This window comes from Dermacentor silvarum, chromosome 10 (genome assembly GCF_013339745.2).
Source record: "Dermacentor silvarum isolate Dsil-2018 chromosome 10, BIME_Dsil_1.4, whole genome shotgun sequence".
NCBI lineage: Eukaryota > Metazoa > Arthropoda > Arachnida > Ixodida > Ixodidae > Dermacentor > Dermacentor silvarum.
In genome coordinates, this window is record NC_051163.1 from 13,088,741 (window position 1) to 13,232,919 (window position 144,179).

General features: G+C 45.4%; 4 protein-coding genes and 1 long non-coding RNA gene across 6 annotated transcripts; 2 read left to right on the plus strand and 3 right to left on the minus strand.

The window, feature by feature from the left end:
* Nucleotides 1-493: 493 nt before the first annotated feature.
* LOC119466623 (uncharacterized) lies at nt 494-30,634 on the minus strand. Its single transcript, XM_049657457.1, has 6 exons — nt 30,626-30,634; nt 26,974-27,073; nt 25,756-25,817; nt 17,631-17,759; nt 9,675-9,791; nt 494-896 (listed from the first exon to the last, which is right to left on the minus strand). Exons 1-6 carry the CDS (start codon nt 30,632-30,634, stop codon nt 870-872), a joined length of 444 nt encoding a protein of 147 aa, XP_049513414.1. The 3' UTR covers nt 494-869.
* Nucleotides 30,635-36,151: 5,517 nt separating this feature from the next.
* On the plus strand, nt 36,152-52,986 carry LOC119466624 (alpha-1,6-mannosyl-glycoprotein 2-beta-N-acetylglucosaminyltransferase). The gene is made up of 11 exons (XM_037727143.2): nt 36,152-36,280; nt 37,540-37,585; nt 38,023-38,099; nt 39,021-39,230; nt 42,479-42,576; nt 42,925-43,024; nt 44,066-44,196; nt 46,448-46,523; nt 48,342-48,431; nt 50,111-50,235; nt 51,904-52,986. Exons 1-11 carry the CDS (start codon nt 36,152-36,154, stop codon nt 52,109-52,111), a joined length of 1,290 nt encoding a protein of 429 aa, XP_037583071.1. The 3' UTR covers nt 52,112-52,986.
* Nucleotides 52,987-59,353: 6,367 nt separating this feature from the next.
* LOC119466232 (uncharacterized) lies at nt 59,354-62,143 on the minus strand. 2 transcript variants are annotated; one of them, XM_037726711.2, is made up of 2 exons: nt 60,933-62,143; nt 59,354-60,159 (listed from the first exon to the last, which is right to left on the minus strand). In XM_037726711.2, exons 1-2 carry the CDS (start codon nt 61,919-61,921, stop codon nt 59,682-59,684), a joined length of 1,467 nt encoding a protein of 488 aa, XP_037582639.1. In that variant the 5' UTR covers nt 61,922-62,143; the 3' UTR covers nt 59,354-59,681. The 2 variants fall into 2 exon arrangements, with proteins under 2 accessions (XP_037582639.1, XP_049513658.1); XM_049657701.1 differs by having other exon boundaries at nt 59,354-60,267.
* Nucleotides 62,144-78,319: 16,176 nt separating this feature from the next.
* Nucleotides 78,320-103,524, minus strand: LOC119466269 (F-box/LRR-repeat protein 5). The gene is given in 10 exon segments (XM_037726747.2): nt 78,320-79,932; nt 79,934-80,006; nt 81,637-82,104; nt 83,424-83,506; nt 87,269-87,528; nt 90,731-90,925; nt 95,437-95,578; nt 99,510-99,707; nt 102,071-102,208; nt 103,202-103,524. Coding segments are annotated over 10 exon segments (1,797 nt in total). The 5' UTR covers nt 103,286-103,524; the 3' UTR covers nt 78,320-79,776.
* A 73-nt stretch (nt 103,525-103,597) lies between these two features.
* LOC125940811 (uncharacterized) lies at nt 103,598-124,497 on the plus strand. Its single transcript, XR_007464020.1, has 4 exons — nt 103,598-103,932; nt 112,569-112,653; nt 118,050-120,337; nt 120,582-124,497. It is a non-coding gene; the product is annotated as an uncharacterized LOC125940811 (long non-coding RNA).
* The last annotated feature ends 19,682 nt before the right edge of the window (nt 124,498-144,179 follow it).

Genomic DNA, 144,179 nt, shown 5'->3' on the forward strand with positions numbered 1-144,179 from the left:
CTAGGTGCTTCTAGCTTAAGGAAATAATTAATGCCGCGCAAAGACACAACCCCGAAGAAAACGCACGTGGACTAGCGTCCGTGACGTGTGTCCATTGTGTGTTTCTTTCGTGGTTGTGACTTTGCGCTGCGTCAATTAAGAGGATGCATTACCTCGGGGGCGAACTCTAGTTTTTATGCTCAAATAGGCGTAAAAGGCAGAAATGCTTTCCCCACACAACCGCAACCCCAATTTGAATAATGTTTGCTGCAATAAGAGAAAAAGACTGATTTTTACCTACCGACTGTAGCAAGGAAATTTTTCATTTATAGCCTCCAATTTTTAATAAAAGTTTCCAAAAACCAATAACTTCCAATAAATTGAAAACCATAACTTTTACAAATCCGTAACCTTGCACCGAAAGCATACATCACTCACCTCTCTTATGTAAAGCTTCAGACTAAATGGAAATTGAATTTGAATCAAACATATATTAGCTTCACGGCGTAATCGTGGTGACATCAGTATAGTTTAGCTTGTAGTGGAGGCAAACTTCACCGGCACGCCACAAGCAGCGCCACGAACTTAAGGCACAAACCATAAAATATCAAATATAAACAACGCCAGGAATGATGACAACCTATATTGGCAACGACGGGTTGACTATACTCGAAACGGCGTCCAGCCTTTCCGAGACGTTTCAACGTCCAGCCAGCTCGATCACAAAAGTGCGATCTTCATCACTCTGAAACCGCATCACGTGTGTCGATCGCATTATGACCAGTAATCTACTTGTGGCACGAGAAATGCTAGCGTATACGTTTATATTTCGTAGTGATTTTCACACCGTCTTTGTCCCGTCACAGGCAGCCATGCTTTGCGGTCCTCCTTCAAGGCCAAGGTAGCAACTGGCAGTTCTGCGAGAAAGAGACGCGCACAACGCAGACCTCAATTCGATTGCGTCGCGGAAAAATGAAACGTCATTCAGAAGTTATATATTGATTCAAGAAAAGAGCGAACATGAGCGCATTTCTCAAACTGGGCTCGTATTGACAAAAAAAATATTAAAAAATAAAACGCATATACGCAACAACTGCTTGTGAGCGGAGACGCCAACCAACTGCTTAGAAATTAGGTATATGGTGCGCATATAGCTGGATGCGCATTGCTTGTTATTTGCTTTCAGTTATCAATAAATGTGTCATGTGATTCTTGTGTGTTTTTTTTTTCTTTGTCTTGTTCGTTGTTTTTCTCCCTCCCTTTGTTTCTCCTTTTATTACGTTTCTTTTTTTCTGGTAATATCTACACTTTATTCACTAGTTCATTTATCTTGTCATCTGGTGATGTTGGTGCTGCGTTTTCAATTGCCTTTTTTCTTTTTCTTTCCTTTTCTTTTTTGTAACAATCCGCAGAAAGCCCAATGCTAATGCAAATTTGGGAACTTTCTTATCTCTAGTCAAGGATACTATGCAAGCCTGCAAACGCTCATATAGTACTTCCTTTTTTTTTTACAATACAGTTTAAGAAGAGTCGCAGGGGGTGCTGAGGGGATGATGGGAATGCGCTAGAACCCGAATTTAAAAAGGCATATGAGTGTTTCTTTTTTTTTCTTTTTTTCTTTTTTTTTTTTTTTTTGAATGCACGCTTTGCATTGCTGATTTCCTCTTACGAGGAGTCACGGTGGCACATGTTTTTAGATGGTCGTGCTTGCAAATAAAACACAATGGTAGAGTTCACTATTACATTTTTTTTTCGCTGTAAGGTAATGGAGAAGACAGTTGCGGTAAATTTTGAATTGAGGAGGGAATCAATCATAAACGCGAGTGCCGAAGGCGTTAAGTACGCTGCAATTTGGCGACACTTGGTTTACAGTGCGCACCATATTACGTTCCCTCTCGCCCCATTGTCACAGTGACTAGCCGTCTGCTTACCATGTTTAGTAAACCCCCTTAACATGCAGAAGAAGGAGCGAGCCAGAGGTAGCCGGTTTAATTCCCGGCCACAACGGCCACGTTTCTGTAGCGTGCCGCCGAATAATGCAGAAATAACGCTCGCGTTCACACATCTGCGCGAGCTACAACGCACCCTGTAGGAGTTCAGCATTAATCGTATTCCTCCAGTAATACACGGCGTCTCATGTAGCCTCGACGCTGCATTAGGACAGTAATCCACGCCAAACAAAGAAGCCCGACGTGTCGTTTCCAAAAATCTTTCCTTTGCGAAGACTACGACAATTTTCATGTGTACACGTCAAGCGTGATAGCGTACAAATAAAACCACGTGTCGAATTCACAGGTTTGTTTTTTTCGTATAATTATACGAGAGTATATGTGCCGTTTGCCATTGACCGGCCACATAATACGTCAACCACAATGATCGATACGGTACAAGTCTCCTTGCCAAAACATTGGCTCCTGCCTGTTCAGCAAAGTGCGCAAGCATCACAGGAAACAATATAGCTTAAACAAAGTTACTTTTATTTGATCACCCAATCAGAAAATTTCCTAATAACCATGCTACTTCTATCAAAAGGATCCCACTACTGCCCCATGTATTCACTTTCCGAATTTCTTGTTCTTGCTTGGCTGTGATCTCAAGTAAGAGTACAAATTTGAGAAATTTTTGGTGAATAAAGGACAAGGTGTTCGCCATTGTACGTGCATTTCACAAGATACCCGGTACAACCGGTACATTGCAATTTTGAAGCTTCAAAGTAACAGTTTACCGGTTATGTACGGCATATTGATATACGAGTACAGTCGCACATATCTAAAGTGTCCGAGCTAGCATTGGCCACGCTGTTCAACAAAAAAAAAGTGAAATACACGGTGGAAGATACGATTTTAAGACATATGGTGTTTGGTCGTCAGAACTACCGAACGTTGTAAATTTTATAATTGTACCTTGCACCATTTTCTTTAATTTTTTTATTTATTCTTTTTCATTGCAAAGCTTGGCTAACGTTAGCTGGGACACAGGGCATCATTGAAAGATCAACTTTCCTGAAAAATGTACCGGTGTGTACCGGCTGGCCCCCCTCTGAAATTAAATTTGTAGCATTTTTCATCCTCGACAAAATCAAACACCGATACAGATCCAGAATACCTATAATTTACCCATCTCTCTCTCTCTCTCTCTCTCTCTCTCTCTCTCTTCTATCTCTCTATCTGTGTATGTGTGTATGGTACTACACGTGGTGAATAAGAAGCAAAGCGACACGAGAAGAAACTCGGACGAAAATAAAACTAAAAGCTCGGAGCGAAACGAAAGTGGCAGCAGGAAAATGGGAGGGATGGCTGACCGACGTGTCTTTTGTCGTTATTGTGACATTTTTCTCCACCCCACTTCTTAACCGCTGCTTCCTTTTGCGGCCTGTTCTCCACTAGAGCGCGATTCTCTGTGCACCTCTACGCTTCTTTTTTTCTTTCCAGGACCGGTTTTCTTTACACGTTTCTTTTCATTACATTTATGCCTTCTTTCTCTCGGGCGCTTCCGGATGCCACTGCAGCTTCCGTATAGAGAAGCCAGCACCTGTTACGCACGCTTTAAGAAAGCAACAACTCGAAAAACAAATACGAAAGAAAAGAAAAACGGAGATCTCAGTCGTGTTTTCTCTCGCCCCGGTAATGACTCTACCGTTGCGTAACAGCCTACTTCTAAGTACATAAAGGCAAGCCCCTTCAATCATTACGCCTATTCGCTCACTACGTGCTTCAAAGCGTGTGTGTGTGTGCTTCGTTCGATTCACTTTCTACGTGTTCTTCCTCTCTTCCGTTTTCTATCGACAAATACCGTTATTGCGGATCAGTTCTCGTTCGTGACAGACGAGGGAAATGGAGCACGCTAAACTTTAACGTGGTTCTTTTTTTTTTTTTTTTTTTGGTGGGGGGGGGGGGGGGGGGTGGATATGAATCTGGCGCGTTGATCCAAACGTAATAAACACGTTGCGGCGATGCGATGCGTATCGGTTTTGCCAATTTACTGCTTCAATAACGCCGCTCTAATAGATTTCAGCGCCGAACGAAATGGGTGCAGACAAACGGCGAATGACTTCCTCGTGCTCCGTGTGAAATACGGCTGAAGACACGCTCGTTTGCCCAATTTCCGAAGTGGTGCGACTTGTTTCTCAGCTAACAGGCGGTTTCCAAAGCGCTTTTTTCTGGTGAGAAAACTGTTTAAAGCATAGTTAACGACGTATTGGAGAGCACCTTTGGAACAATGATTCGATATCGGGGAGGACACGAACCGCAAAGTATCAGAGAATTCTGAGAACACATAGGGCGTTGCCAGTGATGATTCAGCGTAAGCGAAGACGCAAAGGCTTCGGGCCAGGACACGATACGTTATGTTGCACATGAGGCATGGCAAATTTCTATCTCGGCAACACCATGGACTGCGCCTTATTCATAATTTCGAACAGCTTAATTCCGTAGTTACTTACCTATACTGCATAATGCATCATTGTCTCGTTTTGGTTAAACTTTGTCTCTCTCCATCTCTCTCTCTCTTTCTCTATGTTATAGGAACCGTTCGGGGACTAGAAGTGAACAAGTTATTCCTTTTTACTAACAGTAATCGCGCCTCGGATATTGTGGAATCAGTGCAAGGGTGTCACAAATGGTCATCAGGCACACAGGCCTAACTGCCTAGTGAGACGTAAGCCGACAGTTTTGTTCGCTGCTGCTCGATAAAAACAGCTATGGCGCTCGCGGTGTTACGCCATGTTGCCTCCTAGGTGCCAGCCTCAAAAGACGTCAGAATGTTTGCAATTAAACAGGAAAAACGTGACCATTTTTGAGACCAATTTGAGTGCCAGTACTTGGCCCCCTTCGTATATGGTCAATCAGGGCGGACGAAATATTATTTGCAGTGAGTTAGGGTGGTAACATGTAGGCGTCCCCTGGCACTGAACTTGTCATGTATGCCTGGAAAAGCTGACGTTTCTTACAGAATTTACTCCATTACGTCCATAAACACTTGCATCACTGACTCTTTTTTTTTTCTTTTTTTTTTTGCACTTTTAAGAAAGCACCGAGGCATGGCACTCTAGCAGCTTCCCTGTAGCCTCACTTATTCCGATTTGAAGGAGAAGCCTTCTCCAGCCCCCGACTGCTTCCTTGGCATAGATTAGTCACGCCATGGTGTTAAGCTTTGTTGAAGTGTATAATTCATTCATTCATTCATTCATTCATTCATTCATTCATTCATTCATTCATGTTGCGAAAATTAATAAAAGTACAGGGAAGCGCATTCATGGGGGAAAGAAAGGAAGTTTCTGATGTATTAAACCATGCAAGTCAGCAAGCACATCTCCCTGTTCATACCTTAATTAACGGATAAATTTGGCAACTTCTCGACTACGTGGAACCGGCGAAGCTTTCGTTCTTTTTTCCTTCTCTCTTATCCTCTCCCTCTCTCGTGAAGGAAACGTCTTGCAGTTGGATTTCAATCCAATTTTGAAGAAGAAGAAAGCGTGCGACGACAAAGGTCTTTCATAACAAAAAGCAGTTGGAAGGCGCCGTCCAACATTCCCGAAGCACGGAAGCAGGCAGCTCTCGGGAATGCGGCGCACCCACGCATTTCTGGCTGCAGTCCTTCTTTCGTGAAGATATGTAGAACCCACCAGAAGCCTTTCTTTTAGAAGAGATGCGATACGAGAGCGAAGTTCGTTTCCTCGAAAGCACTCGGGCTGGAAGCGCAACGTGTGCAAGAACTATTGTGCAGACGCGGCATCTCTCGGCGCGCGCCGAGCTTTCCAACCGTGCTCGACGACTTTTCAGCGTAATGAGAGCGATCGACGTGGAAACAGCCAATCCGCGAGAACTCGCCTGGAACTTCCGAGCCACACAGTGCCACTAGCCTAGAGTTGCCCTGTACAAAAATAACTAGAGAGGTACTGTGGCGATATTGTCTAGGGAAGTTGTAAGCATAACGGTTTGGGCAGCATCGGATTTATAGGCTTCACGAGCTTAAGGCTGCCCACATGGCTTGGTTGTTGTTGTCCACTTGGGTTATTGGGGCTAAGCTGGCTGTGCGTCGTTCGCGTGTCTCGAAAACGCGAGTATTAAAAAAAGCCGGCAGATCCCACGCCCTATGGGAATCGATGTTATGCGAAGCAGTGTGCGGGGAGCCTACCAAGTTAACGAAACGACCATAAGGGCACCAAGAAGTAGGCGGCTCTTTCATGACCTACATGACGCGTATGTCATGACATTCATGTCATGAGTCCTCAGGAGTCCGTTTAGCTACACCTAAGAGACTTTAAGGGGAAAGCCTTAGTCATGCTCATGACTATGACTTCGATCATCAACCTTTAGCCTTTTCGTTCACTTAGTACCACATCCGAACCCATTCCATTGGGGGGTCTTGAGTTCTGTGCACTCGGCCAAGATGTGCGGCAGGGTGCCCTTTTCCCTTTTGCAAAAAGGACAGAGCGTATCATGTTCTGCGGGGTACATGCAGTTCATCAGTACAGGGATGCGCAAGCGATCCCGCCTGCGCTCAACGCAGGATGGTCTGTTGTTGCCTGGTGAGTTTGGGGTGCCGTTCTAGCAGTTTGCACCTTTCCTCTCGGTACATCCGGGTAATGTACCGAAAGCTGGTAACCGGGTGCGGTAGCTCTTCAGGCTCGTGCTCTGCCCGGATTGACATTTCTCGTGCATGGTAGTCGGCGATGGTGTTGCCTGCTACCTGCGAGTGAGCCGGGACCCACACGAGCTCTATGGCTCTTCCCGGAGGCTTGCACTTGGATAGAATGGCTCGGGCCGCGGAGGAGATTACCCCCCTGCGGAAGCTTCCGTAGGCTGTCTTTGAGTCGGTGACCATGGTGTCCACGCTCGGCTGTGCGAGTGCGAGGGTCACGGCCTCTTCTTCGGCAACTGCGGGGTCTGTTGTCTTCAGGGACACGCTGACGATCAGCCTGTCTTTTGAGGTAACCACCACCGCTGCTACGTCACTGTGTTTTCGGAGCGAGGCGTCCGTGTAGAGGACCCTGGGGTTCTCTTCCAGGGCCATGGCTTTAGCCCACGCGGTGCGCCTCTCGTCGTCCTTGCCCGGCGTCATGTTTGGTCTGAATGGTCGTCTTCCAGTCTTCCGGAAGGGCCGCCTTGATGGGTACTGGCTCGATCTGCCATCCTATCTTGCGTAGGACGGCTCGTCCGTGTGCCGTGTGACTGAGCCGGATTCTCTGATTAGAGAGTTGGGCTTCGATGAGCTCCTCCTCCTCGGCTGGAGAAGTAGAGGGCTGCTCTTCACGAGCGCTCCACTACAACATATTGTTACGCTGTAGATAAACCTTAGGACGCCTCAAAGCTCCCACGCGAGAGCAACGCGAGAGCGCGTAACTAAAAGAAAATGGCGTTCAGTGATGAACACGTCCGGCAACTCGGTTGCACGCGAACGGGCGCTCTTTACGTCAGTGCCTTTGTATCGGCGGTGAACGTACGGCCACCACGAAAACGGGCGGTGTGGCCAAAGAATAATGTATTCGCTCTGAATTGCGAAATTAGCGCAGTTCTCTGTAGTACCCAACATCGTGAAACACGCAAGCCGCAACCAACGCTCGGCGAAAAAACTAATTCTTCGACAAGTATTTCAAATGTAATTCATTACTTTTACAGCGAAGCTGTCAAGGGGAATTCCACAACGGCATTCGTGCGGCGGCGGCGATGTTGCCCTGCGAGGGCCGGCGGTGAGCGGCGGCGTGGTCCCTAGCAAACGCAGCCTGCTTCGAGACGTTATTGTGGAGAGTTACAGAATAGAAATGATACCTGCGTACACTGTACACGAACACAGTTTTGCGTGGTTTACCTTAGGAAGTAATTAGTTTTTTTTTTTTTGTCACGTCCTTTTTCACCGGCTCCACGTTGCAGGTAAGCTAAGAGGGGGGAGGGGCGACGGGGCAAATTTTGAAACATATTTTGGGTAAGGTATCTGGACCTTTTGGCTAAATTATATTTTAGTATGTGTGTTCGTGCCGTACCGTGCGATAGTAATTACATGCGTGGCTCGCGCGAGTAGGGTTACAGGTCTCGGAAGACACGGAATGCATTTGGTTGCAAAAACGACGAAGCGAAGTGGACTGCGTCGTCCGAGCTCTGTCTGCGACGATCACTTCGGCGATACTATCGCCTTCGCGTGACGTAGTGCTCAACCAGCCAATCAGCGAGCGCCTGACGACCGAGACGCTATCGCCGCAAGTGATCGTCGCAGAATACGTCTTCTGCTCAATCGACTGGGTGGCGTTCTGCGTTCCGCTGCTGCGCACGCATACCACAAGCACGCTATAGGCACGGCCGCTACATAAAAAAAAAAGGTGCCTTTTTTTTTTATCTAGCGGCCGTGGCCCGAGACGCGACGAATCGCCCTTCGCGACAGCAAAACCTGTCGCTCGAAAAACGCGAGCATGGGGTTGAGCGTAACGTTTGGTCGTTGTGGTTAAAGTGTTGATTTCTGATGCGTTAGCATCAGGAGTGTCAAAGTGGAAAAAAGTGAATGTGTGTAAAATGTGGTAGCAGGGATGGGAGAGCTTAGAAGAGCCTGTATGCGTGTGTATATATACAGGGTGTCCAAACTATCATGCACCAAGACTTAAAAACATGCAAGTGTCACGCAGCTGGACAGAACCAAGGTAAGGTTGTTTGCCGTCACTTGGAGATACTCAGATTATTTCTTGCATTCCGCCCAACTACATGATTAGTCATAATTAATTAAGCCACTTCTCAGATATTATAGTTAGATGAAAAGTGTCAACGAGAAAATTGTAGAGCAACATGGAAAACTCCCGATACAGTTTTTGTTGCTCAATACGTGCTACATAAAGGCGCTTTTTCCGAGCGTGAAAGAAGCCCGCTGAAGCCCGGTGAAATGTGGGACACCACGTAAGTCGGCTTCCACTCACGGCAATTGGACCTTTCATAGCTAGAAAATCGCTAACGAGTTTTTTTTTTTTTTTTTCGAAAAACCCGGTCTGAAAAAAAAAGTTCCTTTTTCGAACTAGAAGGTGGCATGCTCATCCACCTTGTGTGCGTGCACTAGCAAAAGAGGCAAACATTCAAATGTTTACCTCCTTTTTGTGGCATATACAGTGTTTCTGCTTTTGGGGAAAAAATGGCGTGTGCATTATCTTAGGCTTCCTCGATTCGCATTTTTTTTTTTCAGTGCCCTTTTTAGAGACCTTTCGCTGATTGGATAATTATAGAGCTTTAGTATACTTTGTGTACAAGTACCGTTCTCCGTCAAATAAGATATGCAGGCAAGAACAACAGCAATAGTAGTATTACTCATTCGCCTGTATACATCATGTTAGAATCCTTTCTGTCTTACAAGCCTCCTTTCTGTGGCAGAAAAACAAAATGAAAAAATATATACAATTTCACTCCCAGCGCCTTTCCACCCAGCAGCTGAGTAGGACACAGTATATCGTTTCAATAATATTTCCAAGATCCTTACCTGAAACAATGCCACCCTATGTCGCCGACAGCTTCGCTATTTCTTCTCGACTCCCTTGTATCAAGCTAACAGGGCAAAGCTTACTTGTCTTACATGGGTCTAAGACTGTGATATAGCAAAGGTCTTGGTGGGCGCCCGACTCTGTTGGCACACGCAGTTTGTTCTTAGTTTTATCAATGATTTTTTTTTACTCTTAATTTTAACACATTGCCAGAACATGAAGAACGAATGAGGTTAAGACTGACCTCAATTAAGCTCTTAATTTGGAACAGCTTGACACCGGAGTAGGACAGCGCGCATGCCATGGCTTTGAACGCCGGTGGTGACAGGTTCCTCGGAGCCTTCCCGAGATCCGCGAGAATCTGCGTTTTGTGCAGAAGACAAAAGGAAAAAAAATTATGCATATCCAATGCACATGTTGGAGTCTACTCGAAGCGAGGCGTCTTTAGTTAAGCGGTTAACACTGCCTGGTCCAATAATTTTTTTTTTTAGAAGTCGTAATGCTTAACGGCAAATATACTATATGGTGAAAGACAAACACCGTAACTAATCGTAGGATTCTGAGCGCCAGGCACTCTAATTGCATACCTTGTTAATTTTGTGCCGCATATAAGCGTGATTTTTCATATCACTTTGCAGATGTCCATCCGACGCAGTGCACTATCTGAGGAGCTTGCTATCTAAAACATATGACTTATCACTTACCTTGGGTGGCACAAAAATGGTCCTCAAATATTTTGTGGCTGCTGACTGACAGGGTTATGATTGCGAAATAAATTTAAAGAACCATACACTGCTTCCAATATCTCGATTTGGTGGCATTTCGTGGGAAAAGCTTTTCATGTGTTGCGAAAAACTGCAATTACATTTTTCTTTCTACTTTTGCTGGTATTATCTCATTCAGATGCAGAAAATATAAGTTTCTCACTCCAGTTATAAAATTCGGACAGGAAGTGGTTGAATAAATGATATACAACTAAATACAATAAATGTATTTGTTGTGTAGTTCTCAATAATCACGGCTAAGCCCCGCAACTGAATCGCATCCGTTTCCAATGCTTATCGCTGCCTTCACTGTCTGTTTACTGCATGTGTTGGTAACTAACAAAAATTGATATTTGGGTTCCTCTTATTCTTATTATTACGCCCAACACGTAAGCCTCGCGTTGCGTTAACCTCGTCTAAACTTTAACGTCGCCGTTCCTCCTATCTGTTCCTGCTTGCGAGGCAGTTTGCTCTTTCTCCGGTATTTGCTTTCAATGTTTACTCTCTACTGCTTAACCCAAAACAGCCCTTTCTTGGTCTCCGACAATACCACAAGCCAGAGGCACTTTTCCTTTCCAGAAAATGGGTGTTGACGCGGATAACAGCAAAGTGATTAAAAAAAATGCTACGCATTATTCGCCCCCAAGCAGCCAGAGCAACGAAACTTATTGCGATGATATTGCGAGACTTTCGTTGAAACCACCTCAAGCTTTATTGTTGTTGGTTTTTCTTTTTTCGTTTTTTTTCTTTTTTTTTTTTTTTTTTTTTGCACACCCGAGAGAAACGACCCTGGCGTTTCGAACGGGGTTTGAGCCTTGGATAGCAAAAGTGTTATCGTCGTCACATACAAGGTGTTATTTACGACACCGAGTTATGCCACTAACCACAGCAAACAATAGGAATAGTTTGGATCGAAAAGGAAATGCCAGCGGTGGGGGGAGGGGGGGAAGCGGGGGTATTTCGGGTGATTAAACCTCAAAGGGGCCATATGGGCCTCTTCCGCCAACCGCCAACTTGCCCAAGCAAGCGCTTTTTCCTTTGGTCTTTTTTTTTTTCCAAGTGATACAACTTATTTTTATGATGCGGTCATAACGAGGAGAAAGGTGCTTAAGTCGGGCTGCAAATAAAAACAAAAAACAGAATGGCAATATTTTTTTCTTTATTTCTTTCTATCTTTATCAAAAAAAAAATCATCTTCTCTGTGAATAACGTCGTCGTCTTCTCTGCCATCGGAGATGCCGACGAACCGAATCCGTGAGATATCCTTGCCGTGTAACTTGTTTTCGTCTTTTTTTTTTTTTTTTTTTCATGCAGGCAGAGCAAAGCCATGAAGTTCACTTTTCGGATGACAAAGTTCCTAATCTTTTTTTTTTTCAGGCTTGACGTTTTTGTTGCTTCTTTTTAACATATCCTCACTTATATAGAATTCGGGTGATATTTTTAAAATTTATGTTGTATCTAATTCGGAGCAGGGGGGAGGAGTGCACAGGAAATGTCAAGGCACCTTTTCTAGAAAATAAAAAAACGAAATACCGGTAGTAACAATTCAATACATAAATAACAATAAACGGCAAGTAACGCACAATATACATAACTGTTTTGCATAAAACTACGTTAAAATAAACACAAGAAACAGTTAGTTCACGTTCCGTTTCCTTTAGTTATCCTGACCGAACCCGATGAAGAAGCAAGTTTTAAAAAGTAAAAAACAATCATTATGAGTATAAATTATTGAGCCCCTAATCTGTATACATATATAATTTAATTAATTAAATTAATTAAATTATGGGGTTTTACGTGCCAAAACCAGTTCTGATTATGAGGCACGCCGTAGTGAGGGACTCCGGAAATTTGTACCACCTGGGGTTCTTTAACGTGCACCTAAATCTAAGTACACGGGTGTTTTCGCATTTCGCCCCCATCGAAATGCGGCCGCCGTGGCCGGGATTCGATCCCGCGACCTCGTGCTCAGCAGCCCAACACCATAGCCACTGAGCAACCACGGCGGGTATACATATATAGGGCAGAGGCGCCTGCAGCAATAATTTCTCTTATCGACCTTCCACACCCATAATGCAAGGTTTCACGAAAATGTTTATGGAAACCTATGGACTCGCTGTAGGGCATTCTTGCAACGTAATGAGAACCGCGAGGGTAGCAGAGGCCGATTATAAAAGGAAGTGACATTCTTGCTGCAGTTCTGAAATAACGTGGTGTAAACCATAATATACTCGTATGCGTTACCTTCACGTCGCTGACAACCATCGCGTTGTTGCTCAGGTCTTGTAGCAGCTTTCTTTTTTTATCGGTGTTCTTTTCCTTCTCTTTTTCATTGGTCTAAAGACGTGGCTGTGCTTCATTATGATTTCCTTTAGGATATCTGTTTTAAGTGCGGAACGTACGAAGCTTTATAATTTACGAAGCTCATATATTTTATAAAACGTTTGCTTTCACACACACCGTTTGTTACTGATTTTATAGAAATTTATTTGTTTGCATTACTAGTCGAGCTTAATTGTTTAGTCTTGTATTTAACAGCGAAGCTGTTTAAGACAGCCGTATTTTGTGGTTTATATTTCGTATCAAGAAACTGCCGCGCTGTAACCATGCCAACCAGGAGGGCGGCGACACCCAAGAGGGCGGCGCGGCGCATGCGCACGCGGTCTCCTCCTCGCCAGCTCCCTCCCTTCCCGACACCGCCCCCCCCCACCCCTCTCCTCTCTCCGTGGCTCGCTGAGCCATGGGGAAAAAGCTGGCGGATTGATATCGAGCAGCTAGCCTCCAAAGCGTTCGGCGTCGGCAAGCAACAGCATTCTTGGCACTGTGCCAGCCTTGGTTAGCCTGCCTGCGTTTGTGGCATGCCAGGAACGCTGTCGCTCGCAGGCGCAGAAGCGTGCAGCGCTAGTCACGCTAAATGTCGCCAACGCGTTCGGCGTCGGCAAGCAACAGCGTTCTTGGCACTGTGCGAACCTAGGTTAGCCTGCCTGCGTTTGTGGCATGCCAGGAACGCTGTCGCTCGTAGGCTCAGAAGCGTGCATGCTAGTCGCGCTAAATGTCGCCAACGCGTTCGGCGTCGGCAAGCAACAGCGTTCTTGGCACTGGGCCAACCTAGGTTAGGTTAGCCTGCCTGCGTTTGTGGCATGCCAGGAACGCTGTCGCTCGTAGGCGCCGACGCGTCCAGCACTAGTCACGCGAAATGTCGCGAAAGGGAAGGTACCTCCGAAAATGATCGCTTGAGAATACCTTCCTACATGCGTAGTTCAATTAAACCAAGACCTAGCAGCAACCAAGGTAATACCTAGCAGTAGCAGCCAGTATGACTTAAGGATCGACAGTTTCGCTGTGCCTAAGCTTTGCATGACCGAGTGCAAACTTGCCCGTTTTTTTTTTTTTATGTTACTCAACATTTGCTCACGTCTTTTTTTTTTCTCTCCACTTTCGACAAGACATGTACCATTCGTTCTCGATAGTTTACTTTTACATTTGCACCTCTCATGCTTATCCGGACACCTCCCCCCCCCCCCCTCCCTTGAAACAATTCAATTTCTTTCAGCCCGCTATCTACTACTTTTAATCTAACCTATTCTTTTTTTATTGCTCCTTTTTAAACTCTTCAATACTCGCATTTGTTTGCATCACGTTTTGCTGCAAGAAACGTTGGAAATGCCTGCCTACGCGTGACGTTTCTTTGGCGTGTTTTGTTCACCCCTTCTCCTTGAGTGTCAGGTGGGCATTCTTGGCAGCGTACAGACCGCCATTAACTGCCAACAAATGGTTAATGTTCAGACGCTGTAGTCAAAGCAATTTCGAATCAAGCTCTCTCACACAATTTGGTGCTACGGGCGATAATGTAGGAATATAGAGACTACATACCGAACCTCGCCGCGTACTTATATACAGACTCGCAGTGCACTATAGCTGTTCCCAGACAAGTCTCGTGTGTTTGAGGCTCTTCGATACAGTATCGTATAAAGCGATACTGTCGTCATTCGCTTTATTCTGCTATGCTCGACTGCGTTGAACTGTCCTGCGCTGTATACTGCTCAATTAAGCTTTGAAATCTTTTACTGTATGTATTTTTATCGTGTTGTGGTCAATGCAAAACCGGCAATCGCAGACTGTGCCTTTTTACTAGCCTGACTGCACCATGTAACATGCCACCGGCAGTTCTACATGTCTTGATTTTTGGAAACGATCTGGGCTTGTTTCGTATAGTGGTCAACGCATAACAGATGCATTTTTCATTTAATGACGTAACGTTTCTGGCACTGGTATACGTCATTTCAATGGTAGGATGATTGAACGAACGAACGAACGAACGAACGATTGTAGAGCAGAACAATGCACCAAAAAGCCCCACGCAGGAACCCACGACTGCCGTTTATATGTTTGGTTGCTTCACATGACTCGTTTTTGGATGCCTACAGTTTAACAAAATCTACGCAGGTCGACCAGTGACAAAAATCAAGATCAGGTTATGGCGCCCCATACCATAACTGAAAAACAATTTTCGGTGTTCTTTTGTTGGTGGTGTTTTCTTTATGGCTTTCTTTTTTTGGTTTCCTAATTTTTTGTGTTTGTTTGCTTTTGTTCTTTCTGTGCGTGTTTCAACCACGATGCAATCTTGTCTACTGTTTATACTATCGTTTTATTCAGTCCGCTGACCACGACAACAGGCTTCAAACAGCGTGGTCAAAGATTACGCAACGTCATATGCGTTCAGCGAAACGCCACAACACAACGAAGCAGCGTGAGCTAACATATGGTATTGATGTATCTGGACGGAGCTACGCTGGCTATGCTACCCTTAACCTGCGCAAGAAAACGACGTCAATCTTGCTTTTTCTTTCTTTTCTTCTTCTGCTTTTATTTTTTTTTTTTCCTGTCTTCGCGTGTTTTGCTGTTTGGACCGAAGATATCGGGCATCGCGCCAGGAGACATACAACTCCTCCCGTGTCAGCGCGTTGGAATGCCGCATATCTGGGTCTCTCCTCCGTGCTCGGCTGATCCTGCGCGGGAAAACGCAGTCCAGCGAGTTTTCGCGCTGATTCTCATCTGGTCGTGGTCGAACGGTTTTTGCGCGACAGCGGGGGGGGAGGGGGGGGGGGGGACACGCATTGGCCCGCACGCCTGCCTGCTTATCGTTTTTTCCTCTTACGGGCGATAGTTATATGCGGCGTTCCTCATTCGACGCAGTCCGGCGAGCCCGTAGGCTCGATCGGGAAAATCGACGCCAGCCAAGCGCTGTGCGTTTTATTCGCGTCAAGTTGAAGCAGGACGAACTTAAAATCATAGATTTCTTTCTCTGTGTTAAAAGAATGTAAGACAAGATATGAAATTTTAGTGATAGAATGGTGTGGCAATATGACCCGCATATATACTGATATAGCAAGGCGTGACACATACATATACCTAAATATGTACGGGATGATTTTCTCTAACGGACAACGCCGCCGTCGCGGACACCAGATTTTCTGCCCTTAACGCTAGCTATCGCGTTAAAATCTCGACGCCGAGTTAATATATTCGCTGCGGTGGCGCTTGTGACTGTGGCGTTTTGCTCTCAAGCGAGCTGTAGTGGGTTCGATTACGGGACGCGGCGCGGCCGCATTTCGATGGGTGCGAAACGCAAAAAAAAAAAAAAAAAAAAAAGACGCTCGTGAACTTACATTTAGGTGTGCGTTAAGAAACTCCAGGTGGTCGAAATGAATCGGAAGCCCTTCATTATGGTGTACCTCGTAACCCACTGCACCGTGTAACAATTTACACCCTTAAAAATGAGAAAGGGTGTACGTACGTCTAGTCTATAACTCGACACCCTTAAACCCAAATAGGGCGTAATCCATGCGAGTTATAGACAGATTAACATATGTTTTCAGATTTAAGGATTAAAATTATTTGACAGCGTGTGCAGTTCCAGGAAGCTAGACGCCGCAACTTACTTGCTAATATTTTATGACGGATTCGACTGGTCGCGCAGCACTTCAATGGTCATGTGAGACCGCAACGAACCTTTAGTAGAAGCATTCACAGATTAACTTTATTGGCGATTAGGAAGACCAGCTAAGACAATTTGAGGTGCTTATTCTAGTAATAGGGCTTTTAAAGCTCTCTTGCACGGCCTTAGTAGCACCATCGAGGCGCTCTGAAATGACACGTGGGCTAACAGTAGTCAGATATTCCTGCCAGTGTGTGCGTATATAAACCACTCTGGCGTGACCAAGAAAGGTATTCCCACCCACCGTAAAGAAAAGAAAAGAAAACAAAAGAAAGCTACAATTTTAAAAATAATGGGAAAGGAAGGGTGTTGAAAGGGCGCCATTTCAATGTTGGCCCCGCCCTGACCCATTCCCAACGTCACAAAACTTAATCTAGATTTTCTGCACGAACGCTTACAAACGCTGTTCTATCTAGTGCATAGATTGCCTCTGCATCTTGTAGACACACGTCTTTACTACGCAAGCGTTTGAATAATACGTATGGAGTTTTTGCGAACAACCGGTTGGATAGCCTATGACCACGGTAGACTGAACTAACAGGACAAGTCCAGTAACAGGGCAAATTGCTTTACAAGAAGTCTCTGGACAATCTATAAACTGCCAAATTCATGCTTATACTAAGCGATAAATCTTACGTATTCATCAGGGTATGCAGAATAACGCAGAATAATATTAACACCTTCTATATACTATGGCACGGTCCCAAATTCACTAAGTCAACTGATAATTGATGGAGTTCGATATCAGCCCCCTAGCTGAGACAATGCGTCCTGAATACGCATAAGCTCCAGCCTAAACCCATGCACCGGAAAGACAGCTAGACGCATTGAAATCAGCCTCAGGGTAGCAGTCTGCTTGTCCTATAGTCCGCAATTATCGCCAGCAACCATCGACAACGCTCACAAGACACTCAGACAGCTCCAAAGCGCTGAACTTCCCTTCTTCTCCTCCTTCTTCCTCGTATTTTTTTTCTTTTCATCTTTCTAGTGCCAAGAAACACTGACCACCCTTACTTCTCTCGTATCCAACGCTCATCGCGCAGCTCTTACATATATACACTTGCACCCCGTTTTACGCGCATTGGACGCTTCGCTGCATAAAAAGAAAACAACGTAGAACAAGAATAAGTACGGTCCAGACCCACTGCCCTTCGTCACGCATATCGCAAAAGCCCATCTATCTCTGTAGACAAACGTCTTTCACGCGCGTTCGCCAAGTTTCGGGACACGAAAACATATAGAAACGCGTTGTGTTTCTCCCATAGAGCGCGGGCGATGCCGATATCATCGTCGATAAGAGGCGCGGCTGCATGCCGCATAGCTGCGCGCGAAGCTACAACAACCCAGGAATAATGCGACGAGAAAAGAAATTACCAAACAAGAAACGATATCCAGGAGGCAAGAAGTTGCAAGAAGCGAGAAAGCTTACATTGCTCACCGGGGCGGCTCGGTCGAGTCCTTCGGCGCCGAGCGTCGGGCCGCCGCACAACGCACCGAGGCCGAAGTCCTTCAGCTGGCGTTCAGCCTTGAAACTGGCCCGAACGCACTTGGCCAGGTTGCCTGGGAACTGCACGCGATCGAGTGGTCGCTTAATCACTCCTGCGCCCAGCGAACGCATATACCGCATACGTTGGACAAAGTAGCGCGCACACACAGCCAGCACACACACCGTCCGCTGTGGACCAACGACCGAAAAATAGAGCGCGCGCGCAGCGCGGCATTGTTTTTTGAATCGTTTTAATAATTCAGCTGTCACGCGCCCTATGACTGACCAATGCATTGGACTGACATTACAGTATATGCGCATTAACATGCGTGCAGCGCGACGCTGGCTGAGAGCGTGCTAAGGCCGGGAGACATGCTTCCGCGCGCAAGCAAAGTATGCGCGTAACGCGCGTTCGGATGGCTTAGCGACGTCGCGACTATTAGTATTCAACGTACAGAGGTGCAACGCGGAGTAAACGGAACTAAACTATTAAGAAGGATTTCGCAAACACATTACCTTGAGCCGACCAGCAACGGACGATCTCATAATTTATAAGAGCCTATGCGTGCTCCAATCGTTATCAGTGTCTTTCCTTTGGCGCCCTCTGTATAGTGGCTCAGTGGTAATGACAATCTGGGGCTGGGAACGAGGTCGCGGGTTCTAACCCCGGCGGCGGCGGCAGAAACAACGATCGTGGACTTCAGAAATATCGGGTCAACAATTCGCAGCCGTCCACTATGACGTCCCTCATATAGCCCCCAGTGTCGCATTATGACGTCAAATTCCTCGAACTAATCAATCATCTCACTTCGCCTTTCTTGCGCCTATAGTGGTAAAAATACGAATGCCGATTTCTTACTATTAACCTAAAGTTACCGCAAACGCAGCCAGCCTCTATTCGAGCCAGAACAATCTCTTAGTTCCTATTCTATGAATGAAGCCACCACGTTTAGGGCATGTATTTATTTGAAGCTCGACAGGGGAACAGCGAAAAAACACGAAAGACAAAAAAGGAAACTACGCAACTGCGCTGGTGTGTGTTTCCCTTCTTGTCTTTCGTGTTTTTGCGCTGTTCCCCTGTCGAGTATGTACCGACTAGCCCAAGAATCTACGCTGCTGCAATTTATTTGAAACCCTTTTGTTTGTGTTTTTTACTACGTAAGCCTTGCGTTAAATCACCTGAATTTTAAAAAGAACAGGTCACAGCATGCCAGTCGATCACGCTGTGTGTTCGTCAGACAGCTTGCTAAGGTGTTCGCTTGGGTGAGCCGGTGATACATTATCTACAAACAGCGCACACAAGGGCTCTTGGTTATGCCATTTCTAATTTCAGTTCTTTGCTGTTGTTATTTCCTTCAAATATTTAACTGCACAGGTACATCTCCTGCAGTGCCAATAAATATTTTAGTTGCAAGTCACGCAGCGCTATTTTCGTGCCATTCTCTCTTTGTGTCGCCGTCACTATACGTGCGGTGTACGTATAGAACAACGTCAGAGAGGCCAGCGTTAACTTATGCGCAAGGTTTCTCTCCTACGCGTATCAAAGTGGCCTCACGTGGAAGCAACCTTCAAGGCAGCTAATTTCTCTGTGCAAACTTCAGCGGGCACGCCTACCTTGAAGTTTCCCTGTTGCCAAGCTTCACTTTGACGCGCCTCTACAGCGACACCACAGCTCCGAAAGCTTATTGGATGTAAATCAGCTTTTCTCGAATGCGCTTCGTTCTAATTAAACAGGCAGAGCTGAACCCGCAGGTAATTTCAAACTGGATGCAAGTTCGGAGGACTTAATTGCTTCCGCATGATTAACTCGCCCCCCCCCCCCCCTTCGTATACATTATTTTTAGATGCTGCCCTCAACATATCTTTTTTTCGGAAATGACATTTACATATTCTGACGTTCGGTTATGCAAGGATGTGGATTATGCCAGATTATGTAAAAAAAAAGGCTGTGGGAAGCAACCGAGTGTTTGGATGCGCACTCTCTCGCGAATTCATCTGGCTGTGCAAAACGCAGAAGCAGTACTCGCAGTAATGCACGAAATTAGGAGGCCCAGTGTAGCTGGGCTCGCTGGGCTTAAAGAGCACACCGAAGAAGCGTGCATTACGTGGAAAGAAATCAAGGCAGCAAAAAAAAAAGAAAGAAAGAAAGAAAAGGTCCGAGGGCACCCAAGTACTTATGAGCTGTGAATGCGAAAGCATTAATGTCCAATTGAAGAGCGCCGAGCGGTCCTTCAAATTTTGCGCTGCGAGTAATGTACCATAGCGGTACATGCTTCCCGAGCCAGCAAGCAGCAGCAGCCTGCGGTGCCCACGCCGCATGCCACCAACGTGGCGATGCCCATCGGGCGACGCGTCGCGGCGATGCCCTCTGCCCTCACGCAACACCTGGCGCGCTATCGCCGCATCAGGTGTTCCCTCTCGCCAGCTCTGCCAACGCCTCCTGGATAGCACAAGGCCTGTGCACTTCAATTCATGACGTCATGCTACCTTGCCCTATTGCCGGTGTGACGAAAGCTGTGACGTCAAAACAACCGCGGCTCCCGAGTGAGCCGCGGTGGTTTTGACGTCACAGCTTTCGTCACACCGTGCTTGGCAGTGGAACTTTCTGTCCCGATAGCATGACGTCATAACGCAGAGTTTACAGGCCTGTCATCTAAGAGACGTTGTCTCTGCTCCGTCACGGAGCGCTCGTACCGAGAGTGAGAGCGAAGGTGACGTAGCGTCGCGGCGATGCCCTCTGCCCTCACGCAACACCTGGCGCGCTATCGCGCATCAGGTGTTCCCTCTCGCCAGCTCTGCTCCGTCGAGGCGCAGCTCATGACGTGGCGTCGCAGACAATGGGAATTCCGTCGATGGGCGCCCGCGACGTGACGTCACAGCCAATGGCAATGCGAGTTTAGGTGTCGTTTCGCTTCTACAGATGACAGACGCCACCCTTTTCGCTCAATCGGCCATTTGACGCTTTCGCATTAAAAAGAAAGAGTGAAAGGGGGGGGGGGGGGGGGGCATGCCGGAAGCGTTTTGTCGCACCCTGATACTTGTAAATAAACAAAACAAGCATGAAATAGAACATGCACAAACGCTTCGGAAACAACTGCGGCGAAAGCAGTACAGTTCATGCAAGGCGAACAACATTGCGCGCACGTATCTAATTGCGCCTAATCAGATCAGCCTTACGCATAAGGGTATCGGCCCTGCCGTATAAGGGCGAATGTATATAATAGGCCGAGACGACGTCCGTTCTAATTTCCTGGGGTGCAAAGCCACGAGCTGCCTTTCCCGTCTACGCTGCACAGCCGCCACGAGTTTTCCTTATTGCTATGCCGAGCGCCGACGCCGCTGTAAGGCATTGATTCCATTCTCACGCAATGCAGCTGTTTGAGCAGGCAGATAGAAAGGCCGGCCCGACGTGGAGCGCCGCAATACGCTATTGCGAAGCGTTTATGTGTTCGGCACGTAATACCCGGTAATTGAAACCCCGTTTAGGCGGTCCATTTTCGTTTGTGCGTACTTATTTGTGCACTCGCATGCGTGCCCAGCGATATGTTAATGCGAGCCGATGTCATTCTGGCATCTCGGTCCATAGGTTTCCATGTGTGTCCGGCAGGCGGCGTTAGGTAACACGTAATTACATGTTGCGGTGCCGCTATGAGAAAATGTTGTGAAGGACAACCATAGCGATCGCAGTGGGATTTGAAAAAAAAAATAACAACTTGCTTTAGACGTACTGGTGGGGTTAATCATGATGGAATGTGGCAGCGCACTTCGAAACAAGGACGTAACACACAGTGAACGAACACGAGCGCTGTGCGATACCACTGCTGCGAAAGCTTATTGGATGTAAATCAGCTTTTCTCGAATGCGGTTCGTTCAAATTAAAGAGGCGGCGCTGAACCTACGGGTAATTTCAAATTGGATGCAAGTTCGGAGGGCTTAACTGCTTCCGCTTAATTAACTTTCCCAACTCCTCCTTTCGTATACATTATTTTAGATGCTTTCCTTACCATAACATATATTTCATTTTCTAAAATGATATGTACATATTCTCACGTCCGATTATGCAGGGATGCGGATTAGGCTAGCTTCTGTAAAAGAAAAAAAAAAAAAAAAAGGTTTCGCAAGGCAGCCGACTGCTTGGATGCGTTCTCTCTCGCATTCTCGTCTGACTGGGCAAAACACTGCCGAAGCAGCACTCGCAGTAATGCGCGGAATTAGGAGGCCAGGTGTAGCTGAGCTCGTCACTGCTTGATTAGCACACCAAGGATGCGTGCATTACATGGCAAGGAATCAATGCAGCAAAAAAAAAAAGGGGGGGGAGGGAAGGGTTGGAAGCGTTTTTGTCGCACCCCGCTACTTGTAAATCAACAAAACAAGAATAAAATAAAACACGCACAGACGCTTCGGAAACAACTGTGGCGATGGCAGCTGTATACAGTTGATGCAAGGCGAGCCACTTTGTGCGCACGTATCTAATTGCGCCTAATCAGATTAGCGCTCGAGTTTGTTCACTAGTTGTGCGTTACGTCCTTGTTTATAAGTGCGCTACCATATTCCATCATAATAGTAACGGCGGCGGCACTCTAAATTAAGATAGTGGTTCTGCAGGACACGCCTAGCACCTATAAGCTAGTGGTTCTGATGATGTGTGCCGTGCTGCGCATGTTCTGGAGTGTAGACGAAATGTTAATCACAATACATCGAATGTATCGCTTGTAATCATTGACTCTTCCTACTCCTATACATAGTACAACTAGGTGCCCGTTATGTCATAAGAACTACGTCTTTTCCGGAAAGTCTTTAAGGATTAATCACCCGCCGTGGTTGCTCAGTGGCTATGGTGTTGGGCTGCTGAGCACGAGGTCGCGGGATCGAATCCCGGCCACGGCGGCCGCATTTCGATGGGGGCGAAATGCGAAAACACCCGTGTACTTAGATTTAGGTGCACGAACCCCAGGTGGTCCAAATTTCCAGAGTCCCCCACTACGGCGTGCCTCATAATCAGAACTGGTTTTGGCACGTAAAACCCCATAATTTAATTTTTTTTAAGGATTAATCATTGCAACGTCACACAAGAATACACTGATGGGCTACTGCCCCTCCCATCTCCCCTTCCTTCTTCAAGGGCATGGCGGTACGGAAGGGCAGCTGTCATCTGCTCTAAGTAGCCGCTTTACTCCAACGACATTCAAGTCACCTCACAAAACCGCAACCACCTGACGTAGGAGTGTCGTCGCCTCGCCTTATTTATAGATTCAGTCGGGAAGAAAAGCTTCAATCCGACATCTGCCCTTTTTTGCGTCGTAATCCCGAAGGAATCCTCGCCTGTCACCTACCTTTCAATCACATCACTTGTTCCATAGACTTCGCGCGACGTGCTCTTTCATCGTTGGTGCTCTTGTATTTGTGACGTCATAGCGATAAAGAGCAGGCGTCAGATTTCTCGCATCGCAAAGCCTTTCCAGACGTAGTGAGTAGCACCACATCTTTTCGCATTACACAAGTAGGCGTCCTTGCTTCACCGGCACTGTGATAGGGGTACTTCCTCACGCAAATTGTCCCACACGTGCGACTTGTTCTGCTGTTGCTACTTCACACCCTGTACAAAACAATCTAAATTTTAAAAGAAAGAAATCGCACATTGTGGTCGAGCTTTATGTGCATGCCTCTTGGCTAGGCGAGTCACGGAGGAGTGAAAGTGTTCTTATAGCGGTGTTTATATGGTGTTGTCAACCAAATTCGTGGCCTCGAGTATATGTAGTGCACTTTCACCACTATACCGATTACAAAGGTGATCCTCAATGCAAATTCCCCGTATACTTACATCTTATTATTAGAGACCGGATTTTAGGCAAATGCCTTTTTTGTTCCTTGCGCTCCTATCGCCCCACTTTGATATATGAGCATGAATTAGAGGTTAAGTAAGGGGTATTATAGTGTTTTTATAGTGCCTATAAATGCCTATTTCGGCGTTTGTGCCTAAATGCCTATAAATGCCTATAAATGTCTATTTACAATATCGGTGCCTATATGAACACTATTTAGCCTCAAGTTTCGCTTTCGAGTGCAGTTAGAGACCGTTATTCATGTTACCGGGCAACATTGACTGTTCAGAACTCTATGGGGTTCAACCTAGTCATCCAGTTCAACGAACTTTCGGAAAACAACCGCTAGCAGCAGTGAAATGGGACGCGCCGCGGTTGGCGAATGTCAAACCGCGGAGAGCCGTCAGGGGAAAGGAGAGTAAAGAGCAAAAGAAAAAAAAATGCGATGTGCACGCGGCTTTTGTTTTGTTTGTAATTTACTTTTTGAGGTGTTCACTGCCGTCGAGCGTTCCTTCTCAACGTACAAGATCATTCTCAGAGACAAGAGGAACAATTTTGAATCCAAAAATCTGGAGATGGTGGTAGTTTGCTATTGTTTCCACAATCTTCACAGTGATTCTCAGACTACGTTCCGCGTGCTCTCCAAACAGAATTCTTCAAACACGTGCACTTCAAATGGGCGGAAGTGTATTTGGTAGTGTTGGGGCGTTATGCCTGTACAATTCCGATAATGTCATTGTATATGAGAAAATTGCCAGAGTTGTACCTAACAGTCCTCATGTAAGAGCATGTTAATTTCTTATTAAATTGTAGTCTCTCTTGCATTTATTATTTGTCTGTTTTTGTTGTGTCTTAATTTAATTGCGTCAGGCAGACATGAAGTAGCGCTTTTTTTAATCAGTATTCCTAGCTTTCAAGTATTCTTGTTCATGCTTGTTTCACTTTATGCAACGCTCGAGTACAGTGGCCATTGAACATGAATATGAGCAGTGTGCTTGGTGAATTACGCCAAATGATCGTCATTAGTCCAGCAGTTTTATGGGACAATTGCACGGCTATGTTCAACTGTTGGCGCCTTTGCGCCATCATAAACAATAACATTTCTTGTTTTCCTGTCGTAGATACAGGTCGCGCACGTCTTCGTTTGAAATTATTTGCATTTATGTAAAAAAATGTCACAGTTTCGCCCTAAGGGCGAAGCAATGAATGCGATAGCAACACAGCAATGTCATGCGAAGTAAGGTGAGCGGCTTTGGTAGCAATATGAATTGTAGTAAACATGAGCTGATTAAGTAAGCAGGTGTGCTGCGGCGTAAGTAGACCGACATGAAGAGAGACTCGATGACCACGAGAAGGCGCGTGTGAAACGGTGGTGTTGATGAGAAGCGCTGCCCGTGGGCAGCGCGTGCGAAGGGACACACCTGTAGCGCTGCACTGCCGATCCGGGCAGCATTGCATGTGTAGCGCGCGTTGGAAAATGTGGCCCGACTATTACTAACTGTGGTGGTAGAGCGCACAAACAAACATGAATAGATCACACTGAATGACTGCAGACAACGACTGTCAAAGCGCTGGCAGCAAGCGCATATACGCCGCAGCGGGCGAAGGTACGTGCGGTCTATCGCTTCAACGGAAACTGAGCGGCGAATGCACAGCGCATAAAGGTCAGAGCCGTGTGGAGATAAGAGACGGGGCGAGCGAGCGACGAGCGCGGTTGTTGGCAGAGTAGAAATGCGCCCCCCCCCCCCCCCCCCGCTCCCTCCGGCGCTCGCTTCCCGCTTCCTTGCTTGCGCGTGGAAGATTGAGTGCGTTCGCTCTCCGTGACAGCGTGCGTCCCCGCACGCTTCCGCTCGGGCATACGGCGCGCGGCGAAGATTTTATCTATACGGAACCTCACGGCGACGGCGACGGCGACGACGACGGCGACGGTGACGGCGACGACGACGACGGCGACGCCGACGGCAGAAATCGGGTGGAAGTGTCCATATAATTGCTATCGCAATAAAATTATTGTGCCTATATTGACGACGTTGGAGGCCTAAAACGTTGCTTTGCCTGCCTATTTTTGGCGCCTAAAACGCGTTTTTTTAATGCCTAAAGATCCGGCCTCTACTTATTATGAAGAGTGAGGTCTTAGGTTGACTTATATTAATGTTTTGCTCGACTCCTTGGCAGCAAATTGCAGAAAAACAGAGCGCTTAGCAGGCACAACATCCTCCGAACTCGTACTGCTCGCAATTGAGTCAGGAATTTACCTCTGATTTTGTATGAGACCCTATGCACGTGACAGCATCCAGGCGTCGCTGGTGTCGCTGGCCTGCAAACGAAGCAAATGCAGATAAAGTCCATTGAGTTGAATTTCGACTGAGTTGATTTTTTTTTTTTGCCACATTGGCGTGCATACCGCAATGTAAATAAGTGTCCGAGAATGGTGGAATAAAAGCTGCGTAACGACTGATAACTGGTTTTTGCAGCCAAATGCATCGTACGAAGACGACTGCGCACTCTCTAGGTTTCTCCGTGTTATTTCGGCGTTTTTATACTTTTATTTAACAAGAAAAAGAGATCAAGGAGACAGCTCGTTTTAACCGCTTCAGGCTTTATATTCATAATTCCTCACTGGTCTATGACTCACTTGCAGCGTAAAGAAAGAAGAAACATCTCTTAAACCTAAGCCCCCATATCTTTTATAAGAGAAGGCACGGTGTGTTGGAAACTTGGAATAGTCTGGTTTTTTTTTTTTTTTTTTTTTTGAATCTCAAAAACGTATATTCTAGAACTACCGGCTTGGACTAACCAATTTCGTTGATAACATTTTTTTTTCTTTCGGAAAATTAAATCAGAAAGGCAGAATGAATGCGAAAAGCGGTGCAAAAAATGGGAACGGCTTCAATGTTAACAAATGTGTGTTCACCTCAGTTCCTGGTTGGCTTACAATGGACATTCGATGCGGCCTGCGGGCCATGGGCATTTTTTACGTGGTAGCCAGCCTAAAATAAATATTCGTAGTAGCCTTGTATAGTCGGCCATCATTACGTATTTGATTCGTATGTCGTACTTCTTTTTTTTTTCGGGAAGCGAGGTTGCATGGTTACGTTTTAATCTACTGCAGTAAGGTTTAACGTTGAAAATGAACACTGTCTGCGGGGGACGCCGTTGTGGAGGGCTAATATTATTTTTAATCAAATGGATCAATCTAGTATCCCTGGCATTGTTCAAAATGCACAGAAATGTAAGCCCACGGGCATTATTGCATTCCATATCCCATCGGAATGCGGTCACCGTGGCCGAGCTTCAAGCCCGCGTTCTCGGGTTCAACCCCAGACCACAATATACACTGAGTCACCGTGACGAGTTAGTCGATTATGCTATAGCCTTTCCTCTCTGTATGTAGGATTTCGTTGATACGATTGCCCCGAAAAATCTCGTGCCGAGTATCTCGCATTTGGGCTGAAAGTGTGGGCGTCACTTACTGCACAGTTGGGTCACGAGCTGGGAGACATCCTGGCCCTTCGCGCTCGACCCGCAAGCAGCGAGGAAACACAGCAGCACGAGAAGGGATACCCGAACGTTCTGCGTCGACAGAAAAAAAAAGTATTTACAATCCGATAGCGTTGATGCGAGTTATGGTACATATCGGAGTCGAAACAGCGCTAAAGAACACGACGAGGCAAAAACACCAAGGCCAAAATGCTTCGTTACTTGTGTTGTGTTGTCTTTTAACATTGTATTTAACAGATGTGTGACTGTGCGATTCCGAGAGCATTAACTAAAAGTCTATCAACACACGTAATATTGTCACGGGGTTGAAAACACCAAAACGTCTTTGTCGTCTTCATTCCCGTGGGGCTCATTGTGGGGACGGGGAAGAGCTCCGGGTGAATTCAGACCCCGAGAGAGTTCTTTAACATGCACCTAACCAAAGTACACTAGCTTTTCTTTTATTTTTATTTTTATTTTTTCCCAGAAAAAGAACGCCATAGTCACTGAGTCACCATGGTAGGTGACGTATTGTACATCGACAAAAGCTTTAAATACTTGCTAAGAAAATAAATGCTGTGGTTATATGAGCCAGAATCACGATATGATAATGAGGCATGCCGCAGTGAAATCATGTTGACCACCTGGGGTTATTTAACGTGCATCTAAATGCGCTGGCGAATCAAACCCGCCAGCTCGTGCTCAGCAGCGCAACACCATAGTTGCTAGGCTACCGCGACGGGTGAAAATATGCGCAGGAGGCTCCGACAGTATCAGAATGATTTCATGAAAAAAATTTGGAGGACGCTTAAGCTTCGCCTTTTAGAGTGGAACGCGATAGCATTCAAAGATCCCAGCCTGCTTATCGGGCTTTCTTACTATTATATTCAAATTACCAAATTAAAATCCGACGCTATCACGTCTGTAGGTTGTGGTTAAGTCGTAGTTTACGATTTTTCTGACGGGTTTTGCTTTGAGAAATTCAATTTTTGTTCACTAACGCCTTGCGCCACGCGAAGGGCCTGCCCAGTCGGGGCGGTTCGGGAAGATGTGGTTCGGGATTATTATTTCCGCCATCGACACCGGCGAGCCCATGCTGACGCCGACGCCGGATTTCCTGCGACACGGTGCCCTTGTACAATCAAACGCGCCATCACCGAGGGCATTCAAAAGACTGAACACGCCGAAAACAAAAGCTACACTGAGGTTGTGACCACCGAGCCAAAACTAAACCTGTTTGATTAAACATTCCATCGCTTCTAGCTGTAGCTATATATAGCTATAGCCCGAGTCCTCTTAGTCCTCTTAACTGCTTATGCAAATTTAGTTTGTCGTACACGTAAACATATAAAGAAGTTTCCTCTGATGCGGGTACCAATCGTAGTGTACTCGAAACGTTAAAACATTCTTTTCGACGTGATCAGTAGAGCAGTTTTGTGGCCTACACTCCTTTCGCATGAAGACTAACAAAAAAAGTGGTAGAAATCGTATGTGAGCGCCTGCTTTGTAAGAATGTAACAAATAAATCTGGAAGCGCGGATGTGGCTTTAATTTATACGAGAGTTGTCGCTGGCTCAATGTTCTGCGGCACACGTTATACTATATTGATACCGAGATGACTAGAAGCTCTATACCAGTTGAAAGCGTTCTTTCTTTTTCTCTTTCTTTCTTTCATTCCTTTTGTGCGGGCCTGTTAGCATAAACAGTTTTCACGGAGAAAAATGTTAAGGGGTTTTACGTGTCAAAACCATCATCTGATTATGAGATTATGAGTGGGGCACTCCGAATAATTCCGACCACCTGGGGCTCATTAACGTGCACCAAAATCTAAGTACGCGGATATTTTCACAATTCGCCCCCCATCGAAATGCGGCCGCCGTGGCCGGGATTCGATCCCGCGACCTCGTGCTTAGCAGCCCAACACCATAGCCACTAAGCAACCACGGCGGCAGTTTTCATGCAGCGCCTACACTAAGTTAGATTAGTCGCCCACTCTTTGTCTAAAACAATAATTATGACGCTATGATCCTTGCCATGGTTGTTCTAGGTTCAAGGGATAGCAAGCTAATATCTTGTGATAAAACTTACTCCATAGAATCGAGTGATTTCTTTTTGTTCAGATGAGCAATGAGACATATTTTTACGCAATGAACAAGAACGGCGAAAACCGAGGGGCCCGATTTTTGTTAATCACAACCATATACAGCCACATACGGGACAATATTCGCAAGGCATATGCACTTACTAAGTACGTCGCTCCCTGAAATGCACTGAAAAATATTCATTCATTCATTCATTCATTCATTCATTCATTCATTCATTTATTTATTTATTTATTTATTTATTTATTTATTTATTTATTTATTTATTTATTTATTTATTTATTTACTTGCCTTGAATATTTTTCGGAAAAAGCATATCGTCCCCATAGGGCACTTGTCACAACTTCATGACAGGTGAAGATGGCGTGATCTTTTATTAAGTAGAAACTATCAAATGTTCTTTCTTTTTTTCAACGCATAATATCCAGTAGTATTTCGTATACCAGATCAAGTTAATACACCTGCAGGACATTCAAGCAAGATTTGCATGAGTTGCGTTGGCCAGCTTTGGCGACTGAAGAATTTTGCACACTGTTTAAGAATAAGCAGTGAAGTTACCTTACTCGCATTCGCATAAACGCGTAGATGTTTGTACGGGATCCACGTCATCAAAAAGAAATCTACTTATTGTGCAACTTGTCGTCGAGCTTTATCTCTGCATGTTCGTGTTTGCATAGGACTGTATGTTTTAGGTTTTCCGGCCCTATGACATTGTTTCTTCGTATCTTAGAGTATTTTTTTTTAATTATTGTTACTATTAAGTGAAAAGGAGTGTCCGTCCCCATCACGAAGTGACGACATCTATTTCTTTTATATTCATTTTAATAAAAGAAAAGCCTGCAGCCAAATATATTTCCACAGAGCTGGCGAGAAGCGCTCATTTCCTTCCACTAAATTAAAATCCGTGTCCGACGTCGTCTGGAACAGTTGACAGTGACGTCGTCTGGAACAGTCGTCTGAACGTTGGAGCAACACATGTGCGAGCTTGAGGATTGAGTGACGCTTCTGCACATCCCCGCTGCCACCTAACGGTGTTACGCCGAATTTCGTATGCATGTTGATGTCTTGTGCCACTGCACTCCTTAAGCGCCTGCTGCCACCTGTCGGTTTCCTGGTAAGTCTCATGTGGCGTAGTGACGGTGTCTGACGTAGCCTCTGCGGCCACCTATCGGATTCGAGCACAACTGCTCTGCACGGAGCGCCAACTTCGACAGTTCTACCTGTATCTGCTAAACGTTATGGGGCACCTGATTAGCTTCCACAAGTAAACTAGATCAATGCTAGATTTGTGTTATTTCATTACCTTCTAAGGCAAATTAACAGCAATCCAGACCTTATTACCGGCAACCACGATATTTTATCATCAGGTGTAGTCACTTTCATTAGCGTTGGACGTGACTCGCAATTAAGATATCATCCACAACTTAGAAATCTTATGAAGATAACCTTCTGCATACGTGCGCAAATTCTGACAAGGAACTATTTTCGGCAGCAGCGCATCCTCGGATCACTTTACTCCGCTTTTAATTGATAGCCGTCTTACCTGTGGCATCTCATATTATAGTAATACCTACTTTGTTCGCTAAACAGCACTCGCTCATCTTCAAAACCACGCTATCCTAACAATTACAGTTTGATCATTACAATGTATACGTTCGCTATACCGTGACCTGAGTATTTCACGGCTAAACTCTTTACTAAAACTGAAGTTACGCCTAATTCTTTTCGAAGCCGTATTGCCACATCAACTATAATATGTTTGCTCCCTCACAGCTCCTAAATACAAACACTGACAACACTCTCAGACGAAAGAATGTTTGGCTTCCCGAAGTGAACTTTGTTGTCAACCAGTAACATATAACTGGATATTTGTGGTTTCGATTTGGCACTGATTTTTCTTTTTTTTTCTGTAACCATTCTTGTTTGATCCTGCGACTTAGTAATGTGAATACTGTTCAGTGTGCTAGTATTGTCTCACAGGGTGTTAAGAATTGAAATGTTTGCTGATTCGTTAGACTCTTACTGTAGTAATGCTCCATGTGTTGTTATTGTTTGTATTACTGACTTCGTTTGGGTAACTATACCACAGTTATTACAATGAGTTGAGCCGGTATTGGGCATATTTGAGTGTCTAGTCCTTTTTACAGCGGAGGTGTTAAGCTTTTCGTAAGTCCGTTTCGTGCCGACAGAAAACTCGGTCCAGCTCTGTGTCGCCGAGCCACGCGGCCTCCTCGCATCACACACACGTGCGTAGGGCGGAGTCTCGCCGCGGCATGCGTGCGCTTCGCCTTCCCTCTCCCCGGCCGAGCAGAAGCAAGTGTTCGCTTAACGTGACGTCACTGATATGCTAGAAAGTTCTGAGCAGCCGGCGCGCCGACAGACATGTCGCCTCTCTCGTCTAGTGAACACGCGTGCACAGCTACCATGGGGCCTACTGTGGCTTGCATGCGTGTGACTTGCTGGGGCTTGTGTGGTTTACCGGCCTGGCCGTGTATGACCTCGCAAGAACTTGGTGAAACTTAGTATGAGCGTAGTTAAGCCATGCATAACCTCGTAAGTCTCACCAAAACTTATCAACGCTTGGTATGAGCCTAGCCAAGCCATGCATAACATCGCAAAACTTAGCAAAACCTAGCAACGCTTAGTATGAACCGAGCCGAGCCATGTATAACCTCGCAAAACTTAGCAAAAGCTATCAACACTTACCAAAAGCCGGAACCAGCTCCGCTGTGACCCAGCCTTGCACCACTAGTGCGAACTGCCCACATTTTTTTTTTTAATTTACTGCTCTACTTTTGGCTGCTTTCATCTGTTTCTTCTTTGTAAAATCTGTAACAGGTCGCTCCCTACATAGTGGGACTTTAAGACCTCCTTCGGAATGAAATCATGTGTTTGTGATATTTGCATATGAAAGCACTCACTCTTCACTGATAAACATGAAAATAGAACTGTACGCGTATACCTTAAACTGCGGTTTTTAAACCTGGACCCAAAGGTTGGTACACGAACATGCGCGTCTTTTTCTTTCTCTCTTTTTTTTTTAATTCCGCTCCAATCAGAATACGGTCGCCCCGGCTGGGAATCGAACCGTCGACCTCACGGCCAGCAACAAAACACACAATCCTCAGAGCCACCGCGGCGGATAAGCGAGGTCTATCTTTGTAGATACTATTTCCTCGAATCACTGCACCTAGAGAGTTCTTGAATGACTATATAACTAGTATTACAGTTAGCTTATATGACGTCGTAGATGTCCAAAAGAGTTAAAGTTGGTCACGTGGCTATCAGTTACTCAAGCTGCTCCTCATGCTGTGAACTCAGGCGTTTTGAGGTTACAGTGCGGCTCGCATACTCACCATTTCGTTCATATCCGGCAGCTGGTGTCCAGCGTGAGATCCTGATTCGTTTCACAGAGGATTGGTATAACCCATGGGACCCTTGCTCAGCAACTTCCTCTTCATCGTATTCGAAAGGCCGAACACAGGCACAGGAGAGAAAAGATGTTTCCGCCGAATATTACCGTATGCAGGATTACTTAAAGAAAGGTATCGACCATGATTGTCGAAGTAAGCGAAGCTTCTTGCTGTTCGACTGCCTCAGTGGACGTCTGGCGGCCATCGAACGCCCCATGTTTTGGCTAAAGCAGCTTCACGTGTTGCGTCACTCACTCTTGACTGATTGGTGGGCCGCTCCATTTGAAATCATAGCGCGCCAACCCAGAGCGTTGGGTTGACGCACGGCACTGATGTGCGTTTCTTCTGCTGCTTGGGTGATCGCTTTAGATTTCTTGGCCAATCCCCCTCCGTGGGTAGGAGCCACAGGCGTGATAGGCTACAACAACAACAACAAGAGCGGACAGTATACAGTGCAAAATGCACTGGACATACCACCATCGATAATCTGCGGTAGACAACGCAGACATCGCAGCATGACCTCCGAAATTATGACGCGATTTGGCAAAAGTAAAAAGCCGTAGTCATGGATACGAAGAAAATTGGCAGTTTTGCCCGAAGAAGAAGCATTGAAAGGTTTGGCGTTGCGTTCTATAGCCCCTCGCACGGTGCTCTAAAAAATGTCGCAGTTTCACCCGAAAGGCGAAGCATCAATTGCGATAGCAAATTAGTAGAGAGCTATGCGGAATAAGTACAGTCGTTTTATCAGCTGTATAAACTTGGACGTGTAGCAGAACTAGCAACGCGCAGAACTGTGTCGACGCCGTCGGCGTTTTGCCCGCGTTCGCACTGAACTCGCGCGGCGTTGGTGACTGTTGCCGGTGCCTCTGACGATGGCTCGGAGGTTTTCGACGAGATCAGAACAGGACGCTCGTCGAGCAGCATCGGAAGTCTTTGCCACCTTCTCGCCTCGCAACCTTTTTATATAAATACGCATTTCATTTGGTGCCGTAGTTCAACGTCGCCTCCGCTCCCTCCCTCCCATCCCCCCACGGCCTTTCGCGCGACGGGAGAAGTCGCGTTTGCTCTCCGCCGTGCGTTCGCTCCCCGTGAAAGCGCGCGTCCTTCGCGCGCTTTCACTCGCACATACAGCATACGGCGCGCGGCGACGATTTCATCGCCGTTACACGTCATACGGAACCTCACGGCGACGACGACGGCAGAAATCCGCTTGGAGTGTCCATATAATTGCTATCACGACGCAGCACGCGAGACAACTGCAGCAGCGCAGCAGGAACAGCAGCCTGGCACATACCAGACGTGTCAGAACGCTGGCGCGATGAACGCCGGCAGCGGCGTTACCAGAGTCGCATTTCGATCGGGTGCACGAGCGCACATTGAAAATGATTAGACAGATTCAGCTCAACTTTACTACCTGCTCTGCTCAGACCAATGCTTGCACCACTATGCAGTATGTAAAGAGCAGCTCAGCAGGCACGCTAGTGTTTGTGAGCACAAAGCTCATGCCCATAGCGGAATGCCGAATAACGCTGCATGCCCTGACTCCGTTGCAGAGCCGATTGTTGTTGTTGCTGCTGCCCCAAAACATGGCTCGCACCCACGATGGAGATTGGCCACACTGGATGGATTGAAACGTACACCCAACAAGATACACAATGGGGTAAAGGCAAACATTCAAAACGCGGCATTAGGCAACTGAATGATAACACAAATTTTCAGAAGACCTATTTAGCAGAGCGTGTGGGTGGGTCTACTTGGCTTCGTCATTTTTTTTTTTTGCAGCAAAACACGCTGCGCGTCTCTGGAGGCCTTCCCACGTAAGCCGCGCATGCGCGTTCGATATGGAGACCGAACAGCGGTGAAGGCCGCGGCGGCGACGCGAACGCACCTTGAGCGTCCATATAATTGCTATCGCTATATTATGTTATACGCATTATATATCGCAATAAAAAAAGTTGTCGCAGTTTCACCTGAAAGGTGAAGCATCAATTGCGATAGCAAATTTGAAGAGAGCTATACGGAGTAATGATAGCAGCTTTATCAGCTGTATAAACTTGGACATGCTGCAGCACCGGCAACACGCAGAACTGTTGTCGACGCCGTCGGCGTTTTTCCCGCGTTCGCTCAAAATGCGTGCGGCGTTGGTGACTGTTGCCGGAGCCTCTGATATAAATAGGCACTTGGTGCCGCAGCTAAACGTCGCCTCCGGGGCTTTATCGCCTCCCTTCCCTCCCCCTCCCCCCCACGGCCTTTCGTGCGTCGGAAGAAGGCACGTTTGCTCTACATATATGGTGATTGTAGAGGAGGAAAGAGACGCCTACTTCTGCAGCCCTTAAGGGAGCACAGAGCAGAACGCGCGTTTGTTCTCCGCCGTGCGTTCACTCCCCGTGAAAGCGCGCGTCCCTCGCGCCCTTTCACTTGCACATACAGCGTTCGGCGCGCGGCGAAGATTTCATCTCCATTGACGTCATACGGAACCTCACGGCGACGGCGACGGCGACGCCGACGGCAGAAATCTGCTTTTGAGTGTCCATATAATTGCTATCGCAATAAAATGGTACAGCCATTATAGACAAGTGGTCGTATTGTAACCTCATTTACCCGTTATACTTAGTGATACGGACAATTTTTTTTAATTATTTTATTAATGCGATTAACATCCTTTGGGAACTGCACGCACTTTCAGGGGACTTTCTATTTAACATATAACCATTTCCCCACAAAATTGGGTCACTGTAAAGTTCACGATCTCATGGGTACAACATCGGGCTGCTGGGCTGAGGAAACGGGTTTCGAAACTAACCGTTGGACCCACATGGGTCGCTGGCTCACTGGGTATGTGTCACTGGGTACGCGCGGCTCTTCAATGAACTTCTTTGACGCCAACTTGGGTCGCTGAGTATGTACTACTCTGCATTGATTGACTGAACAACTTTATTGAGAGTCCTGCGAAGTTACTCTTCAACGACAAAAAAAAAAAAAAACATTAAGAATTTCTTCGGTGCTGGAAGGAATCGAACCCGCTCAGAAATGCTTTTCTGAATATTCTGAATTTTCTGAACCCGCAAGGTGTTCGGAGGGAAGCACGAAAGAGGAACCCGGACGCGTACATGCCTCACACATAACCGCGGTTTCTGCGGCGGCGACAATATGGTGTCTCGCTACATTGCTTCAATGATAATCGCACTAACATTGACGTTCATCGTGAGATGGGCTGTGCCGGACCTTTTCGTTTTATTTATGTTCTATTTATCACGTTACCGCACTTAACGAATGTCAAGTCATCTATTCCAACAGCACATTCTCTCCTGTGATGATGATGACATTAAATCCCCACTCACGGGGATTGGCCAAGAGTGGGGCAGATTTGACATATGTGTTAAGTGAATAAATTTAGAAATACAGTAAAACGAGTAAAATCCAAAACGATTCAGTAAACAGTCATTATAATATAACACAGAAAAAGAATATATATATATATATATATATATATATAAGAATTAAATTAATAATACGATTAACAATCCTTAAATGAAGGCGAGGCAGAATGTTCTACGATCGACCTTTCCTGTTGGTGTATCGCATAAGAAAGAAGAGGAAGAAGAACGTTCCACTCGAACGCGCGTGCTTCGGGCGGCGTCGCGGACGGAAGAACGATGTGGTGGTTCAAGAGGATTCTTCTGCGTCTGCTGCAGCGGCCCTCCTTGCTCACTGGCTGTCTCTGCTGCCTGGTGTTCCTGTTCTACACCATCAGCGACTACTGGTCGCGCGGCGGAGCCACACCGGTAACGAGCAGAACGGTGCGCCGGGGTGGACAGAAAGTTCTATAATCATCTAATGGGCGGTTTCCAGCAGGCGAGCAGAAAGAGCATAAAGCGGCAACTACATGGGACGCTTTTCGCGCGTACTTACGGCGTCTGCGCGCACTTACGGCACCATTTTGTGCCGCGCTGTAATCAAGCCATCTCTCTCTCTCTCTCTCTCTCTCTCTCTCTCTCTCAGGGCCGAAATACGTGCCATGTGGTTTCCGTTGTCATCTAGGCGGACGTCTCTCGTGGCCCGTTTGTTGCTTTCTGACGTTACGCCTTATGATCTGTTTTCCGTTGCACCGCAAGGAATACATTTCGCCCTAATTGCGGCGAGGTCACCGCCCGCTAAGTGAAGGCTTCAACGACGAGGAAGCAGTACGCGCAAAACAGGTGTAAAAAGCGTCACTTGTGGTTGCCACTTTCACGATGGCTTGCGTAGGTTGAGGTGACTTGTCTCCGCACTCTGGCAAGTGCCATCGCTATAAAGTGGTGGTTGTTGCTTAAAGGTTTGTTCACTTTTTTTGTTAACCTTGGAGGGCTGCGGTGAATGAGTTTTGGAAAGGGGAAAGGAGGGGGGGGGGTGTGATCGAAAGGGAAAGAGGAATTGTTAACAAGCACTCGGTACGGTTAATCAGCAGGTGAACGTCCATGAGCAACATTTGTTTGTCTTGCACCATCCGAGGGAAATGGCATGCACTTTTGCATATTCGAGTTTCCCCACAATTTTCGTCCTCTGCTGCTTAAGTGGCTTTGACCTTATAGCTTCCCCACACTTTTCATTTTCTGCAACTTAAATGGCTTTGACCTTAGCTTGAATCGAAGTGGACGTTGTAGGTACGCCTTACGTAGCCGGCTGGCTACATGTACGATAACAACCTATGTATGTTTATTTATGCTCTAAAGCTTCCCTAGCGGCATATGGTGTTTTGCAATGTTTTCTACCACCAGTATGCTTTGAGTGTGACATTTCGTGCTTTTGGCATTCGTGGGTGGTCAGAGTGACGCTCCGCCCAGGGCGCAGCGTCGAACGCTTCCAGTCACGAACGCGGAAAGTGCGAAAAGGCATTAGCATGGAAAAAGGCATCGACACAGTACATAGCGGCCCTGCTTCAGAAGGCATTTCGATATGCTTAACCACATCTTCCCTGTAAGTCAATATTGCTACAGTCATTGCCCTTGCAGTGCGGCTGAAGAGCTTTACGTATGACATTTACCACACCTTGCTCCATTTCCAGCGGGGCCACAGCAACAACAAACACAAACTTCAGCTAAGGCTACTGTGTGCGTGATCATAACGCGGGCCTGCAAAGCATCAGGCCACGAAGAGTGAATCCGTGCGAGTCGACTAATCACGCCAAAAGCTTTCGTAGCAAGACCACTACTGATGAAAACCTCGTGAGTGGTGCGTTCTACTCCTGGGGATATTCGAGTGCTTATCAGGGCACTCCATTTGTATTCACACTGAAAGTAAGCTACAACCACCTTTACGGCGATAGGGAATAAATGTTTAGCCCTCCCCGCACGCAAACTGTGCTATTCTGTGAACGTTACCAACACGTGGACAAGGGATTAATTTCACATAATTTCGGTAGTGAATTCTCTAGCCGCACATGAATCGAAGAGCAAAGACAATTCGATTCTTATTCGAGTATCAGCACAACCCGGGAAAATATGTGTCGTCTGTCTTCTGTTGCTCGTCTGCGCAGGTGTCGCTTGAGCCGGTGACGGAACAGCAGTCGCTCAGGTGAACGTGGAGGATTTGCGGATCTTCGCGTTCAACCTAAACAAGGGGCAGGTAAGTGGCAGCCTCTGCTGTGGCGAATACAATAATACTAACACTGTCTAATAAGGTGGTGACTCACACGAAATGTTTGAACAGAATTCTGGGCTTTTACGTGCGAGAACCACGATTTGATTATGAGGCACGCCGTAGTGGGGGACTCCGGATTAATTTTACACACAAGGGATCTTTAACGTGACCCCATGCAGGGGAACCGGAAATGTTGCGTGGAAGCCTTCTTTTTTTTTTTCAAAAGTTAGCTCTGATGGCATAAAACGATCTGTAACCACATTATATGTACATGTATAATTATATTCAATGAAGTACAGCAGGAATCTGTTGTGCGGCCCATTGATTCGCAGATGGTACTCGGGTGGACGGTTTGGTTGTAGCCAAACTTTTGGCAAGTAGTAGCACCTTCATAAGCGCAGTACTAGACAACTCCACAGGAGGTGCTCCGTGGCCTCCTTAGTAATACTTTTGACAGTGACTCAGCAGGTAGAGTATGTAAATGAAAATGAAAAATGAGCCAGGCAAATTCCAAAAACAAATGCTCAGTCTCCGTTTCTTCATATTCTTCACAAAATTAGAGGTTTGAGTTAGCGCATATAGTACTACCACGCAAGAATTCCTACAAAGTACAGCAAAATGCCAGTATTGTATGCACGCGGCATTTAAAATTAGCGCATCCCGAAGCTTCAAAATAGCATCAGTTCGATTTAATTCAGCTCACTGATCGACAGGCCGTAGCAGGCTAGAACATGCTAGCTCGGGCCGACCTCTCTGCCTTCCTTCAAATAAATTATCTATCTCTATCTATTCAGGAGATCCTTCCTTGATTGATTGATTGATTTATTTATTTATTTATTTATTTATTTATTTATTTATTTATTTATTTATTTATTTATTTATTTATTTATTTATTTGGGAGCGCAGCAGGTGCACCACGCGGAGAAGTTCGGCGCCACCCTGGAGCCCTCGGACCCGGTGATAGTTGTGCAGGTGCACAACAGGTGGCGCTACCTGCAGTACCTGCTGCACAGCCTGTCCGAAGTGCGGGGCATCGAGCGCGCCTTGCTCGTGTTCAGCCACGACCACTACGACGCGCACGTGCTCCACCTGCCAAAGGCGGTGACCTTCTGCAGGGTACGCCCCATATCAAGGACGTTTAAAAACACTCTTCTGGAGTGGATATAATGTCCTCAGGGTGAAGACGGCCGCCGGCATCTTACCAGGGAAATCGATTAACGTTGGCATTTGACGGAGAACAGGAAGCGTTTTCCTCTCACTTGCAATGACTTTCACACGGCCGGTTTTGCCCTGCGGATGCTTCTCGATGTGTCTGTCTGCATGTGTCACTGGTTTTAGGTAGATGCTTGATGCTTGAAGGTCTTGGCAACTTGTATGGGAGGTCAGGGTGTCACTACTCAGTCTATAGCAGCTTTTTAGCCCGAAACAACATTCCATTACTTTCCAATTAGTCTAAAACTTCTAATAACAGATCAAGAGCAGTTGAACTGCGCCTGTTCTCCGTGTAGCTCAGCACGCTTTCAAGGGTGAAGTACAGGGGCAAGCGCTAGCTTCACCTCTGCATTAAGAATCTACGAGGGCTAGCTGCCGCTCCAGAATTTATTTTCCTAACCTCCTTGCCCTATATACTGTCGGTCGATAGCAATGGCACGCAGCTTTCATACTGTCAAAGGAAGGTTAGCTCAAATGTTCGCGAATCGAGCGACGTGATCGTCATAAGCCTATTTTTCACTTCCACAACTATCAGTTCAATATATACTAGTCGAATGTGCTAGTTCCTCAAGGCCAGAAAGTTTAGGAACCCCTGGTGTACTGGGCAGTCAGGAATGACCTCTTTCAATGGTTTATGAAAACAAACGATGTCGGTTTTAGTCATATTTACACTAATTAGATTAACCTAAAAACCATCCATGGCTCTGTGGAATGCTTTCCATAGTGCAGAGATCGTGTCTCAGTAATACATCGATTGTGATAATATGACACTGTTATCGGAATACTGGAACAATGGAACCAAGATAGCCAGAGAAAGATCGCTTGCAAATATGTTGAATAATAAGGGACAGAATATAGAACCTCGAGGTACACCTTTCATTATTGATGATAGGTTACTGCGACCTTGGCCAATATCAACGATCTGCTGTCCGTCTGACAGAAACTTCCTCAGCAACGCCAAAAGTGGGACCCAAAAACTTAACAACGACAGTTTAAGTAGTAGAAGGCTATAGCAAACACTATCAAACACTTCGGTGATGGCGAAGAACAGTGCACAGACTACTAAGTGCTCAATAGCCCGATTCATAGTGTCTGAGAAATGTTCTAGTATGACTCAAATGAAGCCGTAACTTACGTGAAAGCCACACAGGGATGAAAACATGTCATATTAAAGACCTGGGGTTTTCCGTCCTGTAACTACGACATGATTATGACGCACGCTGTCTCGGGGGACTCCAAATTATGACCCCCTGGGTATCTTTAACCAGCACCCAATGCGCGGCACACAGGCGTTTTCGCATTGCGCCCTCGCAGAAATGCGGCCGCCGCGGCCGGGATTCGATCCCGTGACCTCGTCCTTAGCAGCGCAACGCCAAAGCCGCAATGCCACCATGGCGGGTGGTCATTGTCAAGAATAAATGCTGTTTTAATGTGCAAAAGAAAACAGGATTGAAATTGGTTGACAGTTTTCAACAATGCCACGCGACCCACCCTTTAAAAGGGGAATACCTTTCTGTACTTTCATGTTGAGCGGAATCGCACCGTGAAAAATTATAAGAACGTTTTTCTGTTGAGTGGTTGTCGTCGAAGGAAAGAAAAGAACTGGATGTTAAGAATTATGCCACTGCCAGTGCTTTTAAACCAGCGGTTAAGTAGAACATGCTTGGTCACTGCAATAATAAGTGCGTGCGCTCGCTGGTTAGACTGCGCCACAAGATTGAGCTATAGCAACGCGGCTTCTCATGTTTACGATTCCGCCATTGTCTCTGGTAACACGGTATTCCATAAATGGTAACAGGCGTTCTGACATGTTTAAAATACCTATTACAGTAAAGCGCCGGAGGCGTCCCGCTTAAACGACCACTCATTTGAACGTATGAAAAAGCACGCGGACACACGACGCAAAGAAGGAGAATAAACGGACAGAGCAACGACAACAGGACAAACGGAACCGGTTGTCCTGTCCGCTTATCCTGCTTCTTTACGTGGTGTTTTCGTGCACTACTTCATATGTTGAAATGATTGTTCTCGAACTCGCCCAAGTGTCGCCATGCATTGTTAAACGATCACAAGGCCCTAAAATAAATGAACGCTTACATTGACAAAGCCTGGCGCCTCGCTCACAACGTTAACAGCACTGCTGTGCATGCTCAGTAAGCACTTGCACAGCCGAAACTGAACATTGCGCAGTGAAGTTCAACAGCTTCTTACTCGGTATCGCTGACAGGCTGAGGTCCCTTGATCTCCTTCAAAGGACTCGATCCCTGGATCATTAATTGTGCGAGTTCATGATTCATGATTCATCATCTCGAAGAAGCAGCGCTGACGGAACGTACCACAAGAAAAGCAGGCAATAGAAAGACAGCGCTGTCAGGGCCGTCTCTGTCTATTGTCTTTTCTTGCAGTCTCGTCCGTCAGCGCTGCTCTTTCAAGAATTCGCGCAATGAGTCCTCCTTACTGTAGATGTCCTGCAGAGCCGCAGATCAACTATTGAGTTAAGTAAATGGAAAATGAGACATTCACCAAGGAAACTCATACCGGCTCCTCGAAAGAAAAGCCTCGCAGTTGAATAAAAATTCGTCCTGGTCCGGGACTCGAACCCGGGACCACCACCTTTCCGGGGCAGCCGCTCCACCATGTGAGCTAACCAGGCGGCTAGCAAATGGCAGGGCGAAGTCGAATTCATCGACAACTCGAAGCAAGGGCAAGTGTTTGACGTAATAATTCAGCGGCGACCCGCTAGGTGGAGAGAAGCTCAGATGGTAGAGCAGCTGCCCCGGAAAGGCGGTGGTCCCGGGTTCGAGTCCCGGACAAGGACGAATTTTTCTTCAACTGCGAAGTTTTTCTTTCGAGGAATCGTGTTACGATTGCTACGATTGGGTGGATGTCTCATTTTCCATTTAATTACTTCTCTCCACCTAGCCGGTTTCCGTTGAACTATCACGTCAATAACTATTCAGACACCTATATTTCGCCGAATATACTCGAAGAATTACGATGTTCATAAAGAAAAAGAAACGGGAGATGGGTGGGGAGGACTGGTAGCAGCCACTTGACTGAACGAGCTGAAAAAATTGTATACGGCTCATCCAGCAGAAAAAAAAATTAGAAAGCTGACATTAAGAAATATGGCTTTCACTTCCGCTTTGCAGGTGATGCAGATATTTTTCCCCTATTCCACTCAAATTTACCCCCACGAGTTTCCAGGCGTCCACCCGAACGACTGTCCGAGGAATATCCATTTCGAACAGTAAGTGCCCTCAGCTGCTGCAGCAATTAAGTTAGGTTTTCTTTCCTTTTTTCTTCTTTTTCTTTGCGTTATCCGGGAAAATTCCGCCTACAGCCTTGTTTTGGAAACATCAAAGCTCTCTTTACTTATAATCGGATATCAAGATTTAAAGCCTTTTTTGTGGGTTTGTTAGAATAGTGAAACCTGTTGCCGAATCGAATAAAGATTCCGTATTCAGGAAAGTATGGCTTGGAATATCGAACCCCATACCTTAGGTTTCCTTTAGGGTCGCGTGCTCTTTATATTTGTGTCTTCTATCTGTGTTTTGTTGTTGTTCACATTGTGTGCTTTATATTTTCTCTCTTACAGGGCTCATAAGATAAAGTGTAACAACGCCGATTATCCAGACCAGTATGGCCACTACAGGGAGAGCAAGTTCACCCAGATTAAGCATCACTGGTGGTGGAAGGTCAGTACGCGCTGCTAGCGTGGCAATAAGAAAGAAAGAACGGCAATCTTTAAAAAAAAAAAGAAAAAAATGTCGTAGTAATTACTACCTATTGTCACACCATTTGCTACCTCCTTAACTGCAATTGGTAGCGATAGAGTTAGTAACATAACTGACTAAACAATGTACTAATGGGTCTCAGCTACCGATTCCGAACTGTTAGATAGCGGACCAACTTGACTTACGAATTTACAGTTTACGTGAAACGGTTGCAATATTTACGATTGTTTTGAAAAAAGTCCTACTCGTAAATCAGTGGTACGGTGGATCTTCTAGAGGTCCTCCTGCTAGCCGTATACTGCGGTCGACGGAGAGTCAGGCTGAGACGTCTGGTGAAGAAGGTTAATATTATGGAACTGGAGCCGCTGCCAAGAAACTTCATCGAAGCAGCTTTTTCATGGGCAAAGTGACCCAAGGGTAAGGTACATGGCGCAAGCGCTCTCGGGGGTAATTTTATTTTTTTTTTTCTTGCTGGCATACGCTCAGAATATCCGTGTTGAACAAAAATGTATGCGTCCCAGCACCTCAAAATGTAATATCATGTAGTCATATGGCGTTTTATATCAAAACCCCTGTGATCTGATATGATCACATGCGGTTCTTGGAGACGCGAAATTGTGGGGCATATGATATTTTGTCGATAAGAATTCAACTAATTAAATCACAAATTTCTATAGCCAGCGACGACCAACAATAGAGCGGTTCGTTTGTAAACGCCGCGTGACGCGCTCCTATCTGTGCCCCGTCGGTAACGGTGACCTCGCATTAAAGGTACTGTCCAATGGTTAATAACTCAATTTAATTGAATTCGTTACATGTAAATGCACGGAAATGACGGAAAGCCATTAATTGCGATCATACGTCACATTGAAGGCGAGTGAGTAATCCAATTACAATTTGAGACAGAAGTCCAGAACCACAGTCCAGCATTGAATGATCAAATTCACGTCCTCCCGTGATGTTGCTCTGTGGCGCAAAACCTGTCGTGACGACTACACGCAGATCAACGTCGTGATGGAGAGCCTGAACCTCACGCGCAATCACGAGGGCCCCATCATGCTGCTCGAGGAAGACTACTACGTGGCCCCGGACTACATCGACGCCGTCCGGTTACTCCTCGCCAACAGGCCCGCGTGAGTATACCCCCTGACCTACGCTATTTTTGAAGAAAGACTTAGGAGCATGGATGAAAATAAATGGACGGCTAAAGTGCACAAGTGCACAAGTATCTGTACCTGAAATGCGTGGCCACAGAATGGAGAAAGAGGACAAGAAAGTTGGCAACCAAGTACAGGGTAAATGAAAGTGTAAACAGACAACCAGGAATCATCAGAAAGAAAGTGAGAGAAACAGACAGTGAATCGGATGCAAAGAATGGAAACAAAAAGGACCATGGAGATTTACAAGGATGAGAAGAAAGAAATTAGAAGAGAACATCTGTACGATAACACAAAGGGCAGTGCCTTGCTATTTGAGGCTCGAGCTGGTTGCGTAAGGACCAAAACATACCGGAGCAAATATTAACGCGATAGCGTTTGCCCCGTGTCGCAGAAAATCCGGCGTCGGCGTCGGCAATGCCTCCCGCGGCCGAGAAAATCATCCCCAACCACGCAGGCCCTCCAAATATATTGTACCATTAAAGTTGCTCACACTTTGTCTTGCATTCTTTACAAGGTCGGAATTTTGAGAGTGACAGCCAACAAACAATTGTCATGAAACAAAACACCGACAGCGCATGCCTTTTATGCTAAATCTTCTCAGGCTGAAATATTAAAGGTGCAAACAATAAAAGAAGGCCGGCCCACGAAAGAGGCCGCGTTTCTACCAGAAAGCGCGCCTTCGTGCATAGCGTTCATAAGCTGCAGTGGCCGGGAAGTGTGAGAAACAGTCAAGGATCTTTAAATGCTATCGCGTTCCACTCTTAAAGGCGAAGCTTAAGCGTGCTCCAAATATTCGGAACTAGATGAGGCATGTGTCTGCTGCAGCAAAAAAAGTTGTCGCAGTTTCACCTGAAAGGTGAAGCATCAATTGCGATAGCAACTTAGTAGAGAGCTATACGGAGTAATGATATTAGCTTTATGAGCTGTATAAACTTGGACATGCAGCAGCGCCGGCAACACGCAGAACTGTTGTCGACGCCGTCGGCGTTTTGCCCGAGTTCGCTCAAAACGCGTGCAGCGTTGGTGACTGTTGCCGGAGCCTTTGATATAAATAGGCACTTGGTGCCGCAGCTAAACGTCGCCTCCCTTCCCCCCCCCCCCCCCCCACGGCCTTTCGTGCGTCAGAAGAAGGCGCGTTTGCTCTACATATATGGTGATTGTAAAGGAGGAAAGAGACGCCTACTTCTGCAGCCCTTAAGGGAGCACGGCACAGAACGCGCGTTTGTTCTCCGCCGTGCGTTCACTCCCCGTGAAAGCGCGCGTCCCTCGCGCCCTTTCACTCGCACATACAGCGTTCGGTGGCGCGCGGCGACGATTTCATCTCCATTGACGTCATACGGAACCTCACGGCGACGGCGACGGCAACGGCGACGGCGACGGCGACGCCGACGGCAGAAATCTGCTTTGGAGTGTCCATATAATTGCTATCGCAATAAAATCCGGATACCACTCGGTACATACTAATGGAATGCGAAGAAATTCACCCAGCAAGAACCGTACGTAACGTACACCTTCCAGAAGCGCTTGGGTTTAAAGTGGATGGAAGCATCAACCGGTCAGCAGTATAGAGTATAGGTGGGAAAAAGGCAGAGACGAGATTGATACGACCGGGTCTCTTACAGTCATAGGTAGCGGTACAAGGTAGATTTTGAAGAAGAAAAATTAAGGAGATGTATACAACAAAGCTAGATAAAAAGACAAGTATAGCATACCTGATTAAATCAAGCAGGCTAGGTGACTTTGTCACCGCCCTGTTTCAAAGAGGATGCCGTTAAATCATCATAATCATCAACAACCAGTGTTTTTTTTTTCTGTGTTCCTGATTTAATTATAAATAAAATTCTGAATGTGTCGTTAAACTTCCATTATACCACGGTGTTTACCTTTTACCCAATTCAAATCCGTTTTTTTTTTTGTCTTGTATTGTTTTGTTCAGCTGTTTCTATATTTGACACAATGAATTTGTATCCCCCCCCCCACCCCCTCCGCCCCCACTCCTCCATGTAATGCCCTTTAGGGCGCCTAAATAAATATACATAAACAAAATTGATGAAAAGCAAACTTGTTCCACGGGAAAATTTTAGATTAGGTGCCCTTTCACGCCCGATGTTTTACAGCTTGGTGGGAAAGTGTTCCAGAGCTCTCCCATTTTAAAAGCCATATCGTTGCCGACGTCCAGCTGGCAGCGTTTATAACATAAATGTCCAAACAATTTTTTCTGCAGCCTTTGCGGTACAAGCACGTGCCTTTGCATGGTGGGAAACAATGACTACAATGTCAAAAAGACACTCACTGACGCCGTAAGTTGTTGTTGTTGTTGTTGTTGTTGTTGTTGTTGTTGTTGTTGTTGTTGTTGTTGTTGTTGTTGTTGTTGTTGTTGTTGTTGTTGTTGTTGTTGTTGTTGTTGTTGTTGTTGTTGTTGTTGTTGTTGTTGTCCTGCCTGGTCATTTGGCGTGCTCCTTGCTGCGACAGATAGTGCCGCTAATACAGTCAGTTTGCTTTGCATGTGTGTCTGAATATAAAAGTTTCTGACTAGAATCGGATACGAAATTCGAGAAAAATGACATTCGAATATCGAGTCGAATACTAAATATGTTCTCATTCCTAAACAAAGTGAACTATTAAGGTTGCGCGGAGTCGTTTCATTGAAACAAAATAGAATAATAAGACTTATTTAAGTTATTTGATACATGTAATATAGTTCACATAGGGACTTTGGTCAAAAGAGAAGCCGGTAAATGAGAAACAACTGAGCGGTGATCGCACCTCGCGCACCGTGACAATGGCAGTAATGAAACACAGAAACAGCACGTCACCAGATGCTGAAGTAGCAAAGTATAACACTAGAGTAGTGCACAGTCGTTTTTAAGGGTAAGATACTGGTTTGAGCGAGTTGGTATCGGTAATGCATGACGTCAGGTTTTGCACACAAGCTAGGGGACAAAAACAGGTGAAGAGAGAGACACAAGTTGGAAGTTCGCGCTTGCGTGTCTTTTCACCTGTTTTTTGACCCTGTATTTCGTGCTCAAAGCCTGCTGTGTTTAACGAATTGTCCATATGATAAACGTTTTTGTCTAAATAAAGAAAACAAATTTGTGTGGATTGCGTGAAGGCGAGGCGTCTTTATTGAATGACTGGAAATGATTGAGCAGAAGTGAGGTACCACATACGTTTGCTCAGCGACTGGTGCCTATATATGCGCAGAAATCATGGCTATTCCGTAGCTGAGTCAGTGGAACAGTCGCCTGGCTTTCTCCCTGTACACTCCAATAAGGGTTGTTATTCGTCATATTCGAACGAAAACGGATATTCGACAACTTTGAATAGTTAATTCTTGAACCGAACACGAAGCTAATGTCAAAGGCTATTCAATTCGTATTCGAAATTTCGAATATTCGCACGTCCCTACCGAAAGAATATTAGGAGCAGTGTACGATATGTACACCGGAAACCAACGGGATGCAAACGTATGCAGAGGTTAGTCGCGCAACTGTCATCTTTACGGGGCAGACAACATCCAAACAATGACAGGGTGTTACCCTAATCCACCCATCCATGATGACAACCTAATCTGCCCAGCCATGATGTTAGATTACGCGTTGTTTTCTTGTGGTGGAGCTGCGTATATAAACAGTATCGCAGAAAACGCGAGGCCGCGAGCGTCAGCTTGTGGAGCCCACTGACCCGCCACTGTTGACCTGCCTCTTTCCCATCCGTTTTATTGTGATCGTCTCAGCACTGTTCAGTATACCAGGCTCGTGTAATGTTTAAGCTGTGTCAAGCATAACTTTCGAGATACAACCTAATTTATCTGCAGTGACTTCCGAGTAGGCCAAAGTTTTTTTGGTTTATATTTTCTGTTGTGGTCTGAATTTAGGTATATTTGCGCTTTAGCAAAAACTTTGATGCGCGCTTTGGCAGGCGATGCTGCATTACTGACAGAGCAAACAACGATTCGGCGCCGACAGACATGCGGCGTAGGTACGCGTGCATTGCCATTATCACGTTCCTGATTGGGCGACGTCGGCTACTAGCTTCCACTCTGGCGACACATTGTTTTCAAACTGAGCGCAGCTGCAAGTGACTGCCAGTAGTTAAATTAGTTTCACCATTCGCAGGTGGAAATACGTCCCTGGAACAAGAGCACCAACAATCTCGGCATCATCATGACACGCGACTTGTGGAAGGACATCCGGGCATGCTTCAGCGTCAGTCTCTCTCTCTCCCTCCAAGCGCACATTGACAAAACGCTGCCTTGAGGTCCCGTATTTGCTCGATACTAAGTGACTTTCCAGTGTGAAGTCGTTGTCAATTGCTCACGTATACGACACTTCAAGTAACCTTTCCTTACCTTTCTTTTTTTCTTGCATTTTGCAATTTTAATTCAAATCAAGTGCGTTTCAGCCTTAAGCCTCATGTAGCCTTAATTCAAACCAGGTGAAGAGAGAGAGATCACGTATTAACCTCACGTGATCTTTATTCTAAATTCAGTAAGGCTATAGCCAGCTTTTCTTTACAATCGGCATTCGATTATTGAATTCCACTAATCGTGAATAGAATTACCCAAAAATTAAACTCGTCAGTGCGCACCGACCATTTGGTTTTCTGGAGATAATGCGTTGGCTTTCGAGTGCGAAATTTGTTGACTGTTAGACATGCAGAGCAACATAGGACGTTCAGGAGTCCGGCTTGGGGATAGAACCTCTATGAACAAAAACGCTATGTAATACCCTCAACCAGTGGGCCTTAAGGGTTACTTGAATAAAGTAAACATTTGGAGGACGCTCAAGCTTCGCCTTAAAAGTGGGACGCTATAGCATTAAAAAAATGTCACAGTTTCGCCCTAAGGGCGAAGCAATGAATGCGATAGCAACACAGCAATGTCATACGAAGTAAGGTGAGCGGCTTTGGTAGCAACAACACGCAGAACTGTTGTCGACGCCATCGGCGTTTTGCCCGCGTTAGCTCAAAATGCGTGCGGCGTTGGTGACTGTTGCTGGAGCCTCTGATATAAATAGGCACTTGGTGCCGCAGCTAAACGTCACCTCCCTTCCCTCCCCCTCCCCCACGGCCTCTCGCGCGTCCGAAGAAGGCGCGTTTGCTCTACATATATGGTGATTGTAAAGGAGAAAAGAGACGCCTACTTCTGCAGCCCTTAAGCGAGCACGGCGCAGAACGCGCGTTTGTTCTCCGCCGTGCGTTCACTCCCCGTGAAAGACGCGCCCCTCGCGCCCTTTCACTCGCACATACAGCGTTCGGCGCGCGGCGACGATTTCATCTCCAAATGACGTCATACGGAACCTCACGGCGACGGCGACGCCGACGGCGACGGCGACGCCGACGGCAGAAATCTGCTTTTGAGTGTCCATATAATTGCTATCGCAATAAAAATATCTGACTGCTTATCAGGCTTCCCGGCAACTGCAGCTTTCTTTTTCTTCCAACTTCGCCGCCGCGCGCGGCTGCTGAGGAGGCGAGCGCCATCCGGATGGTGTTTTTGCAAGGAACGAATGGTAGAAGTGCTGGAAAAGGGGTGTGTGGTTGAGTTTCCGCGTAAGAGAATTATGTTTTCTCGTATATTCAAAAATACAATCCTACGCTATCGCGTCTGTAGGTTGTGTTTAAGTCGTATTTGACGATTTTTCTGACACGTTTTACTTTGAGAAATTCAATTAGTTCACTAACACTTCTGCGCCACACGGAGGGCCTGCGTGGTCGGGGGTGGTTCGGGATGATTTTTCGGGCCGCGGACGCCGACGCAATACGCCTACGCGGACACCGACGCCAAATTTTCTGCGACACGGGACTTTTAACGCTATCGCGTAAAAAAAAAACTAACAGTGGGAGGCACATAGTCCAACCGCACTGTCTTCTCCCCCATGCGCAGGAGTTCTGCATGCACGACGACTACAACTGGGACCTGACGCTGACTGCGGTGGCGAACAAGTGCCTTCCTGCCGGCAGCCTGACCGTCAGCTTGAGGGTCAGCAGGGTCTTCCACATTGGAGAGTGGTGAGTGATGCGCGCGCCCCTTGAACCATGGCTGAACGATGTCCCCTCATTGTATGAAAACATTGTACATAGCCCCTTTTTTTACCTCTATAATGATCACCGATTTGATCTATCTATCTATCTATCTATCTATCTATCTATCTATCTATCTATCTATCTATCTATCTATGTGTGTAAATAACTATCTATCTATCTATGCGTGTAAATAACTATCTATCTATCTATCTATCTATGTGTGTAAATAACTATCTATCTATCTATCTATCTATGTGTGTAAATAACTATCTGTCTATGTGTGTAAATATCTATCTATCTATCTATCTATCTATGTGTGTAAATAACTATCTATCTATCTATATGTGTAAATAACTATCTATCTATCTATCTATCTATCTATGTGTGTAAATAACTATCTATCTATCTATCTATGTGTGTAAATAACTATCTATCTATCTATGTGTGTAAATAACTACCAGACTGACTGACGTTTCGTCTCCGAAAATGACGTCGTCGAAGCGTTGACACCAGTTTGCAATATGTGCTCAGGCAGAATAGCCCCTCACGAAATCCTGCGTCTGACGGAATTCCATCTGGTAAGGAAGAGACATGATTGTGTACCATGGATTGTGAACAAGGCTCCCGTGTCAGAGCCGAAACATCCTTTCATTTTTTTTTTTTCACGAAATGTATTTTAGTTCTTGGTCGGCGTTCTCTTTTATTCAGAGAGCACCTCACGCGTCGAACACCACGTACCTTGTTTAAACGCCTGAGCTACGGCTCGCCGCTTATTGGTGGTTGTTCCATTTAACTTAATATGAGTCATACAATTTAATACATTTATAACCACAGCCTGCACTCTTACTATGCCGTTTCCGTTCTTACCCATCCTTTCCTTGTAGCCCCTGCCCCTTCACGAACGACGAACACCTCCTGCTCATCTGACCCACAGCCATCCCATCTACCCACAACCCAAATCCCAGTTTTACAGTCGCTGTAGCCCCAAATCGCATACACAGTGCAGCACAGGTGACGAGTACATATTTTAAAAAAGTAATAAATGCTGCAAGTGTTCGAGAGCAAAAATAATAGTAGGTGACAAATAACAATACATACGCGACTACAAAGCATAATCAGGTATAAAACAGAAAGGGAACAAATTATGTATATAATATTATTTGTGTTTTTGCCCTTTGTTGGTTTTTTTTTTCTTGTGTGGAATAACAATTTTGTTTATTTTATTAGAACCTAAAATTTGAATTCACATTACCTTTAAACCTGAGTAGAAATGATGTTTTGTAATAATTGACGTTGCGAGAACTAACATTACGGCTAAGGGTCCCACAGTGCTAACGGCCCAGGTGGTTTTGCAACAAATTTTTTGTAAACATATGAAAACATATACCGATCCTTCATTCATTCATTCAAATTTGGTATGCACCGCAAACCAATATGGATGACGAAAAGCAGTGCAGCACTTCAGTGCACGTTAGATTAGGATTAGGTTACGTTTCACTGTCAAATGCAGACACCTAACAAGACGAAAAGAAACTAAAAGTTAATAATGACGAAGTTGCCCTCACATAACTGTTTTGCGCAGTGCTAACTTTGCCCGACGCTCTGATGGCTATTTTTTTTTTTTTCTCACGCGCCCTTGCGCGCATCTTGCAGTGGCGTGCACCGCCGTCCCAAACAGTGCCGAGAGGTGCTCCTCCGCAAGGCTCGCCAGGCGATTCCCAAGGAAGGCTTCGGATCCGAGCTCATACGCCAGCTGCGGCCAATCAGGCCACGCATCATCAGGCTGCCCAAGATCAGCGGAGGATGGGCTGACGTCCGAGACCACCAGCTCTGCGTTAAGATGACGCTTTGGGGATCGTAGGGAGGCACCCATCCACCCCTAATTTAAAAAAAAAAGAACAATCGTATGTCCCACGACCCCCCCCCCCCCCCCCACATCCAATAATTCGCTATGATCATATGAAATCTTATACAGAACCCCCATACGATCCATATTCATTTTTCATTCTTTTTCATATCCCCGAATGATCATGATTGTCATGTGTTATCAATACCACAACCGTATGACCTCGCATATTCTACATGTGATCGTAACCATGTTATTGGACAATGGGGTAAATACTGAGCATATGTTTTTGCTTTTTATGATAAGCATGGCCTCGTCGTCCGGGCACAAAGAAGACACCACTCTGTCGTGAAACGGGACATAATTGTTTTGTTATGCACACACTGTTTTTTTCTTTATCGCTTCGTTTTAAATTATGGTTTGTTTCCAAACAAAATCGTTGTTCTCTGCGTCATAAATATTTCACGTGGCGTATTTTACATCTTGTTTCTGCACGCACTCTTGCTGGGAACCGCGCAAGATTGTGTAATTTTGGAAACTTGTTGATATACTGAAGAATACGCGTGCCCTCACATATGAGGAAAATATATTTTAATAAAAAGCAAAAATGTCAACACGGCTGAAACGAGCTGAAAGAATGTGCGAAGCACGTGGCTGTTGAGTTCTCTTCGTTACGTCTTTGTCTCTTACAACGTTACGCTTTATGAATGACAAAACATTTTCAGTTTCGCCAGCAAAATGAGACCATGTAAACGACTACAAAGCCGTGTACCATGTACCAGGTTTGTTTCTCTTTAAAGCCATAGCTATTATCGGCCCACTCCCCAAGTCATTCTTATTTCCCCGGCGTCCATTGCAGGAATCCCACCGTGCTTTGCGAGATGTTTATAAACAAAATTGTTCCAAGTTAATTCGAACTCCGGTCCCAGTCACTGGTTCTGTCTCTCAGCCACGCTGCATTTTTTTTTCCTTTATTACACGGGTGTAAAACTAAGCACTACAACCTTGAATACTTTTGATAAACTGAAAACGAATAATGACGCGGTGCTCGTTGCTGTCACCGATTGCATTGACAAGTATGGCAGCATAGCCTTTCAAAATGCCGCTGGCAGCACCATAGGACTTGAGCTTTTAGATACGTATTTGAATTCGACGTTCGCCACTTGGAACGGGAAGACGCACCTACAAAAGGACAGAGTTTGCATCGGTTCATGCATAGTGCCTGTGCTGAGTGACATCTTGCTAGCCACTCACGGCCGTGTGCTATCCAAACGCCTTCCGTCTTTCGTGGACAAAGTCTTTAGCTTTGTAGATTATTTTTTAGTTCTTTTAGATACTGACGCCAACACCGTCTAAACTAGCTGGCGTGCTGCTTTATCGCTGTTTGAAGGTTGTCTTCATCCATATTAGTCTAGACCCATGAGCTGCCAGTTGCCGACTAGATTAGGTATTTAGGAACAATCAGCTGTGCTGGATGTATGAACCCAGAGCTAGCAAAGCTCTTTTACCGTTTAGCTCAGCCTATTCAAAGCTTATAAAGCGAGGAATCGTTAACCTATACTTCAATAATTCCCTTTCAAAGTCATGCCACCACTTAATGGAAACTAGTTTCGGGAAACAGGCCCGAAGGCTTGAGCAATCGGGCTACCCGGGCAGTCTAGTGACGTCAGTAGCGGGAAGCTTGCAAAAGCAAGAGAAAACTCGCGACCCTGATTCTGCCACTCTCAGGAAGAGAGTCGCCGTCATCCCTTACATTCACAGATTGTCCCATAATCTCAAGAAAGTTGGTCGGCGTGCTGGCGTCGATGTCGTGTTTTCGGCACCAGATAAGTTGTCACGCTTATGCAGGCAGGTTAACTGCAATCCTGAAGAAAGAAAATAGCTGCAGAACCAAAAATAACAACCGCTTTGTTGCGTGCGCAGTAGGTGTTGTTTACAGCATTCCTCTTTCCTACGGTCGCGAATGCATTGGTCAAACGGGACGCTGTCTCAACGAACAATTAAAGTAGCAGAATAATCATGTTTTTAACTCCGTTTCTGGTCATCTCGGCATCCATTGCCGAGACCACCGTTCCAAACCCTTATTCGATAGCACACAAATTATCAGTCGCCATAAAAGCAAACATACTAGAGAATTTATTGAAGCGCTTGAAATTCACAAGTCTGGAGAACGTTGTGTAAGTGCGCCTTCATTGTCACTGAGCGATAAAGAAGTGCAATATTTAGTCACATGATTTGCATATCGTATGTTGGAAGCCGCGTCCCGAACACGTGCTACCCTTCTGTTCTTTCTGTTGTGCATTAGCGTGGTATTTAAGCCTTGGTTATGTGCACAATAAAAATTGTTGCAAGTCAGCATTCTTTCCTGTCACTTATCTCGCTTCCATGTAGATCGTCGTCCTAAGACGCAAATTTACCAACACACCCAGTCAGCCACCCTTGCGTACATATACCACATAGTTGTATTCGGGTCTCGGGAGGATATGCAATCCGGCGGTGATTCTTGAGCTGCATACACACAGGCAGCAGATTCGCGAAAGAACGACCGAGTGTTTTATGGTGTTTCTGAATGCGTTGCAGACATGCTCAGGCACTCTGCCAATGCTGCATCGGAGAAAAACACTGCACCTGGACAGCGCGTTCACGTCGCTAATTGCGGCCATTTGTTGACGCCATGCTCTGCTGTTTACATGTAAACCAGCACCGAGGTGAATTAGCTCGGTATGAGAACTCGAGGTGAAGTAATCGGTGAAGGAGGAAGGAATAGCCGCGTCTTTCAACTTTTCCACCATCGGGGGGCGTCACGTGCAGATGACGACATGAACTAGAGTCGACACTGAAGAACAGTCTTCAAGCGAAGCTTTTCCCAGTGGTTTGGCGTTCGTCATTTCCTCACCGAATATACTTATGGATCTAGATACGAAGCTTATAGGTGCGCGTGCTTCGAATGAAGGTACCAGCGAACGGGCTTATATAATTCCTGTATGCTGACTGCCAAAGCAGTGCGCGTAAGCGCACCTCTATTATGTGTAATTTGCAGGGTGTTTCACGTAACTTGTGCCAAAATATAAAGATATGCAAGTACCACGTAGCTAAACAGAATCAATATAATGTTGTTTGCCGTCGCTTGGAGCAAGTCCGACTTTTTTAGATTTCGCCTAATTGCATAATTAGTCATCATTAATTAACTCACTTCTCAAATATTATAACCAGAGGAAGATTGTCAATCAGAAAATGGTAGGCCATCCCGTAAAACTGCCGATCCATCCTTCTTTTGGTCAATACGTGCTACATAAAAGTGTTTTCCAAGCCTGAAAGAAGCCCACAAAAAGCACGCGAGAAGTGCCGCACGACTAGTCGCGCGGCACTTTTCAACGCGATATAAAAAATATATATATATTTTATAGCGTTAAAGGCCCCGTGCTTTTTTTGTCGTTTGACAAAAAATCATTCCGAACCACAACCGTAGGCCCTCCGTAGACACTAAATAGTTATTTAACCACTAAAGGTGTTCACACCTTGTCTTACATTCTTTACAAAGTTACAACGTTAATGAGCAGGTTGAGGCAGAAGCAAAAATGGCGCACACTGACGGGAAGATTATAAAACTTCCCTTTTGCCGTTATGACATCAACGCCTTGCTACACAACTCCATTAAAACGTCTATGAAGCAACAATGGGACAACCCCGAACATCGGCAAGAGCGCCTCTATAGACTTGACGCTGGTTTGCGATTCCGACTTCCACTTCGGATGCGGAGAGGCCAGGAAACACTAATCCATCGATTACGGCTTGGTGTGGCGCACACTCGCAAATACCTTCACAAGATTGGACGAGAACGGGACCCTGATTGTAGCGTCTGTCACACTCCCGAGACAATAGACCACATACTTTGCGTGTGACCTCAATATGCGGCCGAGCGAAGTACACTAAAGCGTAGTGTTGACTGTTTGGACTCCCGCCCCTTTTCGGAAGCCAAGGTTTTAGGCGCATGGAGAAGCGTTGATCATGCCCAGCGCACCATAAGATCACTTTTGAACTTTATGTGTGAGACGGGCTTAGACGGTCGTCTCTGTAGGACTTGTGCAGTGTGCAGTGCGCGAAATGGGTTTGTGCGATGACGTTTTGTGTGGACAACACTACTCCTGCGTTTAGTATGCGAAAAGTGCACAACCACGTATTGGACAACGTGTGTAAATAGTAGCTCATTGTACGATATCACAATCATCTGCCACCTACCTCTCCCTGTATCTCCCACTTCCCCTTACCCCAGTGAGGAGTATAGCAGGCTAGAGACACGCTCTCCAGACCGACCTCTCCTCCCTTCTCTTCATTAAAATCTACTCGCTCTCTTTACAAAGTTGCCGGGAAGCGTGAGAAGCATTCAAGGATCTTTGAATGCTATCGCAGTTATTGGGACCATAGCGCTTAGGTTACGCGGACTAGGACGGACGCCCGTCCTTGTCATTCTTCTTTGTCTGCGTCACCTAAGCGCTATGGTCCCAATAACTGTATCAAACCAACTAGCCCAAAAGTCTCTAAACTTTTTTGTGTTTCGCGGGCTTTCTTTGCGGGCCATCTTATGAAAGTTATAGCTAAGCTGTCTGGTGGAAGTGCGCGTCATCGCCCACGCATCCATTCTTACACGCTAACTCTTCTCTGACCCTTTCCAGTGAAATCCTAGGTTTTAAACGTAACGTTCGTGCATCCTGTACGCACCAGCCTGAACGTGAGGACCACGACGTGCTTGTGAAGAGTCAGCGTGTCGCAAGCACCTCTACAGCGTGGTTCTCCGCAATAAGTTGTTGTGTGAGAAAAAAAACCCACTTCTGCCATTCCATTCGCTTTACTGGCGATACCCAGCGTGTCGGAAGAGTGTACTGTGTACCCGTTACCATGACAACGGTTTACGCGTAGTTGTAATAAAGGCACGCCACTCGAGATCGAAAGTGGACGCTCTCAATTCTGACATGAGTACTCAAGATCATAGCCTGTTGTACCAGAATTATTATGTGCTCATAGGATTTAACGGATTGTGACGGATCGTACAGGCGCACGCACTGAATGCTAATCACCTACGACTGCGATGTAGAAGCGTAGAAGGTTACGGAAATAATCGCTTTTGAAATCGGTTCTTACAACGTTACGTGTTTCAAGTGGGTTCAACGTGTTACGAAAATAAAAGCCAATTTTTGTGTAAATACCATGGCTGGATGATGTACGTAGAGAAAGTTGCTGTTTCCTCATGTTCGTTGCGGTAAAAACAGTTTTTCTTTGCCTAAACACACATATGAAGATGTAACATTGTGTGGACAGTTTCACATGCCGCTGCTACATCCTGTATTTTCTTCTCATGTTGCGGTGTTCGAAACGCACTTCACAGGTACTTTAAATTTCGTCGTCTGTGACGATACAGCATACTACATAAAATTGGTGTTAATTTTTGCGAAGGCCGGCATCAAGAATTTCATTCAATTTTCGTACATGCAGTTTGGCAGGCATCTGACTTTATATCCTATATAAATAACTCACGTAATCGCTTCTGACTTAATTTTAAACATGATCGAAGGTAATGTGCAATATACATGCAATGTACTAGGAGTGATTGTAAATGAACAACAACTTAAAGGCGATCGTATCTGGTGCATCAGGACAACAGTACTCAAACAGAAAGCGACTCATTAGATGCATTTAGGGTGTTATGTTCGCTGAAGGAGCTCAATGTTGTGGGGATCGAGGTGCCTTCCCGCGCCTCGTCCCCCAGCTCGCGTGTGGCGCTTAGCTCGATCCCCGGGAACCGCCGCCGTAACGGCAACATGGCGGACACGGCTAGCGCGCCGGACTTACTTTCCCGCGCAAACCGTGCTTCTCCCCCCCGGGATTGGACTCGCCCCGCGAGAACACGTCACCGGGACGCGCCCTGATTGGCCTCCCGCGCGGCGGCCCCCGGGCACCCTCTCCACCCGAGCTCTCGTCCGCTGAGCGCTTCCTCGCCGCGAGAGAGGCTCACAGGCTCGCAACGAGGTGGCTACATGAGACCTTTGTTCTCGCGACTCCTCGTTATCGCGCTTGGCGGACCGCTACCCGGTTAGCCCTAGCGCAGCGGGCGCGCGTACTCGATCGGTCTTGCGGCGAGCCTTGGCCCGTAAGCGCCGTGACTGTAGCACTGAGCTGTACCTTGGGTGAATAAACCCGTGTTTGTTGGCGATCTGACTCCGGAGCCTTCTCTGCGCCGTGTCGGAGAGTCGACGAACCCTGCCGTAGCGCCTTTGTGCGTTGCGGAGTGGAGGAGCGTCGTGCCCTTTCCTGACCGTCGCTCGTAGGGTAAGCCTTGTGCAAACCCATCTCCACAATGTAATAGCCCCGGACTAGGGGCCCCAACCAATAGCTATGCCCCTTCGGGTGCCACCCACAACAACTCTGGTTATTATTTCTATCGATAAAGTTTATCTCTCTCTCACTACAATACCGCACATTGAATGGGACGCACACATGGTGAGACTAGAAAATCGTAATTTGCTTTGCCTAAATCGGGACCACACTAATACGCTAAATAAAAGCGAGGCATCATTCCTGAAAAAACTGGAAATTATTGAGCAGAAGTTATCTGTTTCGTGAAATCGCTCGGGAACTTTGATACCTGCACAACAATCACCGCTCTCCTGCAGCAGAATTATCCGGAACAGCACCCGTTGCATGGGATTTACCTCAGTACACCTTGAGTGTTGTTCTACCCCGTTATATTCGAACAGAAATGAATATTCAACTTGAAATAGTGAATTCTGGAACCTAAAATAAACCAAATAGCAAGAACTATTCAATTCGTATTTAAATTTTCGAATATTCAGACACACTTAGGTAACTTTCGCCTAATCCCAGTAAGTACGCTGTCAATTTTTCGTCAGTATTTTCGCCAGCGCCCTCTATCGTCGTTGTTAGAAAAGGGCACATACGCATAACATGTGCTGTGTAGTTTGTGGTGTTGCGCATTGCGCTGAAACTCTTTCCTATATACGTGCAAAGCGACGAAGAAAAATACCCCGTGTTCTCAACGCACGATAATCATTCAAAACCGGCTTAAATGAAAATAGGACGTCTCAGAGAAGCTCAATATGTAACTTAACAAGTCCTAATGTTTACGGCAACGATTTTACAATACCTACATTATTCTCTGTGTTGAAAGTGTAAAGAGCAGTAAACGGTAAGGCCGGGCCGCCTATGGACAACCCACATACTGAGCGATCGATCTTTGCAAGTCGCACCACGCAGACTCGCTGAAATATTTTAATCAACATAATCGCGCTGCTGACCATTCGCTGCTGGAGAATAGTCACTCTCTGAATGTCCGTACAGGAAGCGGTCGATCACAAAGCGTCAGGCCTCGCAGCACATCTTGTCGATTTCGAGGCTTCAGTTGCAACAATTAGGGCAGCGAGGGCACGAAATGCAGTTCAGCAAAGGAAGCGTAATCGTTTACGTCGGCTCAGTCCGTGCAACGCTGACAGCCCAGAAGCCCATGGGCAAATCAGTTCTGGCACTGCTCCGTGCCTACTAAAACCAATAAAAAGCCTGGACCGGGCAGGTCCTAGCAATCCTCTTCTTCGTCGTCCAGTTCGTCGATGAGACGGCTTACGGGCACTACAGTGTGCTCATCTAGAGCCTTCTTCAGATCGCGCGACATCTTGGCCATGTTGTCCGTGAGCTTGGTGATGCAGTAGCGCAGGTCCTCTTCCTCGGAGATGCTGAGGCCTTCTTTCCTCTTGGGCAGCGGCCTGGCACCCATGGCGCGCCGGAACAAGTCCTGCACCTCGTTCATGTGAGTCGACAGCTGGTTGACGCTCGCCACGAGCGGCGCCATGCTGTCGCACTGTACGCCTCCTCTGCCCTTGCCGCTGGCAGCCGAAGTAGACGGCTGCGTAGAGGTGGACGACTTGTCGAGCTGGAAGCTCACGTTCGCCCGGTTGGCCATGGACACGAGGCCCTCGCCATTGTTGTCCATCGTCGCCTCGGCACGGACTTGCATCTGCTGTCCGGCTGGGCCTCCGGTCCTGGCCTCCGCCGCCCTGGAGGACATCAGGGCATCGAGTGGGTCAACGGGTCTCGCGATGGCCCTCGAGACACCCGCGAGATTGTGCGCGAGCCGGCCGACATTTTCCTCGAGAGGGATCAGCCTACGGAGCACGGAGGAAGGGAAAAAATTAAGGAGGGGCCTAAACGTCACATTTAATTGTTTTTTCTTGAGGCCACCGCAGACGTGTTTGGCAAAATGAACCGCCAACTCCTCCTCCTCCTCCTCCTCTATGCTGTAGCCTTTCCCGATAATTCTCGATTAACATTTAAAGACCGCCATCTTGATATGGGTTCTGCCGGAATTCATAAATATTTCACTTCAAAGTGCTACGGACGACCGCTTTACTGAAGGCACTGCCATTCCTGACGGGATGTTAGACACGCTGCGTTCCTTAGCAATGACGAACGAGTATGCTATACCTAACAGTTAGCTGGTGCGTAGATGTTTAGCTGGGAATTAAATTCTCTGTATGAAGACATACAGCGTTGGTTGACTGCACAACAAATAAATATTGAATTAGTCCGTAATTGTGGATATCGACTCACTAGAAAATGCACACAGCATCCATCCCAGCACCTTGACTTGCTTTCAAAGCAGTCTCCCCAGGGCCAATTTGAATAAAGTTATGTAAATTTGGTCATTTTAGCTAACATATATGATAATATGAGACCGAATGGGATATGATGAAAGAGCAATACTCGTAAAGAGATATGTAGCGCGAAACTACATGCATGCACATTTTTTTTTTTTTTTTTGACAACGTACCTATTCGCCATGGGAGCTCCGGCGTGCGGCGGGAAAGGGTTAGGCTTAAGCGACTGCGTGAGCGCGTCCATCTGCGATGCCAGCTTGCGGAAGTAGACGCTCAGGTCAATGCGTTCGCGGGCCGGTTCCGCAGACAGCTGCTCGGACGACATCACCACCTTAGGCGGCGGCGCGTAGAGCTGCGGGAACGGCGCCGGGTTGCTCAGCGCGTTGCTCACGTTCTCTCGGTTGTGCATGCCGCCGATGATACTGCTGGCGGCGACCTTGGTGGCGAACGCGTCCGAGGCCATCGCCTCGGCCAAGGGCACGCCGCTCCCGACCACGCCAGCGGCCGACATCAGCGTAGGTTCGTCGATCTTGGTGTAATCGGACACGGTGCGCAGCTCCTGCAGCAGCATCTTCAGCAGCTGGATCAAGCGTAGCATGTTGCCTTCCCACACCTCCCAGATCGGGTCGTCCTCGTAGGGCCGCGGATGCTCGGGCTCCGGTTCCTCCGCCTTGGGCTTGGGAGGCGGCGGAGGCTTGGGCCTCCGAGATATGTGACTCGTCGTGGGAATCTTGGGGCCTTCGTCCGAGCCAAGCGATCCGGACACGGACTGCCGAGCGCTGATCTCGCCGTCGTCGAACTTCTGCGTGGCCATGAACTGCGACGCCATCGAGACGGGCACCTGGACCGTCAGGAACTGCGTCGTCGAACCCTTGCGTCCCGGAGCGCCGGTCGTGACCTTGCTGTTCACGGAGAAGTCTTTGCCGGTCTGAGGCATGGCCGAGGACCTGCGGCCGCCACCCTTACTGCCTCCCGTCACGGACTGTTGTACCGTAAAATCCGGAGGATTGCTCGGGAATGCCGCGGCCGCCGAAGAGGGCCTCGCGGGACTCTGGTTGCGCTGGTAGATGTTGTCGACTATGTCCTTGAGCTGAAGAGACTGGCAGCTGATCTGGCGCGCCAGGCGGCAGATCTCTTCGCGTCGCGTCGGACTGAACGCCATGGCTTCGCTTGGCTGGTTCGACAGCTATCGGAAGGTTCCGACACTCTGCCTGGACGTCGCGCGTCGCACTTACTCACCACGTTGCGTGTGACGAATTTTTGGGTGGTCTGACGTAATTTAGGGCGGGGGCCTCCCGAATCTGGCCCCTCCTGTATTCCAGAAGAATCTTTTAGGCGCCCGTCATTCTCTTCGAGGCGCGAGCCCGTTGTCAATGTTGATGTCGATTCCTTAACACACGGCACGTACCCACGAGAAGCATTGGTCAGTCATTGAGAAATTAAATAACTATAAGTGCAATCAAATGTCAGCATATGCAACATAACAGAAATAGGCCGTTGCTGTGGGATTGCAGCAAAATTAAAAGTTGTAAATAAAAAACACGTGACAAAAAACGAATCGCAGCAGAATTATGGCACACATCTGTCCGATGTTTCTACAAACTTATGAAGATCATTGCAAGTTGCCCTATGGCTGCGGCCTAACTGTAAAGCTTCAAACAATAATTCGGAACAGTCATCAAAAACGCAAGGTGAAGTGCGCGTCCTTCCTTTTTTAACCATCGATGACTGGACTTCATTCTTCATCCTCTTCGGCAGCCAACTAGCGCCCATATCATGTACATAAACAGTTTAAGACGAGTCCCAGCCTACACCTCAACAGATAATTATAAACTTCGGCCAGCAGCAAGGTACGTCGCCAGGCAACCGTCTAATAAGCAGTGTACCTGATGCGCTCTGCTCAGGTATGGTCTCACACCTGGCAGATACGACGCGTGCTCCTTGATCGGCCACCGAAACGCCTATACGCGGTGTCACACTTCGTCGTCAGAAATCCATAACATGCTCTATCGGTTCCAGATATCCCTCCTATCGTGCGCGCAATATCCGGCGGGAGAAGTCCCTTCATTCGCTTCCAGCGATGTAGAAACATTCAAATTTTAAGGGGCACTAAAAAGAAACAAGAAATCTGTTTATACCGATAAACTATTCTTTAATACTCTATCCACCTTAATTTTGCGGGAACATGTTGATTATTAAAAGAGAAAATGATGGTCAAAGTTCATTTTCTTGAATTTCACGCCGAAATCGCAGCGCCGGCACGTCGGTCTGCCATCACGGATTTCACAGTATCTAATCGTGATTGGGCCATTGTGGCTGACTAAAGGTTCTTCACACTTGGCAAGTTGAGTCTGTGGCTGCTTAATTAATTAATAATTCAATTGAATTGTAGGGTTTTACGTGCCAAAATCACGATCTGATTATGAGGCACGCCGTAGTGGGGGACTCCGAAATAACTTGGACCACCTGGGGTTCTTTAACGTGCACCTAAATCAAAGTGCACGGGTGTTTTCGCATTTCGCCCCCATCGAAATGTGGCCGCCGTGGTCTGTGGCTGCTTGAGGATACAATGTGGTCCATTTTCACCGATAACGAGATTGCAGACTACATCAAAATCAGTGAGGTCACGGCGTACTAGTGCCGAAACTTGAAGACGGCGTCGCCACCCGTCTTTCATATATCGAGTCTTTTCCAGCTCACAAAGACTCTTCTCGCGGTAAGAGTGGCTGTGTTTTTGGCATTGTAGAAGATTAACGTACGAATGCACACAGTTCAAGTAATCTTTCTCTTTAGTGTTCTTTTAGGCTGTATTTTCTTCTGAATTGAAGTCATGGAAATTGTTTTGGCCATCAAAGCTCAATACGAAATTCTCGGACTCTTTTTTTTTTTTTCGTAATTAAAATCATTCTAGTGAGTATACTTCTATGTTCAGGAAGTCCTGTGCTTCGTACGTACGGCAGTATAAACGCTGAGTAGCTCCTGTGTGAAAGTGCAGGCAGATATTTGGGACCGCGTAATAAGTCGGGGGGGGGGGGGGGGGGGGGGGTATTTTGTAAGCTCCACCTAGTGGACATGTTCATTTCGTCTGCTGCGAAAGTTCTGATTGGCTGGGCTGAGGTGCGCGTGGAGATGAGACAGACACACCCAGCAGTGGCGCACCGACGGGGGGGGAGGGGGGGGGGGGATTCGGGGGTTGGAACCCCCCCCCCCCCTGAGGCCGACTTAACCCCCCCTTTTGTTTAACCCCCTTTTTTTCCTTAAGCATTTGAGTATTGCAACTAAGATGTAAGACGCGCAATCGTCTGCACACTCGCAAAAAGCGCATTTTTTTTTGACAATTTCCCGTGAAGAAATCGAAATTAGTGCTGTTTAGATGGTACTGGCCAACTGTCAACCCCCCCCCCCCCCTGGCAGAGATCCTGTGTGCGCTACTGACAACCAGCCAGTCAGCACTCCAGCAGCAGACGGAATGGACATGTCCACTAGGTGGACGCTTACAGAACACACCCCCGGATTTCATACTTTGCAAGATACAGAGCAGCGTCCGTGCCGCGTTTTACGTTTAAAATACGAGGAGGCACGTCACGAAGAGCTCGCCAAAAGTAGACGTTCTTGATAAACTGGAAAAATGTGGTTGATCCCTCTTATATAGGAATCGGTATAGAACACGAAAGTGAAACGTGTCTTCACAGAAGTAGTGTAATGTTTATTGCACATTGATATATAATGTCTATTGGTGTTTTGTGGCTAAAGCGCCCTTAGGCGTTGATGCACCCACGCTGACGCCTGGTGGCACGTCTCCTCCATCACGACTACCAACGTCGATGACCATGAGCAACCGTCGTGCATATGGAAGCTGCACTACGCTGCACACGCTAGCACAACGCGAAAGACGAAGCACGTAACTGACACACTAATACAACGCGCAAGACAAAGCACGTAACTGAATCGTCACCGAGTCAAATCAGCGCGTACAGCGCGTCGTAATTGCAGCCTCCGCGATCAACTTCAGAAACATTTTCAGAGCTAATTGCGGAGGCCACGCTCCGCTGTGCTGAGTACGGTGAACGCCAGTGGCGTTGGTAGTGCTTCTTGATGCCAGCGTCCCTTCGAATGCTGGCATCGAGGCGTCGTAGTGCTGAGACCACCGAAGCGTTCACTGTCGGTGCGCGTTAGTGTCATAATGCAGTACTTCTCTTTTCTGCTCGTAGGCGGCGGCACCGCCCCGAGCAAGAGCGCGGGTACACGGAGGAGTGTTAGATATATAAGGCGCGTCTGTGTAGCTCTCTGCAAATGCGTTTGTGGCGCAATGGGTTAAACGCTCGGCGATCTATCGTCGCGGACCGAGAGGTCGTGGGTTCGATTTCCAAAATTTGCATGTTTGTGGAACTTTTTCTTCTGGTTTCTTTCTTTGTATTATGTTCTATGACGTATTTCCGTGACGGAAATACGTCAGTGAAGTCTTGGTGGACCCCGGCATAAAACACTTTCGTGTTAAAAATGCCGCCGATTACCTCTCGCCGGAAATAAGGCACAGCCGAAGACGTCGACAACCAGCGCCGCTCTTCGGCATGTCCAACGAAATTAGGCGAAATTATATTCAGTGTCTTCTTTGATTTCCTCGATTTTCTACAATATGTGCCACCGGGTGTGTGCCACTAAATATGGGCTAACCCTCCAGAACGAATATTTGCGCCACTGAGACAGAAAGGGTAAAGAAGCCTTAAATGTATTTACATGTATGTGTCAATGTGACGCAAGGGTTATAGATGGTGTATGTGCCAATGTGACGCAAAGGTTATAGATATCGAGGTACTATGTGCCTATGTGACGCAAGCGTTACAGAAGTTGTGCCCTTTTCAATGCATAAACATAGCCATTGCACGGGATTGCATGTTGCACAGGCTGAAAGTAGAGACAGTTGTACGAACCTCTGTTTGTCGCATAAAATTTTAACAGCTTCTCCAAAGCTTCACTGTATATAGATTTCAGCATGTGCGTTGGAATCTATTTTTCTCCCTATTTGATAATGTGCGACATCTCATCAAGTGTGCTATCTTCACTGCTGCTTGCGCGCCGTCGTTTCTCGTTTCTCCAGTACTGGACGCCCTAATGAACACCAGTGATCAGCATGCGACGCAAACCCCACGCTACGTCAAGAGACGCACCCTCTTAACGCGTGCTGCTGTCAGATGGCCAGCAAGTGCCATAATTTTTCATCATCAGTCGCAGAGTTGAGGCGATCGCCATCCGTACACCACACAAATACTCGACAGACTTCCGCCGATAAAACGAAGTCGATGAGTGAAGTGAGCTACTCCACACAATGTCTGCCAGTGTGGAGAAGCCAGCTTGACAGGACGCTCTTAGCGAGCTACGCACAGGTTCGTAGTACTAATTTATATAAAGGCCAATGAAACGCGTTATGGGGCAAATCGTTCTGCTCTCCAAGACAGTGGACACGCACTTTCGCGTTCTGCATACGTCACTGCAGCAGATTTCATGCGCTGCAATCAAATATTCACGTCGCGTTCGACTGCACCTTGCTGGGCAGCTTAAGAAACGCGAACTGAATAATGCCCTTACCAATTTATTGTGCATTCAGTCATCTGCGGTGCCACTGATCTGCAGCGACCGCATACAAAGCACTCCAGAGAGCTAAACTATGGTAATCGTGTTTTAGTACGGCTGAAGTAGTGATGCAAAACAGTCGTTAAATTTACTATCGATAGCTTTTTGAAGCTATCAATAGCGTTAAAACAAAACAAGAAAGGCTATCGATAGTATTACGATATTTCACTATGAAACTATCGATAGTGTAAAATAGCTATAGAGTATCGGCACTATTGCGATAGTTCGTTATTGACAGCGCGATCGTTACTTTCCCAATTCTTGGCTAGTGATATTACAAGAAACTTTACTATAACTGCCTACTGGTAATACTCGGTTCATGCGACTGGTAACAGGGAAACGTTTCCAAGTTCTTGTTGGAGTGTTTACGTGCGGTCACGTGATTTTATATTAGAGAGTTTTAACAGTGCCGTGTTACCGTACGGTAGTATGCAGCTATCGATGGTTTTTGTATTATCGATAGTATAATTACTACTATCGATATTATTACACCACTAGGCTATAGGACATGTTGTCTAAATCAAGGTTAAAGAAAATCACGCAGAATATCCTGTAGGGGTTATCTAAATGATGCGTAAGCATTTCGTAGTGTTGAAGTGGTGTTTCGTGGTCGTATGCTGGTGTGTTTGGTACAATTGCGAGAACCACCGCGAAAGAATCGTGAAACGGAGAAACGCGGTTACAACACTCAGCTGTTAAGACGTCCATGAGACGGCTGCGGTCGTCTTGGCGCCATTACGGTAAATGCGACGCGCCGCGGCGACACAAATTGCTGCGGCGCGACCATCGAAATGGCTTCTGCCGTTTTTTTCTGCACGCGACGTGAAGCGCATGAGCCCTCGGAGATTGGTGGCATCGAAAGGTCGGTGAAGGAACGCCCCAACGGAAGGCGTCAAGTCGGTTCCAATGCGGCCCTAGAGATGGCTTTTATGTCACCATCACCAACTCTTTCAACATCTTAGAAACTGTTCTATGACATTTGCTTTGTACAGCAGGTACAGCACATTTCCAGCGAGTCCAGCGATTCCAGCGATACCGCAGGTACAGCGATTCAGATATATCCACATTCTGCAAGCGTGGGTGTTTAGCCCAGTAGTCAATAGAGAAAAAAGTGGGTAGCCGAATGGGCAAGACACGCGGCCTCGAGCGTAGAATCGAAGGTTCGAAACTTACCACCGCCAACGTTCTTTTTTTTTTTTTCCTTTCGAATTTGTTTTGGTTTATACATTTTCTTTATAGCATGTACGTCCGTGGGAGTCATGAGGGAGGTAGCGGCCGAATACTGCACCAGGGAGGTCAATTCCTGTTCTGGTAAGGGAGTGACTTTGATGAAGTTTAGTGGGCCTTCCTAGTTTGGTTGCACCTGAACTAGTATAGCCCCACTAGCTATCGGCAATATTTTTTTCTTGCCGGTGTTCCAGGTGTTCCAGGACATCCACCACATTTTCAGGCCGGTGTTCCAGGTGTTCCAGGACATCCACCACATTTTCAGGCACGGAGCGGTGCTCCAGGCACCACTCCATGCCTGAAAATGTAGTGGACTGGAGTAGGATTCGAACTTACGACCTTCAGATTTGAAGCCGGGTATTCTACCTCTGCTCCACGCCACCAGCAAATGATTGAGGACCTTAATCGAGAAAGTGTAAGAATTTTGTTGAAGATGAATATGCAGAAGACAAAGATAATGTTCAATAGCCTGGCAAAGGAACAAGAATTCAGGATCGCCAGTCAGCCTCTAGAGTCTGTAAAGGAGTACGTTTACCTAGGTCAATTACTCACAGGGGACCCTGATCACGAGAAAGAAATTTACAGAAGAATAAAATTGGGTTGGAGTGCATATGGCAGGCATTGCCAAATCCTGACTGGGAGCTTACCACTGTTGCTGAAAAGTGTACAATCATTGCATTCTACCGGTGCTAACATATGGGGCAGAAACTTGGAGGTTAACAAAGAAGCTTGAGAACAAGTTAAGCACTGCACAAAGAGCGATGAAACGAAAAATCTTAGGACTAATGTTAAGAGACAGGAAGAGAGCGGTGTGGATCAGAGAACAAACGGGGATAGCCGATATTATAGTTGACATTAAGCGCAAGAAATGGAGCTGGGCAGGCCATGTAATGCGTAGGATGGATAACCGGTGGACCATTAGGGTTACAGAATGAATACCAAGAGAAGGGAAGCGCAGTCGAGGTTGGCAGAAAAACAGATCAGATGATGAAGTTAGGAAATTTGCAGGCGCAAGTTGGAATACACTAGCACAAGACAGGGGCCGCGGCGGCCGCATTTCGATGGAGGAGAAATGCAAAAACGCCCGTGTGCTTGCGTTGTAGTGCACGTTAAAGAACCCCAGGTGGTCAAAATTAATCCGGAGTCCTCCACTACGGATAATCAGAACTGGTTTTGGCACGTAAAACCCCAGAAAGAAGAAGACAGGGGTAATTGGAGATCGCAGGGAGAGGCCTTCGTCCTGCAGTGGACATAAAATATAGGCTGATGATGATGTCCATCCGTCACATTTCCTTGTTGGGTAGGCATAGAAATGCTTACACATTTAAAAAAAACCACCTTGGTCTAGGTCCACGCGCCATTCTGGCAAGTTCATAGCTATAATTTATTTATGAAATGTAGAAAAGAATGCTAGCGGCTCCGTCAGCTCTCGAGTCCAATGCCGCGAGCTACGAGCAAATGAAACACACGCGATTGACTGCTGCCTTTTCTTTTGACAACTAGGCCGATGTTCAGCCCAATTGTATTTCAGTGCATTTTATAGAAATTGTTCTTGCCAAGCTTACGCGTGATAATGAAATACAAAAAAAAGACAGCAGATCCACGAGGTGAATGATGATGAGTGGGCGAAGCTCCGGAGGGAATCATCGGATCTCCCGCTTAAGGCGACGCTAGCACAAACGCGTTAGAAACGTGCAGTACTCTCTAGTAAGGGGGAGCGGCCACAGCGTCTTACGCAGCCATTTACACATGCCGGAACGTGCACCGCGTTTGCCGACGCCATCACATGACTGCTGAGAGAGTATACCCCCCGTATTCATAAACGCTCCTCGACTTGAACTTGACTTGCCACCGCTTTGGGCAGCGCGTTCGAAACGCGTTGAAGGTAAGGTGGAGAGGCCACAGCGTCTTACACCAGCTTCTTACACGGGCCGTAACGCGCTAGCACAAACGCGTTAGAAACGCGCTAGAAACGCGGCCTTTCGTTAATGTTGGGTATTTATAGCCATCGTGGTGCGTTTTTCCATGTCCGCTTTGTGGCGTAGTGGGCTAACGCCGCGCGCTCGGAAGCGAGGGGTCCCTGGTTCGATTCCGCGCTACGAACACAACTTCGGAATTTTTTTCTCATTTTTCTCAGACTGGTTACACACTACTACTACTACTACGACGGGGACGGAACGGGTGCCGCTATAAGGAGCTTCGCCCCTAAAAGGAAACCTAAAGCAGTGATGGCTCTCTGACATAGCACGCTGATCAGCATCGTCACTCCGAACTTAATCTTCACTCTATTTTTAAATACTATCTCCTGTGGTGCACAATCCGGCCCATAGAAAGCAACACAAACCCGCTATCTCTTTAATTACTTCCCATTGAGAGAGAAATTTGCAACCATGCATGTCATGTGCCACACCACACCATGGAGGTAGGCTCGCAGAAGTCTATATTCGTACGTACTAGCTAGAACAAACACATCACATGATCTGGCAGACAGTATTTTCATTGAATCCAGACATGATACTACACCACTGACCTTGACCCCAGGGACATTTTGTTTATTTAGCTAGTCACGTTCATATTGCACAAAAAGCTAGCTCAGAACGCTAGCCAAGCCAATGTAATGGAGCCAAATATGCAGAGAAGCCTTAATGGCACTCCTGTAACACCTACTTCTAAGCATATCACCTGCAGCTTGTTCACAGTACTATATGCATAATATTACAAATCCTCAGAGATGCGGCTTATGCACACATTCTGTTCTCAACCTTCCTTTTCTACACTAAAATAAATCTTTAGATGGGCATAAAGCTAACAAGACATGTAGTAGACACTATGGAATCAAACAAAGTGTAAAATACAGTTCAGTGTTCCTCTTCAGCAATATCATCAGTTTTTGTGTGGTGTGTTCCAAGTGCAAGACGGACCACGAGATTCTCTGTTATGCACATATTACTGCCTCTTCAAACTTAATGCCAAAATCATCTGTCAGCATGTCGAATGACTATAATGTTATGTGACACAGTTGTTGCATTATATGGCCTCTTTTGTTAAACCAATAGAGGGCCTAATGCCAATTACGTCTGCACATTTTGGCACACCATTAGCATGCAAAGTAAGAAGCCATCTCTTCCTAGCTGTCAGACCCTGTTCACTTCACAATACGAGGTCACTTTCTGCTCATTAGAAATTTTGATTTTTATTCCAACAGTTCAAGAAACTCATAAAAACTATACAAGCACTCGGAAAGCAGCCTTACAACAAAGCCCCCTGTAACTTATACCAACAACACGTTGCAACCAGCATCAAACTCTGTGTCATTACCAACGAATTCTGCATACAGTGTCCAGCAAACTTAGCTAGCAGTTGTTCTCCACTGAACCCAAAACCAAAGACCGAAACTTCTGCTTCATTTTGAGTTCAGTCCAAGTCTGTAACACTTCAGCGCAAGTTTCGCAACACACTTCTCTTCATGTCCCAGCGCAACCATGTCTCGTGTCGCACCAATATTCACTCAGCAAAGCACATCGAAAGCCCTTGGCAGACCCACATTCAGGATATGAAAGTGTACGCCACTAATGTGATAGTGATCCAGCTCATTTCCTTAAAAACCACGCTTTTCTGCCTGATAAAGCAGACAAACGCAATCCAGTACAGTCTGGAATACAGTCATTGAGGGGACTCTGTGTTTAAAACGCCCTCCACACAGTGCACAGAAAACCAAGCCATCTGTAAAAGGTAAGGTGGATTAAACAGTGTATAGTGTCTTTACATACTGAAAAACTCGGTGGTGCGTACACAATACGTAGAAACAATTAAAATGTAAAAATGAAGCAGTGAAATGAGCAAAGTACTACCCATCTACATGCCAACAATATACAGAAATTAAAGTGCTCCGCGTAAAAAGATGCAAATATCACGTCTTTCTCTGCTAACTAGCCACACAAGCAGCAAGTTATGCAAGGGCATACAAGAAAAAACCTGCTGCTAAACGTTAATAGAACTTTCTATTAAAGATCAACTGCAATGAAATTTTGGACCTAAAAAGCCTAGTTTAAGATAAGTGTACATATGAAGGAGCCTCCATGCAAAATTTGATGTATGAAATAGGAGTGAAAGTGCTATGAAAAGCTTGCAAAAATAGCCATCTTTCATATTGAAACTTAAAAATATAACGCCACCATTATCGCTCGCCAAAAGTGACCTAGAATGCACAGCTCTTCGGCATGACCTCCGAGATCAGATGGTGCCCACGGCGCACTGAAGAATCTTGGAGGCGACGTGCTGAACTTTTTTCATAGCCACTAACCACCAGACACACGCGCTGTCTGCTTAGGTACTGTTCAGGAGCTGCTAATAAGAAAATTAAACAATTGCATGCCTTTGGCATTGCCAAGATTGCTTTTAGTGGTATATATACTACCCACTTAAAACCAATTTAACCAAAGCAAAATTTCATTGCAATGGGCCTTTAATGCAGCCAGAGTTACAATGACCTTGCCAGGAGCTTCCTGGTCATCCAAGCCTTTCACAGAAACAACTGTATCCAACGAACAAATGAAACAATGGCACAAATGCTGCAACTAAGTTAGAACCAAAGCCTAATATGATAAAGAAGCCAATGAAAACACAAGGTGAACAGCCAACACCACAGCACTGTCCTGGTGAGCGTCACGAAAGATTTCAACACAACACCGCAGTACTTGTCCATAGATGCACAAAGCTATATAAGCAGTGTATTAATTCAAAACATCAGTGCGCAGCCTCATTGCAATTGGTGAACTTCATATTATGGCGATGCCCCCCCCCCCTATTGTAGCAAAGCAACAACAAATAAGGCCGAACAAAGGGAGCTCAAATGTCACGTATGAACAATGTTGCCCCCTTTCTCTAGCCAACAGAATGGTATCAGCAAGTATACTACACAAACATCCCCAATGTAGTATTAATAGAAATGGCGGCTTGAGCCATAGCACTACAGGCAATTTCTTGGAAGCCTGAGTTCAACCATAATGCATGAGAATGTTGCATGACTGTTCTTGGATGAAAACTAGAAAACGTAACAGTACAGCAAAGATCGACTCCTGCCAAAACCTTTACATTTACTGGTAAACAGAAGAGTTTACATTGCAATAACATTTCTGCATCACTTGGGTGAAAACGGCAACTTGTGTTGCCTATGGCTCCATAGCTACCAATACAGATCCTGCCTTAACAGCAGTATGGCAATGACAACATATACATCAAGCTGTCTCTATCCTAGCACTCTACAACAATTTTCATTCATATTCCCAAGATTTCTAGCATTATTTTGGATTAGACAATTCAAAAATCCATCTGGTAGACATTTCCTTTATAATACATAGGTCTAGCAGAAATCAGGTTGAGGAGGAGAAGATAGGTCAAAGTGACTGGAGCAACATCAGAGATAGCATATGTTCAGCAGTAATGTGAGCCACTAATAAGAAATGGTGGTAGCCAAAAAAATAAAACCAGATTGCTGGAAGATCCAAAAACTCACAGAACTTATGTCACTACATGACACTTCAATGAGACATCAATCCCTTAACTGCTGATGACGAGGTAACTCGTCATCAGAACGAGCGTCCTCTGGTAACGATGACAAGTTAACTCATTGTGAACTTCCTGCAATTTTCGCAGACGTGTATATGTGCAATTTCTGCTAATTTTGACAAATGGATAATACACAAAGACTTCTGCAATTTTTTGTAACAAGACCAGTAAAAATGCAATAGACATGCCTGGTATCATATTTTTTAGAATTAATTGGTGCTAACTATGTATGTCTAAAAAAATTTTTTCGAAGCTTGTCCCAGCAGTAAAGGGGTTTAAAAGCCGCGTATGGCGATATCAACTTGTGGCTCAACTTGAGCCATGCCAAACACTCCATCAACAGACTAGAGGTCACAGAGACAATGTGACCACTCACGAGCAATTTATATACTTGGTTCCATTTTTGGGCGACGGTATAGGCTGTAGCAGTGCAAAGCACGAAGCCCAGATTATTGAACAGCAAAGCACTATGTTTGTCCAAATAAAATGCAACCACGAATACAATGCGAAGCAAGCACTTTCATCCATTAACAAAATGAAGAAACTGTGAGGGTGTTAAATGAATGCACCAAAACTGCATTTGCGCTATGAGGCATTGTGGGCGTGCATTGCTGATACAGTTCTCAGGCTATTCGCATATATAATGCCTAAAAAGGCTTTCTTTTTAGTGGCTCGAAACCCTTCACGCCATCCGTCTACATTCCCGTTCACCTCTCGGCATTCCCCTCCTGCTGCTGTGAGGCTGCCTTCTCTGCCACCTTTAGTCACCTTGTAGCTGAGCTTACCACATTAAGCATGAGACTGGAGGAAAAAGAGAGTATGACGTCATAACAGGAGTGTTTTTCTAAAAAGCACGAGGTGCTTTGTAAGGCTGTGCCATATAACGAAGACTCGCATTATATTCGCAAAAACACTGTATGATCGTAAATGTGCCCAAGTGGCACTACAGGAAGCAGCATTCTAAGCCAAGTTGAATTAGTCAAAAAATAAAAAAGCGGGGAAGCGAGGTAAGACAAGAGATACTTGTAGCAAGAACCGTGCTAATAGATCACAGAAGGTACTCAACATAATGCATCCAACATAAACACTCAGAACATAGCTCATAACACATCCGCACCCCTATGTACACTATGTACAGCATGAAAAAACACTTTCAGACCAGCACGGCAAGTTTAGAAAAGTTTGGTCTCTGGCTCTTTAAGAAACAGACGTCAGAAAGAGAAATCCTTCACTACCACAGACTAGAACAACATTTCCGTGAGCGCCTAAACACTTCCAAGTTAAAAACGCGAGGACAAACACCACAATACAAGTGCTAGAAGGTGACAATTCCTGCAGGCCACTGATAAGCCTTGAACTGAACTCAAAATACAGTCGAAGGACACAAAATTTTACTATTTATCGGGGCAGATGTGCCTGCCTAGGTTCAGAAGGCAAGGAAGCTGAATTATAATAGCCACGGTCGCTTACGCTAGCTTTTCGTGTGTTTGCTTTAGACGTCGATATGCATCACGCTGTTACATTCATTAATATAAAAAAGCAACTTGCTTACAAACACCCATTGTTGACCTAGCTATAAAGCGACGAGTCTAATTTGCATTGAGTTATCAGTGGCCTGCTGCAGAATGCGTCTCACTAGAACAGATAAATAATGTCAAACATAAAAACAAAGTTACACTAAAATAGCACACATGCATAGTGCATATAGAACAATGCGTGTCATATCCCAGTAGCCATCAAGAGAAGAAAATAAGAAATAGTGAAAAACACCGCAATGGCTGGTTTTTAAAAGTGTTTCCACATACGTGGATATTCAGCACTCTGGGCAACACTGTTCACTGAAGCTACGCTAAGATCCTTATTGCTGAGAAAAATTATCAATGATTGCCTTGCAATACTCTACACAAGGGCTCTGTTGAATACCACTGTCCAGGATGACAAACCTACCTCCATGCTGCAGTTTAAAAATGCCTGTGTTGTCAAGAAATCAGAATGGGGAAGAACAAACGTCGCTAATGCTAGCGACTTAAAATATCTTCGAAGAAATTGAGAAATCTTATATGCTATACCAGTGTCAACTGAACAAAGATGTACAATGACAGCATGATAAGTATGAAGACTTAAATGCAATGTAGCCTGCATTTGTGGGGGCCCCGAAACACCACTGTCCACTGCTTTGTGCACCAACCACTCTTCATAATCTTTCTTCGAATCTACTGAGTCACTAAAAATGCATTGCCACTACTAATTGCAACTTATTGCAACAACATTACAGTATGCTAAAATTTGCATCAGTGAAGAAAGATAACAGGTTGAGGTGGGAAAATGAACCAGTTAGTTAATAATGTCAAATATATTCTAATGCTGAAAGACAAGTACGAAAACCACAAGACGCAAATGGTTAGTATGCCCCCTCCCTGTCATTCTGTCTGTTCTTGTGTTCCACCAAGTACCATAATAGAGCAAGTAAAATGATGCTACATTAAACAAGAACATCACAAAGACAAAAAAACAAAAAGCTGTGATAAATGGTACTTCGAGGCCCACTTAAACCACGCAACATGGAAACTTTGGTGCCCAACACAACTTTGATTTAAGAGAGACTTGCCAAAGTGGCCTATGGCACATAAACAAAGTGAAGTAGCCATTACATCTCTTCAGCTGACCAATACAAACTTCCAGCACTGTCGTGCCAACGCAATAAGAATGATATTCACTTCTTCCCCTCATTGTCCAGATGCAGGACAAAACTTGGGGAACTCCATAGACTTGCAAAATACACTGGCAACTACTTTAAGCCTCTCTAAAGAGCATGTCATTTCTACATCCATGGAGCCAAAGTGTAGCATTGTCATTAACTTGTACATTTACTGCAAAATTCTGAACCGCTGCCCAAACCTAAAAGATTGTCCCCCAAAACATGGGCATTCCCACAGTACATATAGACCCACCATATAGATAATGAGCAGGCACAAAAGAGAGATATCAGTAGAGACTAAGAATGCGAATGCTGGAGCGATAATAGTCAGAAAGGAAGCAGAGAAAAATGCTTGCAGTCACATGCTCACTCGTGTCATCATATAAAAGTCGTACTGACCTGGCTACGACACTTGTCTATTAGCAAGCACTGTAGTACATACATGCTATATGTGCTCTTTTGCTCAAAACTGAACATTTAGAAGTGATAGCAATTGTGTTTTTTGAGGGCATATGTATATATACAGGCTATAAGGAAATGGCAACACTTAACACTGATAAACCCTTCATGTGTATTTTGCCAATATTTTTAGACAATTCGCATTCACCAACGAATTATTAACAGGGAACTTTTCTTCCAATTAGGTACTGTTCACCACAAAGGCTTAGGCTTAGAAAAGGCTGAACTGAATTCATGCGATGCTTGTGCACGTTGCCTCAAATCCAAAATTTCAATCTGTATAAGTTATTGCAAACTACACAGCGATCCATGGAAGTGTCATGCCTTAACAGAGCAGCAAATGTCCAGTAATCTTCTGCGGGCAACTGTACATTTGGAATGTGGCCACCAATTCAAGATACTAATACATAAATCCATTCCTTATGTGAGCATATTATGCATAGCTATTTCGTATTATGTGCCAATGCATGCATAGCCTTGAATTTTTTTTTTTTCTTTACGGTAAGCTATCTCCTTTCATTTAAGAATCTCTATAGCAAGGCTGCTGCGCTGCAGAAATGACTGATATGTACAAAAGACAGGAGTTTCACAGAAGTACCATTTCCTCGAAGTTCAGTAATGCTGAGTAACATCACTAATGACCAGAAATCTTAGCAGAGAAGCCACACTTGCCAAGTGCATCTCTAGGGACACAAAATACACATACTATATACAATATCATTCCTTCTGCATACTACTTCCCCCAGCCTGTTCTGAGCCTGTCCTTAGAACAACTGTGGCACAAGTTTCGAGAAAGGCCTAGTGTGTTGAAGTATCCTACAATGTAGAATGGAAGTTGAAATTGGGGGCTCATGCTCCCAACTCCAGGATTTGTTCAGAACGAAACCTACGAGACAGGCCACCTTAAGTTTGAAGGACCTTTCTTTGCTTTAACTTTAGCTCCTTGCATTATAAGCTGAATATTCCGGTAGACTAAAGGGTATTCACACAGGGGCTTATCCAGAAATCAAGGGAGGGCGTCGCCCCGAGATGGAGACAGCAATAGACAAGGACAAAGCTTCCTTTGTCACCCCAAGCACTTGAATAGATTCTACCAACAACCCAAGCACTTGCGGTGTCAATACTTTCTTTGTCCTTGTCTGTCGTCCTACTTTAATTTCAGTATGGATCCAAACCATCTCAACCAAATGTCAACCTTGCTGAAGGGAGTGGTGGGGTTACTGTGACGTCATTTCCAGCAACATGCTCACTCACTACACCACAATCAGCAAGGTTCCAGGACACAACCATGACAATGCGCCCATGAAATCCCAGCAGCATATCACTCGTCAGCCAAAGGGAGCTTCCGTGGCAAATATCCACTTGCTGGGCGCGTGAAACGTGACAACACGACCTGACGAAAACATGACATCATCGTATGTTGCGCTCCCCATCGAGCAGATGGGGAGGGGTTTGAATATCTACCTTCTGTTAATACCCACTTACAGCTGACTGGGGAAGGAGTGGTATGTCTAGGCAAGATCAACAGCATGGCCTGGCACCCCAAAGAGGACACTTTCTCAAGGAAATAAAGGGAGTCAAAGCAACCGCATTTCCCGACCACATTCACCCATGACTATGAAATAATGCTAAAATTTTAACCAATAGGATTTTCACAAGGAAACAAAGGGAGTCAAAGCAACCGCATTTCCCGACCACATTCATCCCATGACTATGAAATAATGCTAAAATATTAACCAATACTTTTAGAAAAGCTCCAACCACAATCAATGGCCTCTACACAACATCCTTAACTGTTCACTGTTACGCCCACAATACACATGTGAGGAGTACTAAGAATGCATCTCTGTCAATCACTTTTTATGTCTCTGCATTGCTGCAACTGTTAAATGCCACCAATTTGTCCAATTCAACTCCTTGTTTTGCTACTCAAAGCCAGGGGTGTAGACAGGGGGGTGGGCACACAAGACACATGCACCCCCCCCCCCCTGAAATCTCATGAACCACGGATACCTAGCCTAAAACGACATGTGGAAACACCTGCCTACACCTTGCCCCCCTCCCCTCCCGAAAAATATTCCTGGCTACGCCATTTCTCTAAGCCTTTGGTTACAAAACAACCATAGCATGAAAAAGAAAGAGAAGGTCAAATAAGAACACAATGCAAATACCGACTCTGAAGCGAACTTGTACAGGAAAGATGCCCATCTCACTTTTATGTGCATGTGCAAAAATAGTTCGCAAAAAAATCAAGAGAGACTTCTTAAAGCTTTTTTCGTGCATGCCTGCATTCAAACTGCATGTCTCCCCAGCAAAGGTCAGCAACTTTCGACGGTTCTTGTTGGTCCTCATAATTTTTCTTTGACTTTCGCAGAACGAACTAGCACCATCTAGATCAGCCTTCTAGTTCCCCTACACAAAAGCCTTGGTCGTCATCACAAAAAAAAAAAAATAAAGAAAAAAGCTCTTGCATGTAAACTTTCCAATTCGGTCTGGAAATAGCAAATGAACAGACGGCAAAGTGGAAAAGACACATGTGCTGAGTAACAACTGCAGGTTCACTAAAACGTGCAAAATGTTATAAAGCAGTACAGAAAAGTATGTGCATGCACCACATGGGCACATAATGTTCACATGCCTCATTCAATGCGCCTAATCAAATGTTAATGTGACTGACCAAATGTTAGTGTGCCTAATAGCTTAACCTAACAACATAATTGTGCCTGTATATAATGCAGCGGTTAACTTCTTCCATTGTTTCTGACAATGATTTACATCAGGCATGTTATACAAGTGGCTGGATGGGTATTTTCCAAGTTTGCTGGACATGTAATGGTTGATGTTCACATATCAGATGTTATGTTTTTGTGGAGAGCTCAGACATGAATTCTACATTTCGTAATTTTCACAGAACTTCCTGACTTATTGAAAATTCTTAATCTGTTCTGCTGCAGTATGCTTTTAATGACTGCAAAGGTGCAAAAAATGTGGTAACACTAAATTTTCGACAGGCCGAAATTGATTGGCGCTTGAAAATCACTCATGTACTAACACCATGAACATTTGAGCAGTTCATAATAGTATTTTTGTTTCCTTCTGTAAAAGTACAAAGTGAAGCAATATTGAGTGCATGTCTGGATAGGACATACAAACAATATTGTTTCTATGCTCAGCTGCCAGTCAGCACATGTGCAATGTCCGTATTTTATTTCTAACACACATTTTGTTTTGCACGCATCTTTTGGAGCATACATATGAATACTCACCCACTTTGCCACTCTTTTAAAGCTCTCCAAGTTGTTCAACACCCTCGCCTACCTGCACAGTGCCATTTCAAAATTACGCCACATCGGCCAATTTTCAGGTTTTCCACATAACATATAAAGCTTTGGCTACGACAGATGATTGTTTCCGGTGAAGTGCTTTGCAGTAGGCTACTCTCCCGATTGACAGCAGGCTCGCGAAAAGCATTGCAAGTTCTGGCAGCCATTCGCCGAGTCCTGAAACGGGCCATTGTCGACGTAATCGCAGTAGAAGAGATTCTTGGGCTGCAGACGTGGGGTGCCCAACATGAGTTCCCTCAGGCCTTCAGCCAGTCAGCTGGAAACATCCGGAAACGTCAAGGTACTCGAGGTGACTGAGCAGGTCCCAGTTGGCCAGGAATCTGTACCAGCAATTGTAGATGTAAGCTCGGCATTAAAAGAATGCAAGTAGTTTTTGGACACTAAGGGAACATTAGGCAGTATCAAAGGATTGTTGACTTGGTAAGGTGTTATAGCGAAAAAGGTCAACAGCATGAACGAAACACAGTGGGATGGAAAGACAACACGAATGCTTACCCTACAACTAAATTTCATTGTTAAAGCTAATGCAAAATGTAAGCAAGACACTTGTTTGGACACAAAAGGGTGCAATGCTGGAAAAAATAGCAGTCAACAACATTTACACCAATCTTCTTATTTGCTGGTCATCGCTGTGAACAATTTGCCAAGGACTAACTACTACAAGTGTCAGCCGAATGTATGTATTACTATTCTTTCCTTCAGGGGAAAATTCAAGCAATAAATGTGCTGGCTTTTCTTTTTTTTTTTTTTTGCCTGCAGTGAATCTGAATGCAGCACCATCGAGTCTTTGTGACGTCAAGTTTTGCAGCTTGTCTATATGCAGTCACACAGAAACTAGTTTAATTGGCAACAAAAACAAACAAGCTGGGTTCCTTGAATGGTTGGGGTATCATGGCATTGCCTTCTTGTGAACGTCTTGTTTTCTTATATTTCTGCTGACCTGGTTTCTATAATCACACGTACTCTGTACTACTTTCCCCGAATATCTAGTTATAAGTAAGTGTTCATGTTCACTATTTATTTCCATGCCTGTCTGTTGCATTTGTGCATTTGAAGACAAGGTTTTCTTTGGCGACATCAGATTGACTTGGTGTTCATGATATCTGGGTCTCTGGCCACTGTCGTCTGATAAATTAGATAATTTGAGGCCTTCTAGTGCACATAGGACAACGAAAAAGGCGTTTAGATGAAGCTTTGAATGAAAAATATGCACCGAGTTAGTGTAGAGCTATGTGCAAAGCAGTAATAATACATAATTAGTGCATAAAGGACATAACTGGAACCCAGATATGCTAGTTCAAACTGTGCGCGCCTAGAACCTGGAACCAGAAGTGCGGCATTACTCAACGAAAAATATGGGCCGATCCCAGAGATAGTGCAGTCAAAAAATGTGAGCAGATCCCGAAGGTAGTACAGTCTAAATAAACCACACGTTACACTAATATGCCATAGAAGACCTAATCTTTCTTCGATTTTCCATTGTCCGCCCTTTTTTTTTTTTTCACCACAAAGTACTCTGCACATAGCCTCCCAAAGTGCATAGCACAGATATTTCAATGCCGAGTTCTCTAACAGGCACCCTTTATCTCTTATGGTCAATTCTACCTCATAATTAAAATGTTGTTTTACAACTGCATATGTGCCTGAATGTTAGACAAGTGACATGCAATTCTACCATGACACACTTGAGAAATTACTCTAGGTTCCTTTAAAAAATGCAGAAAAACTAAAACCTACTTTTTGATTTCGCCTAAACATAAAAAAAAAGTTCTACAGATGGCCGAAAACATTAGAGAGAGGTCAACATATTCAGCAAATTATTTTCCACACTGGCATTTCTCTATGATCATTTTTTTTTTTTGCTTAACTTGATTGTTTCTTCTCTTATACAAAGAAAGGCAGTTGACATTTACTTTCCCTCGCAAGGCCACACACAAAGTTAAAACTTACAGGAGCCCACTGTCTGTGATGCCGAAGCACCCTGAAAGATTCAGGTGTCTCAATCCTCCAACGCCGCTTGAACCTTCCTGTGTCAGACCCTGCTTTGCTGATGCGTAATACGACACTGCCCCAGAATCGGAGAGGTCCAACTCCGACAAGACGTTAACGACACCACTGCAATGGCTCCGGAATGGACAAGCATCACAAAATCGGCTCCTGCCATGAACAACGACGGGGGCTCGCTGATTCACATCTGCAGCACGGTCATCCCACGCATCCAGGGAGTTCCAGGACAGATTTGATGAGGAAGGCGAACTGGTGCTGTACCGGTCACAACTTGCGAAGCATCCGTCCACCAATGCTCTCCGCCGCTGGAGAAGACACCGTGCCAGCCGGGAGAGGCCAACGTCTGTCAGCCATGAGCAACCAGACAGGTCAATGTGTTCGAGCTGGGAGCAGGCGCCATTCTCTTCGAGCCTGCAACAAGGCCATGCAGACACATCGACACCTAAACATTTGCTCTCACCAAACACGTAGTACACTGTACGATAGAACTTCATTATAACGAATTTTCATATGACATGACAATACGTCCATTATATCGAACATTCACTACACTTTGCATGCTGATATTAGCATGCATCATAGATTTACTTTGTTATATCGAACCATTCATTATATCTGTGTTCAACTGTATACCATAAGCAATGTTTGCACTCAATCCTCACTTCTAGGGATGTTGCTTTCAGTGCACACTAACTGACCAAATGAGCAGAAATGGACATTAGAGAAGAGTCTGGCTACACTTCAACTGTACAGTGCTTAGCGATTCAAACGTGATTATCGGCCCACATGGCAGGCTGGTGCTTTTAGGTGCGAAGCATCTTATGCGCTCGGCCTGTCGGCCTCTCCTGTCGTCGCCGTCACGGTAAACAAGCGGCACATTCCCGGCACTATGCGCTCGGGCTGTCGGCGTCTCCTGTCGTCGTCGGCGTCACGGCAAGCAAGCAGCACGCGCTCATGCCGAGCGCGTGCCGCTTGCATGAGCGCACTGTAATAACTAATAAAAACTAAAACAGTAAGAAAGGCGTCCATAATGGCCCAATTTCTTTAGCACCAGTGAGTGCTGGTTAATCGTTGGAGGGCCAAATGCAGTCGCAGTGCACCACAAAGGACCTCGCTTTCATCGTATACCATAAAGCATCAGCTCGGTGTCCCCAACGTCCACCAGTGGCGTAAAAAGTGCTGGCCACCATGCGGACCAGTTATTGCATTTGAATCACTCAGCACTGTACACTTAACCAACAATTACATAACATAGCTGTTAAACAGAAACACTGTGAGGTCAACAGATGCTTCAGGCAAGAGCAAGGCATTGCGATATAGCTGTTATCTTGTGTGAAAGTACTGGTGAAAATGATGAACTTAGAATGCAACCCTAGAGGTAAGTGCACTTACAGGAGGTGCAGGAGTAGTACTGGCATTTCAAAATACCTAAAAACATTATTGCAGAAAGAGTCTTTTGTAAAGCTCTAGTGCATGCGAAAAAATAAGCCTGCAGTATCTCAAAATAAACCAACCTGACCTGCCAGGCAGCTGGCATGCACAGTTGTTCCAAAGGCATTCTAGTTAAATACTTTACTGCATCAAGTCTAAAAGCAGCAAGAAAAAATTGACAAATTTTAAAAAATGCTTGAATATGAACCACTTATAGTACAACAATGGTATTTGTTCAAAATGTACAATGGAGCTATTAACCAATGTCATCACACCGAAATAATGCAAAAAGCACCCACCCTTTGAAAGCCGTGTCCCCAGTGTCGGTGTAAGAAATGTCCAGGTGGGAAACCTTGGGACAAAGCTTCAGAATGGATCTTAACTGCAAATAAGCACAATTGGCATCATTTATTAACATGTAAAAACAGCTGGTTTCAAGAGTATGACTCAAAAGCACAAGCATTTCCCACAGCGACAAGTGATAAAAATTAAAAATGATAAGCACAGCCTTGAGATATAAAAAGACTGCAAGGTTCATTAAAGATCAAATGTGGGATTTTTTATGCAGCTCCCCTTGCAGACACCCATGTGGTCATGTAATGTATAGAACAGACGTTCAATGGTCTATCACAGCACGAAACCAATTTATGCCAAAGGAACGAAAACATACGGCAGTTTTTACTCGCAGTATGCTTGCACTTCTAATGTGCTAGCATTCTTAGGGTACCTCAGGTGCTTTCCGAGGGCTATCTGTCTATGTATGTATGTTTGTCTCTAAACATTTTCCCGCCTAAATGGCTCACTTGGTAGTCCACGGTCAAATGATTAGCGCATCAGGCTGCTAGGCTGAGGTAACAGGATTCGAAACTAACCATCGGACCAACCTGGGTCATTGAGCATGTGGCATTGTGTACACATGAGCGGCTCTTGAACAAACCTCTTTCACGCCGACACGGATCACTGTAGATGCAGGACTGGGTAGATACCGCTGTTAGATGAAATTCTTTGGCGCCGACTTGGAGCATGGTATGCGCTACTCGGTCTGCGCTGGTCTTCAATGAAACTATTTGATGCGCCAACTTGGGTTACTGTGTACGTGACAGTAGGTGTGTGTCGCTCCTCCCTGAACCTCTCTGACGCCAACTTGGGTAATTAGGTATGTGCCACTTTACAATGATGAAAAAGATCATTTAAATTTCTCCAATGTTCAGCAGAATCGAAACCAATTCACAAGGGCTCCCCAAGGACAGCAACCTGAAGCTTTAGCAGGCTGTGCCACAAATGCGCTGGGTATGTGCCACTTTTCAATAAACGCTTTCACGCCAACGCGTTAGTGAGCTGCGCCATGAATGCACTGGGTATGTGCCGCTCTGCGATGAACCTCTCACCAGCCTCACTAGATGGAGCAGCATGTCCGGAAAGGAGCGCAAGAGAGGAACCCAGTTGCCGCATGATGTGTTTTTCAGTGTTCGCACGCACCGGCGCGCCACGCATTTCGGAGGCCACGCACAGGCTTCCCAGTGGCGGCACTAGATGGCGCCAATTGTTCTTAAGAAGCACAAAAGAAGAGTCCCACTGCAGTGCACGCCTCATACATAACTCGTTCCAATGGTGAAAATACTTTGTGTCGCTATATTGTTTCAATGCTAAATGCATTACTGTTAAGAGTCATGGTGAGATGGGTGCTGCCGAAATTTTTTTTTTTTTGAACTGATGCAAAATTGGAGGGTGCAATAATTATGTGCAGAAAATTTTCTAATGGAAATTTTTAGGCGCTAAATGGAAAAAATGAAAAATAAAATGGCTGCAAATAAGGGCTCTCCCGCCGGCCACTGTAAGCGCCAACAAAATATTACTTACAAACAATAAGATCACAGGTGTAGCAAGCAGGAATTGCAAAAACCCGTTATTTGCAGACACTAGCTGATCCTAGAGTCACTAAAGGAATAAATAAGTTACTCCTGCCTGACCTGGCCAGAGTCAATGTCAACACTGACATCGAAACAAGCAGACAATTGTCTCCGAGGCAATTTTTGAGGGAGCGATGATCACTTGACCAAGAAAAATATATAATCTTTGATGCCCAATGTTGGGCACACGAGCATTATGCACATGCAAGCATTGTGTGAGTATTATTTGAGTAAACATGATAGTTGAGGAAAGCAAAGAATTAAATGGAGTTATAAGATTAGGAAACTTAAAGGTATAAGGCAGGTTCAGGTTTAAACAAGCTTTCAAAACTGAGCGCATCTTTTTCTTTTTCTACCTTTACGACAGTAATCCATGGTTGATTTCTGTGCAGAAATACACGAAACATGGAAATGAGAAAATGTAGATAGAGCCGATACATCAGTATTGTATTAGGTCAACAGTAGCCTGCCAGACAGATAACTCACAATGAACAAAAGCGAAAAGGGTGCCTGCTGCACCTGTGGTGCAACAAGTGTCATGCGTGCATGCAGTACAAGAAAAGCAAGGGCAAGAAAAGAACACTACGAGACATCGATTTTAGTAGCAAACATGATTTAGTAGTGATAGCTGAGGGGCGTGCACATTTTCAATTGATACATGCACTTACACGAGCACTTAATAATGCGTTCATTTATTTACACCACGTCGCCACTACAGCCAATGCTCATTGCAACGAACCGTGATAATCCAGCATAAAAGGTTTGTTATATCCCAAGTCTGTTCTATCCAAAATAAGGGCCGTGGTATGTTGTGAAATGGTGAAACTTTGTGTATACCACAGTCTAACCGTAATCAAATGCAAAAATGATAAAAACATCGAAATTAATGAAAAAAATAGCTATAGATAAATGGGTTAAGGCGGTAATCGAACAACCATATGCCATGGCAAGAACGGCAACGGCAAGAATGGCAGCCACAACCCTGCCTTTTTCCCCTTACCCAACCCTACCCGGGAGGACTGGGAGGCTGCCCTGCTTGACTGCTCAGACCTACGGGCCCAAAAGGCCCTGGTTAAGCGCGCCCAGGCGGCGGCTACCGCCACTGGGGTTCCGTATTAGGGACTCCACCTAGTGTTTGTAAGGGGCCTCCTCTTCAGGGTCGTCCTGAGCATACATCCTCGTACTTTTTGTCATACAATTAAATGTTTTTCACCACCACCACCACAAGCGAATTGAGCTTCATGCCGGCAGTCGCGTCAATGCAATCTTAGCCGCGAAAACAGAGGGAGGGCGGACTCAACCTCCGCCGCAGATGCCTTTCAAGATACAGCCGCCCGGGCGGAAGCACGCGGCGTAGTATGCCGCCTCCCTCCTCCCTACCCTTACCCCGGAGCCTTCCAGCCCGGCGGGACCACGCGGCTGCAGTCGAGCGCCGCCCCTCCACCTGCCCACCCTCCCCCTGGAGCTTTCCGGCCTGGCGGGAGCACGCAGCCACAGTAAAGCGAGGCCCCTCCACCTCCATACCCTCCCTCCGGAGCGTTGTGCCTGACTGGAATACTGCGCGCTTCCTTCCCGCTTCCAGCCCTTGCGTGCATGAGCCGTGATTGCCGGCTCACCGTCGCACACTTTCTCTCGAAGCTAAACATTTCGACAGAATTACCTGTCTAGTTGGGAAAAATTTATTAAGACTTAAAGTTTCTCTAAGTCTTAAACACTTTCACTCGCACATAAAGCATCCGGCGCACGGCGACGATTTTATTGCCCGTGGACTTTATACAGAAGCTAAGGGCGACGACGACGGCAGAAATGCGTCTGGAGCGTCCATACAACTGCTACCGCAATAAAATGCACTGCTGTTGTACTTACTTTTTTCAACAAAACGCCTTTTTATGCACTCAATCTCAAATATTACTGTACACGTGTACTATGCATATTGTTGCATACTTTGGGAACCCATATCTTGAAACTGGTGTCATCCTCAGAAATCGTTCAAAGTGGATACGACTCTAAAAGTCACAAGCAAGAATTTGTAAATTGCGACATGTGGCATCAAATTAAAAAATTAAAAAATTTCAAGTCAGTCAGAAATTTCATTTTTTATGGAAATAATTTCTGCCTTTGAGAGTAATCTAGATCAGGAAGTAGAAATTCTGCTACCCGTCCCGAGTAATTTTTTTAATTCTGTTAACGATAAAATAAAACCCCCGTATATGGGTTGTGCAAAAGCCACCTACCAAGCGGCTGTTGAGGGCATGAGAAGTCGCAAGTACAACTTTTCGGACTCCGCTGCCGACGATGGGCAGCAGGTGCTTGACCAGACAGTTCAGCACATTCGCCTCCCGCCTCAAGGTGTCTGCGGATGAACTCGAAGGCGAGTCCTCGTCCGAGGAGCTCCCGCCAGATTCGTCAAAATCTGCATCTTCATCAGCATGCTCTTTGCTGTGCTTGCTTTCGTAATAAGAGTCTGGCCACAGTGGTACGTGGTCCCATAATCCTGCAAGTAAACGTCAGGTGCTCTGGAGGGTCCAATCATAATGAGCTCCTAAAAACTTGAATGAGTAGTTACACAAGATTACACACAGTAGCCAAGTGAGTTCAAAAACAGAACAAGGCAGCTCAAATTCAAAGTTGATACAGATGCATTTGATTAGTGGGTGTGTTATAATCGGGCAAATACTGGCAAATGAATCAGGGGTGTGTTTTGGTGTTTTTCTGCATCTTGTTTAATTCGACCCACCAGATAAGTTGGTCAATTTTAGTGATCCCGTCAAGGAAGAATTAACAGAAGTCGACTGCGCTGTTCTTACATTCAGCCTGGTGCACAAGTGTCCATAAATAAAAATAAAAATAAAGATGATTACAAACTTCAAGTGGCAATAAGTTGAAAAAAGTATTGCATTTTTATTGGGCACCTAAATGCTACTATATTGCTCTATTTGGTTATGATCACAAGGATGGGATGTCCATTTATAAATGGCAAACACAAAGGCATTAGCCGCAAATGCAGAGCAGGAATGCAAAACTGTTGGAGGCACTGGAAATAAATCCAACACGCTCATGTTCACACAAAGCCAACTCTTTCAACATGCTCACAGAACCACTAAATTATTAGGGCACGTTGCCGGGCTAGTTAATTTGGGTTCATAATAGACAGAGCTAACTTAACATGACAGGGACTAAGAATTAGCGCTGTGTATATGTGTTCTTATTCTTGGTCCCTGTAGTGTTGCACTGCTCCGTGTCCACTAAATTGTATCCTCTGAATCATGAATCCAGACCTGTCAACCTCATAATTCGAAAAACTTGTAAAGCACTATACAGCAAGAAAAGTGAATACTAAAATGCGGTGAACACTAAAATTGATTGATTATACAATACGTAGACTGTTTATTAGATTCCCAGACTGTGTTGTATGGATACTGTGAATAGGCACTCTGCTCTATATTAGTTGTGGCAACAATGATCTGCACCACCGCAAACAAGCAGAAATGTTCATAAAGCTTATACTGAAACATTCATGTAACAGCTGTCTAAGGTTGGGTTGCCCTAATACATTCGTTCTATCACCTGATGTTGCTGCCGTGTGGGTAGATCTGGGTAATGGATGAGTCCAAAAAATTTGTCCATAAAAAAACACTTGGTGACACTGCATCGAAATTGGTTTTTTGAAGTGGTTTTGCCCTAAAATATGTAAATCAATATGGAAAAATATTTGTGTCAATACGACAATCATAGAGGAGCACTAAAAATTGGCCATGTTCCCTTAAAATCGTAAAGGTTGGCAGATATGTGAATCTGTTGCTTCTGGCAAAATTTTCAATTAAAAAATTCGAGCTAGCTTGCACTAGTGGCGCAAGGCTAAAGGCGCAGCGGAGCTGATCGGTTCCTAGCTGGTCCTGGCTATACAAAGTGATGCTAAGTTATAGGCAGTAATGCCAAGTGACGCTAACTTATACGAAGTGTATAAGCATTTCCTTGTGGTCCGTGGCATCGGGGAACGCCTCGTGAAGCACTTGCAGTCCGAGCACATGTAGAGGAAGTGGGACGAAAGCTATGCACAGTGTACGGGCGGCGCGCAGCAGACGACACGCCGAGTTGACGTCACGGCGCATGCGCAGTAGCGCGCAACTGGTGGGAGCTCGACCGAGCCGCCGCCACAGGCGCCTGCTACGGTCACGGACACCGCTAGCGTTCAGCGCTAATGCGGGGAAACAGAGAAGCGCGGATGGCGTCGGCAGTACCTCTGCACATTGCCTTGTTGGTGCGGCTACAATTTGTTTCTCTCTCGCTCTCATTTTCTCTCTCTCTTGAGCATAGCGCGCGGCGCACGCACTCTCTGTCGCTCTCATTTTCTTTTTCTCTCTCCCGAGCTATGCACGACGCGCGCACTCTCTCACTCTCACTTTCTCTTTCTCCCGAGCATAGCGCTCGACGCTCCACGAGGTGGTTGCTAGGCAACGCAGTGGTAGGTGGCACACATTACGGCTGGCTTAAACAGCTCTGCTGTTAAAATAAAAAGAAAACATGAAAATATTTGAAGAATTTGCTGAACATTATGTCTCTGTCTGATCTCCTGCCTGTGCACTTTCTATTTGAATGCATCACTGTGAATCTCTGCCCCCTTATCCCCTACAACTTCCCAGCCTGAGTCTCACTTGGAAATCTGGCCATTTTATGCCAACTTCATCCCTTATCCCTATAATGCTAAGTCGGGACTTCAACATTTACTCAAAAGACGGACTGATAAACCCAGACGGTTGGCAGTCCTAGTGCACCGTGGCTGCAGTGGCGTAACACAACTCGCGGTGAGATCAACCTATTAAGGTGTTAAAAAGAGTACTGGCACAAAATTTGTCCTTTGTATCTTTATTGGATAGATTTCAACCGAAAGCTTTCACTATAAAACATAAATGTCAGAAAAAAAGTGGCCAAATAATTAAGTACGGCAACTTTTGACGTGAACAGTTCAAAATTTGCAAAGCGTGGCTTCATACGTGAGGCAGGAAACTATTCACATAACCAAAACCTGATGTGACCGTCTCGTGGTACCAGACGTTACACTCTCTCTCTCAGTGTGCGTGTGTGTGTGTGTGTGCCTGCGTGCCCATGGCGCAAGCACCACACAACGGAACAAGAGGGGAGAGCGGGTTCCCGTGTTTCTGAAAGATGCGCACAATTCCTTGCGTCATGTTTGAAGCTGCACTGCACTTGACGTGCGTTTTGCACTAGTTGCATAAAAGGTGACGTAATTAATTATTTGTGGTGCTTTCAAGGAATTTAGTTTCCACACCATAATCATAACAACTAGTACCTATAAAGGAAAGAAAAAAGCAGGACCCAAAATTTTTTGTGTCATATTCCTTTAAAGATTGACAAAATAATGAAGACATTTCACTGCCCGCCTTTCAGCACTCTTCGAACCACAGTGCCTGCATCTTTCTGTGGCACTTCCGTGTAGTCAAGAAACTCATTCTTTGAGGTGTCACAGGATTTCTTCATGTCTTGCAACATGACACTACAGTCAAGCACATGATAAGGTTCAACACCTCTTAAAGCTAAAACCAGTTTTTAAACATCCTATCATAAGTTATTAGCAGCAGCAGATTCCAACTCATAACTTGTGGTGAATAATTATTATGTGTGGCATTGTGAAGAAGCGGTACAACCAATATTTTAGTGCCAATGGCCCAGCTTACCAAGAGCCCAGTGGACGGGCATCAGGTCCTTCCAGAGGGCCGGCTCCCGAGAGATGCTGTACCAGCTCTTGCAAACCCCGCCGCAGACCGAGCGGTCTCGGGCGTTCAAGCGTGAAAAGATGTCAAACAAGATTTCCTGAGGCATGTCAGCCCAGGACGGGAGATCGTCAGTTTCCTCTTCATCAGTGTCCGCTTCTGTGCACAATACACAAAAGATGCTGTATAATCAACTGACTCTTTCCCTTTCATTCCACAATGTTAAAGACCAACTGCAACAAAATTTTCGGCTGTGTAAAAAGCCTAGTTTCAGATAGCATAGAGATAGAGCAGCCTTCGTGGATGCATCACAAAAGGCTTGCAAAGCAGACGTTTATGATCCGAAAACTGAAGAAAATTCCGTCATTCGCACTCACAGGAAATGACACATGACTAAGAAAGCACAGCTCCTAGGAGGTTAGTTGTTGCCCGAGGTTAGCTGTTGCCCGTGGCTTCCTGCAGCATGCTGAAAAATTTTAGAGGTGACGCCCTGGTTCCTGTTGCATAATAAAGACCCGAGCCCTAGACCAAGCACTCCATCTTTTTTATTTTATCGCTCAAGCCGTCCCTTCTTCCTTCTCTTCTCCTCCCCCGTCACCGCCTCTCGGCAGTGATCTTCAACATATTCCCAAGGGGCCAAGCTGATCACTCGGCAGCTGGTTCTTGGTGACTTGCTTCGAGAACATACACCTTCTGAACGGGTCGCTTGATCATCTGTCCAGAAGCTAGTTGCAGTGTACAAACGCACGCAATACCGTCTTTTCCCAGGTGCACTGCATCTGCTACTATTGAAGCTCTGCCCAGCTTCAATAGTAGCAGATGTACGCTGTCGTCATGCACAAGCACCACGTCACCTTCGCACAGCCGAGGTAGTTCACGAACTGGGCTGTTGTGCGCGGACCGAAGTAAGAGCAGGTACGACCGCTTCCATCAGATATATAGCTCTACTGTGAGACACAATAGCACGTGCAGCGGAGCAGCTCCGCTCTTGTTGATGACGTGCCATCGGAAGTGCTGGCTTGCTGCGGAAGTGTGACAAAGTCAAAGTCAGCGGTTGCACTTCATCCGGGTTGCTGTCAAGATAAGTAAGAGGTCTGCTGTTTATGACCACTTCAACTTTGCAGAGAACGGTAGAGAGGGCCACGTCGTTGAGACTGCTGCGCCCTAGTGGACGTCTCAATGCGTCTTTTGTCTATCTGATGAGGTGCTCCCACCAGCCTCCCCACCAGGGAGCTCTATCTGCAATGAACTTCCATTTGATCTTGACATCAGCAGCATATTCTTGGAGAGCCGGCAGAATTGTCTCGGGAGCTCTATCTGCAATGAACTTCCATTTGATCTTGACATCAGCAGCATATTCTTGGAGAGCCGGCAGAATTGTCTTAAACACTTGCGCACAGCTGTGGAAAGACAGTGCATAATCCGAGTAAATGGTGTCGGGGATTCCCCGCCGTGAGACAAAACGACGGAAGGCCATAAGTGTGGTGGTCGTTGTCCTACTGGACGTCAGATCTAAATGGATGGCGCGAGTGACGGCACACGAGAAGATCAGGATGCATGCCCTTTTGTTAGTAGCAGCCGTGTCACACGTGTAGAGGGGCCCACAGTAATCCAAACCAACGACAGAGAACAGACTTGCTTCGGTGATTGTACCTCTTGGCAATGGAGCAAACGGCGCTGTCTCGGCGACAGGCTTATGGTGTTTGCAAAATAGACAACTGCTTAGCACCCTTTTAACGGTCTGCCGTCTTTTACATTTCCAAACCTCTCTAGAAGCTCGCAAAGCGTGGCCTCGACTCCACCATGGAGTATGCGCTCATGCGCAGCTAAAACAATGAGAGAGGTGAATGCCTGCCTTGCTGGTAACAGAACTGGGTGTCTGACGTCCAAGGAGGCTGCAAGCTGCTGTAGACGACCACCCACATGAAGTAAACCACTTGCGCCCAGGAAAGGATGTAGTCGAAGAACTGGAGTTGTGGATGGAAGCCCCTTCCCTGCACGCGGCACCTGCACTTTTTCGGAGAACATCTCTTCTTGGACGTTTTGCAACCAGTAATGCTCTGCCTTGTGAAGCTCTGCTGCGGTTAATGGTCCAGCAGTCGGAGATTGCTTCAACAACGTGTTTCCAGCAAAACGGTAGACCCAACCGTCGACTCTTAGCAGTTTCTTCAGGGTACTGTACCTGTTAACAGTTACTAGAGTGTTCGAAAGAAAGGCTGCAGAAGGACACAATGACGTCCCTTCTGGCATTTTCACCGAGTCTTCAAATTGTTCTGCTGATTCAGTATACTCAGTAGGAATGGGTTGTTGCAGATCATGAAGCCAGGTTGGACCGTGGCACCATAAAGTTGATGCAAAAAGACAAGGGGATGACACTCCTTGTGTTATCAAGTCAGCTGGGTTGTCTTTCCCAGCACAATGATACCATTGCGTCGGCGATGTGAGGCCATGAATCTCGGAGACTCGATGATGTACGAATAGTTCTCTTTTTGTCGGTGTACTTCGAATCCAATGCAAGGTGACGAGTGAGTCACTCCAAAAGTGAACTGGCACAGATCTGAGCAATGGCACTGTCTTGACGTATTTACACAACCTCGCGCCAACGACGCAGGCTAACAGTTCCAGACACGGAAGCGAAATCTGTTTTAGTGGTGCAACATGGCGCTTGCTTATCAGGAGCTGCATGTTGTAGGTGCCGTTTGCTGAGCACACACGTACGTAGATAAAGGTGCCGTACACTCTGGGGCTTGCGTCGGAGAATAAGTGTAGCTCGATTGAAAAGGCTGCATCATTTGCTCGCAGGAAGACGTAACAGTCAATGCCACAAGGGTTCATGTTGGCCAATTCAGTACACCAACTATTCCAGCTTGTTTGTTGTTCCTGTGGAAGGGCATCGTCCCATGCGCATTTCCTCTTCCACAGGTCTTGAAAAAGCAGCTCTGCTCTGAGCGTAAATGGCGCTAGATACCCCAAAGGATTGTACACCCTTGCTAATGTCTGAAGCACCATGCGCTTGATAGAAGGCTTGTTCACAGCGAAGTCAGAAGCTTTGCGTACAGTGACTATAATCTGGTCACCTTCAGTTTCCCAGGGTACGCCTAGGACCTTGATTACAGGACACTCTCCAGCTTCGTCTTCAATAGCAACCTTGTCACACAGGAAGCGTTCCCGCAAAGCATCGGAATTGGAGGCCCACTTACGAAGGCCCACTTACGAAGTTCCATGCTTGCCTCAGAGAATATTTTGTGCATTTCACTGTACACTGTTGCACCCTTCTCTAAATTCGGAAGCTCCACGATGAGGTAGTCGACATAAAAAGCCTTTTCCACCAAAGCCAGTCTCTGGATATCGCTCTCGACAAACCGCTAGGTGATGGCGGATGGTGGCTGCTAGCAAAAAAGAACTGGATGAGGCTCCGAATGGGACCCACGTCATCCTCCATATCACCACAGTGTCGTCAGTGGCGTCTGCTTGTCGAGGTTGATGAGCTCCGCGTGCTTCTGATTAATGTAGGTAACAAAAGAGTCCAACTGGGAGGCATCGGGAACAGAGGCCTGCAGTTCGTCGGTCAGGAGCGTAATAGTTTTCGTTAAACTGGCTCTGACGACATCCCGGTTCTTGCACAGCCGTTCTACGGACGCCATTGAAGCTAGAAGGCTTGGAAGGGCAATGACCAGGGGACTTCGGCACCAAAAGGAATTTTGCGTAATAAAGACCCGAGCCCTAGACCAAGCACTCCATCTTTTTTATTCTATCACTTGTGCCGTCCCTTCTTCCTTCTCTTCCGCTCCCCGTCGCCGCCTCTCGGCAATGATCTTCAACAGTCATCATCATCATCAGCCTATATTTATGTCCACTGCAGGATGAAGGCCTCTCCCTGCGATCTCCAATTACCCCTGTCTTGCGCTAGGTGATTCCAACATGCGCCTGCGAATTTCCTAACTTCACCACTCCACCTAGTTTTCTGCCGTCCTCGACTGGGCTTCCCTTCTCTTCAACAGTACCTATGTCATAACGGTTAGCCAGCAGCTGCACGCATAGTCTAAGGTGTGTTTTTGGAAGGCTGCTAATAATAAAATTATGGAATTACCAGCCCTGCAGCATTGCCAATATTGCTTCAGTAGTATATATTCTACCCATTTGTAACCAATTTAACCAAAGTGAAATTGCGTTGCAGTTGGCCTTTTAAGGGGCCCTAAAACACCTTTTATTGAAAGCTTATCGACAGGCTGGAATTAGTGGAATGCCATTCAAGGAATATATTCCTGAAGAAATTTCAGAGAAAGATACTACAAACGAAAATGTAATGAGTGTAATGTGAAGTTCACATTCCACTTGATTCCTGAGTGTTGGCTGTAATTTTTTTATCTTCCGTAGCTACATTAGCCTTTGTCCCATCCTAAAATGTTACTCCACTGTTTGGGTTTGCTTTTTCTGCCCTGCCCATACAAAGTTATAATTTATCTAGAGTGGTTCATTCTTTACATCTTAGAAATTACTGACCTTCAATGTGCAGCACTAAACAAATGAAATGTGATAATAATATAAGAGCGTTAGGCCTTCAGCACATTCCACATCGTGTATTACAACACTGGGCAGGTTTTCTCTGCACATTACAATACAGCACAATGCTATCTGCTACATTAAAATAGGCAAATTGATAAACTCACTCTGGTCGATGTTCTCGAGTTCCACGTGGCATTTCTCCTGTGAGCACTGCTGCTGCCACTTGGTGTGCTCTCGAATCACTCGCTCCTTCAGCAACTTGAGCTCTTCATAGCCAAAGTACTGTATCAGCATGGGCTGAAAGACCTGGTACACAAACAAGGTGCGTCATCCACCGTGCCATGCGAGTAGTCAAAGCAATGCATGTTGCGCTTCTACGGTTGCCGTTGGCCATGACTCAGCCCAGAACACCCAGATGGAGACAAAATGTCGCAGTAGGCACAAATAGAAATCATTTTCACTGAAAAGATGCCACATAAAAGTGTTGCAGATGACAGCAATCATCAATTGATTAAATTAGTGGGCTTGAATGTCTAAATAGTACGTCTGTGGAGTGCATCTGACACAAATCTTTGTGCTGTGCGCAGCAGTCCCAGTCAATCAAGGCGGCTTTAGCTAAGTGAAAGCACTGAAAGGAAACATACCATATGGGAGAACAGCACTACGCGTTGTTCAGTCTCTTGAAGATGCCAACCGTTCTATATGAATGAACAACACTTTAATACTGTTACATTGGGTTTACGAGGAAATATTACCACTGCTTACCGTAAACAATAATTCATAATATTAGAGCAGAATATAAGGGGGCTCAACACAGAACCCACACAAACAAAAGTGGGCGCCCACGTGAACAAGTGTTCGAAGTAATAAAATTAAAAGCGAAATTTTGTTTGGTCGCTTACTTGTTTCATCTAGTTATTTTCCGTTGCTTATAATCAAGCCTCCCCAAATCCGCATGCAAAGACTCATTGTGTCATCATCCACAGTCTAGAAAAATGAGCAGTCAACATACATGCCTTAATTTTTATTTTTTTCACTTTCTTTACCATTTACAACACTGTTTTTGTCACCAAGACCTCATTTTATTAAAAGCTGCAAAGCTTTCTATGAAGGTATTCCCATAAGTTCTCGGCCCAACTCGGATTGAAGTTGTGGAGGCAAATGAACTAATGTTACTTTTTGTTGTGGCCTTCTTCAATGTCCACACATTTAGCCCCATGATGCTTGGGCCCTTGAATCTCTGTAGAAGAAAAGGTTTATAACTTAGTACACAAAAATATAACAAGTCATGGCTTCAATGACATTGTTAGAAATATAGAACTAGACTGGAAAGTTAGCCAATGTAGGCATGGCGGCTTAGTGGCCTTGCCACCCTTACTAAGCACAAAGTTGCGGGTTCAACTACAGCTGCAGCGCCCCCATCCTAACAGAGGTAGAGAGCAAAAATCTAGGCCACAACTTAGCACCGCCAACTCTCCAAGTATTATTGTATACTTAGAATGTGAGGACTGTGATGTGCTGACAGCTGTGCATGTGTGCATCACGGCCAATTTCCCACATTCTGATTTATCAAAGTGACGTTTATATAGTACCTCGTATCTCTTACAAAATTGCAATTTCGTGAACAGTGTGACTCGCTCTACCCTCAACATACCTCGACCTTTTTTTTTTTAAATAGTACCTCCAAAGTGAGCAAATTCTGTCTGTGATGCCATAAAGAAATGCGTGACCAATGGTGGGATCGAACCTCTGTCTACAAGCACAGTAGCTTAAACCTCTAACCATTAGGCCACGATCACACGCATGCTGCTTTCACACCAAAGTCTCTCTTCGAAACGCCTGGCATGTGTGTCACACGTCAATTTCTCAGATTCTTCCCTTGTGACAGCTAGCGCTTCGAGATGCTGCATTAGAATGTATCAACCCATATTTTTCATCAGAGGAACGTGATACGTCCAAAATGGGTGAAGGCTGCATATAATGCTATCACATTAAACGACCATGTAGGTGCATACAAACAGGGGGGAGAGGCTCTGCAACACCTTTTCTTGAAATTGCACAACACGCTGGAATAAGTGTGATGCCTTTTAAGAATATTTTATGGAAGGGACCTAGCATGAATGGAGGTAAGTGCAATGTTTACTATATCCATTGCCCCTCAACTCACTGAAGTCTCTCAACTGGGGCGGCACCAATAGCAGTGCCCTGCCTATCAGTCATTTCTTTTCTTCTTCGCGTAATGCAGCATCTGATAAAGGCACCTGAAGGTGACAAAGCAGTAGTGACGGAATGGACGGGACGCGGACACTGCAGAGAAACACCGAGTCTGTTCAGACTGATAAATTATCCGTTCAAAACTCTATTTTCATTAACTTTGCAGTAGCAAGTTGATTATTAGAAGAGAAAATGAAGGTCAAAGTTTCATTTTCCAAGTTCCCCAGCGGAAGTACGTCAGTGTGATGACACAGATTTCAAAAATTTCTTCTTTTTATAGTTCGGGCCATAGTGGCTCGGTAAAAGTTCATGAGGCATGCCAAGTTCGGACTTTGTCCCTTTTAGAATACAGAGCAGTGCATCTGTACCAATAAAAATTTAACTAGGAAAGAGCAGATGCCATCAGAATCAATAACATCAAGCTGATCTGGCATGGTAACTTCAGTAGCCAGTGCCACGTGTCTTGTGTTTTTGTATCTTTTTTGGCATACCAAGCTTCCTCTTATGGTAACACATTATGGTATTGCAGAAGGGCAGAAAGGTAATTTATTAGCACAGCTCAAGTTATTTTTCTCTTTAGTGTCCCTTTAATAACTTCCACTCCCCCATTTTGTTGAAAATCTAGAAAGGTGTCCACGCGTGTGTCTTATGACTGCCATCTATGGGCTATTACGCATCATGTAATGTCATTTCTGACGTTGCCTAAGGCGGAAGAAAGGCGGAGTTAAGGAATGTCGCTGGAGGAGAGTAAGCGATCTATTCTGCGAGACTGCAAATTGCCTGTTGCATGCAGCAGAATAATATTTGATTACCATGTTCACAGCAGCACTGCATACAGATCAGGAATGGGTTTCTTGCAGTGCTTGAAAAGTGTTTCAGTGCCCCTTCAAAGAAACTCATTCATCAGCACTAATTCCAAGGCCTCCACTACAGCATCCTTCATAAACAAGCTGTGGCTTCGGAGAGTAAGCATATTGATTATTATCACTATACCAGATGGTCATTTCTTTTTCTCAGGGAGCCTTGATATGCCTAATGGACACAGACCGCCCAGCGTGTTATAAGGTTTACCACAGAAAATCTACCGGAGTGGACAGAATCACCCACCGCAACCTTCAAATTCAAAAAGTGCATTATCCCAATGCTAACACAGTAGGGCTTTCTCCTTGCTCATGCTAACATGCTTAGTACTTTTGGTAGCACCCTATAAACAGTGAATCATTTACAATGTACTTATACTTTTTACAGTAGCCTTTCAGTTCGTGGATAATCGTTGAGCAACATGCTTTTTGAAATATAGACAGCAATGGCCACCACTTCGCCCTTGTTGCCAAAAGACGCCAAGACTCCCTTTTCCGATAGACTGTAAACGTGTTGTGTTTGCATTGGTAGGACTTTGCCTCTTGTGTAAAAAACCATAAAGTTCCATATAAATACTAGCTAAAAGTGAACATTTGGAAGAGATCTGCTGGCTGCAAACAACAAACTGAATTAAGGTTGAAAAAGCTCCAAGAGTTATCAAAACCCAACATTTCGGAGCCTTCAATGGTAAAAAGTTCTGCAACCATAAGCACTTCACCCTTTCTCCATTATAGCTAGAATACCACCCGTCCAAACCCACCGCAATCAAACTGCACAACCGGAATGCTCCGCATTTTGGAATGCAGGATCTGAAGAGTGCCTGCAGTTTCGTGCCATCGCGTGTTCTGTGCTAGCCGAGAACTTATGGGAGAGCCCTCGTAGTTCGAGTATGTGCAATCAATCTTATATTAATAGTTCCTTTCAAGCGACTGTAAGTTCAGCATGTTGGTATGCTGTACTGCAAGGAAGGCATGCAAACACTTGGCACTACCAGAAAGCAAAAACAAGAGCACAACTTTGTGTTCGCGTCTGCATGCCTGATTTTTTGTACCCTGAGTTTCTTTAGTGCCCACATCCGGGTTGTCGATGCAATGGAAGGAGTTTCACAGAGTCACACCTCATCATGCAATCTGTACATGTGTATTATAAAAGGAATAGTCACCTCCTCTTCTTCTTTCATGTGCGGCAAGAATTTCTCGGTGAACTCAATGAGAGCATGCTGAAGCTTCAGGCCATAGTTGACTCGTTCCGTTGCCGACTTGTTGGTGCAAGAGTAGCCGTCACGAACCAACGCCAGCATATCTGACAGACGGTTGTCGCTGTGGCAGTTGCAGACGGCCGAATCGTGAATAGAAAGTGCCTGCAATGAACAAAGATATCTACAGGTCCAAAAAAAAGATGTAGGCACTGGTTTCTTTATCATTTTAAGTGGCGTTGCAAACATTCCTTTTGGACAAAGTTGCCAGGCCGCAACCCAAAACACTATTTATTAGTGTTTAAGTTAGTGAGTTCAGTTATTAAGTTATAATGATTTCATAAGTAGCCAAAGACTCAAAGAGGCAAAGTTCTAATTAGGTGACTAAAAGCTCGCTAAAATTTCCAACTTTCTCAATAAGTTGCCAACATCGATTTCAAGATGTAACTTCATATTCAACAACCTAGAAACAGTTCCTCAGATGTACAACGTGGTACCATTTATGAGTTGATCATTCAGAGGGCAGACATCAATGTTAACTTGCACATGACAGGTTAGCGAGGGTATTGATAAAAAAGGCGAGATGATATCCTCAAGCAGTAAATAAAGTTTGGTACTACAAAATACATCACATCAAAAATATTTACACAGCTGACACACAGCCAGTGTTGTATCTCCTTCAAATTTTTTCATGCAGCCATCACAACAGAAAGATCAACGCTACTCGTTGGAACTGGAATAAGCTAAGAGATGAGTGAATTTTAAGACTTCTACATCTGTCTGAAGCAAAATAGAAGTAACAGAAGCTAATGCGTTATTTTGCCATTACAAGGAGTATAATATTTTCAGTATTGGTACCAGATGACAATGCAAACACATAGGAAAAGAATAGGCAGGACAGACATAGGCTAGCATCCACAGGACACAACATTGTCTGTCCTGTCAACTTCATTTCTATACTTTAGCAACACATAAAACTAAAACAGAAATACAATACACAAACACAACGCAATCAAGCTACAGCCGAGCACCTAAGCTCAACACCAACAGCACCGTGGCCACACACAAAAATTAGCATTTGGGAGTGTTACCAATTAAAATGGTGGTGTTCTCAAGAGTAAAATGTAGGGGGCACTTGCTAAAGAAATATACACACATACACACAATCTGTCATTCAGATGAGTCAAAGCAATTCCCAAGGTTTTCGCTGGCCAGCGATGTTTATAGTGCATTATATAACTGCCCGGATTTAAGCATGCATTCAGCTCCTTCAAATTTATTGCTTTCCTCAAAACAACAACAAACAGAAACTGAAAAATAACGCAGTTTCTAGAGCAAAAAGCAGCCAAAGGAAACAATCCAGACTGGATGACGTACCATCAAAATGTAGCTCCCAAATAATTATTCTGCCTTCAAATCTTAGCAGAGAGAAAGCGGAGAAAGCTTCAGCCCACACACATCTATTTTAAAACATGTGATGAGTGCTGAATAGAAATATATTTTTCAATGTGTCCACTGCTTTTATGTGCATGTATGTGGCTTTAGTTTGTGTTCTGTTTAAGGAACCATAAAAATATACTTTCTGCTAACATCTGTGCTTGCAATAACAATCGAAACTTTTGTCTTGGCTCACAATTTCCCTGATTCATATAACCGAGGAGAAAATTCTTTTTTCCAGAATTTTCCAGAAATTACAAATTCTCTGAAAATGTCTAGTTTTCCCTGATGTCAGACACCCTGGTAATGACATTTCGTAATTAGTCCTATGGAAATTGCAATGACATGTGCCTTATGTGAAGCAAACAGCAAGGGCACTATTTATCTAGAGAGAATCTTTCAAGTCACCCATAGCATAAGGTCCCTGCATGTGAAATGCGGTTGACTCAAGTCTTGGCATACAGTCTGACACATCATCTAAGAGCTGTCTGTTGTTTACTGCAGGCATCCGGGTTGCATTTTCATTACCTCAAGTGTCGTCAGCTTCGTCATTCTGCCAGATCTGATACAGTTACAGCCAAACCCCTTAAGAACTGCAAAACAATAATCATTAACAGTGCACCAGGCGGCATGCCTAAAAAGTGCTACATTCTTCTTACTCAGTAAAGCTTCTTTTTGGGCGAGTTGGTTGCTACGCATTGAAGCCATAGTAGAGCAAAGAAACACGAACAAAGAAGAGGACAACACACCATGGGTGCTAAGCACCCGTGGTCTCTTGTCCTCTTTTTTTGTCCGTGTTCGATTCTTGGTACTGTTGTTTCATAGACAATAACAGCACACTACTATGAGGAATTGCCCTGCCTAGGTCTCTTTTGTGGAAATGGCTTGACATCAGAGTGGGGAAATGGAAAAATGCGGGTGGCACAAATAATGTTGTTGTTGTCGTGTTGTTAATGTCCGTGGCTCAAACTCACAGTGGGAGATTGGCCATGAATGCTGCAGATGTAGATGTAAGAGCCTAGATGTAAGTGGCACATGCCCACTCCGAGGGATTTGCATGGTAGAGGCAAGAATATGATGGCTTATCGCACCTTCAGCTTTTTCTTCAACTTGGTCATGATGAGCTGGTTCTCGATCTGCTCGTGGCACCGGAACTCGCGGAACGTCTGGTACAACTCGTGCAAGAGCGACTCCAGAGCGCCGTAGTCGGCGAAGTCCGTGCAGCCCAGCTGGGGGGAAAGACGAAAACGTGCAAAACCTCACTTAAAGAAAGGAAAAAAACAAGAAAAAGAGAAGTGCGTCTGATGAACTACGGTACGTGCTCCGGCGCACGCTTACTGAAAAGGGGAGGGGGGACTCGCACGCCTGTTCGAACTGCGCTTGCCTATCGTGCTGCCAAGTCGGCACGCCTACGCAGACGCTTCGCCAGGAACAGCCGAGTAATTTAGGCGATTGCACAACGGCGCGCTTCCTGTAACCACAGCCCAAACACTACATACATCCTAGGCGGAAAGACCGAATTAGGTGACTACGTAAACGCTTGACTTAACGGTATACCGCCATACACATCTGCAAGCATGCGCGTACGGCGCGTGTATACGTTGGAATGTGCAGGTTTCAGACTGTTTCAGACCTCGATTCAAGCAACGCCTGAAATGCGTTGCTGAAACATGTAAACAGGCTGCAAAGAATTGCGTTGAACAAACTGTAAATCCGGATTTTGTAACCGAAAGCGCTGAAGACTGTTGGGCACCGGTACAACGGTAAAGCAAGACGGCAGATTTTATTACCGTACGGGAGCAGTGTAAAGAGTACGGAGCTTACTTAACACGCCAAGTAGCGTAGCACTGCTTCTAATGTGAGAAAGATCAGCGTGAAGTTACGCAGGTTACAGTAATGAAGTCCGGAAACATGCTAAATGTTTCCAAAGATTGCACGCCGCAAGAGCTAAGCGAGCGCTTGAGCTTACGACTCGCTGCAATTTAAAGGACGAAGCAGCGGGGACCACTCGCATGCGGCATTACACGTATTCAAACACACAAACAGAATGTTTAAGGAACCGTCTCCAATTATGAGAGCTTTCAAACACGATCCGTGTTTGGCGCACGGCTCACCCACCAAGGCGACTACACAGTGCGCGCGTTGTCAAGTGGCGAATCGAAGTTCACTGGCGTGACAAGCGAGAACTGGCGGCATGTCACATGCAAGTGTATGCACCCTACCTTCTCGTTGTACACTTCGACGAGCCGCTTCATCCTCGAATGCGGCACCGAAAACACATCGACTTCTTCGGGGAAAGGCGCCATCTTGACCGTCTGCAGAAGATGCTCGGTTTCTTGTGTTTCGATGCGCGCCAAACTAAACAACCTTGACGCAGATTCGCTTCGCGACAGGCTCGCCGGCGGCCACCGGACGTGTCGATGGGTGTTCGGAGAGGTCACAGCCCTGGCTTGACGCTCGAGAAGGTCAGACTTCTCGAGCTAAGCTCGAGACACTGCAGTGCCGCGGACGAGTCGAGCGGAAGCGCTTCTAGACCACAGCTGGCCGTTTCATTGAAGCAACCGCGGCGCACGCACACGCACTTTCGATTTGCCGACAATCGTCGAGGGATGGCGACACTAGCCCAAAGCTGTCGCCATGGCAACTGACTGAGACGGTTTCTGTTTCGGCAACGCGCGCGCGCGCGTTGTTGCCGCCGCTGCTTGACGATTTTGTTGTACCACAGGCAAAACAGGTTAAGTGCAACGAACATCACTCGTGCGTAGTTTGATGAGCCTGCGTGGCTTCATCGATTGAGCCCTGATGTATGAAATGCTATCCGGTTCCAAGGACGAATTGTCGGTTCGATTGCGAAAACCCAGAGGTCGTGACCGACCTCTCCGGCGCACGAACTCGTTCGAAAGCGGCGTCACAAGGTGTGCTACCCAAATACGAGCCTGAAACAACCATGCAGGTAAGTTAATATTTCTTACACATTAACAGCGCACAAATTCGTGATGCTTGATCTATATTCAGCGCTTGAAATACATGGTGTGCGCGCAAGGAAAATGCGGGAACCATTAATCACGGACGATATACAGCTGCGTTTCGTGATATGCGTTCAAACGATTGGGAAATATCTATAAAAACCCAACATGCGACTTACGAGGGTTTTTTCGTCTTGTTCATTAGCTCTGCTGACCTTTACTCTTTACCTTTACACGCCAACGACCTTTACTCTTGGTACTGCATTATGAGCATTCGCAATTCTCTCGCCGTGCAACGTAGCTTAGAGGCATTATCAATGTATTTAAGCATGTGTGATGACTTTGAAATAGCGTACGAGTTTCTTGGAGAGTAATACACAAAAAGTAAGTCGAAACAGTCCTCAGTGCTAACGCTAACATTCGAGTAGTACGCGTGTTTCAAACACCTTCTTCTACCTTGTGGTGTCGATTCCATTAAAAAAAAATATAAAACAATGTGGACTATCTGGTCAAGGAAGCATACAGTCACCTCTCTCTGAAACTATATTTAATGCATAGAGAAGGGCTCAACGTTCCTATATATCACGTCCACCACAAAGCAAGATGGCCGAAGTATACAGGTGGATGTCTGTATACTTCGTGCTTAAATTGTTAAGAAAGTTTCTTGCGGTAGTTACAAACGCTCTTCAAGCTGTGATTGCCCACGTGTGTTCATTGTTTCGAAATTGGCTGACCATGTCGAATTTGCACAGCAGATATGCAGTGACCAGAGCTCTAATTAAATGAACGCAATCACAATTTTATTATAAAACTTTAATTACAAGTCGGCGCGCGCGGTGATTATATACAAAAAGAACAACTGGGATCGTTGACTTCGCTCCATATACTTGGGAGAAAAAATTTGTCATCTCCTTCGTGCGCCATCAGACAAATTAAAAATGGAATGAAAATAAAAACAAATGCAAGATGAACTACAAAGCAAATGCAAAGCCGAGGTATGAACCCGCGTTTAGTTTTTTTTTTTTTTTTTAGCTGCCCAAGTTATCTTATTTTATTTCTTATATTTGCGATCATCTTACCTTAGACAGGTTTATCTCAGCAAAATGAAAACGCTATACGCATACAGTTCTTTCAGCATTCGTTGGCGCGCAGATGACTTTATGGCCACAAAAACAAGCCACCCGCGTTGAACATGCAGGTCCTTACTTCAGCACATGCAAGGGGTCGTGTTTGATAAGGGCGCTGACTCGCCCGTCAAAGGCGGTCACGTCTCATTAAAGAGCGTGGGCCTATTTAGCTTCCGACGTTGTCATGGCGACGTTTGTTGCCTTCGGCGTGCGCAACTGGTATGGATTTCACGGAGCACGAGGCTTAGCGCAAAGCGGCGAGCTTTCGATCCCTCATCGCAGATGTTGCGCAATATATCTAGAGAGAGTTTTTGCATTAGCGAGAACCTGTGCTACGGCTCGTAATTCTAGCTTGTTATTGTGTATTTTTTTCTTTCCTTCTTCTTTCTTTCTTTTTTTTTTTTTTTTTTTTTTGCTTTTTGGTGCAAGTAGGGAGTTTCGAATATAATGCGAATATTCGAAAAACACGGGCTTCAAATATCGAATTGAATACCGAATATTTTCTTTCTTCTCGAAATAAAATGTTTTAAATCCTGTTTTAAAATGCTGGACTTGGCGTCAACGACATTATCGTGACACGCCGTGTGTTGCGTTGTTGAGCTCGAGGTCGTGAGTTCGACCCCAGCCGCGGCTGCTGCATTACGATGGGGGCGATACGCAAGAAGGCTCGTGCACTTAAATGCTCCTTATAGAACCCCGGGTGGTGAAAAATTATTCCCGAGTCCCCCAATACGGCGTGCCTTATAATGGGATCGGGGGTTTGACACGTAAAACATCAACATTTTATATTCAAATAATTTAATTAGTGTGACGTCATGTAGTAATAAGGCTAGGTATGATGACGTTTCTCATAAAAAATAATTCACAGGGTCTCTTATATTATCCCTAACACGACTTGAAGGCGAAAGCACAAGTGCCGATGCTTTAAACACAGACACATGACGTACACATCCCCCTTAATTCGCTTAGTCTACTTCGCTTAGTCATCCTTATAAATTCGCTTAGGCATCCTCTTAATTCGCTTCGTCATCCCTCTTAATTCGCTTAGTCATCCCCTTAATTCGCTGAGTCATCCTCATAATTCGCTTATTCAGCCTCTTCATTCGCTGAGTCATTCGCTTAATTCGCCGTCATCCACTTAATTCGCTTCATCATCCTTCTTTATCATCCATCTTGCTTGCTTACGGGGATACGAGTGCTTATGGGGGTATGAGCCATTGATGATGATAGTTTTTGTACCTTTCGTGTCGTCCACGCGTTTTCGCTCAAGGACTTTGAGGTAGACCGAACGATGAGACATATAAGGCTTTCGCCTTAAAAGGATGACTGCAGCGCGCGTTTCTTTTGGCTGCATGCACTCGCGTGTGGCAGCCGCAACGATCACAAGGATGATCAAGCACGTGACGTCATGACCCACCCACCTGCCGGTGGGTACTGAAGTAAGTTATACGGGACGCCCCGGCACAATTGCCGTTATTCTTTATAAGCTTTAGAGGGTGCGGATCGTCATTAAGGACAAAGCAATTAATGATAACTCCAAAGTGCATTGTCAATTGACGTCCACGGGCATAGCTGCGAAACTTCCGAAAGCGCGAACGTAGTGTACTACATTTTCACGCTTCTCGCTGGTACCACTCCTCCGTGAAAACCGTTACAGGATGTGCGACACTACAGGCTACCTTATCGGCCAGCTGCGGACGACACACGTTAACCAGGCTCTTATATGGTGTAGCCTCCTGTATCGTGTTCAGTTCTGACCTCTTTTTGAGTGAAGAAGACGCCGCGCGCACGCATTATATCTCGCTACACGCACGCGGAAGCCGTCGGTCACTGCTTGCAGAATATAGCAGCTGAGGCCCCGGCTTAACCTCTACCGCTCGATTGCGAAAGATAACCGCGAGGCCCTGTTCGGTCGCCGGTCCCTCTTTAAGGTTGGTCACCGCCGTCTCCATCGGAGCCCGCTTATCTCTCGCACTAGTGCTATCGCCTCGTTTCGTGTTCGCGGAAGCTTCACTCTTTTCGTTGCGAAAGCAAATCACAGTCTTACATCGGCGACACTAAAGTTGGGTACGAAACGTAGATACACAGCAGTCTCAGGCGGCTTGGGGTTGAAAGCGCGAGTTCGCGTCCAGGAGACGCTTTCTTTCGATGATATTTTCTTTCGAGAATCAAGATCAAGAACCATAAAGACATTACAGACTACTTCTAGTAATAAAAAATATGGAATTGGTTCATTTTCCCGCCGTTTCTTAATTCGAACTCTCGGATAATTCGACCAGATCTTGCGGTCCCGCACGGGTCGAATTAAAGGGAGTCTACTATGCATACATACAGCGGGAACGTGTACAATCGGTCAAAACTTTACGGGACACAGCCTTCACGAGAAACGTTAATTTCTTTTCTGTTAAGGCATGATTGTTCTAATTTGAGAGATGGCCACGTAGGTTCCTAAAGCCGCTATACTCGCTGAAACTTCGAATTGGAGGCTAGGGGCCCACCTATAGGCTTCGCGGCAATTCTTTTTTTTTTTTTTTTTTTTGGGGGGGGGGGGGGGGGGGTCCTCGCAAATCATGTCTCCCGTAAACTTTTGTGGCAAACTGTACTCGCAGCGCGCTGTATTTACTTGCACTGTCCCAGCAATTATAGCCCAACTCAGTTTGTTAGCAGCGCGTTCCTTTGACGACGGTCGAAGCCACATCACGCGATCGACAATAACCCTTTTCTTTTTATGTCATTCTCACGCTACAAATGGTAAATTCTGGTCGATTGATTCGGGAGGTTTACCGTTCCAAAGCAAGAGCAGCTGGATTGTTATCGAGGGCTCCGGATTTATTGTGACCTCCTGAGGGCTTTTAATATTTACACCCAATGCACGGTACACGAATGTATACACTCGAGTGAAAAAGCCTAGAAACCACGGCATCAGCAAAAAGATAAAAAATAATAGTAATTTTTTTTATAGCAGAGCAGTGCAACGTGAAATTATATTCATGCATGACGCTGGTCAAACAGGCGCACCAAAGCAGTACCCCTTGATTTCAGCCTTTAAGCCTAAGCTGCGAAAAAAAAATAAAAAATGAGCGGCACCTTTGGTTCTTAAACTTTTGCACTCGACTGTGCAATTAGATGGGAATGCGGAATCCGTGGCATCCGTGGCCAGGATTTCAACCCACGGCATCGTGTTTGCCATAGAGCCCCATTCCGCCTGTGAATCATCATGGCGGCTGATCACGTGAATTCGTGAATCTAAACTTGCCTGCTAAATAAAGGGGGGAAAAAGAGAAAGGGGAAACTTTTTCATGAACTGCATGTAGTACAATAAATCCGACATGTACATACTATGAAACTCTATATACAGGGTGCTTCAGGGAAGACCATCTCCAGTTATTAAGTATAGAGAATAAGAAGCAGTGGGTACGTACTCTCATGGCAATTTTTCCCTTACGTATATCTTTTTTCTTTTTCCTTGACGAAAATTTGCAGCAATTGGGTACGTCATAAATCGGGAAAAGATAGATACAAAGCTATTTATTAGCCATATTTCATTAATTATCTTTTAAATTTATAACTTTACAACATATGTCGAAATTGCGAAAATTAAATGGCATCAGAACTCCAAAGTTATGCGGGCGTGCCTTTAGCGCTGATCTGCTTCAATTACAGAAGTTCAATATTTTCGCTATAATAATTATGGAAAATTATTTAGTAAAATGTAGTTTATTGAAGAGCTTGAAGCCCAAACATCGATGTCCTCTATCTGTTTTCAATTTCGCCCAGCAAGAATGGTGATTTCCTGCATATAATCCCGATTTTTTTGTTATAATTACGCACAAGATTGTCGCCTGACGCATCTGCTTAAAAACAACCTGTATGGTTCCGTGTGATTATTAGGTTGTGAACGGGCAGTTGAGAGCATATATAGTTGAAATGCGCAGAGATTAGGCGGTACGTTTATCTTATGACCTTTCTCTAATACCCTGAAAAGCTGCAAGATTATTTTGTACAACCACACGCGTCATCACCCCTTATTTGTGGTACTTTAATGGCGACAACAATAGACCCATTTCTTATCAGCGGGTTATATTTACAGGCAGGCTATGAAGAAAGGTAGATTAAGACTACAGATTAGGGCTGTATAGATTAACGCTAAAGCGAGGCGGAGTTCGCGAGCCTCCCTACGGCACATGACTTCTTGCCGTACAGATTTATTTATTTATTTATTTATTTATTTATTTATTTACTTGCAGCTTTTCAGAGTTCACATTTTTTAGCGAATTTTCTTAGTGTTCCATCAAGCCACCGTACAAAATGTCAGAACTTGAAGGCCGTATTCAAGCATTGCTACAGCCGAAATTTTCCATTCGAATTCAAGCACAAACGCCCAGACCCATAGACAAGAACAAGAACAAGAACAACAGTTAAAGCAATGAGTGAACGACTTACTCATTCACTCGTCACTTCATTCATTAGTTAATAATTCATTAAATTACACTAGTGGCCAACCATCTCCGTTGTCCTTGAAGCAGTTCGCGGCTCAGATAGAAACTCAGAATGAGGACAAAAGCAAACGCATTTAAATGAATGAATGAATGAAATGAATGAATGAATGAATGAATGAATGAATGAATGAATGAATTCATTGATCAGTGAATTCAACTTCGGTAAGCTGCACATTTAGTCCTTCTCATTCCTGCGTGAAGTCGTTCGGGCGCTGAAATATGACCGGGCTATCACGTCTCATCGGACACGCGAGTGGAGAAAATCCGATGCCGAAGAATTCGCGATCGAAAGTCCCTCGCGCGTAAAACGAGGCGACTACATGTGCGGGAGAACGAGAGATGGCGAACACCGCCGAATGCAAAGGTATAGACTCGCTTTGGTCGCTTACCGCGTGGTCTATACTCTATACATGACATGAGGAACCGGACAAAACTGTAATTACTATATGTGTGTGTGCGTGTGTGTGTGCGTGCCGTGCGTGCGTGCGTGTGTGTGTGTGTGTGTGTGTGGGTGTGTGTGTTGTGTGTGTGTGTGGTGTGTGTGTGTGTGTGTTGTGTGTGTGTGTTGTGTTGTGTGTGTGTGTGTGTGTGTTTGTGTGTGTGTGGTGTGTGTGTGTGTGTGTGCGTGCGTGTGTGCGTGTGTGTGGTGTGTGTGTGTGTGTGTGTGTGTGTGGTGTGTGTGTGTGTGTGTGTGTGGTGTGTGTGTGTGTGTGTGTGTGTGTGTGTGTGTGTGTGTGTGTGTGTGTGTGTGTGTGTGTGTGTGGTGTGTGTGTGTGTGTGTGTGTGTGTGTGTGTGAACGAGAAGAAAGGGAACCGAGGGGCCCGATTTCATTATTGATAACATAGGAAGCCAACAAACATAGACACCAAGGTCAACATAGGGGAATCATCAAATTCACTCCCATTTATTTATAATTTATTTTAATCCAATATGTAAGTAAATGTAATTTCCCCTATGTTGTCCTGTATATATATATATATTGTCACGCGCAAGGTTTGTTTGTTGTCTTCAGGAAGCGTTGGACTAATGTCGACGTTGCGTAAAGGTGCTTCAGTAGTGCCAATTGCCTCGGAAACAAAACATTCAGTGACATCGGCGATTGGGTCGGCGTAGGCGATGACAGTACCGGGGAAAAGGTGGCGGTGTTCGTAGCTGAAGTTCGTGACAAGAACGTCAGAGTGGCCATATATATGCATCACGACAGCTTAAGTTAGTCATACGGTGTTATGCAGTTATGTGGCATGCTGTGTAATTATGGCCCACTCGTCTGAAAAAGTGGTCTTTGATTGCATTCGGTCTTCTTCGGTGCTTTCGGGGATTTCATTTGTTTGCCATGTGATCAGGAGTGACCGGTGCCACAGGCGCCAACATCTCCTGTAGCATGTTATTAAAAAGTCGGTGAGGGAGAACTTTGGGCTGTAACTGCCGCTACGTTTTTTCCTTTAAAGCCTTACTTTAAAGCGGTAGATTCTTCTTATCGCTTTATTTCTATAATTTATTTATTTATTTATTTATTTATTTATTTATTTATTTATTTATTTATTTATTTATTATTTATTTATTTATTATTTATTTATTTATTTATTTATTTATTTATTTATTTATTTTTATTGCTTTGAACGTATGGATGTGTGCTTTAGTTTTACGCAGGTGAAACTAGAAACAGGGGTATAGGAACGAGATACAGCAGAGGAGACCCCACATCATAGGCCACTCCGAATTTTTGCGAATACCTGTCGAACAGGGGTGCATGCAGTATTAATGGCATAAGTTATGCGAAGTTCCCGACGAGGTAGTCTTCTGGAGGAAAGTGTGGTCAAAGGTGCGGAGGCTGAAGATGGTGTATAGAATAAGTGTGGCGGCTTGCTTAAACAATAAATGTTGCGGTGTTCTTATGCCAGGCAGTAAAATAGTACACAAAGCGAGAAAGAGAGACATAAGAAAAGGCGTGGAGGTCGCATTCTTGTGTGGCTGCACTGTGTGGAAACTGTATTTAGGTATATGGGCATTTATGCTACATAATGCGTCCTATACGTGTAATGTGACCTTCGTTTCTCAATATTTTTTTTCTAAAAACATTATAAGAGAATATTCCGTTCAGCATATACAGCTGCCCGGTTTTCTCTCAGATTACTCGAACAACATTGCATTTCTTGCTATGCATCGTTCAGCAAAGGACTTGGCACATGTCGTGGCTTGCCTGGTTTGTCAGGGCTTTTATTTGCCTCCTGGCGGTGAGACCAGCCCGAGCGGAAGCTTGATTCTCCCACGGAGAGATGCGCATGTAACGTTGGTTTTCCGTTTATTTCGGATGAACCAGGCAAGCAAACATTTAAAGTGTTGTATTAATTTTTAAAAAATCCAATCTTGCTGCGAAATCTGAGCGATGGCGAATCAGCAGTAACCGAGAAATCTTCTTTTAGCTTTGTTAGAATGAAAGTTCGCACCGCTGCATATGTTTTTGCATGACGTCTGTGCGCATGCGTTCATGCGTGGGTGCCTGCGTGGGTGCACGCTATAGGAAAGGCGCATGCAAACATATCATTGGCTCCGCTGAGGCGGCACAGAGGCGACGTGAGACGATCTCAATTGGCAGGTCATTGATCTGCAGTTGACTTAAACTAGAATGTGAGCGTTCTTATAACAGCCTCACGTAAATTTTGTTCGGCTGAAAGAAGTCGCTGTAACCGCTTCCATCGGTCTGCCCATTTTCCCACGTCTGTAATAACGAAAGTGCCCACGCAAGTGAGCTGTATTAGGCAGCTGCCCGCTGGGACGTACGGACTTTGCGAAATGTTTTCAGGCCGAATGCACCTGTAACGCAGGATGTCCATTGTTGAATTAATGAGCGAGAGAACAAAAAAAAAAAAAAGATAACCACGCTACGTGGCCTGGCGACTGCTCAGACGACACGGCCGGCGGTTTTGAAACATTTTGTACAAGTTGCATAAATGAGTAAGCACCATGAACGAACTTTCCGCAACATGTGCTTTCAGATTCACATCATCTGCCTGCCTTGGGATCCTGGAATTTGACTGGTCGGGTTTGACTAAGAAAAAGCAGCCTGCTACGCTACCACTAGTAAGTGTCAATTTTGTTTACGCTCTTCTCGATATTTTGCACCGTGAATCACACTGCAAAAAAAAAAAAAAAAAAAAAAGACCTGTCCGTTCAACGGCATATGCAACAGAAACCGAGATACACTAAACGTCTGCGAAATAAAGGTGCAGGGAAATATAATTTTGCGATCTTGTCAAAATAGTGTCTACGCACTAATAACTGAACATTAATTACAATTTTCCAACGGAAAACAAATATTTGAATAGCATTTTAGCGCTGTTTTTGTTCCAGAGGCATAGTAAAACCTACTGAAACAAAACTCGGGTTTTACTACATGAGTGTCATATAAGGAGCTATACCTATGGCCCTTTGCTACCTCATATCGACAGTTTTACTTAAAACGGGAAGTCTCTCCAAAACCTTATAGTTCTGTGTACAGAATCGCTACAAAGTACTTGAACGCGCGGCTTGTGAGGTTAGAAATTATAACGACGTTGTCGCTATCTATACGTCAGCGTGAATCGACGGAGTCGCTCGTTCACCGATTCGGGTCATCGCTAGGGAACATGGAATCGTTTTTCCTGTAGGTCCAGCCGTTTGGCAGAGCTGCGTGCGAAATGGCCGGTGATATCGCCAACGCCATGCACAAGATATCATCTCGTACATATAGTTACTGCGGTATATTGTGGTTTAACAGCGATAATAGCGACCGACAAAGGAGCGTATGGTGGACTGTATACACAGGTCTCTATAGCGCCGCATTTTACGGCTCAAGTCCTACTCAGACACAAAGACCGCTCAGGGACAAAATTGTTGTTCAGTCTGGTTCTTATTACAGCCCGGCATGTGATCAACGAGGAAACCCAATTTCTTTAAAAGATCCCGGTTAGATGCCTAAAGCATCTTATCCATGAATGTTGCGAAAGTATCCGTTTTGTCCCGTTCCTTAATTGAGGTAGAATTCCATTTTCTTGGCATAAACAAAGAATGGAGAAGGTGTAACATCGAGTGGTATGTTCGCATGTTGATGCTGCGTCTTAGATTTTCATGTCAGCTGGCGGTATCTCAAACGTACTTCATGAGTGCTTTCCGTCGTCTGTGACGACAGCACGGTGTATACGTCAAATTGGTGTCAATTTTCCCGATCGTTGACACAAGAATGTACTTTAACCACTTCCGTATACATGATAAGGATGATTTGGTGGGTGAGTTGATATTTCATTCTTGAGCCAAGTAGCGCGAAAAAAAATAATATAGCAGAAAGGTTAGGGCGGACACCGCGTTGTATCGCATTCAGTTCTTCCTGCAACCGGCATTATTTCCGGGATCAATATTTTACGAAATCGCTTCGGACAAGTGAAAAGTGTTGAATGCAATGAGTAGATGTGTGCGAATACCAATTTTCGAGACCTAATCGAATACAAACCGAATAGTGTTAGAAGCGAATCAAATTGAATCAAATATCGAATAATTTTCGAACAGTTATCGAATTATTGAAGAGCCATCTTTCAAATTAATATAAAGCGATGTTCACATGTCCCAGTATTCATAACGTCATCGATGTTCGATCATTACACTGCGCGTATATACAAAGGTTCGCATATATAGAACCGGTAAAGTCTGGCTGCGACGTAGCCGGCTCCGCTGCGTAAGTTCTCGTATTATGCCTGTCTGGATGTCTGTACCCGCCTGGATGAAATGTACTGCACATTCGCCCCAATTTTGCGTTTGAATGCGCACAGTTGATGTTTCGAAATTTTCGATAACTATCCGGAAAATACCCGTATTTACGGATAGGGACTACAGTCGAACCCGGATATATCGAATCTGAAGGGGATCACAAAAAAGTTCGATAAATAGGCAATTCGATGTATAAAATAAACATTTTATGCAGAACTTGTCAAGAGGTTAGGGGCAAAATTACAGCTGTTCCATATACACAATAATTTGTTATATGTGGGTTCGATATATCCGAGTTAATTCGACTGTATTCGATTCGAAGAGCGAATTGAATAGTACATTATTCGGTTCGTCATTGAAATATTTCGAATATTCGCGCGCCCCTGATGAGTATCTTTACGTACAAGGGGTTGCATGAGGCTATGGTTTTTCGCTCATCTTTCGTTGCGCTGTTTAATCCTCGCGAACACAATTCAACTCGCTGCAGCTGCCACGTTCCCGTGAGAAAGTTTCGCGGGCATTAAGCGCACGATACCAGGCTCCTTCACTGCCAGACAATGCGATACGTGGACTTCGACCGTAAACAATAACTCGATCGCCGCAAGCAGGCACCAAGCCTTTCATCCTGTTCGGTGGATCGGCCAATTGAACGTCGTGACACACGAGGGGTCTGCGAGTGGCCAACAACCGGCCGCTTACTTGCGGCCCAAGCAGACATAGGGCATTTCAGAACGTTATATAATGCGTCTTCGGCACTCAGTGAATCCACCGCTTCAGCGGGAGTTAGGAAATTGAGACAGCGCTGAGTGAGCCGTCAGCACTATATCCAGATGAGTTTTGTCGCTTTCTCTCACCAGCAAACTCACGGTGTCTGCTATTCTTTCTGCTCGCGAGAAGAAAAAAAAAAAAACTAAATAAGAAGAATAAAACCAGAAAGATGGTGTGGCGGGCGACTTGCCAGTTGGTATTACATTCTTGAGGCAAGCAGCGTTAAGCAATCTTAAGCAGTATAGAAAATTGGGTGAGTTGGTATAGGTGCAGAAATTTTAATACGACAAAGGAAGACAGGCTCAGCGCTGTGCCCATAGATCTTCCATTCTGTCGTATTAGGTTTTCTTCGCGCTGCTTGCCTTAAGAATGAAGAAAGAAAGAACATCTTCTTGTATACAAGGAGAAAGAAGAGCAGATTTATTTAAACGCAATGTATGTTAAAGGTACACCAGCGGGAAAACACTAAATCAGTTTTAGACTGATAAAGTATTCTTTAAGAACTGTGTTATTTTCGAATACAGATGTACAAATAAAGAAACTCTGTCATTATAGAAGAGAAAGAGTGAAGGCTGAACCTCTGTTTCATGAATTTTGCACTGAAATCCCAGCTCTATTTTAGAATACAATGTAGTCCATCTTTACCGATAAAAAATTGGCTAGGCCTGAGCAGACGCCGACAAAACACATGACGTCATGAAAAAACGCAGGACGTCATGGCGAGCTGGGACGGGAACTTCTAGGTGGCGTCACTGTATACCTTTTGCGTCACCAGTTTTTACGTTTGTTCTGCCTTATTAAGCCTCCTCTCGCAGTATGATGCCCTTTTTTGGTATTGCAGAGGGGTAATTTACTAATGCAGCTCAACGTAATTTGCTCTTTGGTGTGCCGCTTTAAGGACCGACGCAGCAACACATAAAATTGTGCCGGCGCGACTATGTTGGCTCCAGTTCCGGGTCCCATGCAGCGCCGCGCACTTGCGTCACCTTGTCCTCTCGTTGTGCAATCTTGAATGGATACTATACCGCCAATCAGCCCCACAGTAGGCGTGCCGTGCTGCATTCAAAGTCAGCCCCGCGCTAACCATGAGTGATGGAGCTGACTCGTTACCGTCGATACGAAAAGGAAGTCTGCTTATTGCACTGATGTCAGCCGCGGAATAGCAATTCACCGTAAGCTCTTCAGCCAAGAAGAAAACGTGGAAAAGAATCTTGTACTTTGTGAATTGAACTGAATGTCATATTTCATTTGTAAATTGTTATTCATTGAACTGCGTAATTAATTATTCTCCGGGATTAACTTTCATCCATGCGGATAGTGCTACGCGGATAGTGGGCGTCAGTGACATTCTGTGTGCTTTGGTGAATGAGACGTTCTGCTTTCATCTCAATTTATTCTAGCGATAACTTCACTGCATTCGTGACGTTTTATGCTTTCTGCTGGTAACTATTTAAAGAGTTGAGATTACTTATGTTTGCCACTAGTCATGCGCCGACTAAGCATTATGCGCGATATTTATAGGTATATACGGTATACTTGCAACTTTATGTCAAACTCTTAGCAGATGTACTGCTTGTGGCTGTGACCAAATGCGTAGAGCATCGCATTGCTCCCTCTTACTATGTAGTGTGAATTTTTTTTTTTAATGCGATAGCAATTTTATGGGCACTCCAGGCGCATTTTTGCCGTCGCCTTCGCCGTGATGTTCCGTCTAAAGTCCAAGGGCGATAACACCGTCGCCACGCGCCGTTTGCTATATGTGAGAGTGAAAGAGTGCGAGGGGAGCAGACGATCGTGGCTAAATCTCGCGCGCGCCAGGGAGGAAAGCGGGGACGGAGCGCGCTGTCTTCTGTCGCGCGCAAGCCACCCGGGGGGAGGTTGGGGGGCGGCATTGTACTGTGGCCGCGCGCGGTACGTCGCGCACTAAATTAGCAAGCATGGTGTCAGCGCCCACAGGCAAACATGAACGCATCACAGTCGATGACCGCGGACACTCGTTGTAAAAACACTGACGTGAAGCGCGGAAGCAGCAGCGAGCGAAATGACCTTCGTGCTGCCTATCGTTGCAACGCAAACTGAGCGGCGAGAACGCAGCACGCACAAAGGTATGGTCTGTCGGCGCACCTACACTGCCCAGACTCTGACCGCAACGCAGATCGCTTTCAAGATAGGGGGCGAGAGACAAAGATTGTGGTTGCGAATAGGTTTTCCTATTCGCAACCACAATCTTTGTCTCTCGCCCCCTATCTTGAAAGCGATCTGCGTTGCGGTCAGAGTCTGGGCAGTGTAGGTGCGCCGACAGACCATACCTTTGTGCGTGCTGCGTTCTCGCCGCTCAGTTTGCGTTGCAACGATAGGCAGCACGAAGGTCATTTCGCTCGCTGCTGCTTCCGCGCTTCACGTCAGTGTTTTTACAACGAGTGTCCGCGGTCATCGACTGTGATGCGTTCATGTTTGCCTGTGGGCGCTGACACCATGCTTGCTAATTTAGTTAGCGAATCTTTGCAAGTTAATACAGGCGATAAAACTACTATCGTTACTTACTTCGTATAGCTGTCTACTAATTTCCTATCGCAATCGATGCTTCGCCTTTCGGGCGACACTGCGACTTTTTTCTCTAAGCGAATGTGAAAGGTTTAGATTATTTTATTTTTTTTTCTATCTGTACTGTCTCATCGTTCAGTGTTTCTTGTTTGTTTTCATCATATGAATGATTTCGGGATTGCCGGGCCCTTCAGTGCTAAAATTCCTATACTATCGCAGTTAACACACACATACATACACCCACACACACGTACGCACGTACGTACGCGCAAAAAAAAAAAAAACAATCAATCAATCAAACAAACAAGGGATTAATCCTAGCCTATAAAAGGTGTTGGTGCATCTCTCCGTGTGACGCGCCCCATGCCAATCTAACGATGAAGTCATCCTTTATTCGAGTTCCTTTCGCTTTGTTTCTTTTGCAGGAGCCACAGCGTACTGTTCAGGCTTGTCGACACACGGAGGCCGTCCACCACACAGTCTGTCCTCCCGCCGCTTGACCACCTTCATGCTCATGCAACCGCACCACACCCCCGGCCCTAGCGGGTCCCTAATGTCCTGCGACGTCCACTGCCCATGACGGACGTGTCTCGGGGAACCCGTCGCCGATTCCCCACGTTCAACCGCGGAGCTACAGCCGTGCAGTGACGGCAGCATCTGTCCAATCGTTTATAGGGTTTTCTTCAAAAATTATTATAAGAAACTCTGGCACTAGGGTCTACGGGGGCTGTAAGTACGGCGATTCAGCCAGCGTGGGAGTTACGAGTATAGTACACGAATTTGTCTAAAAATTTGTCCTTCTGGCTTCAAACAGCTCGGATAACATTTTTTTTTTTTTTTTTTGCGTCAGCAGACGAGTACAGATGGAAGACGTTGACAAACTGAAGACGTTGTCCTCGTCCGCTGGTGCTAAAAATGTTATCCAAGTTAGAGGTGCCAACATGCATCAACATATAGAGTAGTCAAACGGCTTTGCGACTTCGAAAATTGGTCATTTCCGCCGAAATAAAGCGTTACAAATGCAACAATTCGCAGCGTTTATGCATATGCGCAGACGCTTGTTGGTTCGCTGTGCTTAGAGAACTCTGGAAATTTAGGAGGATAAGGAGTGATAAGTAAGCCACAAGAGCGTATCAAGTCACAAGCACGAATATTAGACAAATCCATATGTAATAGCCATCATCCCCTGGTTACAGTACACTGGTAACTGAAGGATATATCAATGCACGAGTTCTCTGTTGTGATTATTGTAGTAAATTTTACGCAAGCATTGATTCGCTTGCTCATTGCCTACACACCAGGCACGCTATCAGTGCACATATGACGGAAGAGCTTGCCTTTTAATCGAGCCTCTTTTAGTCAGGTTGCATTGTACTCAGTTCTCACTACATTTGAAGGGGTGCGTTACATTTTCGAATCTCCTTGTAATAAGCTGTGTCGTACTTTAACTTTACGAGTTGTCTATACGCCACAATTACCACAACTCAGTGCGTGGGCTTAGAGAAAACGACAGATTCGTGAAAAAAAGATAGAGAGAGAGAAAAGGTCGCTGCGTCTCATAGTAATATACGTGTATACATCTGTTCGACTCAATGTATCCCTCCTTGCAGAAGCCGTAAAACCCACAATTCTTCCCACACCTCTGTCCTTCCGTCAATACTGAAAACAAGCGCTAAGCATTCGCTGCTACAGACATTATTTCGTCTTGACGCAGGGCACTGTCGTCTACAATTGTCGCGAGCTATGTAACTGTGTTTCCACTTACAGGGAAAGGAAAAAATAATAATGAAGCGCATCATCTATGTCTATGCTTGTATGTCTGGGTTGTATATTCACACTCGAGAATGCTTTTGCTCTCATATTCAAGAATTTTTACGCCCCCGAATTTATTGAGTTCTTCACTATATGCTATCGAGGAAAAGCCGGTGGAGTCGAAAGTCGTGTAGATCGCCGGCGGAGCGATCCATGGCACACCACCTCCTCAGCCCCGGCTAGCTACCTTGCCTCTTTCCGCTAGTTCAAAATTCTGCGATGTCATTGTCCTTGCATACATTTTGGCTTGAAGTGCGGCGAAGCATATTTAACCGTTACCGTGCGCTTTCCCTCCACCCCCTAGTTTTGTTTTATTTTCTCAAGCACTTCCGGGGTTCTTTATTAAAGGCAATCACCCCAAGCAACACTGTCGTGTTCGCTTATGCGCATGTATCACCGCTTCGACTATATATCCCAGGTGCTATCCTCTCGAGGCACTTCGCTTCGCTTCGTCTCGTCCCTCGCGCGACGTTCACGTGCACACAACTCCGAGAGAGACGTGAATTCTCAGGAATCTGCCATATCCAAGGGTGCGTGTCTCCGCTGCTCCGGCAATCACGGAAAGCAGCGGTCGACCACCCCGACCTGTAGCGTTGAGCCGATAGAAACAAACAGTTAGAGTGCGGCTTTCTGTGGCTTGTGTATAACTGTGAGGCTTTCGTCTGCGTTTTTTCTTTCTTTTTTTTCGCATTTCGTATACATTCGTGAGCGTGTGTGCGGTGTGAGTGAGCGAGTAGGTGAACCAGTGCAAAACTTCGGGAACACCCCGGCAGCTAAGTTGAAAATCCCGCGCTTTCCTTACCGCATTGCCACGTGCCAGCACCTTTGACTGCAACTAGACAAGATAGTTTGCACCTACTTCATCGCGGACGCCATCTTTGGGTACTAGCAGATACCCGCCGTGGTTGCTCAGTGGCTATGGTGTTGGGCTGCTGAGCACGAGGTCGCGGGATCGAATCCCGGCCACGGCGGCCGCATTTCGATGGGGGCGAAATGCGAAAACACCCGTGTACTTAGATTTAGGTGCACGTTAAAGAACCTCAGGTGGTCCAAATTTCCGGAGTCCCCCACTACGGCGTACCTCATAATCAAAACTGGTTTTGGCACGTAAAACCCCATAATTTGGGTACTAGCAGATCGAGAAGCGGCGCAAGCAAGAAACCTGACAGCATGACAGGGGCGTCTTTCGTCGAACGTCAAAGCGATAACAGTGATAAACCGGTGAAAAACAGTCGCCGTCAAAAAAAAAAAAAAAAAAAAAAAGAATCTGTCGCCGTCAAAAAAAAAAGAAAAAAAAAAGAAGAAAAGAAACAGTGTGCGCGTGATAATACGGTGCACTGATGTCATCGTAGCCGCCATGTTTAGGTACTAGAGCGTTGAGAACTGCTTCCGTGACGTCACATGAAAACTATTCATGGACGTAGAGCTGTAACCTTGGCCCCCCGCTGACGTCAAAGGGCCTAGACATATGCCGTGGAAGCGCGCTAAAATTGACCGAAGTGTGGAAAGTAGCCAGCTGGCGCGCGGTTACGTTCCGCTAGAGTTGCTGTATGTGCTCCTCTATACAGGAGTTCTACGTTCCGCCATCCGTTCCGCTGCGTTACGCTTTCAGTAGTGACAGGCTATCGTGTGACGCTTTGCGTTTCGCATTGTGCAGTGGCGCGCCCTTGCGTAACGCTTTGCGACGGAGTGTGACATGCATGCTCTCGCATCTCCTCGACGAAGCCATAGGATGCCCACACGGCTGAGGGAGAGATAGAGTTATAGGAACAAAAGAAAATGCGCTTTTGTTATCGTGAAGGTAGTATGCCTTGTTTGCTGTTCTGCACAAGGGGAAGAGAAAAAAGCCCTGATTGTAAGAAGAGTAGGGAGAGAAGAGCACGCGGAATAGCGCAGGTGGATATGTGAATGCTTCAAAGGCTGGTGTCGCTCGTCTGCTGCTCCGTATTTTCGAAAATTCTTGCCAGACAGTATCCAGGGTAGTGCTCCGTGGTTACTACTCGAAAGCAAGAGCTTACGACCGGGTTGAAGAGATTTAAACCAGTGGACGTGGTTCAGGCCCTTATCACAATGCAACATACGTCAAGCTTTTGAATTTAGTCGACGTTTTCCCAAGCACCAAGAATCACCGAGCTGAGGCACCTCATTGAGTGTGCTTGCTCGCTTCAGGTCTTCAGTACAGGAACATTAGTGTTTGTGTTGTACGGCTTACATATCGCGTACGAAGGTCCGTGGACCCTGTACTGCATGGTCGAGTCGCTTGTGATGGGTGCACTGTACATTTCCCAATCGCACCCGCAACTCTAGCGTCGCAGGATTCGACGTGTCGTTTATGTAACCGGAACGTTGACCTCTTTGTTCGTGGGCATCTTATCGCGTGCCGTATTGCGCGGCTATAAACATATCTGTCTGTATCCCTGCCCTTTGGATAATTGCTGCCCTGTGCGAACGTGTAGGCGGTGGCGATGAGTCGCTTCATTTCACATGTCTATCGCAAGCATGCACCCTGCTTTCGAACGATACACATGTCACGTATTCACCTTGAGCGCCTTTGTATACAATCACAGCGATTGTCACGGGCTCTATATATCAAGCCTCTACACAGCTGCCGTGCCTAGTCAAAGTTTTACGAGCTAGCGAGAATCACGCAAAGCCTACAATCGTCATGCCGTGGTTGTGCCGCGAGTCTTTGCTATATAGCCTCTTCTCCACAATAAATGTTTTTGCAACATTCGACGCTGTATACACCACTGCATCCTTCAACCAAGTACCATCGTTTCCTAAACATTTTATCGCAGCTCGGGCTCCTGAAGGGACATCATGTGTGCAGGGTGTCACGAACAAAGGTCAGAGCGTATAACGAAGAGAAATTACACAAGATCTCAATAAGAGAGCTCTGGCGCTTGTTCTAGAGTTTCTTGGGAACTGTCTCAAGTAGCTTTCTCATGGCATATATCTATCACAAGGAACTTGGAAACATAATAAGGTCCTTATTGAATTCTTCCGTGCATGCAGTTTCTGCCCACTTATTTGGTTGATATAGATGATGCACGTGATGTTCCCCTCACATGAACGAACTAGGACCTTCAACGCTAGCATTAGTTTTATTCACACAACTCATTTTGTGACGTGATAGATGTGACCCGTTTTGTTTAGAGCGGAAATTTTCCAGGTAGAAAAAAAGTGTAAGAGTCTTGCATCATGGTCCTAGGAAACAATAGCTGATATGTCTATCTCTTTACGCAAGATGCAAATGATTTTACAGCGTCTATAACTGTAGTACTTTTCTTAGCTCTTTCCAGCGAAGCGCACACAATCGGCGAGCCCAAGCTGCAATGAGAGGCGTGGTCTTCGTCACTGAAGAAAGAATGAAACAGAGCTATCGGATCAGTTCACCTTTTTTCCCCACTAATTTTACAAAGCCTCCAGCCCTGTAAACGAGCAAAGTGTGTGATTCAAAATCCTTCACCCGTATCTTCGTCACTTTTCCATACACGTACATTCAAGACGTTGCCGATGATAACGCTGCTAAATAAGGCCCCTCGCACTTGACGTGTACTCTGTCACGCATCAGCCTCAACTTCCACATCTTTCAACTACTTTGTCAGTCCTCTTACAACGCGAGATAAAGGCATAGGCTGTGCGGGCCATCTGTGATAACGCACCTTCAATGCCTGAAATGCTTCAGTAATTGTGCGAGCTGCTGCAACCGAACGCTTTTGTTTAGCAACTGTTCGGCGTACACGTGACTTCTATGGAAAAGTCTAGTGGCAGCCCTTGTCAGGTAAACAGGCCATCCGTCCACAAACAGAAGATTCGATCAGTGCGGTGCGCCAGCCGCCACCCACTTCGAGTCGATATAACCTATATAACTCCACGTGTGTTCACCGAATGACGAGAAAGTGCAGTGATAGCTAGACCATCGTCGGTTTGCTGTTTGTTCCTTTATATCTAACATTTGCACAACGCCTTCTCGAGCGATAAGACGTATGTATACACTCTCCACCAATATGAAAGGGAACACTTCATCTGTGTTCAAAGAGCGATCCTTGTAAACATAAAACAAAGCGTGTGCCGGTCAGAATCTCACTGATATTTGTTATGTTGATCACCTGCTGAAGATTACGAAATGTTTCCTCATCACAAGCACACACAAGGAAAATTAAAGTCTGTGAACACAAATCCTAATAATTTTCAAATTGGCGCAGTGCTTCGGCTCTCAGCTATATACGCTGCTTTCAACTCTGTCCCACAGAATACTCTTACGATGACATATTAAGACAATGTAGAAATAAACAAACAAGAAAGACAATAAAATAAACGGAATTGTTTCGGTTTGACTTGCCTAATAACAAGCAATGAAGTGGACAAAAGGGGCAAGGGAGAATTGGGCTTCGTTCTTTCCTTGCCTTGTCATCTGTTTATTTCTTCCTGTGCCGCCCTCTTTTCTTTACTGCGTGATTCTGAATAGCAGTTGGATCCCGTGGTCGGGATGTTCACTTAACATAGATCGGAATAAACTTTGTGCTGGCTAAGGGTCTTGATGTAAGCGGTATTTCGATATAAAAGTGGTTGTGTGAGGATTTATGTTTTCGTTTCGCCGTCCGTGTGAAACGTTTGAAAGAGGAAAAGAAAATGCTCAGTTAAAAAAAAAAAAGAAATATTTAAACAAACTTGAAGCAAAGGAAAAAAAAAAAAAAACTCGATGGGTCGGATTCGTTTGCGCTGAAAGCCAGATTTGAACCGCTTCTACTAACGAACGTCCATTTGCGATTTAGGACACAACATTATGAGTGACTTCGCGATACGATGTGTTTCTTGAAAATCTGAGGACACGGCAGAAATACTGTTCGGCGTTCTTACTACGTTGTTGCAATTCGATGAATTAATTGTTGCAGTACTTACATATGTGTCACGTGTGTTCAATTGCGGTGGTGAATGTGCTATCAACTTAACGGAAATAAAACGGCGTGAATAAGAATGTGAAGTATTTTGTGTGTCTCGACCTACATTATTACCGGTGCTATGATACCTGACGGACGAATTGCAAAATTGTTTTTCAAGAGGAGAGTTATTCTGTTGTTGCCACAAAGGCTACGTGCGACCGAGGATGTTGGCTTCAGGCTCATATGCCCTTGCTTGAATTGTCAGCATTTGCTCCATGCTTCGGTAGCGTATTCATTACCACAGTGTTCGTATAAGAAACGTACTGCCGAAAGCAAGGAAGGGTTGGGGTCTAACTTGCCCAACCACAGGATGAAAATGTACATGGTTAGTCTCGAATTAGCCACCGTGACAGGGGAAATATATTCAAGCGTAAATTAAAGAGAGAGAACGAAAGGAGAACAATGCCACACGCACATATACGCACACGAGAGAAAGAGAGAGCGAGAGAGAAAGGAAGGTGACGATGGTAATAATCACTACGTGAGGCTACTTTTAAATCATTACCATCGTCACTCTCTCTCTCTCTCTCTTTCTCTCATGCGCATATGTGTATGTATGCGTGTGGTATTGTTTTCCATTCCTTTCTGTTCCCCCCCTCTCTCCATCTCTCTCTCTCTCTCTCTCTCTCTCTATATATATATATATATATATATATATATATATATATATACATAAACGTATTTATATAATGCATAAACGTATTGAGAAGTATGAGAATCACAACTTTGCGGTTTTATTCAGCTTATTTGCCCAACAGTATTGGTTGGTGGACCGACCTTCATTAAGTCCTGGAGCCACAGTCTCGTCAAACATGTAGGTACAAAGACGAAAATAATAAAGAAGAAAACAGGAAAGAAGGGAAAAAAAATAAAACAGGAAGTGTGAGAGAGAGCAAGGCGCTAAAGAGATTATTTACCGGTTGGTTCCAGGGGTATTCACCGCGCATTTGCCGAGTCGCACCCCTCATCGTTAGCATGTGTTTAGGTCGTGGACACATTCGCCAAGACCAGTGTCATAGGGTCAGGAAGTGAGTGGCGTACAGAAAGGAATGTAGTACTTGTGCTGCTAGATGGAAGACGAACACGCAAGCCATTCTGCGGTGTTCCGATCATACAACGGCGGTGCAATATAAGAAAATTGCGTAACAAAAAAAAAAAAAAAAAAAAAAAAAGAAAGAAAGAAAGAAAATTAGAGAAAGATAGTAGGGACGAGACAGGGAGCGGAGTCAACTCCGAGGGGTTCTGGGAACTAATTGTAAATAAAAAAAAATGTTGAAAGATGGTGAAAAATGTTGAAATGTTGAAATAAATAAAAAAGTATATATAATTTGGCGAAATAAAACAAAAGAAAAATTTGCGTAGCTTGTACTAGTGGTGCAAGGCTAAAGAAACAGCGGAGCTGATCGGCACCTAGCCTTACGGGCTATGCTTTTCCGGAATTTACTGAATATTGATCAATTATCGATTACCTATTGATTGGTTATCGATTGGCTATCGCAAGGTATTGGCCACGTATTTGGGCGAGGATAAGCGCTACCAAGTCATCCCCAGCACTTTCCGGAATTTATTGATTATTGATCGATTATCGATTGGCTGTTGATTGGCTATCGCAAGGTGAAGCGAGGCGCAGCTGTGCTCAGTGACGTCATCGCTAGCGCAGCGGCGCAGGAGCTAGGCGAAGCGAGGTGCAGCTGTGCGCAGTGACGTCATCGCTAGGCGAGTTTTTGCGAACGCTACGCAGGGAAATTAAAAGCTTAAAGAGCTCGGCTGTTAAAACGTCGCAGTTTCGCACGAAAAGCGAAACTGTGACTATCGATTGCTATCGATTGCGGTAGCAAATTATTAGACAGCTACACGAAGTAAGCGTAGTAGTTTATCGGTCGTATAAACTTGTAAACAATCGCTTACTAACTAAATCAACAAACATATGGTCACGCGCTTACAGGTAAAGATGAACACATCTCACTCGACGACCGCGGCCATTCGCTGTCAAAACACTGGCGTGAGGAAACGCGGCACCAGCAGCGAGCGAACCAACCTTAGTGCAGCCTCTCGCTTCAACGCCAACGAAGCGGCGAGAACAAGGCGCGCACGAAGCTATCCGAGCTCAGCGTACCCAGACTGTCCCGATCGCAGATCACTTTCAAGATAGGGCCGCGCCATACCAATACACACCGACGCCGGAATGGAACGCAGCCTCCCCCCCCCCCCCCCTTCCCTGGTGCCTTGCGCGTGATGGAGACAGCGCACTTCCTTCCCACCTTCCTCCCTTGCGCGCGCGAGATCGAGACACCTTCCTCTGCTCACCCTCGCAAGCTTTCACTGGCACACACAGCAGTCCGCGGTCGTACTTGTACTTTATACTGAACATCACGGCGACGCCGACGACGGAAATGTGCCTGGAGTGTCCATATCGGTGTTACTGGATCGGTGTAAGCTATCACAATAAAACAAGGTAATGTTAACCGGAACGTTGCGGTGTGGCCCGGTCGGTCCGCTCTCCCAGTTGAGTAGTGGGCCTTTCTACAGCGTAATTACAGCGTAAGCTGTTATGGGCTCGGGTGCGACTGTTTTCACAACAAATCCGTACAGGGGCGGGGCCTCGCCTCGATGACGTATCACCATTTTCTTTTTTTTTTTTCTCTCTGTTTGGCGTCGCGGTCGGTGTGCGGCGCCTAAGTTCGAATCAGCTCATTCCACGTGAGGGAGAACTTGGCGCGCGTATCATATTCGCGGCGCGCGTTGTTTTGTTTGGCTTGTAGAGGAGGAGGAGTGTGAAAGTGCGGAATACAACGATGAGCGAGCCTCCTCACCGACAGAAGGTGATCAAAAAGTAGCTCCAAGGGCTACCCAAGAGTACCCAGTACTCTTCGGTACTTTGCGGAGAAATGCATTTGTGTTCCAGTTACCTCATTAAGGAAAACGTCGTTTTACGCATCTATCCGCAAAGTTCGGGAATTAATATCTCGAAATGGTGTCATCCTGAGAATTCGTTGTAAGTGGATCCGCCTTGCGAACTCCACGGCTAGAATTTGTAAATTGCAATATGAACCATAAGGTAAATAGTTAAAAACGTAATTAGCGAATTTTTTAAATTAGTCGATTATGCATTTCAATTTCTTGTGCAAGTAATGTCCGCCTCTTCGAGTAGACCAGCTCATGAACTAGAATTGTGCTGCCACAGGCAACGTTTAAAATTTTTTTAAAGTGTTCGCTGAAACACCCGGTATATAAAACGGCATACGTATATTGCCATAGAAAACTTTCGTTTTGACCACCGCCGACTAGATCATCGAAATTTCATCGCCGTTGCTTTATTCGATCGCTTCATTTGCCCTATATACCGGGCCTCACCGCAATGTTCCGGTGCACAATACATCACCCTTTTCTTTTCCTTTTTTATTTAGCGAAATTATTATATATACATAACTTCTGTGTTTTTCTTTCTAGTTTATTTCGTTTTACATTGTATTTTTTAAACATTTCTTTTTTTCCCGATCAGCTTTCGTACAACTCGGAGCTGACTTCTCTCCGTGCCTCGTTCCTTCCCTCACTTTTCTTTCTTTCTTCGTTTCTTTTTTCTCTTTTTTTACGCATTCTTCTCATATTGCACCGCCATTGTTTGATCGGAACACCACAATATCGCTCCCGTGTCCGTCTACCATGTAGCAGCACACGTACTGCATTCCTTTTCTTACACTGCCTATGACACTCGTCTTGGGGGACCTGTCCACGACCGAATGCGTGGTAAAGATCCTTGGAGCCAACGAGTAATTAATCTCTTTAGCCCCTTTCTTTGTTTCACTTTGTTTTAACGCGATAGCGTTAAGGGTCCCGTGTCGCAGAAAATCCGGCGTCGGCACCGGCGTGGATGTAGGAGCCCGTGGCAGAGAAAATCATCCCGAACCACGCGGACCGTGCAGGCCCTCCACGTGGGGCAAGGTGTTAGTGAACAAAAATGGAATTTCTCACAGTGAAATCCGCCAGAAAAATGGCAAAGTACGACTTAACCACAACCTACAGACGTGGTGGCGTCAGACTGTAATTTGAAGGTACGAGAAAACATAATCCTGTTACGAGGAAACCCAAACACAAGCCCCCTTTCCAGCATTCATACCAACAGCGGCGCGCTCGGGCACGGCCGCCTGGATCGCGCCGATCCAGGCGGCCGTGGCTCGGGTAGGCTACTTGCGAAAATCTTATCCAGATGGCGCTCGCATCCTCGGCAGGTCAAATTGGCACTTGGCCTGCCTAATGCGTTTTGGACACGCACGCGCGTTGGGGCAATAGCAAACAATTAATAAAATAATAAAAAAAGGTCCTAGGGCCTTCACATTTTAATATAAGACGACTTATATTGCCCCTGGAAAAACTTCTACATAGCAATGCAGTTCTGTTTAAAAGTGAAGCCGTCTTTAAGGGGATCGGTGTAAGCTTGGTCTTTGTAAGCTGGCTTTCCCACGTTCTGTGTTGCAGTGAAGCCTACTCAAAGAAAAATGCGATGCGAACGAGGCCCGATAACGCATTCGCGTTCCACTCTTAAAAGCGAAGCTTAAGCGTCCGCCAGATTTTTCTTATTTTTTATCTCTTTCCCTTTTCTTCCATTCAAAAGATATTTTTTCCCTACATGTATGAAGAGACTGCGTCGCGAGAATTTACTGTAGCCCTCGAAGGTCGCGGTCCACCGACCGAAACTGTTGGGCAAATAGACTGAAGATAACCGCGGTGTTGTGCTTTTCAGATCTCCCGATTCTCGGGGGATCTAAATCAAGCTGAACTCCCCCACACTGGCACCTCCAGTAGTAAGCAATACTCATTAGTAATTTTTTAACAACCTCTGTGATCGAAAAAAGTAGCGGCGTAGGATCCAAGATGGTGTGCACTCATCTGCGCCGGGGAATCTTGGAGGTCACACATATTGGTGTTTTGTGGTCAAACAATAGCCTCGAAGATTTAGCAATGCACGCGTCGGTAATCTCGAGGATAGTAATTGCGCGCATTGAGTTTGCATAGCAAGCAGAAGATGGCAGCACTTACTCGCAAGATGCGGAAGCAAGGCAAGTGTCGCTGCGAAAGAATTGGCGGGAAGCAGTCGTATGCAGTCATGGCGTGCTTGATGCTGCGCGTTTGATGTCTTTTTCACTCATCGGTGTCATTTAAAAACATTTGTCGGTTGCTGGACAACGACGGCTTTTGACTAGCACCGCTGGATCTGCGGGGGTCCAGCGTGCACTGCTGCGGAAAGCGCCGTTTGCAGTTGAAGTCCAGTGGTGAGTAGTCCTGAAAGCGAAGACACTTGTTCGATGCACGTGCTAACCGACTGACACGTTTGTACGCGTGATTCACTTTGCAGCAAGCGCTCGATCGTACTTTTTTAATGTCACGGTGCCCTCGTGAGCTTGGCATGAGGTTAGGCTCGGCATTCATGGCTGAAGTAGAGTGTACTAGAATCCTAGGTCACTCTAGCTGAAGCGTACGTCGCAATGGCCGCGATCGAGCACTTGCAGCATTCCTGATTTCAAGGCAATGTTGCGTCGATCGACGTATCGTTGGTGGTACCTTGCAAGGTGGTTGGCGGGCGCTTGTAGCGTCAAGCCGTTGGTCCTTTGGAATGAACTAGGCGAAATCAACGTTGGGCGAAATCGTGTTCCAGTGAGTGGCGTCTTGACGTATCGGCGTACCTTACGACGGCCGCATCGCGCGCTTTGTTGTCGAATCGTATGCCTACGTCTGGGTCGAGTGAGGTGTCCATGTCTTTGGCACTGGCACACCGGTAGCAGTCGCTTCGAGTGCGTCATCGGCGAAACACCTGATGCTATTGAACGAGCGTAAACGTAGTGCAACCAGGTTTTGTACTCGACGATTGCACAAGTGAAAAGCTAGGACGTGGCTTAAAGGAGTATCACTAACAAAGTTTCGCCACATATCGGATGAAACACGGATTCGAAATAGTAAGGCTGACGTCAATAACCGTAACAGTAAAGTACGATCGTTGCCAGGCATGCTGCCAGGTAGTAAGTTTGGTGAGCATGCGCGTACTGGCGCGTTTTGTTCGTGTCAGCATACCACCGAACACATGTTGGTTCAGGTGAGCCAGAGGTCGAAAATGCGCCGAAATGTCTTGTTATCGACGTTGTCGATCCACTAGGTCAAGCAAAGCATTGATGCCACGATGCTAAGCCGAAAGCGTAACAGCGGGCATAAATTTGTACTAGGCCACTGAAAATGCCTGTAAGAAGACAGTTCCCTATTTCGCTCCTTTAATTCTTGTAATTGTGGTGTCAAAGCGCAAGGCACGTAGTTTCAACCCTTTGATTATACATGTTTATGTAAGCTTGCAAAGTAACCTAAGCAAAGAATACCACGCCGAGCAAGCTCTTTTGGTCTGGCGTCGACGTGTTTGACCAGCGCAGTGCACGTGTTTTAGCGCCTGAGCTGCAGAGCAGCGACGCGCTGGGTGGCTCCTGTGTTTCTTGTGTCGTGCATTACGGACATGAGCGCTTAATTACCGTGTCCGCCCTCGACCAAGAGAACGGCGCGGTGTTTCCACTAGGCTGAATTGGTTTTCGTGATTACTTCATTGTGACGTATGAGTAAGGACTCTTTTACGGGGAAGCTGTTAAGGGCGACTAGAAGCGCTCAGAAACGTCACATGCGTGTTTTCAACTAGATCATTCACCGGGGTTTATGTATTGAGGGGTCAAGGTAACACAATCTTTCCAGTGCTATGCACTGCATGCTTAAAAGAAGTTTCCAAGCTCCTAGGCAGAGGAGGACGAACGTACCACGAGCATGGAGGACGGAAAGAACTAAGATTGAGAATTGCGCAACACAGTTGAAGCCGAGCGAGTCGGTCCAGCAAGTGATCATGTCGCGGTAAGTTTGTATGTATTCTATTGCCGCACTCGGCGCACGCTTTTCCGAAAAAGGAAAGGGTCAACCAAGTGTCAGCACCAAAGAACACAAGATCGACGCCCAGTAAAAAAAAAAAAAAAAAAAAAAAAAAAAAAAAAAAAAAAAAAAATTGACTCCAATTGGCTTTTCTAATAGGAATCAACTGGGACCAATAGGAACCAATTGGAAAATCCTTACTTCCAACTGGTTACGATTTAGTCAAAGTGAAACCAATATTGAGTCCAATTGGACTTGATTCCAACCAAGTGGGAAATCATTACCTCCAGTTGGTTACGATTGAGTCAGGGATGAAACCAATTGAGTCCAATTGGACTTGCCAGTTTGGACCAGCTAGGCCCAACTTACATTCCCAACAACTGAGTCTAATTGGACTACCAATAGGAATAAACTAGCTTGAACGTAACCAACTGGGAAATCATACTTTCAGTTTATGAACCCATTCAAGGAAACTGGAATGAGTTATAGCTATATATGCATGCAGTACTAAGGCTATAACAAACCTGTTTCTGACAGCTGGAATCCTATTTAGGTTTGCTTTGCGGGGTACATATGTGTATTGGTATTGCCAATGGTGCAATTGGTCATTCTAACCACTTGGTTTAAACCAATTGGCACCCATCGGGTACAATTGGTCACTCCAACAAAAACCAATTGGTCATGTTCCGGTTGGTTCAATTGGTCCAGTTATGTACTAATTTACGGGATTGGAAATTTTCCAATTGGTACCAATTAGAAATTTACCAATTGGAGTCAATTGCCATTTTTGTCTGGGTGTACCTGATTGTTCAAATTATTCAACCAATAAATATAGATTGTATCTATCTATTCTGTCTCTTTCCTTTATTAAAGTTCATTATTCACTCATTTCCTATTGTATCTCGCGTGCAATTACGCCGTCTCGTTTAGCGAAGACACTTGGTTTGCCCTTTTTTTTTTTCAGCGTTTGGCAATCAGGAATGCTCCCCTCGCCTCGGTTTTCTTGCTGCTCTATCACGCTACTGCGAGGCATAGGGCCTATTAGCCCTCAGTGTGGATTCTTCAGAACACACGCCCAAGGTTCGAGCGACGCACTCGCGCGGCCGATGGCTCTCCGCTTTTACTGCCTCTGCTACCCAGCTCTCTTCCATCCCGAGCTCGTGCACTTTGCGCTATCTCGTGGAGGGCACGACAGTTAGATTTCACTTGGCGGCAGCATGACAGAGGGTGACAGCGACACAGGCACTCTTGTCCCACCCCGTTTACGGCTAATTATACTCATTTTTGTTTATATCCTTAGTTGCCGACTATTGCTACGCGTTCTCGGCGTGGAGAATAATAATTTAATACCATTTTATTGTTCATATGACATTACAAGTAACCTGACCAAGTTTTTCTCTGGAAGTGGTCACAAGATAATGAGATTCCAGATACGCCAACCTCTGTGAAGTCTAGAATAGTTAATTGTTGGGCTAGTTGGTTTTCCATAACTGAACAAGTAACTTGGCGCAATAAACACAGACACAAGAAAGGCAGACAAAGACAAGCACTTGTCTTTGTATGCCTTTCTTGTGTCTGTGTTCTTTATTGCGCCAAGTTACTCTTTTAGTGCTGTGAAGTCAGTTAAGAAGACCTTGTCTTCATTGCAGATTGCAGGCAGAGGTATTCCTCTTCTTGCAGTGAACATGAATAAGCTTAATGATGACGTCCCAGTGTCCGTACTGTGACCGGAGACGTGTGCGCGCATGTATAATTAAGTAACGCCTACTAGGTCCCGTGACGCTCTAATACGCCAGGCGGACCAAGGGGGGGAACAAAGGCTTCAGTCGCCACAGCCACGTCAAAAACAAACAAACAAACAAACAAAATAAGAACTTTTCAGAAGACAGCGCACAAGCAGCCGCCTACCATCTCGGCTCGCCAATTTTTACCACTGCCGGAAGTTACTTTCAAAATAGGGCACGGGCGGCGACGGCCAGGCTAGAGGAGATGCACGCTCACCTGCCCCCCCCCCCCCTCCCCCCTTCTAGCGCAAGTTTTATCGGGTACTGCGCGCTCTCCTACACACCCTTCTCGCCTTGCGCGTGTTTTTTATCATTTGAGTTCCAACTTTGGGCACGCTTCAAGCTAACGGCTACTAGATAGCATAAGGCCTGTGCACTGCGATCCATGACGTCATGCTACTTTGTTCGAGTGCCATAAAGTCTAATGGGGATGCTCCCGAGTAAGCCGCAATGATTTTGGAGTCACCGTATTCGTGACGTCGGGTTTGGTAATGGAAATTTCAGTCCAAGTAGCATGATGTCATTAAGCAGAGTATACAGGCCTGCTACCTAGGAGGCGATGATCAAGCCACCATCCTCTCGCTCACCCTCGCACGCTTCCCCTCACACCCATAGCAATCGGCACACCTGGCGCGATAAGATCTTATTTGAACTTTTGGAGTTTATACGACGCTCACACCAACGCCGATGGCGTAAATTTGCCTCGAATGTTCATATAATTTCTATCGCAATAAGGCAGCTCTGCAGACTGGCTATAGTACACTTTTCAGACAGCACAGTGTTAGTACCATGTGACCGGAGACGACGTGTGTGCGCGTATAGTTATAGGGAACGCGTACCAGCAGTACCAGACCCCGTGATAGTTCCTGTACAAAGCAGTGGAAGGTAAAGGAGGAATTAAAAAAAAATACAAGAAAGAAAGAAAGAAAGAAAAGAAATGCTGGCTCTCTCATAATCGAGAGTAGATGTAAGCATGAAATGGGCTACCGGCAAAGCATATTGGTTGGAGATGATACTAACCACAATCTTAAAATGGGTATAGTGCATGTTCAAAGAAGTGCAGTGAGTTCTGGTAATATAATAATTCTCCTGATTATACAATGTTAGGTAATGTATTGCCAAAAAGTTTATCGGTTATAGCTACGATAATTGAGGGAAGGTGGTTCCATTCCTGAGATGTACGGGGGATGAAAGAGCGACAAAATTTCGTGTAACATGAATCAATTCCTACCTTACTGCGATGATCGACGTGGTTTGAAATGCATTGAGGCCGCAGTATGAAGTTGTTGTGAAGTGTGGTGTAGTGAAAAATTTTATGAAATAGTGAACGACGGGCGACATTGCGGCATTTAGCTAGTGGAATAAGTGCTAGGTTAGTTTTCATTGAGGTTATACTTGCAGTACGGTTATAATTAGAAATAATGAAACGAGCAGAGTTATTTTGTACTAGTTCAAGTGAAGTAATAAGATTAACGCGACTGGGGTCCCATATTGCAGATGCATATTCAAGTTTCAAGCGTATTAGAGACTTGTAAAGCTGTAGATTTAAAGTAGACATTGCTTTGGAAAGGTCTGTGCCGTAAGTACCGGAGCATGTGATTAGCATTGTTAATGACATACTCTATATTATTTGACCAATTTAAGTATTTCTAATGTGTACACCAAGTTATTTATATGACGACGAAATCTAAGGGAATGTTGTTAAGATGGTAAGTGCTAGGATTAGAATTAGATCTCGATGTGCCCATCATTTCACAATTGTTAATTACAAATGGTTCATGTACAGTTTGCAGGAAATTAATAACTAGGCTAGCCCTGCACTCTAAGAGATAGCTAGAAAAGGCAAGTTCACACAACCGGCATACTCCACACTTCTGAAGCAGACAAATTACTAAAAACGATTTTTCTTTCTCTTCAAACAGCAGATGACAAACCTGAGCAGTGTGTTCCCAAAGAGTATTTGAAGATACTTGGAGTAAGTTTGGCTTAACATTTAGCCAATTAACAGTGGACGAGCAAAGGAAGCCTCAGCGTGGGAACTTGTCTTCGTCATGGCCCTCACAAATATGTTTGCTTGTTGAAATGTTGGCTCCAGGCTGAGGCTTCCCTTGCTCACCTCTGTTACTCAATTCAAGTGTTAATCTCCGTGCAACCTCTCTGCCTTGTTTGAATACACAAACAGATATTCTTTTCAACATGAAACCGTAAATTGCATTTTGCAAGTATCAGTGAGCATTAATTTGGCTTGCTTATGTGTTTATTTAGAGTCCTTGTTTGTTCACAATATTTGCAGAAGTTCTTGTAAGCACTGTTGTCTCCATAACGTTCCTTGCTTTCCTAGTACTCCACTTGTGTCAAAACCTTTACTGCCGCACCTGAACACTAAATGTGCAGCAGAAGTATCAAGGTCAGACATTATGTGCTGTAAATTTAGCTGTGGGAGGTACAGTTTCCCTTCTCTAAGTTTATATAGGTGTTCTGTGATGCAGTCGCTACCGTGGGACTATAGTCTACTTGGCCTGGTCTGCGCTTTATCATCATCATCAGCCTATATTTATGTCCACTGCAGGACGAAGGCCTCTCCCTGCTATCTCCAATTACCTCTGTCTTGCGCTAGCTGATTCCAACTTGGGCCTGCAAATTCCTAGCTTCATCACTCCACCTAGTTTTCTAGCTGCCGTCCTTGACTGCGCGAATTCCTTCTCTTGGCACCCATTCTGTAACTCAAATAGTCCACCGGTTATCTACCCTATGCATTACATTGCCTGCCCAGCTCCATTTCTTTCTCCTAATGTCAGCTAGAATATCCGCTATCCTCGTTTGCTCTCTGATCCACACCGCTCCCTTCCCTGACTCTTAACGTTAGGCCTAACATTTGTTGTTCCATCGTTCTTTGTGCGGTCCTTAATGTTCTCGAGCTTCTTTGTTAACCTCCAAGTTTCTGCCCCATATGTCAGCACCGGTAGAATGCAATGATTGTACACTTTTCTTTTCAACGACAGTGGTAAGCTCCCGGTCAGGATTTGGCAATCAAAATATTTCAAAACATCTTGAAGCGTTTTGGGATGTGGAGCACATGGGAATACTGCCTGAAAAATCTACTACAATGTCAGACATAGTTATTCAAGAATTTAAAAGAACTGTGAAGAAAATTGACGGGAGTTATGAAGTTCGCTTCCCCTGGGGGAGGGATAACGCTGATGAACTAGACAGCCATATAAAGGAAGCAAAGGACCGATTTGTTAAGCCGACACGAAGACTTCTCAAGAACGAAGAATTTTTGACACGATATGACAAAGCGATACGAGAATATGAAGAAAATGGCTTTGCAGAAGAAGTACCCATTAACGAAGGTACCGGACCTGTTTACTACTTACCACACAGGGCAGTTATCAGCAACAAGAGAGAAATGACAAAAAGACACGGATTGTGTTTGACGCCTCTTTGACTAGCCCGGCAGACTGTCTTTAAATGATGTTTTACATGCAGGACCAAATTTGAATCCATCGGTCATGGAGCTCCTTTTAAAGTTCCGAACCTACATCATTGCAGTTACAGCTGACATTGAGAAGGCTTTTTCGCAAATTCATCTTGCTGAAGTTGGCCGCAATGCACTCGGTACTTTTGGTACGAAAGTCCCCTGAAACGAGGAAAAGAAGACAAGTCATACGGAGGATGAATCGTGTACCATTCGGAGCCGCATCAAGCCTGTTTCTTCTTAGTGCCATACTTCATCACCATTTTCAGAATACAAAAGGAGAAGATGAGGGGATGACTAGCCAACTAAAGAATCAGTTTTATGTCGAAGACTTTGTGGTAGGAGCAGACACGACGGAGACAACTTTGTTGGTCTCCAGTAATGCAGCTAAAGTCATCAATGAAGCGGAAATGCATCTGTGTAAATGGACAACGAATTACACAAGCATGCAGCATCTTAGTGAAGAAAGAGAAGCAAACATTAACGACAATATTCGGTTAACGGTTCCTAAAACCAAGAAAATACTAGGAGTTCTGTGGTTCCCTGAAGATGATATGTACGAGTTTGACACTTCCGAAATTATGCAACTCGTGGCATCTCTGGCAACAAAAAGGAATGTATTAAAGACAGCAGCTCAGATTTATGATCTATACGGCTTTCTCCGTTCACAGTGAAAGCCAAATAAATTTCCCTACAGTTGTGGAAGAAAAAGTTGCATTGGGACGAACATCTTCAAATTGAAATATGTGACTCTTGGGAAAGATGGTGCAACGATCTTCGTCTTTTGAAAATGATACGTGTTCCACGTACAATCACTTACTGCAGAACCGTCGTGCAAACCAACATTCCATGTTTTTTCAGATGCCAGCACATTGGCATATGGAGCTGCAGTTTATGCATGAACAGAGGCAGACAATTCAGAAGTTACAAGACTGGTTATTGCCAAATCAAGAGTGGCGCCACTGAAAAAGTTAACACTTACGCGATTAGAACTGTTGGGAGCTCTGACTGCAAGACGGATCATGCAGACTGTGCAAAGAGGCACATCGACAAACTACGAAACGCACTTCTGGTCTGACTCAACAGCCGTTGTTGGATGGATAAGCTTAGACTTTCGTATCGAACAGGGTAAAGGAAATACAAGCCCTGAGTTTACAAGGTCAATGGCGATATTGTCCATCAGAACACAATCCAGCAGATCTACTAACACGTGGCCCGACAGGAAAGCGTCTTCAAGAAAGCACACTTTGGTGGAATGGACCTCAGTGGCTGATTAAGAAAGCCTTGTTTTGGCCAACTGAACTGTTCAAGGCTCCTGAGAAAACAGGAGAACAAACAAGGATATTCCAAGTGACATCCAAGAATACATCTCCTTTGCTAGATCTCCCGCATTAACAATCTTACCAGGAGCATGAACATCACTGCTTGGATATTCCGCTTCGTTCAAAACGCAAGAAATCTGGACGCGAGGATAACAGGACCACTGTTAACGATTGAAACACAGAGCATAGAAATTCTGGATCTCTAATATACAAGAAATTGTGTTTGGCGAAGGTTATGCTTCTGATTCTACCCTAATGAAATTTGCTCTTTACAAAGATGAAGACAACTTGATCAGAGTGGGCGGAAGGCTTCAGAATTTGGAATTCACGAACAACGAGAAGCATCCTATTGTTCTTCCGGCAGAGCAAGAATACTGACGCCTTCTACAATCCGGAATTCTGGACACACTAACTCAATTAAGACAGAACTACTGGATCGACAAATGGAGGTCCTGTAGTCCAGTAGTATCCAGTAAATGGATAATGGAGGTCGACAAATGGTGAAAAAAATTATTTGTCACTGCAGTGTGTGCAGAAGATTTACAGTTAAACCAATGAGTGAACCATTTGCACCTCTACCCAAAGACAGAATGCAAACCATTCTCCACTGTAGGTATTGACTTTGCGGGTCCAATGTACTACTGTTGAACTACTTCCAGCCCTCTGCCAGCATATATCGTTATCTTTACTTGTACAGATGTACGTGCAATTCACCTCAAACTTGTGTGCAGCCTCAGTACGGCAGACTTTTGTGGTGCATTCAGGCGGTTCAGAGCAAGACGAGGAGTCTGCAGGACAGTGTATTCCGACAACTGTCTCACATTCAAAAGAGCATAAAAAGAATTAAAAGGAATCTGGGAGTCAATTCGAAACGAACGTGTGTTGCAGTACTTAGAACATAGAATTAAATAAAAGTTTATAGCTGAACATTCACCATGGTGGGGCAGTTTCTGAGAACGACTCATACACACAGTCAAGACAGCTCTATGAAAAGCTTTGAAGACCACTTTTCTGAACTTCGTTGAATTACAGACAGTACTGACAGAAGTTGAATCACTGGTCAACTCACGGCCATTGATAACAATATCGACTCAGCTGGAAGAGCCACCACTTACACCGGCTCATTTTTTGATCGGCCGACGGCCAATCTCCATTCCTGACTGACAATACTGCAGAGAAGGAACCAAATTCTACAAAGGATGAAGTGAAGAGACGCAGGGAGACGACGACATGTCTTGATACCTTCTGGAAGAGATAGTGCAAAGAATATGTTTTGCGGCTACCATCAACTTTTTACGTCAATGGCACTTCTGGCAGTGAAGCAAAAGCAGGCAACGTCATACTTATTATGGACGAAAAAACTCCCAACACGTTTCTGGGACCTGGCTGTAATTGAAAGATATTTCCTGGTCGTGATAATCGCGTTCGTCCATGTGTTTTGAAAAAGTCTGATGGAAAAAAAGTATGGCAGACTGTGCAGCATCTCTACCGCTGGGAGGCTTCAAGCTAACCAGTTTGCCGGTGGGAATATGTTGGAGATTTATACGAAGAAGACAAAGAATACTTAAACTCCTGGCTGCATGCCTTTCTTCTTCTTCTTCACTTTACTGTTCCAATAAACACCGAACGTGGTGTAGATGGGTCTGCGACTTCTGTCATTCCTAAAACCTGCCTTATGCACTCCAACCGTATTTTATTCTTCTGTACATTTTCTTATCATGATCAGGGTCCCCTGTGTGTAATTGACCTAGATAACCATACCTATACAGACTCTAGAGGGTGACTGGCGATCATGAATTCTTGTGCCCTTGCCAGGCTATGGAACATTACCTTTGTTCTCTGCATATTAATCTTCAACCCAACTCTTACACTTTCTCGGTTAAGGTGCTCAATCATTTGTTGTAATTCGTCCCCATTGTTGCTGAATAGGACAATGTCATCTGCAACCGAAGGTTGCTGAGATATTCGCCGTTGATCCTCACTCCTAAACCTTCCCAGCCTAAGAGCTTGAATACTTCTTCTAAGCTTGCAGTGAATAACATTGGAGAGATTGTGTCTCCTTGCCTGACCCCTTTCTTGATAGGTGACTTTCTACTTTTCTTGCGGAAAACCAATGTAGCCGTGGAGAATCTATGTAGATATTTCCCAAGATACTCACGGTATCCCTCCTGAACTCCTTGATTATGCAATGCCTCTATGACTGCTTTTATCTCTACTGAATCAAATGCATTTTCGTAATCTATAAAAGCCATAGAGAGTGTTTTATTGTACTCCGTAGATTCCTCGATTACCTGACTGATGACATGGATGTGATCCATTGTAGAATATCCCTTTCTGAAGCCAGCCTGTTCTCTTGGTTGATTGAAGTCAAGTGTTGCCCTGATTCTATTAAAAATTATCTTGGTGAATATTTTATACAGTACTGAAAGCAATATAATTTTTCAATTCTCTAACGTCTCCGTTCTTATGGATGAGTATGATGTTGGCATTCTTCCAGTTCTCTGGTACACTTGGAAGTCATAAGGCATTGTGTGTAAAGGACCGCAAGCTTTTCAAGCATGATATCTCCTCCATCTTTTATTAAATCGACTGTTATTCCATCTCCTCCAGCAGCTTTTCCCTGGACCCGCTGTGATTGCTCAGTGGCTATGGTGTTGGGCTGCTGAGCACGAGGTCGCGGGATTGAATCCCGGCCACGGCGGCCGCATTTCGATAAGGGCGAAATGCGAAAACACCCGTGTACTTAGATTTAGGTGGACGTTAAAGAACCCCAGGTGGTCCAAATTTCCGGAGTCCCCCACTACGGTGTGCCTCATAATCAGATCGTGGTTTTGGCACGTAAAACCCCATAATTTAATTTTTTAGTTTAGCTTTTCCCTGAGTCATGTCCTGCAAGGCTCTTCCAACTTTATCGCTAGTTATAGAAGGAGCCTCTGTATCCTGTTCATCACTACAAATGAAAGTAGCCTGGCTGCTCTAGGTACTGTACAGGTATCTGTTGAATTATTCCACTGCTTTTATTATGTCATCGAAATTGCTTATGATATTGGCCTACTTATCTTTTAGTGCATACATCTTGCCTTTTCCTATGCCTAGTTTTCTTGTGACTGACTTAGTGCTCTGTCGATATTGTACGGCTTCGTCCACCTTTCCCACCTTATAATTTCGAATGTCCCTTACTTTCTCCTTGTTGATTAATTTTGGCAGTTCAGGGAATTCTATCTGATCTCTTAAATTTGACACTTTAATGCTTTGTCGTTTCTTTATTCGGTCCTTTGTTACTTGGGAGAGCTTACCTATGGGTTCCCTTGGTGCCTTGCCTCCCATTTCAATTGCTGCATCTGAGATTAGCCTAGTTACAGTTTCATTCATTACCTCTATGTTATCTTCATCTTTCTGTTCTAAAGCTGTATATTTGTTTGCGAGCGCCAGCCTGAATTGGTCTGCTTTTACCGTTACGGCGTCTAAGTTGGCCTGTTTCTGCTTGACTGCTTTTACTCTTTCTCTCTTCAAATTAAGAGAAATCCTAGATCTCACTAACCCATGGTCACTGCACTTAACCTTACCTAACACTTCTACATCCTGCACTGTGCTGGGATCGGCCGAGAGTATAAAATCTATTTAATTTCTTGTTTCTCCATTAGGGGCTTTTCCAGGTCCACGTTATGTTGCTACGCTTCCTGAAGAAGGTATTCATTATTCAGAGCCTATTCCTTTCCGCAAATTCTACCAACATCTCTCCTCTAGTGTTCCTAGAATCGATACCGTAGTTGCCAATTGCTTGTTCACCAGCTTGCTTTTACCCCACTTTTGCATTGAAGTCGCCCATGGCAACAGTATACTGAGTTTGCACCTTTCTCATCGCTAATTCAACATCTTCATAAAACTGTTCTATTTCTTCATCGTGACTGGAGGTTGCGGTGTAGGCTTGTACTACCTTTATTCTATACCTCCTATTCAGCTGAATTACGAAGACTGCTACCCTCTCATTAATGCTGTAGAATTCGTCATTGTTGCCCGCTATGTCCTTATGGATTAGAAATCCTACCCCGTATTCTCTCTTATCTGGAAGAACTCTGCAGCAGAATACATCGCCGTTAATCAGCACTGTATAAGTCTCACCAGTTCTTCTAACCTCACTAAGGCCAATAATATCCCAAGCAATGCCTGATAATTCCTCAAATAACCCTGTTAAGCTAGCCTCACTCGAGAGCGTTCGCGTGTTGAGCGTTGCCAAGTTCAGTTTCCTTTCAGCGCTTCATGACCTTCTATTATTGCCTGTATTCGAGTGGTTGTGCTTCTTGACGCGATCAGGTTCATAGCGCCCTGCTAGCTTTTCTACAAGAAACTATCGAGGCTTCCCATGTGTAGAGCACTTTACTTTTTTCTTATTTTTTTTTGCCAGGGACGATACCTTGTTATTTTCTATTTTTTCTATATATTTTTTAACTAGTGCAATCTGCCTGGTCTTGCATTTCTGTTACTGCTGCTACGGCTGCAATGTATTATTTGTCGTTGCATTAATGTAGGCTTTGTGGCTTATGATCTTGGTATTTCTTTCCTCTTCCCTTTTTCGTATCTTCAGTTTCTATGTTTCTAACCCCCTCCCCCTTCCCTCCTTCCTTAAAGAGTAGGCAAGCGTCGTGTCCTTTATGGTGGCAGATGCCAGCCTGCTCCCTCCCTATTTTCCTCTCTCTCCATTATATATGTGCTTTCATATCGCAGAATAATAATAGTAATCTTAGCATGCTTCACTGCATGGCCGTTCTTTCCAAGAGGGGGGGGGCTTCACCGTAATACACAATTCGTGTAAATTGCTTCACCGCTATACACGCCTGTAGTGCGGTGAAGCTTACTAACGCACATCTGTCATGGAACGAATATAAGACAAGCTTCCAGGCAAACTTCAATTACTCAGCAGCATTAAAGTGCATACAGCAACACTATCGCGCAAATACCATGAATTGCGCGTTTTGCGTCTGCCGTTTGGTTTTAATGCTGCTTAATTTTGTGCCGGTGCATATTTGGGCGCACAAGGAATACCAGATTTTTAGTACTGTCTATCACATCTGTGAAAACGAACTTCTGATAAGGATACGCGATTTCCATGGTCCCTTCCAGTTCGTATTAACTGTACATCCAGTCTAGCGGGGCTGTCTGTCAACGCTTCGGGCAGCGAGGCTCGAAGAGGCCATTTTCGGCTGCTGCCACCTCGCCGCCATCGTAGGAAACCGATGGTGTTTCATTCATTTCGTCGCCGCGACGTGTCGCCACATCGCAGTAGTTTTGTTCTGCGTTCCTGCTGCTGCGTCCACAGTACTTGAACGTCGTAGAAATCACTGAAGTTTCAAATGCACAGATCTGAGCTCGCGCTCTTTCCGTCATTTCACACCAGTGCAGGTTTTCGAAACTTGCGCTGAGTTCAAGCTGATAAGTTTTACCATTGGCTCGGACACAACACGCGAAGAAGACATGTTCAGCAGTAGCTCAAACCACAGTCCGTCTGTTGACAAAGAGAGGCACGAAGAACGTAACTCTCTTGGAACTTCCGCGACTGAACAGCTTGAGATCCCGATAGCCAAGAGTTCAGTTTTCATTAGCGTAGGGGTCAGTGCATGCGTTTCTTCCTTGGAGTATCTTGACACATCAAACTACCCCAACAGTTAATTATTCTAGGGAATGTTAGAATTAAAATTAGAGAATAAGACAAGTTACCAGTTATTGGCACAGGACGAATTTTTGATGAAAAATGAACTTAAAGAACGGCAGTGCAAAAGCGTTTCTGGGCACGTGCCATATTCATCATCATCATCATCATCATCATCATCGGGTATTGCCTATCACTCGCATGCTGGTTCATTAGGTGCACTATAGCGGCGCACGCAGTCCACTCGCGCCAGAATTTCTTTTAGTATACGTAGCATAAAACACGTGGGGAACGCATAGTTGTACTACTCCCTTTTGTAGAAGATGAAAATTCTTTCCTCAAGAAAAGCGATGACAATGGTTCGTCTGGAGAGCCATGCCGCCTCCTACAAAATATGCTTCGTCTGCTCGCTAGACCATGTGATCTGACGGAACTGCTGTATATCATGAAAAGCTGAAGCCTCCGCTGCTTGTACTATACTGCTTCGACTTTTTCACGAGACTCTAATGAAGTCATCAATTGAGTCGATGTTCTTTGTATTGTTTCTATGCTTTTATTTTATAGGCTATGCAGCTTTTAAATGCGTTAAAATAAAGCTTGTCAATTCGTGGGCGTGGGGTGGAAATGGTTTATAAAGCTTTTCATTCCATGAGGATTGTCATTGTTATATAGCGC

Excerpts from the sequence above, each read along its gene's own strand:
- LOC119466623 (XM_049657457.1), bottom strand. Across the intron at positions 9,792-17,630 it reads GACTCGACCGAGCCGCCCCG|ATTCTCGCGGATCTCGGGAA; the intron begins GTGAGCAATGTA and ends CACAAAACGCAG. Across the intron at positions 897-9,674 it reads AAATTAAGAGCTTAATTGAG|AACTGCCAGTTGCTACCTTG; the intron begins GTCAGTCTTAAC and ends TCTTTCTCGCAG.
- LOC119466624 (XM_037727143.2), top strand. The coding sequence starts at position 36,152 with ATGTGGTGGTTCAAGAGGATTCTTCTGCGTCTGCTGCAGCGGCCCTCC. Across the intron at positions 37,586-38,022 it reads ACTTCAGCTAAGGCTACTGT|CCGGTGACGGAACAGCAGTC; the intron begins GTGCGTGATCAT and ends GTGTCGCTTGAG. Across the intron at positions 50,236-51,903 it reads GTCTTCCACATTGGAGAGTG|TGGCGTGCACCGCCGTCCCA; the intron begins GTGAGTGATGCG and ends CGCATCTTGCAG.
- LOC119466232 (XM_049657701.1), bottom strand. The coding sequence starts at position 61,921 with ATGGCGTTCAGTCCGACGCGACGCGAAGAGATCTGCCGCCTGGCGCGC. Across the intron at positions 60,268-60,932 it reads GGAGCTCCCATGGCGAATAG|GCTGATCCCTCTCGAGGAAA; the intron begins GTACGTTGTCAA and ends CGTGCTCCGTAG.